At 37.4% G+C, this 144,179-nt stretch overlaps 1 protein-coding gene across 1 annotated transcript; it reads left to right on the forward strand.

Moving 5' to 3' along the window:
* The first annotated feature begins 27,353 nt into the window (after positions 1-27,353).
* LOC146004183 (uncharacterized) lies at positions 27,354-103,755 on the forward strand. Its single transcript, XM_083142851.1, has 5 exons — positions 27,354-27,490; positions 45,721-45,897; positions 67,696-68,208; positions 99,496-100,276; positions 103,684-103,755. The coding sequence occupies exons 2-5, from the start codon at positions 45,767-45,769 to the stop codon at positions 103,753-103,755; spliced, it is 1,497 nt and encodes a 498-aa protein (XP_082998977.1). The 5' UTR covers positions 27,354-27,490; positions 45,721-45,766.
* Positions 103,756-144,179: the final 40,424 nt, after the last annotated feature.

Consider the following 144,179-nt stretch of genomic DNA (forward strand, 5'->3'; position numbering starts at 1 on the left):
CTCAATTGCCAGCCCGTGTGGCTAACGTGTAGGGTCAACGAAGTGTTGACAACAGGGACAATAGGGAAGACTAGTAGCACGGGAGTTATAGTGTTAGTCCCCAAAAAGGCAAATCCAAAGTTCGTCACAGATTTTAGGCCAATTTCAATATTGAGTATTGACATCAAACTTATAAGTAGGTGCATAAATCAGCGTTTAAATAAATATATGGTTAAACTTATTGGCAATTTACAATTCGCTTGTAATACCTCTCAAAGTATACATCACTTGCTGCAAACGATAAGAGACGTAATTATTGCCAAACAAATAAGACTGCATCGGAGGCAATTCTATCCTTAGACTTTCCCCAAGCATATGACAGAGTGAGCCATGAATATCTGTACAAAGTCTTAGAAGTATATGGCTTCGGAGACACTTTTATTAATTGGATCAAAACCTTATATAATCACACGCTGCTAAAACTCAAAATAAATGGTTTCTTGACAACATGTTTTAAAATGCGACGAGGTGTACTACAAGGTAGTCCCTTGAGTAGTACATTGTACGTCCTCACAATAGCCCCTTTCTGTTTAGTATCCAGCATCATTTCCAGGGCATTTCTATGGCTTCCACCACAATACAAGTTGGCAGCTTCATGGATGACGTGACCATTTTTCTCAAGGATGAAAGAGATCTGTACAGTGTCCAAAGCCAAATACACACTTTTGAGCACACATCAGGAGCAAAACTAAACAGTCGAAAGTCATTCCTGATGCCCATTGGCAAGGAAAATCCTTTCACAAACTATACGGAGATCCCTGTAGACAAGAAAATAAAAGTTTTAGGTATAAACTTCTATGCAAATTTCGATGAAACGATCTAAGTAAATAGTAAACTCACGTGCGAGAGAGCAATCTACGTCCTCAGAGCGAACAAGATGCGCTCTCTGAGTTTAAAAGCACGAGTAAGATTTATCAACGTTTTTGCTCTCTCTAAACTTTGGTATGTAGCAAAAATCTTGCCCTTCAAACCACAGCACTTAGCCAAGGTCAACAAAGCTGTTGGTTGCTTTATGTGGCAGGATACAATTTTCCGGGTGGCAATAAATGAGGTCACGTTATCAGAGAAGACAGGTGGGTTGGAACTAGAGTTGACGAGCTGTATCTTTGCGGGTGAACCCTGCCCAAGCACGGCTGCGAGTAGCAAGGGGGAGGAGCTACCGGCTGCGCGTCATGATCCTTGCGTTCTATCCTTGCTGTCGACCACGCAAAGGGCGATTAGGTGGCAACTACATAAATGTATCTCTCTCTCACACTCTGCGCGGAGTAGCCAAGGCACCCGCAAAGATATAGCTCGTCAACTCTAATACACGCAAACGCACAGGCAAGAGCATTGTTTATACAGACTGGCCTTCAAACAGCTTTCTCACTGCACCAGTCAACGACTCAAGCATGTATACAGTCGATAATACGGAACATTCCATTAGAAGCTCCCATTGATATCCAAAGTATCCCAAAAAGGTTTTTGTTTTATAAGGACATTGCTTTACAAGTCTGCTATCAGTTATTACGACATGAGACAATTACACCATCTGTTAAAAAGTTATATAGTGAAATCAATAGTTCGAAGAACATAGTACCACGAATAGTCAGGGATTTCTACACATAATTGCCCACAAATATGGAAAAATGTCTCCGCCAAACACCTTTCAAAAGCTGGCCAATCAATATGGTACAAAGTGGTCCATCGTGTTATAGTGACAAGAGATAGGACATACCAATATGGAATCAGTGACTCTCCTAACTTTATATCCTGCAACATGCCAGACTCTTTATCCCACAGGATAACGAAGTGTCGAAAATCCTCCACGGCATGGAACAAATTGAGAACAATGCTCAGTCGTATATGCCGCACCTCATTAACAAAGTTCACGGATACAGATAGAGTTTTTCCTGATTTTAATTTTTTTCCACCAACAAAACAACGAGCAGTACAATGGTTGATAAGTGAATACTTATTATATATATTTCACAATGACGAGAGCATTGATAAGTGAATACTTATTATATATATTTCACAATGACGAGAATAGTTTCAGAAACGATTCAGTATCTTCTTGCAAGAACAATACGAAAAAATTCTTCTCCAAACAAGGAAGAAATTGTACGCAAATTTCTTAATAGTCATTTATACTTAATTTAGGTCAAACAAAAATGTAAAGGTTTCAACCAGATAGAAATACAAATTATAATAGCAGTAATACACTTATGTAAACAACAATGTAATTCCATAACTTGTATATCAGAATGAGACAATAAAAAAAAATTAAAAAATAAAAAGTGGTTAGCATATCGCGCTACGACGCTAGGGGTTCCGGGTTCGAATCCTGGCCTGTGCATGAATGTTTGAGTGTCCATTCATCAATTTCATCATATCATCCCTCATTCCCATCTTCGCAAATTAGCCAAAAGTGGCTCAAAAGCGAAGTAAAATAAAGCAAATCAAATCAAATCAACCTTCTCCATTGTTAACATGGGCTTCAATGAAGTCCCATGAGAGCTATTTTTCTTCTTTGTGCAGTGCTCAAGATTTGTATGAAATATAGTTTTACATAAATTTATTAAGCATTTACTTAATTTATAAAGAAAATTCACAGCACAATAATTATGCCTTTATTATGAAATAATTTTTATAATGATCATGCATTAATACAAATTGTTGAAACATACGTCATGAAAAAATTAGATGTGGATAAAAATTGTACTTTACAACAGGTTTTATTTACACATTGTATACTTAGGGCATACTGTAGATAGAGCACGTATTATCTGCTAGAACAAAACAGTTCACTGTTCGAGTTGGTGTTTTAAGTCCATTTTATGCACAGTAAGGCTAATCGGGACTGGACCTACAGTTTAAAGTGGGATCCAGCAGTTCACTGTACTGACACAAACACATGTAAACATTTAGAGTTTGTTGTGACGATTATGTGTTCATTACCATGTGCAAGCTATTTTTTTTTCTTCCTCAGGTTCCAAGTTCATTCTGGCTTCTTTGAGATCTAGACTCAGGAGCATTAATGCAAGGCACGGTATGGGATTTGTGCTTGGGAAGTGTACTGTACATAAAACTTCTCAGTTCAAATCCTGTATCAGCCAGCACAAAACATCTTTCGATGAATGTAAAATAGTATGTATATCACTATTATAAACAAGAAGCACTATAATTCCTCTATTGGCAACCCCTCAGCACATTCATGTTTAATTATGTAACACTACTTATTTTTTAACGGTAAAAATTTGTGGTAGCAATTATTGTGAAACAACGTAACTTTCAAAATAGTTAATACACAGGGGCGGCCGCTCATAAAGACGATACGGACGCCGCACTGCCGTGTGTAACCACAAGTGAACAAACATTGCATTAAAATTTATATATTAGCTTTTACATTGTCTGAATTGCAAATATTCCAATACTTATAGATCGTTGGTTAGTCGGTTCTGTATTCATTTTTCCGCGACAATTGCGAACTTTACACGCCACCGTGCGGGGGAATACGGAACTTCAAGAGAAATGTGGCGGGGCGCCGTCCTCCCACTTTACGAGACGTAGAGCATTCTCAGGCACGGCCGCGAGGGGTAAGAGGCGAGGGAACTGGGGGAATAATACGCGCGGGATCTGTGCCTGGGAGGACGGAGGGTTTGTCGTCCGAAACCCAGCCCCTAGGTGAAACTGGCCATCTCTCCGGAGAACGGTAAACAATGAAGAGTTGCCAGAAGCAATGAAGTTAACATAAGAAAGAAAATTAACAACCGTTCAAAAAAAATCATTCTGTATTCCATAATCTTATTCACTTATGACATAAGAGTAGAGCAATAAATAACGCAATTTCCAATGAGGAAAGAAAATATCGGTAACTGAAAATGTATAGACTCTTGCTTGATTATTTGTTATTTACCGTCGCTTTTTGCTACTTTTCGGTAATCACGACGATGAGGATGAGTGATGATATAATGAAATTGATGGAGGGGCATTCACAAAGAACACACATACCCATGCCGGGATTCGAACCCAAGAGAACTGGCTTTGTAATGCGGTATGCTAGCCACGGATGTCGGCTATAGATTCTTGTTACACGCAAAATTATCGTATATATGCGTTGTATTTTTTCTGAGTTTAGTGAAAAGTACATTTGGATTACAATGATGTGGAGTACATCATGCAGATTTAATTACATGTTTTGATTAGCACGTTTGAAAAAATTCCTGATAATGTGACAAAGTTATCCAATTTCTTTTCAAAGCGGATGTTAAATAAATTAGAAACTCGTCATCTAAACTCACCAAAAGCCGCTACAGGAACCTGTGAACTACAAATTTCTTAAAATTTGGGAAAATTGTCTGGCAACCCCGAAGCAATAAAACGACCGGATGGAAAGACGATAGTATTGACACATGTTGTTTCTTCGTTTTCCATGGAAAAGTGAGGCTTTTTCGGTAGTTGTGTGCTGTAGTTGTGCATTTGTCGCGATGAACAGTGTGGAGAAATTGTTGGTGCAAAGTTTTTCTACCAGAAGTGGTGGCATGAAAAAATAAACATAAAAAACCTAGGTCGAATTTGAATCTAGAACAAGTGTCAAAGAAGGGAGGTCGTGAGTTCTCTCGCAAATTTCGCGTTGAAGGACAGAAGGATGAATTTCAGTTACAAGCATGTCTGAAGATTTCTGGTAAGTTTGATGTTTCTACTTTAGAGCTTCTGGTAACGCAGATATCACCTTTCCAGTGAGATATTTATTTTGGTGCCCTATTTCGCATATCAATTAGTAACGTTGGACAGGAAACTTTTTCTGGGTAACTTTTTACTAGAAATTTTCACGATCAAAGCACGTAAATATCAGTCATTGTGCTTATCAGGTTGTGTAAAAATTAATATCCCTTCTGAATTTTCCCCTCTGTGAAACGACTAAATCTGTTAGAATTCTATTTCTTCTTCCATCTTCTTCGCATTACTGTTAAATAGTTATTAATTTATTATAATATGTAAAACATGATATTCGGTAAACACGAACGTATCAATTTCTTATCACGTTGGCTGTTATACGAAATTCACCATTTAAACTCACATTACTAGTAGAGCAAATTTGTGTCGGCCCCCGTGGCGGAGTGGTTAGCACATCGCGCTACGACGGCCTGGGCATGGATGTTTGTGAGTGCCCATTCATCAATTTCATCATATTACTCATCCCCATCTTCGCAAATTTGCCAAAAGTGGCACAAAAGGCGAAGTAAAATTAAGCATATCAACAGAGCAAATTTGTGAGCTATCGCCCCTCCACTTTGGTTCACCACGAGGCGCCACTGTTAATACATGAAAGGAAATTGTATTAGAACATGATTTTTTTAAAATTAATTTGTTGCACCAAAGCATTCTAGTGTAAATAGGTAAAGAGATTAGGGTAACAGTTCGTTATATCAGAGACACATTAAAATCGGATATTTTGTGTTTCGCAAGGTTCGTACTTACCAATTGTGTATTGCGGAACATAGTTCAAGGTGCCATTATGCTTTTTACAAGAAAACAGAAACAATTTTTTACATAGAGAGTAGTTTTTGTTATTCCTTTTTTCTCTTCCGTAACACATAATATGACGGGCAGAGGTTGACTACCGTTGTAGGTGTGCAGTGTTTCCAACCTCCTTCACCGAAAAATACCTACTATCATGTTCGTCACGTGTGAAAATTGTACATTATGCACGGGACGGATAGCCCCACGAACAATTTCCGATAAGGTTAGGTTAGGTTTGGTTAGGTTAGGCAAGCATAGTTAAAAAAAGACGGTTGGAAACACTGACAGGGCGTTACGTCATCAAACGTATGCAGCATCCGGTTCACGTAGCAAAAACAATGGCACTTGTGCGTCGGTGAGATATTTCTCTTGAAAAATACATGATTTCCCTGTCAAATAGATTCCACGATGAAAGAAAATACCTTGACGAACGTTGAAAACCTTAGAGAAACTCTTTTCCGTAAGTAGTTTCTTCTGTAAAAATGAAGAAATGTGTCTCCGATATAACGAACTATTACCGAGGTTAGCAAAGTATGCTATGATGGCAGAAGTTAAGGGTTCAAATCCTTGCCAGGACATGGAGGTTTTTGTGAGTGTCCTTTCGTCAATTTAAACATGTCATTCCTCATCCCCATCTTCATTATTAGCCAAAAGTGGCAGAAGAGCAATGCAATAAATAAATCAATAAATAGGTTTAAAAATATGTGAACAGAGCATTTTTATTTTAAATCTATAATCCTATATGGTTGGTTCTTTCATTATTCTGTGATTTCTAATCCAAATTGATTACAAATGTCAACATTTCTTTTTTGTTATCTACAGGAATGCAAGGTATATTCTGGAGTGTATCAAATTGTGATGTGTGTAACTTCTAAGAATTTCTTGACATTCTCATTGAATGAAATTTCTGTAAATTGGAGGTGTAAGCAAATGTGATGTGAGCATGCGCGCCGACTACGTGGGTGCTCCGGGGCTCGAGCACCCACATAAATAATCTTGTGGGTGCGCCGCACCCACAAGATTTTTAGTTTGATAAAAACAAAATAAAATAAATATTTTTCACTTGCCATTACCAAAAAAATAATAAGCAATTAAAACATTGAGATGGAAGTTAAAATTTCTAACCTCTGAAACATTAATGTTTCAAATGTGTTTGTGCAAAGGCAACCAAGCAACACATTCCCCCCTTCCTTGCCTGTCTCTGGCCAAGTCAAAGGCAGTCCCCACAAAAACAATGGAAGTATATTGTATTGTGAATAGAATCCCGACTTTTCGGCTTGCTTTGATGTTTCCTTACAAGTGACACACTACAGTAGGCCCACTCCATTCGTCAACAATTGTTTTAAAATAACTACTTGCCGATATTGAGCACTAATAAAGAATAAACCGAAACACAAGGAAGCCGATTGTGACCGACTACCTCAATAGTTAATTTTTCTTATTTTGTTTGTTTCAATCAGATAAGAGCGGCGTGGTTTACGATTTCAGTGAAGTTGTTTTCACGTAATCTGGATTGTTATCGTTAAGTTTGTTCTCCGAGAGACAATGGCTTGGAAGGACGCGGGAGCTTAGATTGTACACTGGGAAGTTGTCATTTTCAGAAAAAGGGTTGTTACGGTGTTAATAGTTAGTACAAAGAAGAGGGTCTACTGACCGGATGCGTGGAGCAAAAGCTCTTCGCCGGGCAAAGATTTTCGCAATTTTCAAACGTGGCACGGGACACGTGTGGAAAGCTAAAACACAATATTGAGTATTGCTTCTTTACATACTTTCGAATTCGAACAGTAGTTTTGCTGGTCGCTATGGATAAATTTGTCATACCTTTGTTGTCGTCATCACAGGTGGATATTACTGACACTGAACATAGTGAAAAGCATGTTCAGTCAAAAAAATTTTAACCCGAGAATGTGTCTTCTGCCAGTTCCTGTAGTACATTAGCAACAAGTGTCAAGAAATCGTCAGGCAGGTCATACCATGAAGGATGGAAAAAGACATTTCTTTGGATTTATTACGACAAAGAATTGGACAAAGTGTTCTGTAGTGTGTGTAAAAACGCTTTTGATTCCAGTATAGTGCTTCCGTCAGCAACTGCTTCTTCTGCAGACTGGGATTCGTGTAATGCATTTGTTCGACATGGATTTTCCCAGTGGCAAAAGGCAATTGAACGTTTCAGGGTTCACGAAAAATGTACACTTCATCATTCGTCTGTGACTGCTCTGGCAACTACGAAACAAGGAACCAATGTGTCATCTCTTATCTCAACACATAAATTAAGAGATATGAGAAATGCAGGCAAGGCGATTTTAAAGATAATAACGTCCCTCCAATTTTTAAGTCAGCAAGGAATAGCAATTCGGGGTCACACCGATGAAGCATCAAATATTCATCAGTTGCTGCTGCTTAGAGCAGATGTTCCTGAGTTGAAATCTTGGCTGCAGCGAACTACATATAAGTGGGTTTCTCACGATATATTGAATGAAATTGTCTCTTTATTATCCAGCGATGTACAGCAAAATATTGTGAAATCTATTAAGGCGGCACAATATTTTTTCTCATTGTAGATGAGACTTCCGACATATCAGTGAAGGAACAAATATCCATATGCTTCAGATTTGTCGATGAAAATCTGCAAGTTGAAGAAGTGTTGATGGGCTTCTATGAAGTAGCTTCAACAAGTTCTAGGACATTGTTTGAAGTCGTCCAGGATGTCATAAGACGTTTATCTCTCGACATAAAATACTGTCGTGGTCAATGTTATGATGGCGCGAGTAATGTCAGTGGACATTTAACAGGATTACAAAGTAGGATTACTCAGTTGGAGCCGAGAGCTATATTTGTTCATTGTTCGGCGCATAATTTGAATTTGGTAGTGCAAGATGCGATGCAAGGAATCAGTTATGTGCGAGACTTTCTGGTGATTCTTCGTGAATTAATATCATTTGTAAGACATTCGCCAAAGAGGCTAGCAGTGTTTCAATCGCTATAAGAAGACAACGAAGATGGTGTTGTAAAAAACAATCCCAGACTGACTTTGCGACCATTCTGTCCCACAAGGTGGTGTGTGAGAATAAAATCACTACAATCGTTGGAAAGTAATTATGACGTTCTCTTGAAATTTTTGGAAGATCTGTCAGAAGAAAAAAGTGAAGTCGGTGGGAAGGCCAGTGGATATTTTTCAAACCTACATCAATTCAGATTTCTTATTTCCCTGAAAATGTTAATTTCAGTTTTCGGCAGGATTGAACAACTTCATTCTTCTTTTCAGAAGAAACCATTGTCATACCGAGAAATCAAAACTTTGGTGGAAACTTTGTCTGCAAGTTTAGCTTCACAAAGGGATATATTTTTTGAGTTGTGGAGTGAAACCATGAGGAAAGCGGAGGAATTTAATATTGATGAACCAGTTTTGCCTAGAAGAATGAAGATGCCAAAACGCTACGACGAAGGTAGTGATCTTCATACGTATCAAACGCCGGAGGAAATGTACAGACAAATATTTTTTGAAATAATTGATGTGGCTGTGGATTCGCTAAATCATAAATTTCAAACAAAGGTTTTGGAACTTGAAGCTTTTGCTATCGCTCAAATTGGTGCTGATCGAATTCTGCAGTTCTATGGGACAGACTTTGATAAAGACAAGCTAACATTGCACAGGGACATGTTTCTAGATATGTGCAGAACGAACAATGAAAAAGTGGCCAACTTGTCAGACATTACAAATATTTTAAGTAGAAAAAACAGTGGTCCCATGCGTGAAATGCTCACAGAATTTGTGAAGTGATTTTAACTATACCTGTTACTTCTTGTACCTCTGAGCGGTCATTTTCAGCACTTAGACGATTGAAAACCTTTTTTGCGGTCAACAATGACCCAAAAAAGATTGAATGATTTGGCAATTTTGCATGTTCATAAAGAAATGACTAAAAATATTGATATTACCAAAATTGCAAACAAATTCATAAGTGCAAATGACGTAAGAAGGAATGTGTTTTATATTTAAAGTTAACATGTCATAATAATAATTATTATTATTATTTGGTACATAAAGTTAGTCATTTTGGAGTTTCTGTTCACAACAAAATCCTTGCATACTTCTTTCTGCAATACAATTAAAATTATTTGCATTTATGAAGATTTTTTCATTTTAATTTGTATGAATGTGGTATTTTCTTTTAGTAACGTGTTGATAATATCATTGCCTCTTGCAATCATTGTGCATGTAAGTTATTTAAAGTATACAATACTTGATAATTACAGATCTAATCGCCATTGATATGCACCCACAGAAATATTGGAAAGTCGGCGCCCTTGGATGTGAGTGGTTGTTTTATACATAGATAATACATGAGCAGCTAACAACAGCTATAGCAGCTTGGTGTTACATGCTAAAAACACCAAACCTACTCGCATATGCATCTGATAGCAAAAATAAACATCTGAAAAGGTTAGCCTGGTTAAGTTTGATTTATTTCTGCTCTCAGATGCAGGTGTAAGTAGGTTAGGTACATTAGTTGTTGTCACTAGCTGCTCATAGATAATGCAAATGTATGTTGTTTTTTGCCAGGTGGTGACAGTACTAGTCCATTTTCTTGGCAACAGACAATGAATGACTGTCTGCTGAGAATTCCATACAGTATAACATGGGACATGAAAATCGTCCTTAAAGAAAAAAAAAGTAACATGTAGGCCTATCTTTTATGTTTCCGTAGTATGTGCATTCAGTCAGAAATAAAATTCATATGTACAAATGTTGCATGTAACATGACAATCTTTTATTCATCAATTAGAAGTTGGGCCAAGTTCAAGGCATGAACAATTTTTGAGCACAAAAACATTCAAGAGTGTGTTCTAATAATTATTGATATTTGTAATCCGTGAACTTGAACCTTAATTTTTGCTAGTGATACCAATGGTTGAGATTCTACTTTGCTAGGTTCGATACTCAGTGCAGGTACATAGTGGTCCGATTAGCTGGGAATTTCTATTTACAACTGTTATCAATTGTACTGTACTGTTTTCTTGGAAATCTACTGAAACTGAATGGTTTTCTACCAAACACCTACAGTAGATCTAATGTACAACCAAGAGCAAAAATAATAGTAGGCAAATAGTTCATTGCTCTTTTCATTTTTTCATTCCACAACATATGTTGCTTTAAAGAATGGAATTCTGTTGAAGTGAAGCACATAATGTCCTCCACTTTTTTACAGTTTCATTTAAATTTCACATTGTGTAGAACAGACCAAATGAAAACTGTTATGGACAACTCGCCTACCATTTCTTTAACATATTGGCTGTGAATATAAATTGTCATTCCTCATGATAAACGATTTGTTTTCATATCTGCTTGAAAATCTAAACACAGTAGATGTTTCAAGACACCTGTTGATGTACTGAAAACAGTACAGAAGAGACACTGAAAGTGTAAATCATTTCTTTAGTATTATATTTAATGTGTATGTAGTGTGCTTAGCATAAGATGATGGCTGCAAATACGTATAACATTTCATTCCTCCTTATTAACAAATTTTATTTACATCTGTTTGAAAATGTGAACACATTAGATGTTTCAAACCACCCATTGACCTGCTGAAAACAGTAGACAGAATTTTCAGCAGGGCTATTTGTGCATAAAGTTGAGTAAAGAGCAACAGTTCGTACGATACTCGCAACGTTAACCTTATCTTCAGAGGTTTGAACAGGTTAAGAAAACGTAGACGTTCCTGCTACGAACGCCTACCTTAACATAATGTAATGCGAAACAACTAAAAAATGGGACATTTGTAAAAAGAAGAAAATTGAGTTTACACGAGATAACGTTGGAATATTGAAGTTTATCATCGGGAATTGAAGCAAACTTTATTCAGTGAGTGGATAATTTAATGCATTCTTACTTCCTACATTATAGATAACAATGGCAAAGCATGAAAAATCAGCTGCCTTTACATTTTGCATCATTCAATTGCAACATAACAAAAATAGTATTCCTTAGTTTTGCCGCATATCTTTCAACAGTGACATACAGTAGAAGGTAAACATAGGATCTGTTATTAAATTTAGTTTATTTACACACAATTGCTTTAATTCAACGAGTATTTTCATTTTACACAAATTACTTTATGGTTACACATACATTACGATTTGCGTAAACAAACAACTCTCAGAATCTCGAAGTACGACATGCATAGATAATGTCAAGAAAATAGCACAACAATCGATAAAAATATCGATTCTTTCCATAGATATTGCTTAGTTTCGCCAAGTTTACCACTTTCCTTCTAGCCGTGCGCTGTAGACAATTTAAGATATAGTCGATTCTTAGTAGAAGGTTTTGTGAATCGCACTTTACTACATCTTTTGCTACTAAAAACTACTACATCGTTGTGAACTCGATTTTGTAGTCATTTTCGTGAATCACCCTGTATCTCCATTTACCTGGTAGAGGTTAAATCAACAAATTTTCTTGACAGAAAAGAAAATGAACTAAATGTTTGATAATTACAACGTTGTGTTCTCAGAGACTATTTTACACATGGTTTCGTACAGCAGATTCCAAACACTGATTCACTGAAATTGATACTCCAACTTTGAAGGTCAAGATGGCGGATGGTTGACGGAGTACGTTTCTTCGCTCCTCAATTTTAGCCTGTGTTTTGTAGTGTTTTTTGCATGGAGGTAAGAAAGGGGAGGAGGAAACCCCGCGCGATTTTTCTGAAACCGGGGCACGTGACAGAACCCTAGAAGTCAGACCAAAACATTCGAAGACGCCGTAAGAAAGCATGTAATTTTGTGTACTTTTGAATAAGATTTAGGAAACAACGGTGCCTGCTCAACACACGGCTGAACAAACAGAAGCGACAGGAAACCTTAAGGAATAAAATTCCATAAGCAAATAAAGCTAGTTATAGTTTGTTTTGTAGTATTTAAGTGTAAAGTAAACTTCGAGTTTGCGTTTGTAGTTGGAGCCTACTTTCATACTCCTTCCAGCCGCGTGCGCTTGCAGCAGCCGATGCGATGTTCTTCTGTCTGTTAAGTCTGTCTGAAGTAGAGTGCCACACACGTAAATTTGCCGTTGCGTAGAAACGAATTTTCGTTTCGTCTCCCTCTCTCTTAGCATCATGTGTTCTACCCTGCTCGAAAACCTTCGCTATTGTTGCCATATTGTCATTCCATTCCTGGACACACTCGCGCAAACATCATTGAAAACAATTGAATAGCGCTCCAGCTCGCGGTTCCCACCGTTCGGTAGGGACGCTAATGTGGCAATATAGCACGGCGTAGTGCTTGCTTCTTTTATGCAGTGCATGTTCATTGGCTAGCTAGTAACTAGTGTTGCCAACTGTAATAATGAAGCACTATTTCTGTCACGGAAGGGGAAAAGGCAGGTAAAGTGGCGGTGAGTTTTGTTGGATTGGAAGCACAATATTTTTATTTTATACTAAGTATTTGACCGGTTTGACGTTGTGTGCGTGTATTGCGTGTGTGTATGTAAAAGTGTGTGTTTGCTAATGAACGTTAAATTCCATAATGCCTCCAGTTCTGTCGAAGTTGAAATCAAAAACCTTGCATAGCCAAGCTCGGGAAATTCTAAGCAACGTGCACGAGTTCATGAAGGAGGAAGCCAGTCATGGTGTTAGCATCCCAATAAAGCATTTTGGCAAGAGAGCAGCGAACAGCAGCAACAAATTGTTCATATTTCATAATTTTGGAATTATTCAAAATAAATAAATTATGTGGCTCCAACATCATTTCAACTCTGGCTCCGGCACGTGTTCTTGTAGAAATTGCATAGACGAGGCTGTCATTTTTGCTGCTTAATGCGATACATATTGTTTTCTGTGTTAAAATTGCCATGCTTTGATGGGTGACCAAGTTCATAGCAGGGCCGGCGGAAGGGGAGGGCGTACCGTGCCATCGAAAGAGCGGCAAACTTTGAAGAGAAGAAAAAAATAAGCCTATTGAAAACTGTGATCGAGCGAGATATTCTTTTGCGCTGAATAGTATTGAAATAGCATAAGAAGTATCATTATTTATTTTATATTTTGATGTTTTAGTTAGGAATATATTGATTTTTAATTTTCCGTTGCTGCGTAATGACCGGGGGGGGGGGGTCGAATAGAGCCGCCACCTCCCAGGGAGGCAAAATGACTAGCGCCGGCCCTGGTTCATGACAAAAGAAAAAGCCGCGCAGCTTATCGTCTAGTGGCAGTATATGTACTTGTTATTGTTGTGGAAGCCGGCATCCTTTGTAAATGTACAACAACGCAAACGACTGTCGCCGATCTCAGAGGAAATAATAATACTGCTTGAGGAGGAGTGTTATGGTGCAATTGTAGCGGTTTAACACGTTGGCATGTTATTATCTGCCGTTGCAGTTCCATACCAGTGTATACGGGTTTTGGGAGTGAAAAGTTAGAACGCCACCAGTGCATTAATGCAATGAAAAATAATATATATATATAAATATTTATTTTGTTTGAAATCACTCAAATAAGGAATCGTATGAAGAAGTCTTCTTTGCAGCATTTTTGGTAATTTTATTTATGTGTTAGTTCATATTTTGCGAATTTTTAGTCCATACGTATGTAGCTACATACAAAGCCACTTGTTAGTACATATTAATCCTAGTCCTGGTATAATGCATGACGTTTAAAACTCAACGTTAAATAGACCTGAATTCTCTAATTTTCTTGTTGTACGTAACAGCTGTGCATCGGCGCACTGCAGCGATTTTTCTATCTGCTCCATTAGCAACACTGCTTCTTTAGTTGTTTCGCGCATCGCACGGCAGAATTATCTGCGCTGGACTCTAGACGCGGCCACCTTACTCCGTCAAACTTAAGCTCCGCCCACTGGCTTCAAAACGAAAGCAAGGAGTGATAAGAGTCTGCAGGCACCTGTTTTTTTGTGCCATTTGTGTCTTTCAACGTCATGGAACTGTGAAGTTACACCCTGGCTTGTCATTGTGGGCTAGGGATCCTGTGATCACCAATTGGGTACTTCGTTACAGAAGTTACTTTGTTCCAGCTATTCAAATTGTTCCCGAGCTCTCGGCAGCCATGTCTTGGCGGGCGGTACAACGTGTGACGCTTGCGTAGGTAGGCACTAACTCAAGGAATATAGAGATTAGGTAAAGCCATCCGAAGATTGCCGATCTTGCACGAACGCGTGACGTCACCGGAGAAACAGTGAGCTCGGCTGAAGCAGACGGCCCTAGCATTTATATGGGAGATTCAGAAAGCGAAAGTATATTATTACTTTTAGGAGGGGGGAAATAATAATTGTCATCCTCCAAGATGGTATTGAGGCATCCTTTTAATGATTAGTAACATAATTGAAAACGCGCTACTTTTAAAAGGGGGCAAAGTACATATGAAAAATGTATTTTGAAAATCCATATTCCTGAAACTTTCTGACCGATGCGCTACAAAGAAAGTTGCGTGTTCTCCTTTAGAATTTCGTCATTTTACAAATCGTAATATAATTTTAACAAAAACGTGGCATGCTAAAGAAGAATTAAAGAGTTTTAAAAAATAATTGATTAATAGACTTAATTTATTTTACTTCGCTTATGTGCCACATATGGCTAATCGCAAAGATGAGGATGCGTGATGATATGATGAAATTGAAGAAAGGAAAGTAGACCCATGCCCGGGTGGGTATTCGAACCTGGGGGCACTTGGCATCTTAAAGCGTTGTGCTAACCACTTCGCCACGGAGGTCAGCATTACAAGGAAATAAACAGAAATTGGCATGTATGTTTTAATATGCGAAACGTTGTGATGAAAATTATTAATATATCTGAAATATCGGGAGTTGACCTTGCAGTCTCTAAATGTACTTTTATGGTTACGCAAAACCTTTACTCAAAATTGCCAGTGTAAATTTATAAGCTATTAAAATTTAAAACTTATTCATGTTCGAAAAGAGAAACTGCCAAGTCAAATTAATATTTCGTAGAAATACATATATTTGTCTTTCATGAGGCCAAGAGAGTATTTGGAGGGGACGGTGGCTTGGGAAGGCTATAGCCCCGGATCTCGATCTGCAAAGGGGCTTCCAGTGGGAAAACATTCCTATGAAATAGTAAAGAAGAAGGGGCGAAATGATTTTTTTTAAATGGCTCAAGAATACAAAGATATAAGTGGATATTTGACAAGCTTAGTCTAAAACTAACAACTGAAGTCGTACGTGTGGGGGGGGGGGGTGGCTACGTGAAGTAACACAGTGGAATATGATTCACAATACTAAAATTAAAATAAATATGTGGGAACAATAGAAATCAAAGTATGTTGTAGCTAGTGACAGCGCAATAGTAAAGATGGAGGGGTAAATCATATTTTCCCGGGCCAATCATTTTTATTATTCCGTTACATACGACACAAAAATGCATATTTTGGCTAAAAGAGCATTCATTCATTTATTTTTTGTCGTTTGACTGGGGGCAGATAAGAGAAAGAGAGAGAAATTGTCGAACGAGAATTGGGGGGCGTTCCTGCCACCCCCCCCCCCCGTAGTGTGGTCACTGCCTATGGCTATGCTGGAGAAGAATGCACCAATTAATACGCTATTAAATAAAACAGATACTTTTAAAAATTTTAATCAAATTATTTGTGAACTATGATTTAAATTTAGAGAGATCACATACCTGTTTAATTTAATTTGGATTAGTTAACTTCTGAAGCCTGCTATTTCCGAGCCTTCTTCCGGTGTAACTACACTACCCTTTGAACCGTAGCTGCTGCGTTCAGTTGGCGGAACGAGCAGAATACTAATTAAAACAAATATGTGACAAATATATATAAAAAAAAAACAACGTGTTGAAGCTATTGACGGCGCCAAAGAAAAGACAGAAGAAGAAGAACGTGGAGAGTGCAGTGATATATTAAGGGAAGCAGCAGGCACGTATCCAGGAAATCCTTTCGGGGGGGGAGGCTGAACACCATTTTTTAAAGGGGTATCACAATTGTATGTTTAAGGCCAGTGGTGGCAATTGGGTTCCAAAATGTAGGGGGGGTGGACAAGGAGACAAGCATTAAGAGGCCATAGTGTGATAGTGTGGAGGCAAAAGAATGGGGAGCAACTATCTCCTAAATCGTCGCCACTGTTTAACCTTTTGCCGCCCAAGGCCTTTTTCACATGTAAGCCTCTCTGTCCCGAGCCGATTTTGAGCAAAATGCAGAGTTTCAATTAAATGAGTGTAGATCGGAGGCTAATTGCCCTAGAGATGAGTGATATACCGTTGTACGCGGAATGAACCAGAGATTCAGACTATATGAAATTTTTGCAAATTCGGCGTATATGTGGTGGGGGGGAGGGGGCTAACTCTCAAAATTCCAAAATTTCGGGAAAAAACTTTTGTTCCCCCACCCTCCCCTCAAGCAAAAAGTACATGACAGTGTCGACATGCACATGGACATGATCGCTAACATGTAAGGAACACAAAAATATTTGCATTATTATCATATGACCAATGTAACATGAGTTATACCCCCAAAAGGAATTGTCGGCACGCCACTGATTCAAGCTTCAAAATGCAGCGGTACCTTGAAATGACTTTAGCTCAGAGACTATTTGCCCTGGATATATTAACGATATACCGTTGTACGCAGAATGAATCACAGATTATGAAGATATATAATAATGCACATTCGGCGTATATATGGAGGGGGAAAGATGGGAAATCCCCTCAAAAATACTTTTCTTTAAAAAATGGTGTTTCCCCTCGCCCCCTCCGAAAAAATGTCAAAATGCAAAATTTATGCAAATTTGGCGTATATATGGAGGGGGAAGGGAGAAAACCCCAAAAAATTATTTTAAAAAATTGTCACTTCACCCAAAAAATGTCCTTGCACTTAGGCACAAAACGACACCTACGCACAACATTCACGGACGAAAAGCTAGAACGTAGTGAAAAATAAGCACCAATTCTTGCAGCTGCTTGAAATTCTATTTTTAGACAATGCTGGGTAACCCCTGTTGCCACTTGTGGACACTTGTGCTAAAAAAAACAAAGGTTTCCTTCAGAGCGCTTCGAAATTCCATTCGCACAACGCAGATTCAACAACCAGTATTCCCCCTCCCCCACCCCCTGCTTGCGCCCTCACGGAAAACTTTCATTTTGACATCCGATACTGATAAACAAGCTTCCTTCAAATGCACTTAGCAGGAGGGAGAGAAAAGCATTGCTTTAGAACAACAAAGCCGGTCTTCCTTTGTCGGCAAACATTTGACGTTGAAAAGAGCCGCAAAAGAGAAGTACCTTTTCCCGCCTTTTCCCCTCCATTTTCATGAAGACAAAATAAAATGCAAAAAAACCATTTCTGTTAAATACATGTGTTAGGAACAATATAAAAAAATCGAAATTCTAGCCAAAAATAGAAAAGTTATAACGTAAAAACTACGACCTTGACACAGCGTCTCGATCGAGACGCTTGGGACAGCGAGGGTTACATTTGGGTATCTCGTTTGAGACGCTTGGGCGGCAAAAGGTTAAGGCTGTCATTTTATTAAGAACGTGAAATCGGGACATTTTCTACCACTCAACTCCTCTGTTTCCATGCATTAATATTGTGTGCCGGAACCATCTCAGTATGTATGTTTGTCCATTTCTTCTCATCAGGCATCAAAACATCTATGTACCAGAAGTGTTTTTACGAAGGTGTTACACATGCACGGAATGCACAATCCACTCGACAACGCAAGATTCAAACTGTGTGCAGGGAACTGGAATCAGACAGTTCACGAATATTTCTCTCTCATTCGAGCCTGAACACCACTAATGTGTCTTGTCCTCCCATGTTTGCAGCTCTTATAAAAGCCGAAACCCACCAAATTGTTCATATTCAGGCCTAATCACTCGCAAGTGTCCAAAATTGTCTGTTGAGTGTGTGTCGAACCCAGTAGCCTTAAAAAAAAGTATTTTTTTATGCCATGAAATTCTCGGGCTGCATACACAAAATTTGGTCCTGGCACAACCAAATCATCACTCAAAACTTTGATTTTCAGTTGATCTGTGCAGCTTATTTCTTTTTTAATAAATCGCTCCAATGCCCAGCCCGATACTGCCGAAATATTCACTTTAGAGAGGGAGACCTTCGATCTCTTCGTCTTTCGACCCGAACTATTCATAGCACTACTCACTTTAGCTTTGGGACCGAATTGGAACTAGTGGTAGACTTCGTTACTTTACGGTATTTAGTCCATTTCATTTTCGAATCATTAGATCTTATAAAGCAACCAATGGACACTGACTGATCACTAATCGACTGTATGAATTGTCACAGTTACCTCTGAAGTCTCCACCTATTATGTTGTACAGATCAACCGGGAAATTGAAGCCGCGTATTAATATCCTCATTATATTCTAGAACGTTTCGCACATAAAACGATTCGTAAATATTGCCAGTAGTTCGACTCCTTCTCTTTTTAAAGAACGTTCCCTCTCGGGCTTTCCAGAGATTAAAAAATTACAATGAACCCGAATCGCCCTACCTGCGGCGCTACCTTTGTTGTGCACCTTCCAAATGCTGACAAAACCTTCTACATAGTGTTAAAGTTTGCTACGACAACACCGAAAGCGTAAGAAAAGTTTACGTGCAATATTATCAACAACAGGGTTATAGAACATTCTCCGTCTTGCCTTGGTAAGTATGTCTCTCCTAAAATTATCGTCACATTATTCAAGAAGACAAAAACCTAATTTTATTTAGTGTAAAATGAAAACTTTCCTGGTGGGGGAGTCCACGAGATACGATCCCCACCTTGGATACGCGCTATAAACAATAACAGAGTCCGTAGAACATTCTCCGTCTTGCCTCAATAATTATTTATCTCCTTAAATTATCGTCACATTATCACATTATTGAAGAAGACAAAAACCTAATTTTATCTCGTGTAAACTGAAAAATGTCCTGGGGGAGAGGGCTCGAGACACCTGATGCCCACCTTGGATAAGCACTATTAACAATAACAGGGTTATAGAACATTATCCGTCTTGTCTCGATAATTATTCCTCTCCTTAAATTATCGTCACATTATTCAAGAGGTCAAAAACCTAATTTTATCAGTGTAAACTGAAAAATTTCCTTGGGGAGCGGGTGGGGGGGGGGCTCGAACCACCTGATGCCTACCTTGGATACGCGCTATTAACAATAACAGGCTTATAGAACATTCTCCGTCTTGCCTAGATAATTATCTCTCTCAAATTATCACCATATTATTCAAGAAGCCAAAAACCTAATTTTATCTAGCGTAAACTGAAAATTTTCTGAAGGGGGGCTTGAGCCCCCTGATTCCCACCTTGGATACGAGCTGTTACCAATAACAGGGTTATAGAATATTCTCCGTCTTTCCTCGATAATTATTTCTCTCCTTAAATTAACGTCACATTATTTTATTTGACACCACAAGAAACAAAAAATCTCATTTTATCTAGTATAAACCGAAAACTTTTGGGGGGGGGCTTGAGCCCCTAAGCCCCCCTTGGATACGTGCCTGGGAAGCAGTCACGTTTATTACACCCTTACATTTACATACAATATTATAAAGTTCTGCTTTTAGATCTCGCACATTGCCTTTTTTACAAAAATGGGCAATCTCGCATTTTTTTATATCAATCAAGCTATGATATTTTAGATTTCTTCCGTTAGTTTTCTGATAATAGTTTTCACAGCTTTCCATAGCATTTAGGCATGATTTCAGTTGACAAGAACAAAATAATCTTATTTCAAAACATAGAGCAAAAAGAAATCCAACGCGCTTAAGTTAAAACTCCCTTAGATTGGAAGCCTGGAGAGAACAAAACAGGGGTTCCTTCATAACACGATTTCTTGAAAACCATTTTACACATTTGAATCAACTTTGTGATAAATTGATTAGAAAGGATGAATCTTAACAGTAAAAGTTGTAACTTTTCCCTTGCTACTATATTTTAGTAGATATTCGTTGTCAAATTTCTCAATATTTGCATAAGGAACCAGCCTTTTCCGTGCAGTGTGTTTCGATGATGACGTAATGCATCCACGGACAACTGCGCATACGATCTGCGCCGCCGAACGAGCACCCCCTGGCACTAACTAACCCGGTACGTTGTTATAGATCTTAATGGAAGCGAGTGGTAAATTTACCCTCGTTAGTACCTATTCCCAGGCAAGGGTCACAAACAATATCTGACGCAACGTTTCTGCTGAACAAAGTGTTCTCGGTAATCGAACAAGTCAACAGAAAGGCAACGTCAGGTTCCAGTGAATTGCCGGAATCCGCGGAACGGTCAAAATCGTGAAAAGATTCCGTTCCTGTTTCTTCTTTTCTTAATTACGCTGCAAATAGAATACTTATTGTTACAAGAGATTACTATAATGCAAGGAAAACACTCATTCGTAATTAATACGTACCACAACCTAATAAACCAATCTCATGTTAATTGGCAGTCAACGAGTCACAAAAAGGGGGTTAAATGTGGCATTTACAATATTTACCATTCAATTTTTGACACATTCAAGAAAAGGGGGCAATGTTCCCATTCTTACTCAAAACATGGTATATCCGTTAAGTGTGTGGGATTTAAACCTAACGAGTCAGAAACGATCAATCAAACAAGAAACATTCAATTTTAACGTCCTTCTTTCCTTTTTTTTATTCCAACAATTTTGACTTAACTTGATTTCTCAACAACAACAAAAGAACGTTTTAGATTTATAACTTAACACTTAAACCCTTTTAAAAAAGGAACTGTTTTCTGAAACAAGTGCAACACGTAAGCTCCATTATAAACATGCATACCCGTAAACGTACACATCAACAACAGCACTAAACAGTGCTAATAACAATCTACCGGGTATTCTTTTACAACAGTGAAATTCCTAACAACAACATGTAGATATAAATATATATATATATATATATATATATATATATTCATTCGTGCATGGCTCTTGACGCTACTGTGTAAAGTTATGGGGGAATGTTACTTAAAGAGGGCAAAGAGTGAGATGCGGCATGCGAATAGCGCATTAACGGACGTAATTAAACCAGCGGTTTTCTAGCTTTCGACGATTCTTGTGTAACGATTTCCCAAGTAAAATAAAAAAGGAATCTCCTTTACCACGCAATAGTTTGTTCAATCACAAAGGGGAAAAAGGGCTGTATTTTAAATTATTCCTCTTTCTTGGCATTCGTTATTCTATTGAAGTGGAACGAGAGTGCCTATGCTTCGCACTGGGTGCACTTTAACTTGATTTTATTGGTTCCAATATGTGTGTATAATTATAAGAGTTCACTATTCAATCAAGCACCAAAAACACTTAGTTTGTTGAGTTACGTTCAAAGAACCAAAAAGGGGGGGGGGGAGTGTGTGAGAAAAGCGACTTCGAAAACAGCTTGCATAAATCAAAAATGGGAAAATGTATTGTTCTACAAGCAAGCCGGCAACAGGATCTAAGATGGTAACGTTCACTATACCTTGATTATATTCCTTCAGATGGTCCTTATCAAAATGCACGGACTTTGTCCAGTTTGGATACGTCTAGCTGCAGTCCAATGCCTCCCCACGAGTCTGGTAATCGTGGCTCCTAAGGAAGGTATCCCATCTCTCGATCTCAGTAGGTGCACGAAAGACTTAGCGTTCAAGGCAAGACGACCCTGTGCCGCTGCTAATTGGCTGGTATGTAACTGCTCGAAGTCAGGCAAGGAATATAGAAGTATAGTCAGGAAGCGAACTGCCAACTGCCGTGTTCTCGATCGGGATCGTCGAAGAAAAAAAGGGGGGAGGAGAGAATGTAGTTTTCGATATATACAATAGACGGCGACACAATCCAAACGCCGTAGCGCTGTCGTCTATTGGGTTGGAGAGTTTGTTTACTCTAAATAAACTCTATAATTGTACCAAAAGGTACGTGTAATATTCACTAATAACAGATGGTATATTAGGAATATTACAAACGGGACCCGCAGACTCGAGGTAAGTCAACAACCCTCACCAGTTACCGTCACTTCCTGCGCCTCGCGCTCCTGTGTGGTGACGTTCATCTGAATCCCGTGCCCCTCCAACGTAACGCTACCTCTGTCTCATTTTATTACCAAAATAATAATAATAATATATCTTTATTGAGCCGTCGAGGTTCAACCTATGCTGTTCTCCCACCTAACCCTTGTCAGAATACAGTCTACAGTTATACACTGTATATATATCCAATACGAGAAAAAAAAGAACAAGACAAATAATAATAGTAAATAAGTAAGAAAGATGAAGAAAAACATATGGGCAATTTTAAAACAAATAAGAACTGTAAAGATACAATTAATGAGTATATGTATACACAAAAAACTACATAAAACTAAATACACTCATTAAATACAATATTAAGTATATATACTATATATAGGCGCACACACACATCACACATGTACACGTAAATGCATATTAGGGCCCGTTCCGAAAGTCGCACGAGTTTAACGCCTTAAACGAGTTATGGTAACTTGCTGTCTCATAAGTGCTTTCGTGCGTTTCGTGAGTTTGATTATGCTGTCCCAAAAGCTCATTCCGTGCCTTTCGTGCAAGAACGAGATTCACCAAACGCACTGGCCAGGAGGCTGGTTTGTTCAGTGAGAATCGTCTGCTGCTTCCAGACAACCGCGCGTGCTGATGGATTCAAACTGCACTAGTTCGGAAAATGTATTATAATTTTAACAGAGAGCGATATGAAGCAACATGCACAAGATGAGTAGGCCTTGACTATTCTTAGAATGTGATTAAAATGAGTAACAGTGTCCACAGTAGAGTTCATTTCTGCCATAAGAACCTGTGATATGGACATTCTTCCGCTGGACGCAATGTGGAAACTTTCTCCAAACCAAACGTTGCGCCTCCGCTTTCGCCTAAAGTGTACCATAAGTACAGAGCCTTGAATAACGTAGTGTGGAAAACGGCACGGTTCTGGGCTATCTGGCTGGTTCCACTCGAATATGATACCGCTAGAGGCGCTGGTGTTGGTCTCGGTGCATGGTATTCGTCTGCTTATAATGGAAGTAAATGGAGTTTTCGCTGCAACGTCTGATTCTTTTACATGAAGCATTTCTATGAATGTGATAATTGATGTGATATTTAGTACAGTGGTCGAGAAAATATTAACGAACATTCTATACAGTCGACCACGTCCTGTTATAGTTATACTTTCGTTAATAATACGGGAGAAAAAAATACGCGTGGAATGCTCTTTGTAACTAAATTTTTGTGTATGAATTAGGTTCATGATTATTACCATCATCATTTCTTTTAAAGATATACACCCTGAAGCATTTATATTTTTTATATTTACTGTATCTTTTCTTCCGCTTTAAACTTATCGCGGCAATGATGATAATGATAATTGCAAGGTGGGCAGGCCATGTGGCACGAATGGGAGAGGAAAGAGGAGTTTACAGGATTCTTGTTGGGAAACCTGATGGTAAGAGACCTGTAGGAAGGCCAAGACGAAGATGGAGGGACAACATTGAGATGGACCTAAGGGAAATCGGTAAGGATGGAAAAGAGTATATAGATCTTGCTCAAGATAGGGAAAGATGGAAGGCCTGTGTTGCTGCAGCCATGAACCTTCGGGTTTAAGAAGGCTAGAGAGTTAGTTAGTTAGTTAGATAATTGCATGAAACGACAAGGGGAAACCCACAAAACGTCCTTTATACCATCGACATGAGTGTAAGGAAACTTTCAAACCAATGGGACAAGCGACACGGGATGTTTACACTGATGTGACTAGTGACACAGACACTTCCAGACTGTAAAATAGCATTCATTGCGCATGAGGGTCGAAACAGCAAACGACACGTTCATATGTCGTATTTGCATGGTACTTGTTACTTCGGTCGGAAAGCTCCTTAAAGAAGGTGCTCAGACCGAAGCGACGCGCTACAGGGGGAGTTCCTAACTAAGTGACAAGCGACAGCCTTGAAGCGGCACTTTAGTCTATTTGCAACCGTTTGTTGCTAATTGTGCGAACAACAGATCTAGGCGACACGATAAGCCACACGTGTCGCTTTCTCACTTGTGTGTCGCTCAAACTGGGCCATTTCCTCAATAGCTTGCAACGTGTTGCCGTGGTTTGTTGTTCGCGCAAGCGCGATGCAATGAGTGTCTTGCTTTAGGGATATTGCGCACCAAAGCGGCACGCGACACTTATCGCTTGAGGATTTCACCAACCGAACGCTGGCCTATGCTGCCCGTCATGCCGCTACGATGTGAAATGTTGCTCTTGATTGGCTCGTTTCCAAGCGACATGTGTCGCGTCTCACTTCGGTATGAATTTGCCTTGGACCGAAGGACCCGTGTCGCTTTGGTGTGAAATCCTCGTATCGTTTGTCGCGTGTTGCTTTGGTCTAAAATCTCCTTGAGGAAACTGCGCAGTCAGAGCTTGTATCCCTACGGTTCGAAAGGCTGCATTGATTACCGACTGCTCGCTTTCAAGCGACACTTATGGTTTGTCGCCTCGGCATGAAATATCTCTCAGGAAACTATTTATATTCTAATAACATAGAAAAATAAACTCTAATACATTATCATGATATGAATGCTGTTATTTTAACGAATGTGGTTACAGTGACGTCATTGTCAATAGGGGAAACAGTCGAATCTAATTGAGGAAATATTTCATTAATTAAAGAGTTTCTATTTATTTGTCAAGTGCCGAACAAACTATTTTGGCCAATAGAAAAATTAAAGAAATATGTGATTGTCATGCAGACATTGCGCGATGTTTCGTTTCACAATGTCGAAAACATTGGCAGAATATTTTTAGAATTCTATCTTAGAATATTCATCACATCAATCAACAACTTCTAATATTTTTTACGCTTACCAGCATAGCCGTAGGCAGGAAGATTTTTGGGGGGTTCATTCATAATTGTTCCCATGGGCGTCGCCAGAAATTTGAATAATAGAAATAATATCAATAATTATACAATAATAATTAAAATTTCATAATAATGAAACATTTTTTAATAATAATAATTATTATTATTATTAATAATAATATTATATCCTTGAGAATGCTTACTCAATCATCCACCAGATGAGTGAATATCCAGCACAAGTTTTTTTGTTGTTGTTTTTTCTTCTTCTTTACGTTTCATGCCTTATGTTGAGCAAAATCTTGCCGTGCAGGTACGGAGATATTTAAGACCCTTGTAACTATCAACTGAAAAAAGGCAACACTGTAGTGTAGGATATTTTCGGTAGGGCCGGGTTTGCTGCCACGCGCGTGGCAGCAGCAAGAATAAGCGTCAAATTTGATCCTGTCACGTAATTCGTCTGCTAACCAATGACAGAGGATGTTACAAATCTTAAGAACAGATAAAGACGAGTGACCGAAGTGTCACAAATTGACGACACAAACCTGCGCCCAAAATGAGTTTCAGTTAACACGTGTAACAACAATGCCTGTACCAATATTTTTGTTTTATTTTCCAAATATCTGGCGTACCTTTCCACCTTCAACGGAAATACCACATTTCCATCAATTCAACATCCAAAGGCGCGTAAAAACACATCAAGTAAACAGAACTTGCAAGGTAGACTAGCCTTGAAAATAGACATTTACACTATAAAAATGGGCTTTCGGCTAGAAATACCATGAAACAGTGTTGCACCGTGTAACCAATTAGACGCGCCAGTGCAGAGAGAGTCAAAAAGTGCAGCGAAATAGACGGAGCTATTAAAGCCTATGTTTTACTACAAACTAATAAAAAAGTCAAACAGGCAAGAATCCGCAACGTACTCGTATAAGTGTTCAACTTTGCAAAGATCAAATACTTAATTCCAATTACAACATACCATTTATATACTTCTACTTGGCGAGTTGTGAATATCAGAGATGGTCATTTTCGTTCAACCTCCCTCACCCTCACATGCCCTCACGACTTCTCATTCACACTTATGGTTTGACTTCGCCTTCACCCTCAGATGCCCTCACGACTCGTCATTCACCTTAATGGATTGACTTCGCCGTCACCCTAACGACTCGCGTTTCGCCTTCACCCTCACACATCCTCACGACTTGTCTCTCGCCCTCACCCTCACGACTCGCGTTTCGTCCTCACCCTCACGACGACTCGCCTTTTGCCTTCACTCTCACGACTCGACTTCGACCTCACCCTCACTTGCCCTCACCCTCTCGACTCGCCTTTTGCCCTCATCCTCATGGATCGACTTTGTCCTCACCCTCACAAGTCTTCGGAGGGTGAGGTCTGCTCTCATGAGAGTCGTCCTCCGGAGGGTGACCACTAGGGGTGTGCGGGATCCCGGAAAGTTGGGACCGGGATCGGGAAAATAATTTCACATTCCAATCCCGACTTCGAGAAATGATTTCCCGACTTTTCGAGATCCCGATCAGTCGAGAAATACCGAATGGTCATTTTAAAAAGTCGTTAATTTTCGACGGTTTCTACTTTGTAAGTGTCTGGAACTTATTGTAAATTATTAGTTTTTATTCCAGAAATTTAAAAACAATCACGTAAGGTGAAAATGACGGGTTGGATCGGGAAAAAAATTTCCCGTCCCGATCCCGACTTTACGGGATTCCGAATGGACATTTTAAAAAGTCGTTAATTCTCCACGATTTTTGCATTGTAAATGTCTGGAACTTATCTGAAATTGTTAGTTTTGTACCAGAAATGCAAATACAATAATTTAAAGTGAAAATGACGTGTAGAATTTGAGATTTCCAGCTTCGGGAAAAGTTCCCTACTTTGTCGCTGTTCATGACGTTTGTTATCAATAGTTCGACCTGGCCATACTGTGTGTTTACAACTTGGATAACGATGCAGGTAACTGGCTATGCTAGCTATGCTAAGTAACTCAAGAAGAATATATATTTTCTTACAGAACAGGAGCCCTAAGTGAGAAATGCACAGTGCCAACTTGAAGTATGAATTGAGTACTATTAACGCTAGAAAGGTATGGTTCTCTGCATGTACGTTAAAGGTAGGGACACGTCAGATTGACGTGTAGGCTAGAATGAAGGACAAATCATGACATTGTAATGCCCATTTGTTGTTATATTCTTTTTAGGGTACATTTTATTTGTTCATTGGTATATTGAAGAATAATCTCAAGAATTTCGTCACAAAAAAGCAGTTCAAAACATGCCAGAGAAGAGGTGGCTTGACGGGAGTTGTTTGCTGCAGTGGGTTCTGGCCTTATATGAATAACATTTTTGGCTGGTGTCTTTTCCTTGTTGTGTTGGCATTTCGTATCCCAAACAAACCCATCCTTGCAATTCATCGTTTCTCCTTGCACTTTTATAACAGTTCCTATAGTTTTTTCCTCACCACTTTTTGGTACGCTTGGCTTTATTCTTTTTACTTTCGTTTGAAAGAGTATCATTTTTCTTTCTCCGAGGCCGCTCTGGTGTAGTAGAAATTTCAATTTCTTGTACTTTTTCTACTTCCAAAGAATCTAAGTCTGTACTAATCTGATATTCCCCGGACAGATTTCTTCATTTTTACAGAAGAAACTACTTATGGTAATAAGTTCCTGTAGCATTGTCGGTAACATTATCGTATGAGGGAAACTGATTCCTTCAAATTTACAGGAGAAAGTACATACGGAAATCATTTTCTTTAGCCTTGTGGAAGTTCCTGAATGTAGATTTGATCCATTTTAATGTGAATGTGTGTTGTTTTCTGCGAAAATCTCTGTCCGACACGCTGTTTCTGCTCCCGCCATTTGCTTTCTGCATGAGAGTGCAATGTTCCGTGTGTCAAGATGATGCAACCCCCTAGCCAGTGTTTCAGCCTCGCTGTGTTTTCACTACAACCATGTGTCGAGTATTTTTAAATTTTTTTGGAACGCGTTTACAATACCGGACTCTCCAATTGCTATGAAATTTTGCCTACTCACTAATTGAGACCTCCTTATCACGAATCTGCATGTAATAATTGGCGGTCAAGTATAAAAATCGATAAAAAACGAAATAAACTATGTTTTCTTAACGTAACCCTACCATAAGAACAGCAGCTCCACGGAACAAGCCATTTTCCCCGAATGGGTGTCACTTATCGCACAACACTGTAGCAACATTGTGTTCTGACGTCACAGGAGAGAGCTGTTTCATGTTAGGCAATACAAGGTAATGCGTCTCTTAGCGAAAATATTAATTTTTCTTTGTATTTATGCTAATGGAACCTAACCTAACAGGCCTAACCTAACCACGTAGGCATTCCTCGTCTGACGTCAATATTCAAGGTTGCAAGATTGTTGTGCGTAAAGGAAGAGCATTAACAAATTGCGAAAGAAAGATGGTTCCGACCCGAATGGGTGTCACTTATCGCACGACACTGTAGCAACTTTGTGTTCTGACGTCACAGGAGAGAGCTGTTTCATGTTAGGCAATACAAGGTAATGCGTCTCTTAGCGAAAATATGAATTTTTCTTTGTATTTGTGCTAATGGAAACTAACCTAACCACGTAGGCATTCCTCGTCTGACGTCAATATTCAAGGTTGCAAGATTGTTGTGTGTAAAGGAAGAGCATTAACGAATTGCGAAAGAAAGATGGTTCCGAATTGCTGTGTATGGACAATGAACGTGGTAAATCGCAAGGTTATTTTACAAGTTCTACACGTAAATGCGACGTATTAGCATAATTTCAAATCTGGGCACGAAAGTAGATATTTTCCGGTGAACAAGGTTGCAACACTGCATAAATCGACAAAACATTCTCAGAACCCCCCTAAACCAGTACGCTATCATGGCCATAATGTGTTACATATTCGAAACAACAAGTAACAGTAAGTACTCGTAAATAGAAGAAATAGAAATTATGTTAGTTAGAAATGCATTATTTCACCTTAAGAAATGTTCCGCATTCGAAAATAACACGTTAGCAATGTAAAGAAGTCAGAAATATATGATTCGTAGGCGTTTCCCTCATAGGATAATAGTACCGCATTGCCTAACATCTGGAAGGTGTTTTGTGTGATGTAGGAATGTTTCATAACGGAAATTCAACCATTGACGCATAGCCCCACGAACCATTTCCAGTAAGGTTAGGTTAGGTAGAGTCACATATAGGTTACACTAGTTAAAAATTGGTTTCGAAAAAAATATGCGTAGCCCCTCACACCATTCTCGCATAGACCCATGAACCAGACACATAGCCCCACAAACCATTTGCGGTAACGTACTTTTTTTAAAAAAAATTGCAATTACTTTGATAAAAAACATGAATACACTTTAAAGAATGTTCCGTGAAGCAGATAGGTAAGTACAAATGTCAAAAATTGACAAAACGAAGAAGTTATAGGTGTCCGGGGAATATCAGATTGCCACCTTGGTACTAGTTTACTATCCTTTGGACACATTTATTTATTTTTACAGAAGAAACTACTTACAGTAATAAGTTCCTGTAGCATTGTCGAACATCGGGAAGGTGTTTTGTGTAATGTGGGAATGTTTCATAGCTGAAATTCATGTTGTTCATTGAAAATTAATTCTCCGACAGAGATAGCGTTTGGCGCGTACATCTTCCTACACCATCACCTTCGTACACTGTCGTGATTGTGTTTTGTTGGTATGCAGTGTTTCGAACTGTCTGCGTTTGCAATGAGAGTTAGAACGGTGAAACGGGAGTTAGGAGATTTCAAGAATCAGCCAGATTGGGTACGTTCATAGGACAAACTAAGCTTTCTGTGGAGAAAATCATATACTTTTGTAATATGTGCCTGTTATTATGAGGATCTAGAAGTTGGAAATAATTGCGAACCATTGACGCTAGCCCCACGAACCATTGGCACGTGGATAGGTTAGTTCAGTTAGGTTGAGATCGATAGTTAAAATTTGGTGTCATGTTAGTATCACGATCTAGAAATTGCAAATAATTGTGAACCATTGGCGCTAACCCCACGAACCATTGGTGTGTGGATAGGATAGTTCAGTTAGGTTGAGATCGATAGTTAAAATTTGGTGTCGTGTTAGTATCACGATCTAGAAATTGGAAATAATTGCGAACCATTGGTGCTAGCCCCACGAACCATTGGCGCGTGGATAAGTTACTTCAGTTAGGTTGAGATAGATAGTTAAAATTTGGTGTCGGGCATTTCTTGGGTTCCGAAGGTTGAAACACTGCATAACAATTGAAAACCGAGAAAAGACAAGGCCGACGCGTCATTATTTACGAAGGTGTCCGCGCCATATTGTGTGTGAGGCAAGCGGAAAGGCTAGGAGAAAGAAGTACTCGTAATGTGAAAAACTGCTCTTATTTTGATCAAAAATACATCAATACACCTTCAGGAATGTTCCGCGAAGCACATACGTAAGTACGAATGTCAAAAATTGACGAAACGAAAAAAATAGGGGTGTCTGAAGGATAGTAAATTTTTACCATTATCATAGAATTTTGGAAATCATTGTCACACGAAATTTGAACCTTCCTTAAAGTAATGAGCACTGTTTGGACTCGAAAAAGAGTTATTTATGACTTTATTTTAATGCTAAGGGAACCAAACCTAACCTGCTTAACCTAACCACAAAAACATATATTGAACAAAACCTTAAGTAATCGCTAAAACTCCACAGTATGTATTAACAGAGGTACATCAAAATCGATCCATGTAAAAATTGCATTCGTAGCATGATGAAAACGCAATAAAACAAAAGGAACTTGGGCCAAAACACCCATCAACGGTAGCGATACGTCAGACTTGCGTGTATGAAAAAAGCCGTGGAGCGATTTTACAATACCGGACCCTTCTCCAATTTCGTTCATATTTTGCATACTCACTAATTTAGGGCTCCTAATTACGAATCTGTTTGAAGTTAAAATTTGGCACTTACGCCCCTTTGCAAAAAAAGGGGGGTCCTTGATTGCAGCCGGCAATGCACGATCGCTCATTATTTATCGGAAGTTTTTGCATTTTGAATACTTTAAGAACAAAATATAGGGTGTATATTCTAAATTTTAACTATGTTTGCCTAATGTTACCGTGAATGGTTTGTGGGGCTATGTGGGAGTGGTTTTTGTTGTGGGGCACCGTTGAAAAATGTCAGTTTTGAGAAATTTAAGAACAAAATATATATTCTAAATTTTAACTATGTTTGCCTAACCTAACCTTACCGTGAATGGTTTGTGGGGCTATGCAGGAATGGTTTTTGTTGTGGTGCACCATTAAAAAATGTCATTTTCGTAGCACTTGAGCGACAAATTTTAACTACAGAATCGTCATTAAGTGTCCTGAATTATTGACTATGCGAAATATGAACGAATACCCCAATATTATTAATATGTACCCAGCTGAAAGTGACTAAGACATAGCTTTTTTCAAAGCAAAACTTTTAAAATGAATTCATTTCCTACCTTCAAAGATGCCATCTTCCTCCCACCAACATCTCAACAGATTACTGAACAACTGAACACTCCCTACAGTGTTGCCAAACTAACCTGTAATTAAATTAGTCCACATACTTTTCTCCTTCTGAGTTGTCACTCTCACTTCCGCCATTTTCCTCGGGCTGTTCACAGTTTTTCAGGGGGTTATATAACATTCCGGCAAGTCTGAAAAAGTCAACTATACGGTCCAAACCTAATTGACTGCACCTCTTCAGAAACATGTATTTGGCCAAGTATCCTGAGAAGAAAACTTTCTTCGTGCCATAAGAATTTAAATTAATTTTTGCATGCCTCCAGGTCGATTCTATAGTATTAATGTGAGCCCCAGTCTCCACATCCACGAAGCTCACACTGTGGTTTACCTTGAGATGTTCAAAACCTTTGTCATTCAGGTTATCATATGCCTTCCAATAGTCTGATATTGTTATACCCGGTAGAATCCACTCCATAATTATATTCACTAAGGTGTCAGCATCCCTCCTCTTGACTGGTACTAGAAAGCACCATCCACTTCCTCTCTCAATTCTGCCGAAAACCCACTGCCCTTAACACCCCGATGGTACTTTCTATGGCCAAATGTTGACTCGTCAATTTCTACCACTTTGCCGACACCTCCAATTTTCTCACGATTTTCGTAGAATGCGTGCTCTACAACCTCCCGACAAAATGAAGACCAGTCAACAGCTGTTTTAGATGAAATTTCAGCCTGATCACAAATAACTTTTAATGTGCAATTGGACGTCCACAGTTAGACAAAAAATGCATAATTGTAACAATGATAATTTTGATTTACAGAAGAATGTTTCCTTTCTAATTGATATGGAGTAATTGCACCACCTTGACTTTTTCTTCTTTAACACAACCTTCCCTTTACACTTCCATGAATACTTATCTATTGACACATCGTCCTTGTTCAAATTTAATGTGTGCCCACGTGGACACATATAATTCCCTTCTTTAGGCAGAACTCCAAAATCCATTAGTTTCTTAATGAGTCCATGCCCTTCTTCCTCCACACTCAACTTATACAACTGTATTACATTAACAATTCTCTCTTCTGCCATTGTTCCACCCTGAATGCAATCCTACTAACAATGCAACAATGTGGCAATGCTGTAGACAACGTAATGAATGTCGAACCTCACTTGTTCATATGAGCAAGTATGGTTTCCAATCGTTGTTGATGTTTCGAAAAACATCGTGGTAAATCACAATGTCATTTTACAACTTCTGCACGTGAATTTACAATTTCTACATGTGACAACCAAATCTTAACTGCAAATACATCATCAGGACTCCATAATTAGTGAGTATTAGAGTTACTAACGAAATTATGCCTTTTTTTCGTATTGTAAAATCACAACCTTCTACATGTTATTTTTGAAAGTTCCACACGAGACTGCCAAATTTTAACTTCAGATTTGTGATTAGGAGCCCTAAATTAGTGAGTATGTTAAATATGAATGAAATTGGAGAAGGGTCCATTATTGTCAAATCATACCAAAGCCGTTAAGGGTAGGGACACGTCAAACTGGCATATAAGCTCTAGAAAAAAAAATATCCACATACAACACAGGAACGCAGAGTCCACCTGCACTCGATACCGGTCAGTCTGCAACTGACAGGAGAAAGCAATGCTGTCATGGGGCGTGCCTGGAAGGGAGAAGAGAGGGAGGGGATCCTACCATCATCTACTTCCACGTAAAATTTACGTACGCTACTTCCACATAAAATTTACGTACGCTACTTCCATGTAAAATTTATGTACGCTACCTTTCTAGGGTTAGCGAACATATTTTTGTGTCTGAACAGTAAAACACCAGGGTCTCTAATGCAGCATTTTAATATGAGATCTGGATTGTCATAAATACTTATGTTTGAAAACCAATTTATTAAATACGGTGCAAATAACTCATAATATTGTGCTATCCATTTCACCCCAACCAGGCAGGCTTTTAGAATTAGAAGAATTTAAGTTTCTTCTTACAAACTGACCAAGACAAAGAATTTCCAACAAACGTGGACTGAAATTCAAATGTTCATTCTAAAAAGTCTCAATTGTATTCCGACTGTCATGCAATATCAATAATCGCAAAAGAGGTTTGCGACAGATGTTGATGAAATTGACAAACAAACAAATGCTACATAATGTGCTCCCCTCCTCATTTGGAACATGCAGACTTGAACAATTTATTCGGAAATTATGCCTTGGCATGTAGCAAAACTTTTAATCAAGTTCACCACATAATATGGGAACAAAATAATATTAAGGGTAAAACATATAATTTCATTGTCTGTGTATGCACTAATTGACTTTTTTTTTGTCAGACAACACACCGAAGACTTTAGTTTATTTTTAATTTCTTATGTCCACTGTATCCGAACCACTACAAGTCTCCACCAGGTATCGATTCCGGTGTGACATCCTTTCCTGTCATATATGTATGATGTATGATTGATATGTGCCATTGCATTTCTGTGTTTACGCCAGTCACAGTAGGTGCAATGACCAATTGATGTTTTTTGTTTGGCTGTCTAGGTTGTTCACCCCCCCCCCCCTCTCCTTGGTCCCCTACGTTGCATTGTTTTCGGATGCTGCATATTCTCACTTCTTCCCTGGATAAGCTGTAAGCCATTTCCCAACATTGAATATCATCAATTACGTTCATTCTTTCCTACACTCTCCCACAGCATCAAAATCCTGTCATCTTCTGCAGGATCCATTCTAAAATGGCAAACAATACAGCTTGCGGGTGGTTAAAAAGATCAGGGATATAAAATTTATAGGTTGCACTGGGTGGATACGATCAGGTCCAAAAGTAAAACTTGTTTTCGCTAGGCCTGGAGCCAAACTGACAAGTGATGAGTGAGTGGGGTGTGTTAATAACAGGGTTGGCATTTTTCCTGTTTCATTGGGTTTTTTCAAGTTATGTTTATATATATATAAATTAAAAATGAAATTCAATTTTCCCCGACAGTAATATATTGGAACATTCAATTTGTATTGTTTTAGTTCACTGAATCAAAAACTATTTAATATATTCTGTTAACATAGTTAAAAATTGACAATCAAGGTCTTGCACCTTGAAATGATTAAACTGAAAGCATACATATCCCGTTCCGCAACAGACCATTGAGGGCCCAGGCCTACATACCGACTGCTGGCTGCACTCCCACCTGATCCCACTCTTAGAGAGTGACGTGTGGTCAGCACGATGGACCCCCAGTCATCGTTGTAGGATTTCATAACCAGGTTATGCTACTCATTCATAGTTCCCCAATTTAATCATGATGGTGAAATCTCAGGAGAAAAGCTGTTACATTTCCCCAAGGAGACTGAAACCTGCACACGTCCCATAGCCAGAGCCCAAAGCATGACCTCACAGCCACAGTGCTATGTTCTGAAAAAATTGACCAAATGTTTGATTCTACTCTTGCTGGATGGCATAATAGTTAATATATCTATGATCAGTTCCCAGGGTTGCACATTGCAATACTATGCTAATACTTGATAACTTTGGTGGTTTAGTAATTCTCCATGCTGCAATGCCAGGGGCCCCAGGTTCGAATCCTGGTTTTGATGTGGATGTTTGTGTTTGTCCCAATGATAATACAGAGAGCTGGCCCCTGTGGCAGAGTGGTTGGCAGATCACGCTAAGACAGCAGGGGTCCCAGGTTTGAATCCTGTCCTATGCATGGATGTTTTTAAGTGTTCATTCATCAATTTCATCAAATCATCACTCATCCCCATCTTCACAAATTGGCCAAAAGTGACACAAGAAACGAAGTAAAGTAAAGCAAATCAATCAATCGATAATATAGAGATAATTCATGTGTGTGAAAATTGAGAAAATAGAGAGAAGGGGGATACTACTGCTTAGGGGTATTACTTTTAATACAAATGTAAAAAAAAAAGTAGACAGGCTGGCTGACGGTCATGCAGACGACCCGGGTTCGAATCTTGGGGTGGGTGATCTAAGGTCAAACTTTTTCCAGTCTTGCCCTGCACAAAGCAGCTCTGGAACTCACCCAGCCTTAAATCAATGGGTCCTGGGGGTAAAGGTAGCCGGAGTTTGGTTTTGATCACATCACCTTTAAAATCGCCAAGATCAAAAATATGTGGTCCTACCCCCATATCCCCTGAATGTGCCTTCATGGTGCGGTGCTATATGCACGGGGAACTATACTTTTACCTAGTATACAACATACAGTAGCTGCACATACACTTTTAAATCTGCTTCAATACAGTTTGTTCACAGTTGTGTTTTCCCATTATTTTTGTGGATGTTTCAAGTTTATATATCTCCTCCATGTATTAACTATGCCAAAATGGTAAGGCTGACATATTTTATTGTCTTGACTGATTTCATCAAAATGGAATACCATTTCCATCCTCCAAAATATCTGGTTGCTATGAAACTAACAGTTCCCATGGACAAAACATTAGTGCCCCCATTTGGATCCCAACATACATATGCACTATATTGTTAAATAAATTTTTTGTCAAGCAGCTTAAAAAATGGTGACAAATTTTTCTTAAATACAATATGACACCAATCTTTTAAGTTATCTTGTAACTCTAAAAATTGCAACTCAAAAGCTTGACATTTATGGCAAAATGTATGTTTGCGATTTTAGCACCACTCTTCTCCTAATCTATGAAATATAATTTTAAAAGCTTTACTGCAAATTTGTGGACCGACGAATTATCTACAATGATTGAGTTTAGTTCCTTATACTCCAAAAATGCATTGTAGACAGTTTTGGGGAAAAAGACAGCATGGTATAGAGCGTGCATGCAACATGAGGAAAATCATTTTTTCATTCACCATCTTTTAACACATTGTTCAATTTCACTCACATGTAATACCATTGCATTGTGTCAAGTTTTCTAGCTGCAGAAACATGTTATCATGTTTGACTTTCTTTGCCCATCCACCCCACCCATGCTCCTCCTAAATCGTGCATTATATTTTGATAATTTTATTGTGAATTTACAGTGCAAGTAATGTCACAATGCTCCTGAAAGTTTTATGCACTAAGTTCGGAATTGTAGTCTCTAAAAAGGTTTGAAAATGTCAAAAATTGTCATAATATGAAAGTGTTCGTATTTTTTTGAGTACCTACCCCACACCCCCTATTTTTAAGAAAGGAATAATTTATGGTAGATTATGAGAGTGCTTGACTTCTTGGGCATGGAGCTCCTAACCGCAAATAACATTTATCCTACATGGGCAAGCAACCCATTACGTTCAATCAATGCACTGAACTGGAGGGAGGGAGGAGTCTCAGTGCAAGGCATTGGAAAGAAAACTGAACATTTGTACACATACTAAATTTTGAGAAATGAAATGACTTATTTGGAAAGTGTTTGGTTTAATTATATCACAGTTAACATTATTCTACTTTCACAACATTTAATGAAGTGTACTCAATTCTCCTTTGTAATCTATTATACATGAAAAAATGTATTGTAAAAGTTGATCATCACAGGTAAACTTATGTGGCTTGCCCACATATGGAAGTGACTGATATCTAAAGTGCTACCACATTTCAAAATTATAAATAACTCAATATGCTGACAAAGGCAGAATAGTCTGGGGAGTATTTTTGTGTGTATATATACTGTCCTGTTCTTGTGCCTTGTTACATTTGTACTTGGTACATAGTCTAAAGAAGACCTTGCTAGAAGGTTGAAACGTTACGTTTAGTTTATGTTTTATAATAAAATAAATTTCTGCCTTGGTCAGCATATTGATTTATCCATATCATGGAAACAAGGCTTAATGGTGTTACAAAATTATAAGATTTGTTCAATCAATGTTTTTATCTAAATATTTCAGACCCTTTTGATTTTTGTTTATTGGATTTATGTTTGTATTTGTGTTAAAAGTCTATTTCTAGCATGATTTGAAAAAAAATATCCTGAAAAAAAAACACTATGACTTGTATCACATTTGAGTATTATAAGCTTCATTTTCTGGGCCATCACACGGGCCAACCCTGGTTAATAACACATTGCCCTTTGATAAATCAGAGCATGCAGGCAGAGGGATGCATGAATATAGATTGATGACATAAATAGTACTAACCTCCCATGGGTTAATAGGTTCATTAAATCATGTTGTTCAATTATTTTGAATGCCTATAATTGATTTTCCTGTGTGATGTTATTCATGATTCCACATGCTTGCTACTATCCATTCTTTAAGGGTATAAGTTCATTCATGGGCAACCTTGAATAGGTGTACAATCAGAAATAAGAACATTTTACAGTCACGTCTGTAATCCATGGGGAAAGATTGATCGGACTTTGGACTAACCCTGAGGTTTTGCTGCCATTTTCATGAAGCTGGGCTTATTTTTACATTTGAGTTGGTGTAATACAATCCAAGGAGAGAAGGCTTACTCAATTATTTTCATTTTAATCAGATACATGTTTTTATTAAACCTCTTCAGAACTGCTGTGACCACTGGTGGCATTTAACACATCATTTCTCGTACGATTAACATGCTACTTTTCTTGAACAAAAATGTTTGAGTTCTTTTCATTTCAAATTTAATTGTTTGTTCATTACATGTATGAAAGTGTGACATATTTGATTTTGTTTCCAATTTGTGGGGTTGAAATTTCTTCAAGAATATGCTTTATATTTGTTATTGGTTGTGACGATTTCCTTGCATTATAAAAAGCATTATTTATTTTCAATAAAATAATGTCGTAAGAACTCATCACAATTTGGGTCTCTCTTCACCTGGAAGTTGTTATACATAATTTCCTCGTAAGCTAATAGATGTCTCTGCCTACAAGTAGCCTTGCTTCTAATTGTGGGAAGAGTTGATTCACAGTGTTATGTTTGAATACCTGCTCAACAGACATTGGGTAGGAACTACAATCGCGTTATTGACTCGCACCATGCATTGCCAGTGTAAACGCCGATACAATACAAACTTGATTCACACACATATATTCTCTTGATTTTCTACTGGGACTTCAAGGGATGGCTGAGAATTGGTGCCCGCTACTAACTACATTGTGTGCTTGATGTAAGAGAATTCGGGTGAGAAATTCGCAGATGCCTTTTTTTGATATTGTCATGTTAGATTGGAGATCTGATGCAACATTCGATTTCGCCCAAATAATAAGAAGAGGGACCAGATTGCTTGTGATACTTATCCAAAGACCAGGACATTTATTTTACATGTAGAAGGACCATGACATGTAATTATGTCTACTTCAGAAATCTACCTTCCGTATCTTGTCAATGAGGACTGGACGAAAGGACCTTGTTACCAAACTTCAAGAGTGTGCATTATTGCAAGCAACAAGTGATTTTGAGTGTGTCCAATATGTCGAGGTTTCATGATAACATCATGTGCCCGTGATAGGAAGTGAAAAGCTCAGGGTGGGCCCGGCCCAGTTTTCCCCATGAAGTTTTTTTTCCAGAGAAACCCACCTCAAAAAACCCCACTCAAAATGTGTATTTTTTTTCAGAAAATAATGTAAGTTATTGCTTTAAATAATTGTGAGGTTCTAGAATTGTCAACAGTTTGAGAAAACTTGTCAAATAAAGGCTTAGCCAAGCTTATAATACTCAAAACAATTAATGTGGTACAAGTCACAGTGGTTTCTTTTTTTTTTTTCAGAATATTTTTCTCAAATCATGCTAGAAATAGACTTTTAACACAAATAATACAAACATACGAGGGTGTACCCAAAAGAAACCGGAATAACGCTGCGCTGAGCGGAGCTTCCATAGTACGAATTTTTCCCGCCAGGCAAGTGTCGAACAACTCGTTGTGAGTTCATTGCACCCAGTGGCTTCGCCGGGGAAGGTTGTCTCTGCTCACGGTGATTTTTTTCGTAAAAGCAGTTTCGCTCGCACCTCATTTTTTGTGATGGTCGATGTAAGAGAACAGCGTGCAGCTGTGTAATTTTGTTTTCTGCTCGGGAAAAATGCCACAGAAACGGTTGTGATGTTGAACACAGCTTACAAGGACAGCGCTATGGGTAAAACTCAAGTGTACGAGTGGTTTCTTCGCTTCAAGAAAGGGGACATGTCAATTGATGACAAACCCTGTTCTGGACGTCCATCAACTTCCAGAACGGATGAAAATGTCGATAAAATTTGTTAACATGTGCTCGAATACCGACGACGGACCATTGAAGAGCTGGGGAAGTTATCTGGACTACCTTGGAGCTTGGTTCAGCGAATTTTAACGGAAGATTTTGGAATGAGAAGGGTCACTGCGAAATTTGTGCCTCGGAATCAGAGTGACCAGCAAAAAGAGTGTAGAGTTGAAACATGTCGTGCTTTGAAAGAAGAGCTCAGAGTGCAAGTTTTTGGCAAAAAACACCATGACTCTCTTGCCCCATGCCCCTTACTCACCTGACCTTGCTCCGTGTGACTTTTTTTGTTTCCCCAAATGAAGAGGGACATGAAGGGACAGCAATTTGATGACGTAGAAGAGGTGAAGAAAAAAAAAGGAAGGAGCTGTCAGCCATCACAACAGATGAGTTTAAAAAATGTTCCCAAGAATGGAATCACAGATTGGACAAATGTATTAAGTGTCATGGAGAGTACTTTGAAGGTGATAAGGTTGTTTTGTAAAAAAAAATACATGGCTTTTAATAAAAAAATCCGGTTTCTTTTGGGTACACCCTCGTATATCCAAGAAACAAAAATCAAAAGGGTCTGAAATATTAGGTAAAACATTGAACAAACAAAGCTTATAATTTTGAAATGTGGTAGCACTTTAGATATCATTCACTTCCGTATTTGGGCAAGCCACATAGTTTCACCTGTGACAATCAATTTTTACAAAATTTAGTATAGTGCAAATGTTCTGTTTTCTTTCCAAAGCCTTGCACTGACAAAGTGACCCCTCCCTCCCTCCAGTTCAGTGCATTGATTGAATGTAATGGGTTTCTGCCCAGTTAGGGTAAATGTTATTTGTGCTTAGGAGCTCTATACCCAAGAAGTTGAGCACTCTCATACTCTACCACAATTTGATTTTTTTTTCTTAAAAATAGGGTGTGTGGGGTTCTCAAGTAAATACAATGCATACATATACTTTCATATTTTGGCATTTTCAAACCTTTTTATAGACTGCAATTTCCAGCTTTGTGCATAAGACTTTCAGGAGCATTGTGACATTACCTGCAATGCTAATTCACAATAAAATTATCGAAACATAATGCACGATTTAGGATGAGCATGGGTGGGGTTGAAGGGCAAAGAAAAACAAGTCATCTATTTAGTGACCATGATAACATATTTCTGCTGCTAGAAACTTGATAGACTGCAAAAGTATTACATGTGAGTGAAAGTAAGGGATGTGTTTCAAGATGGTGAATGAAAAACTGATTTTTTTCATGTTGCACACACACTCTTTTTCCCAGAAACTGTCTACAATACATTTTCGGAGTATAAGGAACTAAACTATCAGTCATTGTAGATAATTGATTGGTCCGCAATTTTGCAGTAAAACTTTTAAAATTATATTTAATAGTTCAGGAGAGGAGTGGTGCTAAACTCGCTAACATGCATTTTGCCATAAATGTAAAGCTTTTGAGTTGCAATTTTTATAGTTGCAAGATAACTTAAAAGATTGGTGTCATATTGTATTTAAGAAAAATTTGTCACCATGTTTATAGATGGTGCACAACAGACTGATTTAACGTGCCTTTCGAGAGTTTTAAGTTATGCCAATATTTGAGATTAGATTTTCATAGATTAAGAAACCCAAGTCTCATCTATGTTAGGACATTACTTGAGCTTGAAGTTTTTAATAAAAACTGTGTAATATAGGAGGGGGGGTAGGAAGGGTGGTGGAATGTCACCAATTTTGAGACCAGGGTATCTGTAGCAAACTTAGTTTTTAAACTGAAATTCATGTCACAAATAGATACACCCAGGAAATGATTTTATTTTGCATTTGCATTTGTTGAAAGCATTTCAAGATGGTGGATGAAAAATTGAGTTTTCATATTCTGAGGTAGCTCCAAATTGTGATGCCACTTTCAAATATCTGTGTAAAGTACATTTCTGGACATTATGAAAAGAGACATAAATATTTTAGGTCATATGTAGGTTAGGATCTAAATTGGGAGTCACTAATGTTTTTTCCATGGGAACTGTTAGTTTCGTAGCAACCAGATATTTTGGAGAATGGATATGGTATTCCATTTGGATGAAATCAGCCAAGACAATAAAATATGTCAGCCTTAAAAATGTGGCATGGTTAATACATGGAGGAAATATTTTAACTTGAAACATCCACAAAAATTATGGGAAAACAGCTATGAACAGAATGTATTGAAGCATATTTAAAAGAGTGTGTGCAGCTACTTTATGTTGTATAGAAGGTAAAGTTCCCCATGCACATAGCATTGTGCCATGAAGGCTTGAGGGGATATGGGGGTAGGGCCCGACATATTCTTGATCTCTGCCACTTTGGAGGTGGTAATCACAACCAACCTCCAGTGGCCTGTACCCCCACAACCCATTGATTTGAGGATGGGTCAGTTCCAGAGGTGCTTAGGCAGGGACAAAAACTGGAAAAATTCCTACCTTAGATCACCCACCCCAAGATTCAAACCTGGGTCTTCTGCATGGCAGTTAGACAGCCTGTCTACTTTTTTTTTTACATTTTTAGTAAAAATGATACCCCTAAGCAGTAGTATTCCCCGTTTTCTCTCTATTTTCTCTGTATTCTCATTGGGACAAACACAAACATCCATGTCCAAACCAGGATTCGAACCTGGGACCCCTGGCATTGCAGTGTGCTATGCTAACCACTCTGCCATGGAGGTTGACTAAACCACCAAAGCTATAAAGTATTGGTATAGTATTGCAATGCACAAGCCTGGGAACTGATCATAGATATATTAACTGTTATACCATCCAGCAAGAGTAGAATCAAACTGTTGGTCAAATTTTTTAGAATATAGTATTTTAGATAACTTAATCATCTTTGGCTGTGCAGTCATGATTTTGGGCTCCAGCTATGGGACGTGTGTAGGTTTGAGTCTCCTTGGGGAAATGTAATTTTTCTCCTGAGATTTCAGCCTGTGTATGAACACTCACAGTCATGATTAAATTGGGGGAGCTATGAATGAGTAGCATACCCCGATCATGAAAACCTTCAACGATGACTGGGGGTTTTAATTGTTCTAACCACACGTCACCCCAGATCTCCCACCTCAGAATCAGGTGGGAGTGCAGTTGGTAGGTAGGCCTGGCCCTCAATGGTCTATTATGTATGGCATGCGTTATGTATGTTTTTAGTTTAATAATCATTTCAAGGTGTGAGACCTTGATTGTCAATTCTTAACTATGTTAACAGAAAATTTTAAAGTTTTTGATTCAGTGAACTAAAACAATACAAATTGAATGTTCCAATATATTACTATCAAAGAGAAATGTATTTCATTTTTAAAATATATATATTTATAAACATAACCTGAAAGAAAAACAATAAAACCCAGTTTTGCCCAGGTTTTATCTGGTTTTATGTGAAAAAGAAAAAAAAAACAGCTGGGTTGGGCAAAATGTCAACCATGGAAAAGGGTTAATCACACCTAAAGTGTGAAATATTGGAATATTAATGTGCATTAGTAAGTAATTGTTTCCTTGGTGCACTGAATGTGCGCAAGTGTCAACACTTCTTTGAATGCTGATAATAAACATTTATTTATTGCGTGGGTTGCAATTTTGCATGGATCATCTCAGTTCACACATTGTATGTTGTGTATGCTTATGGATGTGATCTGTTGAAGAATTTTCCCCATGTACTATATTTTTGCTTACTTCGTTGCAGTTTCCGCAAGTGACAAATTCAACGACTGTGTTCAATATTGGGACAAAAGGGTGATCCCTCGTAAGTATGGTTCATACTTCTCCATTGTGCCTTCTTTAAAATTAAAATAATTTCTAAATAGAGAAGCTGAGTTTTTGCATAACCAAATGCAATTCACATAGCAACAAGAGTCCTAGCGTATGTTGTAAAATATGTTGTTGGAAAGAATATTGATATAAACAAGGAGGCATTCGCAAATGTATAATTTCACATATATTTTTTTTGAGATAGTTGTGGATTGTTATCTGTTAAAATATTTCTACATTCCATTATATTCCAAAATTAATATATTAATACCTCAACCATAATCTTGTTGTCTACTACCAGTATAGAATGTGCAAATATACTAAGTCATAGTGTAAGAATATACCAGCATTTAATATTAAGAGATAGTAGATAATCGGGTAGTATTTACCTTGGTGTTTAATCTGAGAGATGTATGTGCTCCCTCGATTGCAGAATTTCTGAATTGGTTGAATGTTACAAAAGAGAATTTACTACTTCACCTTTCAAGTGCTTTATGTTTTGGTGCATTTTTGTAAGTACCATTTAGGGACCCTTGATAAAGCTAGAAGTGGCTCGTTGACTGCAGGCCGGATGCTTGTAAAGTTTAGTACTTTGTACACATTAGGTTGTGGCATTTAACATGCCCATATTTGATGCTCCACAATTGTTCCAACCCACCTAATACTTTACATGGTTAAAAAATTGAAAGATGAACTTTTCAATTGCATGGAATTTTTTTTTTTAATGTGTGAAATGAGAATTATTTGACATGGAGAAATAAGATGAGTTTTATTTTGAATGAAATGTTTATTGGATTAAGAGGAAGTATGATGTCGAGATTGTATCTTGATACAGGCAGAGTTAGATGAAGTAAAAAGAGAATTTTCTTATGAAATTATGTTTTGCATGCCCTTGAGATCCCCACTTTAAGCCAAAATGATCATTAAAATTTTAGAATGTAGTATCACTATGTTCCTACACTTGTAATTTATCATAAGAAAACAATACATTTATCAGGAGGAAAAAGGAGTGTTGGCAGCTAACTGTTCCTAAGTAGCCTACTGTAGTTAATTTCTTGAATTTGTGTACGGTACCACAAATATTCATTCTGTGCAAAACAATTGCGTTTTAGGGGATTTAAGAAAAAATCAAAAAAGGTATGAGAAAATCAAAATTTCATGGAGAAAATGTGTTTTTAAAATTCGACCATCTCTATTTGACACTTATTTAGTGCACCATGAGGAGAATTTTTTTTCAAACAAGACTAAGTTGCTTCTCATATCCTATCATGCATTTTTAGTACATATTATTGCATAATTCACACACACACATACATGCATTGCCACGTGCCACCACCCTCATAACTCCAATATTTGGAGCCACGAGTTAGGCAACACTGCTTCTTCTTCTGGATAGTCAGTTGCGACCATTAGTTCTCACCCAGAGATGAGAGAATTGACACCAAATTGTACACGTCACTCTAAATAAAATTCAATGATGTTCAAATTAAAATGTCCAAAACTTTAATACTGATTCATGCATGTTGCATACTTATTCATTCAAATAAAAATAATATTGTGTTGGGTCCTGTTCTCACATAGGCAGTGATAAGTAAATTATCTCACAACAGAATGCCTTTACCGATGACAGGAAGAACTCAACTGCAAGGTATAGCTACACATTGTTATTTTAGTACAATGGTGCAAATTTGCATTCACCCAAGGTCCAAATCCTTTGAGGAAAGAGTAAATATATATTTTTTTTTTTTAAATTTATTTCTTCATTGCTTGTTCATAGAACACAGACTTGGAAACCTGGGTGTTAAAGGTCAAACCTTCTGATTAACTGAAATGAGACAAATAAGGAAGTATTGTATAAATAATTGTTAAGTACACTTTTATTTTATGCAGTTATTTCTTTGTTCTTGACAGGTATTTGTATACATTGAAGATATAACTGTAAATTGTCAGAACGAAAATGGATGATTACCAGAAACTTACAGATGAAGAAATATTGAAAACATTTGAAAGTTTGAAAAAGGAGCTAATTGCAGAGCTTTCTAAATTGCCTGAATCAATTCGAAATGAAGCTGTTCATTTGAATATAAGGTGAGTTGCATGAATGCTAAATGTATTTTAAATTTCACAAGCAATTTATGTTATATACATCTTTGATCTCTTCCACATCTATATGTTATTCCACGTCTTGATTTGCCTTCTGATCATTGTAATTAGATGTTTGATGAATAGTATTCTGAGCAAATTTAGCCAGGTTGTCACTGTAGGGTAAATATTATTAACGATTATTTTGTATGTGAATATAGTGTTTATGTGAATGTTATATGGATGTCCACTTTTAGTGCTGCTAGAATCTAAAACAGATCTGGTGAGCAAGATGATTGAGTAAATCATCTAAACGCACAGCCATGAAAATAGGTGACTGGACAGAATTGAGCTGTTGCCACCTGTTGGAAATGCAAAGCGAGAGCAGCACATTACTCACTGGTTGCCATGCACTGTGTGGCTTCCACGGGACTCTTATGGCCTAGTTTGAGCATCAGACCGACTTCTCTCTGGGGCATACAGTTGTCATCCCTGACCTTTCAAGCAAATACTGTCAGTTTGTATCACATGGATTACAAAGGCCAACTCTACAATGAGACCTTTCATTCTCTAAACCCTCCGAACACATAGGGTTTTGCTCCTTCGTGGCAACAGGTCAAACTTCTGCAATCCACCTAATTTCATGGCCATGCGATTAAGTGCCTTTCAGAGTCATGTTCCATTTGGGGTAAAAAATATATGAATTTCAGGCATGTTCATTTTATACCCATGTCCAAAAGTTAAGCACAATTAAAATATTAGAAAACAGATCATTACCAAAAGGTGCACGCTTGGAAATCTCCTGGCTGCAACGGCTTGAACCTTCTGATAACTGAAGTGGCATTACTGTAAAATTGAAACAAAAGAGCTCTGATGTACATCAAAGTACAAGGCATAAATCATGGCAACTATTTTTTCTCGCAAGAATGCAGGACCAACACAATAATTCCAATAGAAGAGGACACTGTATGGACATTGTAGGTCATGTGTACCAGAGGTTGTCAGGGAAGTGCCATATAAAATTAGTAAAAATTGTGTTTTACTCGCAAGGCTACACAGGCAGTACAAAAACAAAAGACATGTACACAAATTGCCCTATGAATCCTCAAACTTTTTAAACTAGTTCCCCAGAGTGTTCACAACATGCTGCCAATGATGTGAGAGGCATCAAATACCAATACCATTCTCGTGTGAGTCAGGACATCTTATGTTTCATAGTGATGACAATGTCATTTTGAGTCCAAAACCGTCTCCTGCGCAGGTGTTCCTTTACTTTAGGTATGAGGTCAAAGTCATATTGGGATGGCAGTGCGATAATTATACTTCACACTGCCATCTAGCTGGCCCCCGTGCCAGAGTGGTTATCACATCGTGCTGCGATGCCAGGGGTCTCGGGTTCAAACCCCAGCTTGGGCCTGGATGTTTGTGAGTGTCCATCAATTTCATCAGGTCGTCACTCATCCCCATCTTCGCAAATTAGCCAAAAGTGACACAAAAAGTGAAGTAAAATGAAGCAAATGAACCAATCACACTGCCATCTAAAGACAAAATGTTCTACTACTTGTGACTCACTCTTCGGAATGCAAGATCTTACTTGTAATGTACTATAGTTACTTTTGTTTTTGTACTGCAATGTAGCCTTGTATCTAATACACACATGTAGAACAATACTTTTTTATGAATTTTTTTTGGCACTTTCTTACCAACCCCTGGCAGTTATGACCTGCATTGTCCATACAGTGTCCTCTTCTATTTGTGTATTTCAAATTTTTGTGCTGGTCCTGTATTCTTGCCAGAAAATGTTGCTATTACTTATTACTATGCATAAGCCACGGTGATCTAGTTGGTAGGGCGTGAGACCCGAGTTAGATTCCTGGGGTGTGTGATCTAAGGTCAGAATTTTTCAGGCCTTGACCCTGCATAAAATTGGCTCTGGGCCTCCCCCAGCCTTAAATCAATGGGTAACTGGGGAAAAGATAGCCAGAGCATGGTGCTAATCACATCACCTCCAAAATGGCCAAGATTGAGAATGTGTGGAGCCCTACGTCCTCATCCACTAGATGTGCCTTCATGGCATGGTGCTGTGTACACAGGGAGCTTTACTTTTACCTTTGCCATGACTTATAACCAAACCCTCATGCAAAAAACATTAAGTTAAGAACTATATGCCAAAGACACATTAAAGAAATAAATATAGTCAGCGTGAGGGTTCCATAACAACAGGTCAGTTAATAAGGAGTGTAGTAACCCTAATGGGACCACACATGCTTTGCAGCAATGTTGCATGCTCTCTACAAGGTGGCTCAAGAGTATTGCAGGCAGCTGGCCCCATTCCTCACAAAGACCTGTATGGAGGTGTGGAAGTTCCCTTGGTGGCATCTGATGGGCTGCAACTTGTTTCTCTAATGCATACCATGTATGCAAAATAGGATTCATATCTGTTGACCTTGGTAGCCTGTCAAGAAAATCATCCACCAGGTTGGCTCAGTGCAGACATGCATTACCGTTCATGAATGTGAAGTCTGGACTGACTGCAACTCTGACTAGTCTCATATTAGTAGAGGAAATATACGGATTCACCCGGAAATAATTACAACAGAAATGTTTTTTGTGCCAGATTGTGCAGAATGGTATAGTGAATAATATATTATAAATCTGTCAACCAAATGTTTGGGGAAAATTTGCCATCTTGGAAAAAGGCGACAAAAATTCAAATTAAAAATTAAAAAAGAAATTAATATCTTGAAAATGGTGCATTGTACACAAAAAGTGAAGATACCCAAAATGAAAGAACAGAAAATTTGCTAAATTATGTTTTTTGTTTGATAGAGCTACCATAAATCTTAATTGAATTACAAAGATTCAAATATTTTCTTTAATTTTTTCAATTAGTGAAAATGTTGCTTTATGCCACAAAGAACAGCAAATATGTAAGAAACTATGTAATTTATTCCTAATGTCATTGAACCAAATTCATAGCTTATGATTTCCTCTAGAGATTTGTTTTTGTTTCATGCCTTTAGAGTCAGGGGTTGAGGAGATATGGAGTTTTATGCAGAGTCATTTGTTTTCCTAATTTTACGTGTTCCATTTCATATGATATTGGTTGATTGATTGATTCATTTGCTTTATTTTATTTCTTTATTTTATTTCGCTTTTTTTCTGCCACTTTTGGCTAATTTGCGAAAATGGAAATAAGTGATGATGATATGATGAAATTGATAAATGGACACTCACAAACATACATGCCCAGGCCGGAATTCAAATCAGGGACCCCTGGCGTCATAGCGCGATTATGATATTGGTGAGAACAACATACATTGTTTTCTGCAGTGTTTCGTCCACGTGGCGTTTGTTACTTACATGTTGCTTTTGTTGTTTAAAAATGTATGCACACAGTAGCGGCGATTAGGTGTCTTAACTGAGCAGTGGGTTGGTGGGGGGGGGAGGCAAGGATAGCTTACTGTCTACTGGTTGTAATTAGAAAGAATCTTATTGAAAATGGAATTCGGGCAGATGATTTTGGGTCGAATCCACTGATAGATAATGCTTAGAATTAAGAGACCATAGTGCGGGGACATGAAGTGTGTGTAGGGGGAGGGTGGAACTGCTTCCCATGCCCCCCATCCCTAATCGTCACCACTGTCAATACATTCAACTAATATGATACGGTAAAATATGGTTCTAAACCGGTTACTTTGCCTTGGAGTCCATTGTAGAATTTTTCTCAGATACCTGGTGCTAACATGTTAAATTTATCATTTCCTCTACATACAGACGTGCACTTGTAGCACAGGTGTTGCCCCTGATGCAGCAAAAGGAGAACATACAAGTAAGTGATTGAAGATGGAAACCCCACTTCCCAATATGCTCGGCTTTAATGGAATCCCGAAGAATATCGAGCATCGTAATGTAGTGAAGGCACAGATCTTCGTTATTCTGTCACTTTTGGCTAATTGCAAAGATGAGGACTGATGATAATATGGTGATATGGATGAAGGGACAATATGGATGACACATGAGCCTCACAGAGGATTATACTGACTGTGAGTCCAGATGCCAGAACCTCGCTAGTCTTCGAAATGCAGTTCAAGGTGTACTGCTTGGAAGTGTGCCGCTTTTCCAGTGGTCATAGGTTACCATAGTTTTAACAGCATTACCTCCGTAAATGATCTCCAGGATTTGTAGTAGACCTGAATCTTCCATTAGATAAACAACACATCTAAGGAAACTCATCTTGATATGAAGACCACCCAGCCTTAGTATGAGCTAATTCAGAGGACTATTTGAGTTCTTATTGGCTACGATACAGAGTACTTTCAGAAATATTGGTTGATCAAATGTGATGATGTTTGTGTGATTTACCTCTTTGATTGCCCACAAATACAGTGCAATGTGGATTGAATGCATGTCTGGAAGTAAGGAAATCGCTGGTTTCCCTGGATGATTTACATTTTTCGTTTATTTGCTGCAGGACCTACTACAGACGGACTTACGTTGTGCCATCCATGCGTGTTGGTGATTATCCATTCATCCAACCTTCTGCTAATCACGATGATAATTGATTGATTGAGTTGGTGTTGTAAGTCCACTTTATCCACAGTAAGGCTAGTGGGATCTAAACAACTGTGCAATGTGCCTCCACCATGTAAGGAACCTGGAACCCTTTGCGCCAATCGCGAAGATAAGGATGGATGAATGGACAATCGCAAACATACGAGGTGTGGCTAGAAAAAAACCGGACTGTTGTTACAAAATCTTTTATCGGTTATATTGTACAATACGAAGATTATTCCCTTCAAAGTACTCCCCATAACTATCGATACACCGCTCCATAAGAATCTTCCATTTATGGAAGCAGTGCTGGAAATCATTTTCTGAAACCATGTTCATGACCTCATCGCTTTTGTTTCCACACATTCTATGGTCGTAAATCTGGTTCCTTTCAGTGCTGATTTGACCTTTAGGAATAAAAAAAAAGTCTCATGGAGTGATATCCGGTGAATAGGGTAGCTGTTGTAACACTGGAATCCCATGCTTGGCTGAAAAATCCTTGACTGACAATGCCGTGTTGCAGGAGCATTGTGCTGATGAAGAAGACATGACTTGCTTTTTCACAAATCAGGTCGTCGTCTTCTTACTCGCTCACGAAGGGTCGTCAGCACCGTAATGTAATAATGTTGGATGTTTTGCAATAGCTCAATTACTCAAGCAACGATCTTTTCGAATCAATTCACCAACATTTGCAATGTTTGATTCCGTTTTTGACATGCAAGACCGTCCAGGACGCGAGTCATCCGCGATCACTTCTCATCCCTCTTTAAACCTTTGAAACCACTCAAACACTTGCGTGCATGATAAACACTCATCTCCGTATACTTCCTTGAACAAACCATAAGTTTCTGTGGCGGATTTTCCGAATTTCATAAGAAACTTCAAATTGATATGCTGTTCCACTTTCACACTTAACATTTTTCCGATGGAGCATAGATGTACAGTTCACTTCATCCACAAGCTACAGCGGAACTGAGTGCCGCACACCCTGGAAAAAGCAAAGTGAATTGCAAATGAACATATTTCTGAGATACGTTCAATAATCATTAGCCTCTTCAATGAAACACTGCAGAAAACAATGTATGTTGTTCTCACCAATATCATAATCGTGCTATGATGCCAGGGGTCGCTGAAATCATCAGCGAAAATATGCATTTCAATCCCCCCTCTCCCTCGAACAACATGTTAGCCCACACCAGTATGCAACCACAGCAAACAAAAGATCGGTTTTCAGGTCACTCCAGCCATGATTAGCATGGCCCGAGAGATTAAAGAATTCAAATTTGATATGACAAAGTTCACCGGATACAGAAGAGGGCAAGGTAGGGGTCGAGGACATCAACCGAAGGTCTTCCGGCATTCTATGGGAGGCCACTTCAGTGTGTTGCATAACTCACCAATGTGCACATCTAAGTGGGACCTTTTGACGTGTTTGTGTGTCAAGCCTTGTGCACCCATAGTTTTTTAGATCAGTGTTTTAACTTGGTGGGAATATGGCAGTTTTATGTGTGTAGGGTCAGATGGCCAAGTGTTCCTTTTTATTATTTTTTACCAAGTCATACCAAAATTCCTAAGTCCTTGTCATATCTGATGCTGCTAAGGTGTAGTCACACTGGCCTAATATGGTAACTTGATGAAGGGATCAGTAGAATCCTGGAACGTTGTTTTCATTAAAATCAATACTCACTATCATAAGTACCTTTAAGTATATATATTTTATTGTATACTAACTTATACAACGTGAGTAAGTCGCACGAGCACTAAATATAAATATGAACAGCAACCAACCTGGGATTGTACTGGCTGCCATATTTTCTCCAAGCCATAGTTCGTAGGAAATTAATTTACGAACTGAATCTTGACTCATCTGTGAAGAGCATAGCCCCCCATTCATGCAGGGTTCAATTTTCATGATATGTAAATAGTGCCCATATATACCCTGCAAGGAGTGCGACACACACTACAGACCAGCCTCTGGTACAAAATTTGTGATGAAACCATAACTTGCTTGGAAGACAATTGCCATACATGCTTCTTCTTCTGTTGTTGTACAGTTAAGAACAGGTAAGGGAGTGTATTACATGGTTACAAACATATGGGGTTAGTTTGGATGAGGACTATAAATAATCACTACTGTGATATCATCTACTTCACATTTACTCTTGTATGTCCCTTTTTTGTTGCCTCTGGGGGTGTAAGGGGCGACCTTCTTCTAAGGTGCCCAAAAGTCAACCTCACTTCCACATAGTATACGCTGGACTGCATTTTGCAGACTAACGAGGCTCTTGTTAAATACGTGTCAGTAAATTGAAGTACAATTAAATTAAGACTGATTCCTAGTACAGGGTGAAGGTAATATTAGTTGCATGTATGCATTTAGTGTACATATTTTCAACAAATTCTTGTGCTTATTTAATAGAAGGAACGCACACACCAGTCTTTCTCTTGTTAAGCAAATAACGAATGTGGTGTTTGCGTCACTTCAGAAAATATTTGTTACTTAACATTCTGTTTGACGAAGAGAACTAATTAGTGTCCTGGTGTCTTGCCAATGCCCTCTGTGGTCATTCTCATTAAAATTACGCATGTTTCTTGGTCCTATGCATCCTATTTGTTTGCCATCGCATTAGATAAATAAGGAAGAGTACGGAGATCACCTAAATTAATGTAATTCAATATATTTACAAGTAACCGTTTTTTTGTTTGAAAGTCGACTTTGCGCTTACCCGCACGTCGACATCCTTTTCGTGACTTGAATTTATTTTTGATTTCATTGTCCTTTAAGGAAGTCCAATAATTTGTGATTGTCCAGTTAGGTTTATGAGCGCTATAACATCTTATGCCCAATAACATGCTTCCTTTCCAAATTCCCGGATGTGCAACCTAGCTGGATGCCACAGGGTGACACAGTAAAAGCTGCAACATATTGTGAGACCTTGAATAAACTGCATCGTGCAATCTAAAACAAAAGGCATGCCATGCTCAATAAAGGGATCGTATTGCTTCATGACAATGCCTGTCCACACCCGGTGCATTGAACCCAAGATCACATCGTGTCATTTGGTTGGGAACAAATTGATCATCATCCCTATGGCCCTGACCTAGCACCCAGTGACTATCACTTGTTCCTGCACTTAAAGAAGCACCCTGCCGGTCAGTGCTTTAACGCAGATAAAGACGTGAAAACAGCCGTGCAGCAGTGGTTATCACATCAGGTGGCCGATTTCTATGAAGATGGCATTCAGAAGCTGCTCGTATGATATGATAAGTGCCTTAATGTAGGTGGCAATTATTTTGAAAGGTAGATGTAGGCCCAGGCTTTCATGTAAAAATAAAATTATTACAACATGTGTCCTTGGGTTTGTGTAATATCAAAATGGAACTTACTTTAAGAATATGCCTCGTAGTTCCAATATTTAAATGTGTTACAAATTGCATTGCATGTGTGGTATATGGCCAAGGAATCATACATGAACATAGCTTGAGTATAACTTGTGTGCATGAATTGCAAATTTCTTTTACTATGTCTGTTATGTTGCTTTGCAGATATTCATCTGAAAATATTAATACTGAACAAATGTACATAAATGGAAACTTGGAAAATAAAAATAGTAATAAAAATTTCAATATTTTCCATTTTTTTCAGCAAAAAGCCTTTGTATACATGTGTGTGTTTGTGTGCATCCTGAATGATGACATGCTTATGACTTGTACAAAACAATAATTTTTCTTGGAATTCATTATTCTATGTTGGCTCTTAATTTCATACTACCTAACCTGTTTTTTTATGATAACACACTTGACTACGTGCATTCGTGTATGCCACATGTTAGGAATGCCAATTTATTAATGCCACCTCTATTTGGTGCAAGGTGCATAAATCTTAATGTTAAACCTCAGCTAGAATATCTTCAGGGTATAGTTCTTTGTAGACAGTGAAACCAGACAGGATGCCTTCCAATGGAGACAGTTAAACGAATATATTATTTAAACAAAGGATACATGGAAACAGAATATTTACATGATAAGCTACGTTCTTCTATAATTCTTGTTTACAGTCAATTTTCATCTCAATATGCTCTTTATTATTTCTTTTCTTGATGTGTATATTCTTCTATCTGGACTTCTTTCTTAATATATGTTCTGGATCCAGACTTCCTTCTTAATGGAGGATCTGGATCTGGACTTCCTTCTTAATGGAGGAACTGGATCTGGACTTCCTTCTCGATGCAGGGTTTAGAACTGGACTTCCTTCGTGGGCTTCCTTCTGGATTTCCTTCTATATCCGCTTTTCTTTGATTTAGGAATACCTTTTTCCAGTTTTTTTCCTTTAAACTTTGGTAATTATACTACAGGGTGGCTACTCACCGGGAATTTCTTGAATTCCAGGAATTCTGCGTGAATTATTGGCTCTGGGAATTATGTGTGGATTCTGTTTGAATTTTTCTCCGTAGACGTGAAAAATTGCAACCTTTATTAATCCAAATCCTATTGAATTTATACATGTTGATAAATGCCCTGACGCGAGATTTTCACAGTTGAGTTATTTTTATCGAGGAAGGAAAATAATGTTGTGGAAAAATAAAACACAATTCGCTCGATCTGTTTACTTTCAGGGTGGCGACAGACCTGGAAAACCTGGAAATCTTGTTGCTAAATTTCGGCTTCAACTTTTAGGCCCCTTTTATGCACAACACAACCACGGCGCCAGAAATCAGTGATGGCAGGAGAGAGAGAGATTTCCAGAGAGGCAGAAAAATGTGTTAAGCCTCTAAATATTACATGGAAAATTCATTGAATTATCATTTTTTCGTGTTCGTATGGGAGTAGTAAGGGGACAGAACTGTCAACAGGTGGAGGGGGTGGGAGCGGGTGTCGCTGTCCGATAGTTGCCGGATGTCGTGGTAAGGCATCTTGTTGGACAAACTGAAGGAACGTGGAAACAAATAGGCTCCATTGATACATACGATTTTTGTCGAATATCGCCACCCAACAAAGTATCTCACTATAACATGTGACAGAAATTGCATGCCACTCTTATGGAATTGATTTTTGTTGGATGTCTTCTGATTGCAACATCCAACAAAAATCGCATGCACAAACAAGAGTTTTAGACTGCAAATATGCTGCTGGAATTTTATTACTCTTCTGGCTCACTTCACCTTATTTAATGTAGAAGTGGTTATGAAGGTTTTCTTTCATCATCCTGACATACTACTGGTTTCACACAAGTTAACATAAGTTTACAATGACATTGCACTATTCTTAGATATCAAGAAGAATCCAACAAAATGGGATATATATTGAATACTATCACGAAAAAGTGAAACATAAATTTGCATTGGTGAATGTTATAAAAGTTTGGCAAGTGCATGCTCCCAATCTCAAATTTACTGCAACACTAGTACATATTGCAATGAAATTAACGCCACTCTCTGTCCTGTCTGTTTAAACTCGTGAGAAATGGTCATTAATATCTCACTCAGTTAAGTTAATGTCCAGTATTATGAAATAAAATACTAATAATAAATACGTAAATATTTTAATATATTTACTCGAATCATTCAATCATAAAAGCAAATCACTTTCTTCAAGAATTGACTTTTCTCTGCCAGCCCTGCTAAATTTTCACTTTCCATCTACTGATTTATATGAGGGGTGCCCAGAAAGTAATTTCCAATTAGTACGGACCTTGATTTTTCGCAAACGTGAAAACCGTGAAAAATGTTAATTGCTGCAAAGTTGTGTTTATGAATGTGCAGTGATGTCTGGACACAATTTTCGCCTGTTCGAAATATCGAAATAATACGAATTTGGCATAAAATTGCAAATTGTTGGCGTTTTTTGCGATTTTTTTTAAAAAAATGTCCTAAAAACAATGAAAAATTCCGTGAAATCCAACGTTCTTGTCTCTTCTAGGCTTATAGAAACAAAATGTGCCATATTTGTGTACATGGAACGTGCAAGTTTTCCAACATTTTATTCAAGAGTAAACTATCTTGCTTGTTATATACATGGAATAATTCCGACAACCACATTAAATCATGTATTTCCCACGATTTTTTCAACTTCTATCAAAACAATTTGCATCACAGAACAAAGTGGCAGGGTTCTAACGGGAGATCGAGTGCGTATCTACCATCACATGGGAGCTGCGTCTTCAGTATTTTTCATGCGAGATGTGTTTTGAGTTACCAAACTAAGTGCGCACCATCTGCATTTATCGAGCGAGAAATAATGGAACTCAGTCATTTGGGTGTCTGACTACCATGTGAGAGACCTGGGGTCGATCGCCTGTGGGGGAGAACCAGGATCTTTTCCACCAGTTCAAACTGCTCCGGCGCTCACCCCATGTCGTATGAAGCGGATACCTGGAGGAAACTTTGGGGGGTAAAGGTAGCCAGGAGGTTGGTGCTGATCACATCACCCCCACCTTTGGCCGTGATCAAGAAAGTGTCGGGCCCTAACTCCATACCCCCTAGATCCCTTCATGGCTTGGTGCTAAGCATAGGGGAGCACTTTACTTTTACTTCCTCAAGAATATGATCTAACATATCAAACTGTCACGAAACGTAGACCATGTGACTTACAATTTAAAATAATAGTTTAAAAGCACAATGGCAGTATTAAGTTTGGTATATTTGGCAGAAAAATGTTCTAAAACAAAAACGCGAAACGTATTAACAAGTAAAAAAAAAGAGATAATGCCAAATTTTGGTGCAATAATATATCGGTATCTGTCACGTGAGATTGATTGATTTAAAAATTTTGGATGCATCAACACTTATGGTCATTATGCACCCTTCAGTATACGATGGTCCCGGAACCCAATTAATGTCTCCGTAATCAGAGGCGAGGGCCACCTGCACCAATCACGTCATGAGAGCATCCAAACAATCCTCTCAACACCAAAATTACAGCAACTTCAAATTTATGTTTCAGATAGCTCCCACGAGTCCTACCTAGTAACGCCGGCAGCGCTGATTTGTTGTATACTGTGGAGAACAACTGACCTCGAAAGGGATTCCTTTTATGTGAACAATATAAGTTTACTTAATAAGATCAATATTCAAATAAGAATATGCCTGTCAGCCACCATATAATTCAGTCTTGGATATCAAATTCAGAGCTAATACAAATGTATGTGATGCAGTTTACATGTTTTATCCAGTCTACTTCCATACTGTTCAAACCTGTCTAACGGAATACCAAATTTTGTAGTAACCCAACAACCTGATCTTTCCCTAGCTGATTGCCAAACCAATAACCAGCATGAAATAATATGAGTTACGTTGGCAAGACACACAAAGTTCTTCCCTCTGAAAGAAAACACACAATATTAAGATATGTCAACATGCAATTATCACATACCGATTTTGTAAGCATATATAGAATGAAATAGGAGTTTCGAAATACTTAAACATTTATTCATATGAGAAATTACACCTCTCCCTGATCATTAACAGGAGCTGTTTATATTTTCACTTGCACTCAGCTCGTAACTGAATTTAGTACGAACAGCTGAATTAGAATTAAATATCTTCACCGTGCGTCTGATTTGGCAACATCGCCTCATTCAAGGTTATAATTCGTCAAGTTCAAATAATTAACCCAGATAATTTTACACAGACAATTTCAAGCAATTGCACATTTCTTACTAACCGTGCAAATTTCACTAATTCGTCTTTCTGCCGACTACATACCTGCATTACGACATGTGACCTTGAAATATTCAGACGCAATAAAATACCTTTTGTCTCTGATTACTACCCAGATTTAAAATTATAAGGACAAACACTTATTCAAGGTTCTCTGGATGTATTGTATCAGATCATGTTCAAATTATTAGAGAAAACTCCATTTTACATGTAACGGCATCGCCCGCCATTAGCTGTCAACCACGAGATACGGAACGCTAAATTTTCGATTTATTTTCCACACTAGATACACACGCTAGCATGCTTTATTCGAAACGTACTTTAGATAGATCTACCTTTGAAGTATATAAATATGAGCTCATGAAAAGTGATTAAACTGCTGCAGCTTACCTCCTGAAACGGTGGGTCACGTGATCCTTTTCACACCCTACCTTTGTAATGGAACTGCCTAATCGCATCACCTTACTTCCATTCATTGCTCGATCCAACGGCCGATCTCCTGTTGTACAAAGTGCAGTACATTCCTTCACTGTCGAACACTTATCTTCCGTAAGTTAAACAATGAGGATTCCTTCCCACATGGTTCCGTTATTTTTCTCCTCCTTCACCTCTACACCGGCTTCCTCCTTTTTTTTCTCCCTCGTGTCTTTTATTTCTCCTTTTTACATCACGTTTTCCGCGTGACACCAGAAGTTCTACTGAACATAATATTAAGTACAAATATTCATATATGTATGTATTAATTATCTGAATGTCATAAAGACTTAATTGATTATAGTTATTTTATTCAAGCACAATAATGGAGAATACTACGCTGTAAATTTTATAAGTTTTCGCCATCACTGCAAATTGTCCTTGCGTGCAGCCGCCGTCACAACAAAATGTCCTTGTGCATAGCGAAAGCAAACTGTTTTTGGCGGTAAATTTTATGACAATGAGATCTACAACAACAAGAGATTAAAACTTGTTACAAAGGTACTTGCAATACCATGACTTTGAATTTAACTTCGTAATGTACCGGTTTACGGACGTAAGTAAAATATTTAAATGTTCTCAGCATTCATTACATTCTTATAATATCATGATACCATATGACAATAACCGTCATATTTGGCGCCCAACAAGGGGCTCGACCCCTTTCAACAAGTTTACATCATCAAATATATATATTTTACCTTTACACCAGATAACCTAACCATTCGTCAGGACATATACACCTAAAACATACACTTGCATGATTACATTCATAAAATCTTGATATAAATACAATATGTACAATACAATTGTTCCTTACCGGAAGGAAGAATGTAACCCTTCTTTGCCATTTATGCCCAAAATTTTAAGATCAGGAAATCCCTTGCAAACCCAAGAAATAAAATTTCAGGCCCACACCTCCTGTGCTGGTGCGCCGCAGAACTGCACCTACTAGGTTCTTTCCCCGCCGCAGGTACAAATTTCACTTCACCCACAGGAGAATGTTCCAAACCTCAGTCCTCACTTCCCCCAACCTCATCTTGATTACCCTTAATGGCAACACCTTGTGTGATGCTATCTCAAGCAATGACGTAAAAATTTATTTTTACCCCAAGTAAATGTTCAGATTATTCTCCAAAATTTTGCGGGTTTGGTCTACCAAATTGTCAGGAAAATGTTATTGCACAAATCCAATTCTTTATTCGGACTAAATTCAGCAAACTTAACTGAATCCGTGCAGGAAGAATTCACTACAGAACAGAAGTTACATCAAACTTAAAATGACGTCGATCTATTAGGACACGATGAGTATTTATTGCCACCAAAAATATAACCATGATTTTTCGTTATTCACACAGGAATCTAACCCAGACATTTATCATGAGTAAGCCCAAAGGTAAGTTTTTGTAGGACTTATGATATCATTATGCAAGATTTTAGATGAAGTATGTTCGTACCTCTTGAATATTTGCTATAATGGTTATTTCTTACTATAACCCTGGAATTCTATTGAGAAACTCATATTAATATAGAAGCTCCAAGACGGACTAGTGTCAGGATCAAACCATTACTATGTGGCAAACGTCCTCTCGACACTACCGTTCTCACATAACCTACGTGTGGAGACATCCTTAGAAGGAAGAACAAATTCGACCTCTAGTGTCCATGATATTCCCCTCGGTTTCCATAGAACGCCACAAATCGCGATTCTTTTCAAGAGAAATTCGTACAATTTTTTGGAATTGACAGATCTTACACCTTCAGCAACAGTACATAAGAGAAACTGTCTACTTATGAAAATGAGATTAACCTGTGGCTTATATGAAAGTTAGTCATTTACCCATTAATGATAGCGAAGTTAAATTAAAATTCATCGTTTGCTTCTACCTATTTATCTCCTGCACTCATATGCCCTTGACATATCTAATCCTGAACTACACTTTAGACACATGACCCAAACTGAACTGACGTTTCAAAAGTAAATTAACGTTCGAATGATAATTACCCTCAAAATTATTTTAAACACCCGAGAATACATAAGTTATAATAATTGTCCATTTAAATTACATTACCTATAATATTTACATTTATACAAAGCGAAGTTGCTAAAACTGATTAAAGAGTGACGATTGCTTTGATGACCTCACTAGGCTTCATCTTTGAGCAATCATACTCTCCCTATCGCATCTCATGAGATTTTCTTCTGACATGAGTACGATGCCAAACCAGTCGTACTCTGTACAAAAGAGACCATGCCCAAAGAAAACAAATACTAGAAGTTTTCCCCCAAATTTTTGTTCTGATATGTTTCCGAGGACACCTCTTTGTTTTTCTTTTCTTAATATGGCTAGGATGTAAGGGCACTCTCCCTCCCGCAACTGTTCGACTGACTCCAGAAGTTTTCTTGACCTGAGTTTCCCCTGGTGATTTCATTTTAACTCTGATGCGCCTCTTGGACCTGACTGAATAACCAGTTCCTAATTTCATCGAAAAAACGACAAATATCATACTGGCCTTTCTTTTGCCCATGGTGACATGCCTTGGACCACACCAACTGCAACTTCTGAGTTCGACTACATAATTCCCCACAACAGTCTGCGGTGAATAACCAGATATTGGTTTGACTACATTGAGTACCGAATGATCTTGATCTAAGGACATTTCAGGTAAATAATTACCAGTTTCAGACAATACAGAGTTATTCTGAGCAGTTTTTGTATCAGTGGGTGTGTGACGAAGATTCAACTTGCTTACTGAACACCCTGTATCACTTTGCACCGTGCGAACAAGCTTACCCCACGAAGACGAACCCAGAGAACAACATTCTTCGGAACAAATACCTGATGAAGAAACTTGCAAGTTTGGTTTTGGGATAGAAGTAACCTCCCTGTGGAAGTTGACAGAGAAAGGCTCATCCCTGTTACCTGACGCCCCAAGAGAACCCTCCTTGCCTACAATATGTTTTCCATCATTTCCCTCGTAATGTTTTCGTTCTAACGCTACGTTCTGGTTAAGTTCGCTGGTACACTGTGCACCCCTTTCTGACCCGGAAGTCCGAGTGCCAGTGCAGTAGTCATATTCGACCGAACGTGAAATACACAAGCAATCTGTAACCGCAGGAGAAGTAACAGCATCATTCGAATGTTCACAAGTTTCATGAACACCCTGTACTTCCGAATCCAACCTACGTGCCCTGCTCATACATTCGACCCTATACTGAGAAACTGACAGAGTGAGATCTTGAAGACCCTCACTCGTCTTAACAATGTCTTTCTGCAAGTCCAGAATACATTTGTTGGTGTCATTTATATTAGATTGTAGTCCATCCACCAAACTGCTTGCATGAGCTGTAAGTTCTGACTTCAACGAATCAGCGTTTTCCCTGTTTCTCTCATCACACTGCTTGATGAAAGCAAACAAGGATTCAATTGTAACAGGCTCTTGTTCTGTTCCCATTTTTTTTTTTGTTCAAACTTATTATTCAAATTTATTGTTCAGATTTAATTGTTCCCAACCGCGACCACTAAACCATTGAGTCTACATGATCTTTTTGTCAAATTTATTTGTTCAAACTTATTGTTCAAACTTATTTGTTCCCACAGCAACAACTAAACCCCTGAGTCTCGGTAATCTTTTACGATGGTCCCGGAACCCAATTAATGTCTCCGTAATCAGAGGCGAGGGCCACCTGCACCAATCACGTCATGAGAGCATCCAAACAATCCTCTCAACACCAAAATTACAGCAACTTCAAATTTATGTTTCAGATAGCTCCCACGAGTCCTACCTAGTAACGCCGGCAGCGCTGATTTGTTGTATACTGTGGAGAACAACTGACCTCGAAAGGGATTCCTTTTATGTGAACAATATAAGTTTACTTAATAAGATCAATATTCAAATAAGAATATGCCTGTCAGCCACCATATAATTCAGTCTTGGATATCAAATTCAGAGCTAATACAAATGTATGTGATGCAGTTTACATGTTTTATCCAGTCTACTTCCATACTGTTCAAACCTGTCTAACGGAATACCAAATTTTGTAGTAACCCAACAACCTGATCTTTCCCTAGCTGATTGCCAAACCAATAACCAGCATGAAATAATATGAGTTACGTTGGCAAGACACACAAAGTTCTTCCCTCTGAAAGAAAACACACAATATTAAGATATGTCAACATGCAATTATCACATACCGATTTTGTAAGCATATATAGAATGAAATAGGAGTTTCGAAATACTTAAACATTTATTCATATGAGAAATTACACCTCTCCCTGATCATTAACAGGAGCTGTTTATATTTTCACTTGCACTCAGCTCGTAACTGAATTTAGTACGAACAGCTGAATTAGAATTAAATATCTTCACCGTGCGTCTGATTTGGCAACATCGCCTCATTCAAGGTTATAATTCGTCAAGTTCAAATAATTAACCCAGATAATTTTACACAGACAATTTCAAGCAATTGCACATTTCTTACTAACCGTGCAAATTTCACTAATTCGTCTTTCTGCCGACTACATACCTGCATTACGACATGTGACCTTGAAATATTCAGACGCAATAAAATACCTTTTGTCTCTGATTACTACCCAGATTTAAAATTATAAGGACAAACACTTATTCAAGGTTCTCTGGATGTATTGTATCAGATCATGTTCAAATTATTAGAGAAAACTCCATTTTACATGTAACGGCATCGCCCGCCATTAGCTGTCAACCACGAGATACGGAACGCTAAATTTTCGATTTATTTTCCACACTAGATACACACGCTAGCATGCTTTATTCGAAACGTACTTTAGATAGATCTACCTTTGAAGTGTATAAATATGAGCTCATGAAAAGTGATTAAACTGCTGCAGCTTACCTCCTGAAACGGTGGGTCACGTGATCCTTTTCACACCCTACCTTTGTAATGGAACTGCCTAATCGCATCACCTTACTTCCATTCATTGCTCGATCCAACGGCCGATCTCCTGTTGTACAAAGTGCAGTACATTCCTTCACTGTCGAACACTTATCTTCCGTAAGTTAAACAATGAGGATTCCTTCCCACATGGTTCCGTTATTTTTCTCCTCCTTCACCTCTACACCGGCTTCCTCCTTTTTTTTCTCCCTCGTGTCTTTTATTTCTCCTTTTTACATCACGTTTTCCACGTGACACCAGAAGTTCTACTGAACATAATATTAAGTACAAATATTCATATATGTATGTATTAATTATCTGAATGTCATAAAGACTTAATTGATTATAGTTATTTTATTCAAGCACAATAATGGAGAATACTACGCTGTAAATTTTATAAGTTTTCGCCATCACTGCAAATTGTCCTTGCGTGCAGCCGCCGTCACAACAAAATGTCCTTGTGCATAGCGAAAGCAAACTGTTTTTGGCGGTAAATTTTATGACAATGAGATCTACAACAACAAGAGATTAAAACTTGTTACAAAGGTACTTGCAATACCATGACTTTGAATTTAACTTCGTAATGTACCGGTTTACGGACGTAAGTAAAATATTTAAATGTTCTCAGCATTCATTACATTCTTATAATATCATGATACCATATGACAATAACCGTCATAAGTATATACAGGGAAATATTCCATTATCTAAAACCCTTACATTAAAATTATAAAGGCGGTATTGAAAATAACTTTCAAGATATCAAACTCTCACGAAGAGGTGTAGGCCATGTGACATACAATTTGAAACAGTAGTTTAAAAACACCATGAAGGTATAATTTCATGTATTTGCCAGAAAATGCACTAAAATAAAAATGTGAATTTTGGGAAAAATAACGCCGAATAGTAAAAAATATGAAATACACCAATTTGGAAAAAGAATAATAAATCAAGGTCACTACCGATTAGGCATAAATAAAACAAGAATATCAGTAGTAATTTATTGCATTAGTAACAGTGAGTCCTAACCTAATTTTCGGCATAATCACCACCGTTGTTCTGTCATTTGTCGTAACATGGCACTAAATTTTGTCTGCCCATGGCATATGTGTCTGACAGCAAAGACTAGAACTATCTCTACCGCAGTGTAGCTGTCAAATCCTTGTCCTGCCAGAAACCTCTTCAGTTGAGGGAGACTGTATGAGAGCTGCAATCTTTAACCTAGAACTGTCCTAAAATGGCTGCATTGCGACTGTACCAGATTACAGCTACATGCCACTTCTTCTTGCACGCATGTGTGTGTCACTCTCCGGCCACTAGTGCTGTGTACAGGCACCATTGGAGCTTTTTTTAGTACGCCCCTCGTATATGAACTTTCAGAAGCTGTTATTAACAGAGTGTTCCTGTTTTAATGTTTCGTTAGCTAAATCAGGTACTTATACAATGCAATTCTATAAATTCCATGTATTAAATTTCTAATACCTACATACCTTTTTCGTCAGCAATATTGGTATAACTGCATGTTGTCAGTTTCACAGTACTTGTTTGTACTGCACTGAAGCAGAAATCCCATTGATAATGTAAGGAAATATGACACTTTATTTTGTACAATTCAATTGTTTCACTTATATGCAAGAGTTAAGTTGTTTGCTTCACAGAGATGAGAGAAGTAGCTTTATGCATAAAAAAATGAGTCCGCACTCATTGTTCTTGGCAAGCAGAGGGTTCCAAGCCTAAGTGGAAATATCAACATTGTCCTGGAAAAAGTCAGGGAATTTCATTTCTGCTTGTTTGTAGCCACCCTGACTTTGTTACTGGCCTTTGTAGAGCAATCTGAGGGATGGAAGATTATTGCAAGATAAGATTTCTCGAAGATGATTAGGTAGATTTGAGTTTGAAATTTTTACACAATTAACAATTTTTTGCAGGTTAGAATATATACCATAATATTTGTGTGACTTGTAGATGTATTTCAAGTCTGAGTATGTGAATGTAAATTAAGGACCTCAAATTAAATGTTTTAAATAATACTGTTTAATTAAATTAGAATTTGTGGATACATTGCAATCACACAGACACTTCATATTGTTACTATATTTGGGTGTGCATATCAGTGGCGCAACCACAGTGGGTCAGGGGCATTGCCCCCCCCCCCCAACCTTGAATGGAAATCAGTTCTAAGGAGGGCAAGGGGGCAAACATTGATGGCCAAAAGGCACCTGCAGATGGCACAGAGAGGCAATTGTACTCCTCGATTTCAAATTTTATGCAAATAAAAATACATTTCATAAAATTTTCTCACTCGCAATACCTTCTTTTCTTAGTCTCATCAAATTCAGAGCCATAGCTAGGGAGCGGCGGGAGTCGACCCTGGCCGCCCAACAAGTTAAATGATAAAAGTTGTAAAAGAGAGAATATCATGGCACCTCGTGAAATTATTTGCACCCTATTAAATCAATATTGTTTTCAATTTGCAAAAAAATGGATTAAAAATTTCCTTGTTCGCTTCACTCGCAATATGATTGTTTTCTGTAATGCATTGTAAATTACCAGAGAGAGAAATTAGACATGCATGAGGAAAAGGAGCATGCACATTTGAGAGACAATTTATATAATTTTTGCTGTTGGTTTGTTAATGAGGTGGATGAATTGATTATGTAATGAATATAAGTAATAGACATATGCTGTATATATATATATATATATATATATTAAAGAAACTTTGAATGCGTACACAATTTAGTGTTGGCATGTATTTTCTTATTCTACATCACTCCATTTTGAATATGTGTAAAACATATGTTGTACATGAAAGTTATACATGTTATATGTACGAAAAGAATAATATTTGGAATGCATTTATCATGCATGTTCTGCCATTCAAATATACAGTTTGTGTACTTGTTTTCCATTATTAATGAATGTGAAATTGAATGTTTTTTTTTAATGTTTAAAATCGTTTGTTGCAACACAAATGCTTTTAACACAGACTTCTACCTCCTTTTTGTGTAATTTACGAGGATGATAACATCTTTGACACTACCACCACTACTACTACTACTACTACTACTAATAATAATAATAATAATTGTCATAATAATGTCATTATTATTATTTGTACGTTTGTCCTGGTACTTGTCCCCCTCCAGGTAAAAATTTCTGGCTGCCCCTCTGGTGCATGTGTGTGGGTGTTGAGAGGCAGTAATATGCAAGGTTGAAATAGAGAAAACATCTCATTGTGGCCTTGATTTTTTTGAAAATTTGCCTTGTAAACCGGAAATTGTACTTGAATTTTATCATGGTCCTAGAGTAGCCACCCTGTACTAATCTCCTCCCTTATGGCTGTGATTGGAATGTGCCAACACTATACCGCATTTGTTAGAACCTGTCCCATTTCCCGCTCTAGCGAACGCTCGACAGTTTCGGTGCCAATGAGAAACGAGGAAAAAATCGTCTGCTGGGCAGCGAGGAGCGAATGGAAGCCAGAAGAGAGGCGCTTACGTAGACGCTGTTGCGACATTGCGTATTTTAATTGGCTGCCAGGCTTTGACTTTCCCCAGCACGGAGAAAAGCCAGCTATCAGCAAGCGCGGGAACCGAGACAGGTTGTAACAAACGCAGTATAAATATGTGCAACAATGTGTATACTTGATGCCAAACGACTGACATGTGCATCCAAGTAGGTGCCACGGCTGAAACGCGAAACCAAAAGTGCTGTGGGGCATCGACTGGAACTCGCCACCACTGGTGTAAACAAAATTTCCACTATGTGGATGGTAAGTCAATCAGACAGATTCAAGATATGTACAAAGACACAAATTTGTATCAGCGCTTTGACTTTTTTAGTTTTCTGATTAAGTTACATATGATCACTGATTTGATTTATCGAATATATACATTAATTTATTCCATTTATATTTATTCTTTATGTTCTTATAGTAGATTCTATTGTTTTTCATCTTTCCAATTTGCTTTGTTCTTATTTATATAGTTATTCACGTATATTGTGTTAATTTTTAATTTTGCACACCTGGTTCTGCCATCTATTCCACTTTGGCAAACTATTTACATTATTTGGTCCTATTGGGTACGTAACAACTTTCATTACAACCTCTTCTCAGAAATTTTGAGAAAAAATTTGTTGTATTTGTTTTATTGATATAATCACTCTTTTGACTGTTTATCTTCTCTTGTCTGATGATTTCAGTGAAAATATATCATCTGGAAGCACAACATTGGAGTGTGAAAGAGAAGCCAATTTTAGCACATGTATTAAAGATAGCAAATCTCTACCAGTATTCCCATATTCCAGTGCTCACTTCAAATCAGAAGATACAAGCTGTGAGAAAACTTTGGTGCTTGAACATGCCATACATGAAGTTGATGACATTTGTGAGAATGATTTGGATAATTTTGGTCCTGTGATATCACCAGATGCAAAACCTGATTCAATGAGAAATATAAATATGCCAGAGCAGTCAGTTGTCTCCAAATCAGAAGTCAAGGAAGAGGAAAATCCATTCAATTGGGAAGAAAATAAATTTAATGTAGGAGAAGAAAGCAAAATTTCATTTGTGAAAAGAGAATATGTGAAGATGGAGGAAGATGTGAAATATAATGATGAAGAAATCACAACTATTAAAACAGTAGAAAGAAACATAATAAATCTGACAGATGTGGATTTGAACTACCCAGTAAAGGATGAAGATACTAATTCCAGGTATTCGAAAATATCTACATTATAATTTTCTTTACTACTGTCAATAAGATTTTTCCAATGTTAGTAAAAGAGCATGTTGCAAAATTCTTTCACAGATTTAAGTCAAAATGGCACATAAAATGTAGAAGAGAGCAACTTGTGGTTGTTTTAATGGAAATTGGTAACTGCAATTTTGTACTATCTCAACATGGACTCTTTTGGTTGCCCACGAGGTATCTAGTTGACATTGAATTTCTCTTAATTGTTTTTCGTGGCCTGTCTTATGCTTATGTAGTAGTTGTGGTGTGTTTGTGTTTATATTGTGTTATAGTTGTGATGTGTTTGTGTGTGTCTTGTATAGTAGTTGTGCTGTCTAAAGTGTTTGTGTTCGTCTTGTATAGTAGTTCCTCCATTCATATTGGGGGTTAGGCGTAGAGCTGACAACTCTGCACTGAAAAAACTATGTCAAGAATCAGCAATATAAGGCCATGGATGTTCCCAAGGTAAAATATTCCGGAGGTAAAATAGTCCCCCGTTCGGATCTCCGGGTGGGGACTACTTTGGGAGGTCCCTGGACTAAGGGTAAGATCTACGTTAGGAATAAGGATATTAAATTAGGCACCTGGAATGTTCTGAGCCTTTACCGGCCTGGGGCATTTCAGTGTACAGTTAATGAGATAGTTAGGTATAAATTAGATGTAGTAGCTGTCCAGGAAGTTAGGTGGCCAGGAGAAGGGAATTGTAAAAAGAGACCTATAGGAAGGCCAAGACGAAGATGGAGGGACAACGTTGAGATGGACCTAAGAGAAATTGGTAGGGATGGAAAAGAGTATATAGATCTTGCTCAAGATAGGGAAAGATGGAAGGCCTGTGTTGCTGCAGCCATGAACCTTCGGGTTTAAGAAGGCTAGGGAGTTAGTTAGTTAGTTAGTTAGTCTTATGCTTCACTTCAGTTCTTCACTGTTAGACTACTGTCACCCTGGGATGCCACAGCTGGTCTGGTGACATTTCGCCTTACATCTGTTGGGTCTGCCAATGGGATGTCATGAAAGAGTGCACAGACTAAAATTTACAGCTTATTGCAAAGTATGCTTGAATGCAGTGGCACAACCACAGTGGAGTCAGGAGGGCATTGCATGTTTAATCTTAGGTGGAAATAAATTACAAGAAAACAGGTAAGGGGGGAGGCAAACATTCAAGTAAGAAGTAGGACTAACAATATCTAAGACTAGCCTGACAATATACGATATCAGGGTTGCTATGCGACTGGAAAACCGGGAAAAGTCAGGGAATTTGGTTAGTCAGGGAAAAGTGAGGAAATAGTCAGGGAATTTTGCATATTTTCTGGAATTTATGCCCATTTTTAGTGATTCCAGTCCCCCCAAAAGATTCAGTTCAGAAACTTGTTCCTCTCGTCATTATGACTTCTAGTCTGTTACCTACAAAATTATGGTTCCTTTGCATTTCGATTCTATATTTATTCACTCTCGGATCTAGGTTTTTGGATCCGTTCATTTTGCGACTCGTTCTTGTGAACCTGTTCAAGACTGGAATTTGGAGAGGCGTGAGATTTTTCCTTAGAGAACAAGCTACTCAAGATGAAACCTACGTACCAGTCATCCTCAGAATTTCCTGTGGAAAAAATGTTGCTTAAGCTTTGTGTGTGGTGAGGAAATTTCCTTTCTTCAAGAACACACCCGTTCGGAACCTGTTCTCCTTTGATACGTGAAGCGGAGCAGGTTGGTGTTCGGACAGTTCATTGTTTTTGGATCTGCAATAAAGCTTGAAGAGCAGAATTTCACGTAACTGGCTGTGGTTGACATCACACTGGATGGGTGTGAACGCCGAGTAAATACAAAGACACTGACTACTTCCTTCCCCCCGTGAACCCGTTCTGTGAATTTGATTCCTTCGTTTGTGACCCATTCTAAAGCAACCTGACCAACTAGTTCATTAGCTCGTCGTAGTTTTTACATTGCAGGGATGTGTTGCATCCGAGAAATTAGTGATTTTATGCAGTATCAGTGACGTCATTATTCGAATATGCACATGTTTTGTGCATGTAGAACGAATTTATTTTTTAAAAACTGGTGCGAAATAGAGGAATTAAATGTAGACTCGTTGTTAGGTTAGGAATGTTGATTTGATGCCGATAGTAATTTTACGTATTTTTCACGTGTAGAATGAAATTATGCTGAAAAGTGGTGAAAATGGGCCCAAGTTCCTTTTGTTTTATTACGATTTCATCATGCTACAAATGCAACATTTACATGGTTCGATTTCGATTTATGTCTTAACACATACTGCAGAGTTTAGCGATTACTTAAGATTTTGTCAATATATGCTTTTGTGGTTAGATTAGGAAGGTGAGGTTTGGTTGTCTTAGAATTAAAATAAATACCCTGAATGCACTCTACTAAGGTTCCGATTTATTTCTACATTCATTCCCACTAGTTTACGATACTTACTGTCGCTTGTCAACCGGAGAATAATAACTTTTTTGAATCCAAATAGTGCTAATTATTTTAAGGAAGGTTCAAATTTCGTGTCACAATGGTTGTCAAAATTCTATGATAATTAGTCTTCCTGCTAGGAAAATTTGAAAAAAAAAATCATAAAACATTCGGAATTATTACCTTTTAATAGACAGATTTCGATGTTTTCCGTAATATAAAATTGGTTCCAGCATGTGGAAAACTCAAATAATGAAGATATTTGATTCCAAAATATGGCCCGCATATATATTTTTTTTAGGTGTATGGTTGGTCACCGACCCCATTCACGTTCTGAATTTCCGAAATATGTACTATTTTCAATAAATTAAACTTATTGCATATTTTCTAAAGCTGCATGACCTAATTTTCTGTTGTTTCTCATTTGTATTGATATTTGGATTGATTTATTGTTTTAAGTCCACTTTATGCACAGTAAGGCTAATCGGGACTGGACCTATAGTTTAAAGTGGGATCCAAACCACTATGTGCCTCCACCAGGAATCGAACCCGGGACCCCTTGGTTACAAGGCGACGACGCTATCACTGCGCCATCAGGGAGGCCTTGTATTGATATAATAGAGGTTGTATACAGGTTACATTGTAAAGCTTTGATATATGCCACATTTTTTTTTATTAATTTTTTTTACACCGCCTTAATTGTAATGACTTGGTGAAAATGGGGAAGTACGGTAGTTATTTATTTTTTCATTGAATAGCATTATATTAATCACTTGGTAAATTTTCAGCTAATAACTGTGTATATTCATGATAATTAATGTGCCTGCATATTTAATTGAAAAATATGAGGTTCAAAGGCAAAAATCATGATGACAAACATGTCTGGAAAAATTTCATTTCTGGTCTGAAAAACCTGGAAAAGTCAGGGAATTCCATAATAAAAAAATCGTAGCTACCCTGGATATTCAAGATGAAAATAATGTTAGGGAAAACTGATGCCAAATATTGACTGTCGTCTTCAAATCATATGACTGTCTCATTTCATAGGACTATGTGCTTCATGAATTGCACCAGTCATTGAACGAAGACCAACTCTTACAGGAACAAGCTTTGAATTCTATGTACGCATTTTATCTTTCTCTTCATCATTTTTAATTACATATGTTATCTACTATTTCATAATCTACAATTTCTATGAGGGGCATACTATAATGATTTACACTTTATTTTTTTTCAGGTCCCATGGTCCACCATTGGAGAAGTGAGGACTGGCATATGAAGCTACGAGTCTAGTCTACCAATTGCAGGCAGCAGTGCCCAAAAAGGATTCCCGGTGTTCACACAGCAGCACGTTCTGTACATCATTGTCAGTGGACTATTGGACAACATGGAAAGCGACTATAATGGTCAGCTTTGAACAAGTTGGTTTCTATGGACAGAGGGTGTGACCACAGCAGAGATTTACAGATGATCGGTAGCAGTGTGTGGTGAACATGCACCTTCACGGAAAACCGTTTACACTTGGGTGGATGGTTGGAAAACAGGATGCACATCAACAGAAAAAGGGACAAGGGTCTCTGCTCACATTCACATGCTGCTGCCACTGCACCAATGTCAGGGAAACCCATCTGGTGCACACTTTCCCCATATTAAGGTGATCGTGCACGATTCGCTGCAGGGTGTTTCTGGACAGGCCATGGACACCTCCATTTCACAAAATGTGATGCACCTGTTCTCAAGAATGACTTACTCAACCTGTGTAATGTTTGTTGGTGTTGTCACAGTCACTTTCCTTCCAGAACTTGTCCCTTTTTCTGTTTACGGGCATCCTGTTTTCCAGCCTTCCACCCACATGTTCACCACACACTGCCACAAATCGTCTGTAAATCTCTGCTGTGGTCACACCCTCTCTCCATAGAAACCAACTTGTCCAACGCTGGCCATTATAGTCACTTTCCATGTTGTCCAATAGTCCGCTGACAATGATGTACGGAGTGTGCTGCTGTGTGAACACCAGGAATCCTTTTTGGACACTGCTGCCTGCAATCGGTAGACTAGACTCATAGCTTCATATGCCAGTCCTCACTTCTCAAGTGGTGAACCATGGGACCTGAAAAAAATAAAGTGTAAATCATTATAGTACGCCCCTCGTACATGTGTTGTTGAAAAGCCACTGACGCTTTTGGGTTGTAATGGCGTAATTTACTTTCAATGGAATCGTTGCAACAATGTTTGGTTGATTTGGGCTTGATGCAGGCATAGGTTGTATTATGGGTGGGATGAGGAGGATGAATTGAGGCGTTGGCCTCAATCTGTAATTTTTGTCCTTTCCAGAGGCGTCCCTGAAGGCCTATCCAACTTCACTCTCATCCCTGACACACCAGTGTGTGTGCCTTCTGTCTTCTCCACACAATTGACAAACCTAACAACACTGGGAGACCCATTGTGTCCAACTACATTTCCCCCACTGAACTAATATCTGCCTTCGTAGACTCCCACCTCTCTAATCTCTTCTCCAAGCCATGGCCTTCTTTTCTCCATGAAACCAACCACTACCTTGACATCATCTATAACCTACCACCCAATACAATCCTTACCACCATTGACATAACTCTCTCTCTACACAAACATTCCCCATGCCCATGCTCTCCATTCCACTGAATCATTTCTTAACAGCTGAAACAAACCACACAGTACCAGCACCCACTTCCTGATTCAACTAGCCAACCTTGTACTCGCCTGCAACAGCTTCCACTTTAGATACCAGCAGTACCTGTAAATACATTGCACAGCCATGGGCTCCAAATGCCCCCTCCTGTTCCAACTTCTTCATGGGCAGGTTGGAACATGAGTTCCTAGACTCCCAATCAAAGAGGCTACTTCTCTGGCTAAGGTTCATTGATGACATCCTTCTCCTCTGGACACATGGCGAACCCTCTCGCAACCTTCCTAAATCAACTCAACAACTTGACCACCCTCAGATTCACCTGATTCCACTCCATAGATGACCTTCCTATTGGTGAGCCCAACTTAAGAGTTCAGTATGGGGCTTATGGTGACAGTGTTGCCACATGGTGCACAGTAGAAGAAAACTCCAGCATGCATAGAGCGTCTGCTGCAGTTCACGCCGCAACAAAAGTTAGTGGTGGTCAACGGGTACTGTTCAATGGGGCTTTTCACTGCCAAACTTTTCCGCTAGAAGCACCACCCCTGTTGTGTCTCTAAATAATTTCGTTCGTCATTTGGTTGCCCTAAGCTTTACATTGGAATGCGATAGGATGGCTATTAAAACGTTATTTTCAACAAAGGTAAGAATTTCTAATGTAAATCGATAACAAAAATGCATTTAGCAAACCTTTAAGATTATGTAGCAAGTCATAAGTTTCCAAAAATTACATTCTCCTGAACCTAAGAGTTAATATATTAAAGCGCAATGGCAGGGTAACTCAGACGGGCTAAATATAGTATGATATGAACAAAGAGCACTAAAGTTGATGTAATTTTGGTCGTCCCTAGCTGCCATGGGTCTATAATAAAAATAATAATTTTTACACAACGCTTTTATGTTTCCTCTTGTTGCGACTTGTGAGTATGTGCAATTCAACGGCGGGAGTAGGAATCTGAGAAACTCCCCAAATTAGAAAGAGAAAATTTATTATGTGGAAAAGTGCATAATATTTATTATTATACACCATGCCCTATCCAATAACTTAATAATAACATATGTTTTCTTTGTATTAAGCAGACATTTTCCCCTCGTATTTTTGTCCTTTTTTGTTTTGCGGTACAACAATTTTAAAATTGAAGCATTCCACCGAATAACGCTGTATGACACACATCAGTGACTGCGAGAACAACGGATAAAACCCATTGTATGTTACTGGACGACAGTAGAAAAAACATAAAACCTTATGCAAACAGAGTATCAATCTTTGAGCAACATCCGACCTTATGGCTGGCCAGTTTGTAGCCTGTAGCCTCAGGACTGCAGCATGATTTCACTAGTAACTCAGCACATTTCCAAAAGTGCCATACAGCGTTATTCGGTTTGCTGTTTCAATTATAATTCCTGTAAATAAGAAAGCTTTAAACGTTGCAAGATATGAAACAGAATATAACACATTTTTTGTAATAACTACACTTCTCGATAAATGTGTATGTATAAAATAGAGAATCATATTTACTAGCCATGAGGAAAAGTATGGTATCACGTAAAAAGATGAGTAAGGTATTAATAACAACTATATTAAAAAAAAAAGTACAGTCGCGTGGAATTATTATGTATTACGAGGGTCACTATTTATATTTTGAGCCTAACAATGAACAAACAAAAATTTGGCATTGAAAACTGCTTTATTGTCTTTCGAAGTATTCTCCTTTATGGTCAATACACTTTTGCATTCGTTCGAACCATTTGTCAAAGCAGTTTTTCCAATCTTCTTGAGACACCTCCATAATATGGTTTTTGAACGCATCAACGGCGTCTTCCGCCGACGAAAATCATTGTCCATGCAATTTATTCTTGACATTTGGGAACAAGAAGAAGTCATTGGGTGCCAAATCAGGACTGTATGGCGGATGACCCATCAATTCAATTTTTTGACTGTTCATAAAGTCGGTTGTTAGATGAGATGTGTGACAGCTGGCATTGTCTTGATGAAGAATGATCTGAGGGCGTTTGTTTGTTTTCCGTATTTGACCGAAGACCTCTGGCAAACAAATTGTTGTGTACCATTCAGAGTTGATCGTTCTACGTTCCTCTAAAGGCACAGTTGCCACATGACCAGTTTTCCCGAAAAAACAGGCGACCATTTGTTTCGATGTGCTTTGAGCGTGAACAACTTTTGTTGGATTGGGTTCATCTTGAAACACGCATACAGTCAACTGCTGTTTATGTTCCGGCTCATATGCATATATCCATGATTCGTCACCTGTTACAATCTTATATAAGTCTTTTGAAGCACCACGATTGTATTTATTGAGCATTTGTTTGCACCAATTGACGCGAGCGTCTTTTTGAGTTTTTGTCAAATTGTGTGGGATCCAACGAGAACATACCTTTCTCACAGCTAAATGATCATGTAATATTTTATATATGCTGGTGGAACTAATGCCTATGGTTGCCTCAATCTCACAGTACGTCACATAACGATCTTGCAGTATTAGGTTTTGAACAGCATCAATGTTTTCTTGAACAACAACTGATTTTGGAGGACCTTCGCGAATTTCATCGGTGAGCGAATGGCGGCCACGATTAAATTCATTACACCAGCATTTCACAGTGGCAAAGGATGGGACTTCATCGCCAAATGTGGAAGTAAGTTGATCGATGCACTCTTGTCTTGATAATCCACGTTGAAAATCGTAAAAAACCATCGCACGAAAATGTTCACGAGTTAATTCAATTTTATTGTTGTCGAGCAATCTCCAAGGCAACATAAACAACACAAATGAAGCTATTGACAAAACATTTGAAGTACGTTATGTTTAATAATGCCAGACGATTCCGTGCAAACGTCAAATCGCGCCTAAATTCAATCAGTGTTGCCAAGGCTCAAAATATAAATAGTGACCCTCATATTCTTTTACCTGATTCACAAGAATAAAGCACTTAAATTGTGAAAATTCATAGTGGTTCGGATCTCACATAAAACCATAGGTCCAGTACCAATTAACATATCTTTGCATAAAAGAGGATTAAAACTCAATTAATCAATTACTAGAGGCGTGAAATAGATGAAGGAAGCTCTGTTGTATTTTGTGTGAACAATGATTACAGAAATAAAGAGACAGACATTGGAAATATTCAATCTAAAATGCTCTCGCTTTGTGTCCATCAGTTAACGTTATTGCCTTGCAAGCAACAAGTCCCAGATTAAATTTACTTAAGTATCTCATAAATCTATTCCCTATTTATGCATTTGCGTCAAACTGTACTATCTGGAAAAGAACTGCTCTATCATTTTATGTTCTTTTAATATAATGCTATCAATTCTTTTTATAATAGTCATCCTTTGGGAAGAGCAAGTGAACTGGGGGTCTTCCTGCTAGATCAGCCAATGTATACAATATGCCTGTTTTCGAAGAATTGCCCAAAATTTAGAAAGCGTGCACACAAATAATAAGCCACTTGACCCGACCCCAAGATGAAAGCCTATTCACTAACTTTTGCCTGGCCATTCCCCACCCCTTCCCTCTTCCCAACACGTGCTTGCAGTAAGTGGCAACAGGCAGAAGGCTGTTATTTTTAACTCCCCAAATTGTGGTTAACACAAGAAAGAAAAGCACCTTTTTTTTGAATGGTCTGAATTGTAAAAAAAGGTATAGACCATCAAATCCTTACATTTCCTCTGCTTTTTGCATATTTATTATTTTCTCTTCGAATGTTAATGACTTTTGTTTCTGACAGAAACACACTTGTTTTGGGGGTGGGGATCTCAAAAGTAAAAGCCCATAACAGCCCATACTGAACTCTTAACTTGGGCTCCTCTTTAGATGTGTTTGTCGACATCATGGGTAATCACCTAGAAACCTGCATACGGATCAAACCTACCAACCACCTCCAATATCTCCACTACTCCATCTCTCACCCCTTCCTCTCCAAAAGAAAAAGCCATCCCATTCTCGCTAGTCCTCAGAGGCCAAGGCCTCAATTCATCCCCCTCATCTTGATAAAACCTCATCTATTTCTTCTGTAAAAATGTGACTAGGCAGCAAAATATCTACTTCTGATTTCTGTTTTTGGTAAGTGTTTACTATCTCCTAATACATATATTTGACATGGTGACCACACTCCACCCCATATCTAACTGGTTGGATGATCTCCCACCATGGGTGAGTGAGTGAGTTGGATCAGGTGGGAGTGAGGCCAGTAGAAACGTACATACAGAATGTCCCAAAATAGTGTTTACACTCTTTGAAATATAATAATGGGAACACTAATAACACCAAGTATGAACTTTTTTGCTAGTCACATATCTTAAAGTTACAGATTTTCATTTGCAGCAGTAAGTTGTCTGCAATGCTGTAGAACAGATCAACAAAGAGCAAATATGGTTTCTGCAGGAAGGGAAGCACAGGAAGAGTCAATTTTATGTTTCATGTCATCCAATGACCATGGCTTTGTGGGGTACACATTATTATTCAGTTTCCCAGAGGTAGAAATCTAACAGTGTTAAATTGGGAAATCTGTGTTGTAGATACTTCTTACATTGCTCAAAAGAAAATTTGTTCTCCTATGCCACTTCGGGTATAGAAATACCTACTGCCTGGTGGGCTGTGATGGAACTAATATCAACAGAATACCTACACATGTTCACACACACGCCAGTGGTATGGGGGCATTTTGAAAAGTTTTGCCTCCTACGCAATAACATCAATAATATGCAAGCTACTTACCTGAACTATATGTCTTCTTAAAGTTTGGAATGTCCTCTACAAGGATGTCACTACTTTTCTACGTAGTCACCATCATTGTCCACACACAAATGCGAACATTGGACAAGTTGTTGCATCCTGTCGGCGAAGAAATCAGGTATCTTCTCCCGGCAACAGCGATGCACAGCTGCATGCACCTCGGCATCACAGGTGTAACAGTGTCCATCAAGTGCTCTTTCAGCCTCGGAAAAAGGAAAAAGTCACAAGGTGTGAGATCTGGGCTGTATGGCTGGTGGGGTAAAATCTCATGGAATTTGAGATTCTGCAATGCATCCTGTGTTTGGAGTGTGTGTGGGTGTGCATTGTCATATTGAGGAATTGCATCCTTGCGAGGCATAACTTGTAGTAATCGTGCACGGAGTTTTTCCAAAGTCTTCACATACCAATCGCAGTTTACAGTGGTTCCATGCTCCAAAAAGTCTTTGTGGACTATGCCTTCAATTGGTGAGTGGGTTCGTCCACCAAAGTTTTGCAGGGGAAGCACGAAAACTTTTGACAAATATTTATTTTCTCCTGAAATTTATACTTACTATTAAAAAAAAATATATCAATATCTTGATCTTCAGAAGAAACTATGCATGATTTACTTAGTAACAAGATGTTATTTTGTACGACCCTGACAAAATCTGAACATATAAGTAGAGGACAGTTCTGGCAACAGTACATTACTCACAGTCAGAATGGTTGCTAGAATCCTGTGCATGCCTTCAAAAGGAAGTGCTGCTTTCAAAGAAAAATATTGATGATGAAAACATTTTTGATTGTTTACCTACACTGAGCATGGTGGTAGAAGGAACAGGACTACAATGAAGTGGAGCACTTCACACAACTTCATCCTCTTCGAAAAGTACTTTCCACAACTCACACTGCACAACTGAATGAGAGATTCATTCAATGTTTTCCAAAGCAGAAGACGAGAAGCTTACTGATCTTTCCTCAGACAACATAGTGAAGTATATGTTTGTTTCTATCTGCGACAATGTCTTAATTTTGGATCCATCCATAATGAATAAGTATCCAGAGTTAAACAATAATAAGGCCTTACACATTATGCTTCCTTCTGCGACTTCATATCTTCGTGAAACTGGACTTTCGACCATGACGGTGATCAAGTCCAAATAAAAATCAAGAGTAAATATCCAGACTGAGATGATCCTTGTCATTTCCAAATACACCGTGTCCCAAAAGTCCGGTAACACTTTTATGAATTCATTATACAAAAACTACAAGTGATATAGCTTTCGTGTATATGTCATATGAAAGAGTATCTCAAATTGTTTTTTTAATGTACGAGTTCACAATGCCTCGATATGGGAACCATGTGTAATACAACATATGTCTACACGGTAATAAAATTCTTGCCATACTCTTTGGAGCATATCTCTGGCAAGAATTTGATTACCGTGTAGACATATGTTGTATTACACATGGTTCCCATATCGAGACATTGTGAACTCATACATTAAAAAAAACATTTGAGATACTCTTTCATATGACATATACACGAAAGCTATATCACTTGTAGTTTTTGTATAATGAATTAATAAAAGTGTTACCGGACTTTTGGGACACGGTGTATATACCCAGATTAGTTATAATGTGTGCCACCAAGCAAGCTCATACAACTCACTGACTCAGTTAAACATTGCCTGATAACCTGGTTTTCTTACTCTGTATTTATCTCTCAGCTTATGAACATTAAAGAAAATTGCATCATCTGTAGTTATCATTATGTTTTCATTACTTGTATGCGTACGCATACATTAACACATGAACAGATTTTGTGTTGTTTTTTTTATGGTCACATATGATGCATTTATCTATTATTGCTGATGGTAGGTGCATGGTGAATGCAGATTTTGCCATCTGAGGGGAACTGCGACAGCAAAAACTTTGAAAACCCCTGGTGAATATTAAAATGAATGTTCGGAATTATCTAATATTCTCTGAGGCATATATCGTTATTCAATATTCTTCACAGTACTTCATATTATAACTCTGTAGGAAAGTAGCATATGCTGGTTTTAACGAATGGGTAAACTACTACAAATTTTCACCTGCACAGGTAAATATAATATGGAGGTATGTGCTATGAAATAAAACACCATATTTTTTTTTATTTACTTATTCCGATCCTCTTCTACCGATTGGTGTCGAGGTTTTACAGAGAGCTCGCCATCTGTCACGATCTTCTGTCAACTTCCTTCCTTCACTCCACGAGATGTTCCTCCTGCTCAGGATATCCTTCATTCCCTCATTCCATGTCCTACGTGGTCTTCCTTTCGGTCTCTCTGCATCCAGTCCTCCCATTCTTTCTTCCCATACCTGTTTAGGTATTCGATGTTCAGACATTCTGCTGAGGTGTCCAAATCATCTGAGTTGTGCTTGTTCAACATCCTGATATATTGATTGTTTGATTTCTGATTTTGTCCCTTCTGGTCTTTCCCACTGTTGTCCTCAAATATTTCATTTCTACTGTTTATATGTTTTGTTTTCGTTTTTCATTAATTATCCAGGATTCACTTCCATATATATGAATGTTGGTACATAAGTTGATTTTTACACAAAATTTTTGTTTTTTGGCTTATTTCCTTTTTTCCTAAAAATCCTTTGTTTATGGCATAATATAATCTGTTTGTATTCTTTATTCGAGTGTTTAATTCTTCATCTATTTTTCCATTACTATTGATTGTAACCCCTAGATACTTAAAACTTTGTACTTGTTTTAGCTCTGAATCTTCAAGTCTTATTATGCAGGGTTTTTCTATTCTCCCTATCCTTAACACAGTTGTTTTATCTTTGTTTATTTTCATATATTTCTTTGATATATTACCATTTATTATTTCTAAGTTTCTTTGTAGGTTTGCTTGTGAATTTGCAAACAATACAATATCATCTGCATATAAAAGTTCAGATACCGTTACAGTTTTCAGTTTCCAATTTCCTACTTTGAATTTTCTCATCTTTGGTTTTATTTCTTTCAGAACATCATCCATCAGAATGATAAACAAGTATGGAGATAAAATATCACCTTGTCTTACTCCTGTTGTTGTTATGAATTCCTCTGATCTGTTATTGCCATTATTGCCAGTTCTGACATAGCATCTATTTGTTTTGTAGAAACTTTGTATTGCTTCTACTAATTTCTTGTTTACATTGTTTTTCTTTAGGGTTTTCCATAGCTCTTGCCATGGCACCCTATTGGAAGCCTTTTCCAAGTCTATAAAGCATAGGTATAATTCCATATTGTATTCTATAACTTTCTCTATTATTTGTCTTATTGTAAATATGTGATCTTCGACACTCCTACCTGGTCTGAATCCACTTTGTGACTCCTCTAATTTATCCTCTATTTCTTGTCTTAGTCTAGTTTCCAAAATTCTTGAATAGACTTTGCCAGGCACACTGAGTAGTGAAATACCTCTGTGATTTCCGCATTCACTATTATCTCCTTTCTTATATATTGGTATTAGTATTGATATTTCCCAATCCTTCACTATCTTCTTTTCCATCCATGCCACATTTATTATTCTGAGCAACAGATCTTCTCCTTCCTTTCCCTTATACTTGATCATTTCTGGTGCAATGCCATCATGACCAGCTGCCTTTCCTAGTTTCATTCTACTATTAGCTTTCTTTAACTCTTCCTGTGTAATCACTTCTTGTTCTACATCTAGGACATCTGGTTCTTCAGGCCTTTTCTCCTCCTCCTCTTCATTTGGTACATTTCTTCTTTCATTTTCACTTAATAATTTTTGGAAGTAGTTTTTCCATCTTTTCATTATTTCTTCAGAATTTGTTAATATTTTCTTATTTTCATCATATATAAATTTTAAAGGGCAATCTTTTTGTTTCCTCATATTCTTCAAAATTTGTAAAAAAGTTTTTGATTTTTTTTTTTCGATTTTGCTCCATATTTCTTCCAAATTGCTCCCACATTTCTTTCTTTGCCTCTTGAACCACTTTCTTCACTTTATCTCTCTGCTTTCTATATTCTTCAAATGCCTCCAGACACTGACAGGTATTTCTTCTATTTTTCTTTCTTTTCTTTTACCTCTGCTTCTATTTCTGGATTCCACCAATTTGTTATCTTCTTGTTGCTTCCTACTCTAGATGTTCCACACACTTGTTCAGCTGCAGATATTATTGCCCCTTTCCATTTACTCCAGGGTTTTTCTAAGTCCTCTTTTCTTTCTTCTACTTGCTCATTCGCTAGTTCTTCTTTCACTTTCTTTCTAAATTCTTGTTGAACATTTTTCTCTTTCAACTTGTATACCTTTATCTTCTCTCTTATGTTGTAATTTATCGTTTTCTTCCTTTTATTCATCCTTGATGTCTTGCTTTTAACCCCTATGGTCATATCTAATATGAGAAGTATATGATCAGTGTTTACTTCTGGCCCTCTTTTAACTCTTGCATCTCTTATGAACTTTTTTATCTCTCTCTGCACAATGATGTAATCTATTATAGATTTTTCATTTCTACTTGGTTCTTCTCTAGTGTATTTGTGTATGTCTTTATGTATATACATAGTGTTGGTGATAATCAGAGTTCCAATAGTCTCTCTCCATTGTTATTTATCACTTCTTCTCAATACTTTCCTGTTACTTTTCCCCATCGATCAGTTTCATTTTCCACTCTGGCATTCATATCTCCTAGGATAATAACTTCATTATCTATGTTTTCAATAGTTCTTTGAAGTATTTCGTAAAACTGATCTTTGTTGTTTGAAGTTTCATTCTCGTTAGGGACATATACAATCACTAGAGTTAATTCTTTCTGCACTTATATATCTACTGTCATTGTTCTCTCATTTATAAATTTCCATCCCTTGATATTTTCCTTTCTATCTTTATGTATCATACATGCCACTCCTGATCTTGCTCTTTCTTGTTTTGGTATTCCACTGTAGAATAGAAGAAAGTTTTCATCAAGTTTTTCATTTACATTACCTTTCTTCTTTGTTTCTGTAACTGCATGGTATTTCACTTTTGTTTCCTTTATCTCTCTTACTAATTCACATTCTTTCCCATTTAGACCCATTACATGCCATGTTCTAACATTCACTGAGCCATATCTCCACCAATTCGTTGTCATCGTGATCTGTCCGGCTTGCTCTCTTGTTCTTTTAATCATGTAGGTTCAAATGTGCAGGGGATTGGCCTACATCATTTTAGCCCAGTGGAGGGGCTGCCTCCTTTCTGCCTCTGGGCTTGCAGTGAGCATAGCTTAGCTGTTCTGCTCTATGTTTTATGGGTAGAGTTAATGCCTCTCACTCCAACCCTCAACCTGGGGGACCAGGATTTTCTTTCGGGCTTTACTCCCTTAGCCTTTGAAGTTCCCCTTCTCCACAAGGCAGTGGTTTCCCTCTTCTCCCAAGAGGGTGGGTTGCCTCTTCTGCCATCTCTGCCATTCCGAAGGTCTCCTTCTCCACCACAGATGTCGTTGAGGTCTTCACCGTAACCCTGGCAAGGGGCCCTTACAAGGTGCTACCATCCGGAGCCAGATGGACCAAGGTTTTTTATAGAGGTATTACTCCTCTAGGTTCCTCCGCCTCCTCAGCCATTGAGATGACTATCCATCTTCTTCCGTCTTTGGAGCCGTTGACCGTTAAGTTTCTTCTTAGTCTGGCTCTTTACCCACTAGCCTGCCCAGCATGGGAGACCCTGCCAGTAGCTATGCTACCGCCGGTATAGCCTAGGGGATCATCAGAGCCCGCATGCCCCACCACCAACTGCAAGGTCCTGCAACCACTAGGTGGGGACCATAAATTTAAGTGTTAAATTTCATGAAACTTGTAGCAGACTGATTAAATTTTAAATCCCCCCAGGTAATGATTGGGCCTCTTCCATGGGTCAGTGGTAGCGACGTCACCTAGTAATCAAGGTGTCCCAGGTTCGAAACCCGGTAGAGGCACATAGTGGTTCGGATCCCACTTTAAACTGTAGGTCTAGTTCCGATTAGTCTTTCTGTGCATAAAGCGGACTTAAAACAAGAATCCCAGGCAATGACACCCACCATTCAGATTTTAATGAAACTTGGTGTATTCAATAGTACTACCAAGGTATGAACCCATGAACAATTTTTCATCTGTAGCCCTCATAATTCCTGAGAAACAGGGGGCTAAAGTTCCTAATCTTGCATGGATCAGTCAATGCTGAGGCCATGGTGGGAGCCTGCAGTGCTTAACAGAAATAGTTGTATCTCGAAGTCAAATTGGCATACCACTCTGAAACTTTTTTCTAAATTTCATAAATATATGTATATTCCATTTAAAAAGAGTTGTCACAAAGATTTCTCAACTGACAATCGAGAAAAATCTATTGTATTATTTATAATGTTGTTTTTTTGTATGTCAACATCTCAGATTACTAAATTTGCATCATCATTATAAGGCAAGGCAGTTATCATGCCATTTTTTTTCAAATTGAAGTTAAGGTAAAGTATATTCTGCAAGGCTATGAAATAAAATTAGTGGAATTTGCTCTGCTTATTTATCAATATTCTTTGAAACGAGGTTTATGCACATGCATATGGTCATTCTGTGCCAAATCATCACCAAAAAGAAAAAAGACAACTTTTCAACCTGACCATTTCAGATTTTCATGAAATTTGGTAGGATGGTAGAAGACATTAAGTAACTTTTGTAGAAGAAACTAAATGAATATAACATCTTATGAGAATAACTGTGAATTGAAAGTCTTAATTATTCTTGAACCAAATAATAATATTTTATGTATTGTAAGGTTGATTGATTTGCTTTATTTTACTTCACCTTTTATGCCAAATGATGAAGGAGACAGCAAACACTTACCACACGAAAATAAATAGTTTGATATTTTGCGGGGTTACCGCATTTTCAGTTGAGAAGAAAGAGGCGCACAGATTCACATCATGTATATATATGCATATATATGTTCATCAGGCTCCGACCACTAGTGCCATGTATGGATGCCATGTGAATTCACTTTCTGGATCTCCCTCACATGGAAACTTTCAGAACTTCTTACCAATAGTGTGTTTCTGTTTTAATATCAGATTAGCTAAATCAGGTGCAGGTACAATGTAGTCGATTCCTCGTACACAAACTTAATTTTTTATATCGTTTTTGCCAGCAATAATGGTAACTATGTGTTCTCACTTTCACAATACTTGTATATACTGTGCATGTTTGTATGGAAGGAGAAGTCCCACTGATAATGTTAGGAAATAGGATACTTTGTTTTGTACAATTCCATTGTTTACTTTCATAATAAATAGTCCCGAGAAGCATGTTTATGTGTTTTTAGCACCCAGCAGAATTATATGTGTTGCCAGTTGAGCATCGAACAAGCTGCAAATTCACCTTGCCAAAATCTCACTCATGTGTTTAGCTTGTTTACTCGTCATCGAAAACAGAAGTCATAATAATAATCTTTATTTGTTCGTTGATCCCTTTTTCCATGGGTATGGATATCATCAGATACATGTAAATATAGATAAGATATAGTATAAGAGATATTACAGTATAAAAACATCAAAGATGTTTACATAACTCACATATGTGATACACAAATTTACATAAATTGAACGTTTACAATATTAAAATAATGATAAACAGCTATGCCCATAATAAAAATATATAGTGTATGCATGATGTTTTCTTAAGTTGGATACATTATTCCTTAAATTTATGTGATAGTATTTATAAACACTAAGCTCTATGAGATTAATAGATTTTTTTTAATACATAATTGACAGTTGTGCCCAATCTATTTTACAATTTATTTATGTCATACAATGCTCTTTCTGCAAGATATTGCTTGATTAACTGCATTTTTTTTTCTTAAAAGGAGTGATATTTTTTAGCCAGGAAGGAAGGAAGTTGTAAAATTTTACACCTGCAGAATGTGGTGTAAAACTCTGTCAGAGTTAGTCTGTTTGTCTGGACATTAAAGTTTTTTCTTTGTCTTGTGTTATGTCCATGGATGTGTTGACTTCTAACTTGTATCTCATCATTTAGTATGAAAATAATAGATTTATAAACATACAGTGAATATAAAGTCAAAATTTGTTTTCACAAAAGGCAATTCTACATGTGGATCTGGATGGTATTTTGCATATAAGTCTAACAGGCCTTTTCTGTAGTGTAAATACTCTTTTTGTATGTACGTGAGCTGCTCCTCCCCAAGCTGTAATGCAGTACTCTAAGTGAGGATAGATACGACCATTGCTCGATAAATTTTCTTCAAAGCTAGGCGCCAGCTCTGAAAATCAGGTGCCAGGAAACCACCTACTAGCAATTGTGCATACTATAGTATGTTTCAAAAGTCGCGCAATCCAAACTTTGAAAATGTATATCACGAAAATCGTAAGAGATATTTACACCAGGTTTTCTGCACTAAACTAATCCTGTTGGCTATCACTGGGTTCATAAATTTATATTAGCATTTATCTAAATAAAAGCAATTACATTATTTTAAAAAACATTGTTCATTTGCTGAAAACATCTGAGAACTGATTTCCAACAATAAATACCAACTCTTAAAAACAATTTGTGGGATCATTTGTTGGTGTTTGACTGGTTGTAAAACAGTTCCTTTGGGAGGTACAGCAGAAGCAGAGCATTTTTATTGGAAAACCTCTTGCACATGAGTGTAAGAATTAGTAGTAAAATACTTTTCAGCAATGCACATGCACTGGTCCAGTGAATACGCCATTCTGAATCAATTAAAAAAACAGGCATGGTAGCGGCGAAAGTGAGTGAAGAGAATTGAATGTAACCAGGGGCAGCCTAGGATTCTCTCAGGAGTCCAATTTTGGCACAACATCTTGATTTACGATTTTTCACGTAAATGTATAACCAATACTTAGACACATGTTGCATGCGACTGTTGGCAATATTTCGACCTGCTAGTGTTGCCATATACAGAGATATGTCCCAAAAATGGCACTTTTCACTCAATCCATAAAATCGCCAGTCAAAAATTCATCAAATGTTGCGCATGAGTCGCAAATGACAGACTGACATGGTATCAGTCATCAAATGTCTAATTATAATCCTTCGATAATTTCTTACATATTTTTCTTACTCAGAAGTGCATTTCTGGAAAAAACTTAATGATGCTTTCCGTGTTATTAATTTATATAATTTTCTGTACTGAGTGAACTGATAATTTTAAGCATTGAAAAATATCTCAGTGGATGAGGCTTTATAATGCAGAAAACCCGGTGTAAATATCTCTTACGGTTTTCATGATATATATTTCCAAAGTTTGGCTGTGTAACTTTTGAAACACTTTGTATAAGATGCTGAGCATCTCGGTATTCAAGACATTGCTAAATTATTTGATAAAGCAGGAAATGTGGTGTTGGGGGACAAAGGGCAAGAAATTGTTACAGATTCTGGAATGTTCACATTGTTGATAAAAAAAAATCATTTGCAAACTTGCGCTGTACTCATAGAGAATCATCAAAATTTCTTACAGCAAAAGATCACAGTCGCCAGGCTGAAATTTTTAGTCGCCATGGCGACCTGGCGACTGGGATTTTTCGAGCCCTGGATAAGACCATAATATGGATTCATGATGATATCCTTGAAAGAATTTTCAACAGGTATAGGTTTTTGGTGAGTTTATCAGAGATATAGTCAGTATGACATGCCCAATTTAGTTTATCATCGATGATCAATCCTAGAAATATTACCTGGTTAACATACTCTATTTCATTTTCATCTAAGTAGACCGTCAAGTTATCTATCAAAGTTCTTCTTGTTGCCAGGGTTAAAAATCATGAAATTTGTTTTTTGATGGTTCACATTTAGGCTATTAGCGTTTAAGTACTGGGTTATTTGATTAATCGAGATGCAAGTTTGGATTTCTAATTTGTAATGATATAGTGGGGTCAAGTTGTGATTGCACGCGATATTTATCTGGAAGCGGCTGCGCGGCAATCGCAACTTCAAGATAAGGTTGAATACCCACACTATATATCACAAATTACAATTTTGTGTCGCCCTTCTCGCACGACAATGCAGGAGTCAACAGGCAAAAATCTATGAGAAGCGCGAGACAAAGCCCTGTAAGAAATATACACACAATATATATATATAAATGTACGTATAAAGTCAAAGGGTCCAGCAATGAATAACACACTGTGCCTTCTCCATTGCGTTTGTTTGTCCTCATAAATTACTATATTATTCGCCCTTATCATTATTATTATATATGTCTAAGATTATCCAATAGTGCTTTTGATTTCAACTTATAGTTACCACGTAACGCATATTTCATATATATATATTGACTTACACACTATAGATTCCAGGTAAGGTAAAGTTGCAATTTACGATTATCAATTATCAACAACGAAATGCATTACTCAAATATCATATATTTCATAAACAACAAACAACTCGTAAAAGAGCCCAATATTAACAGGGTCGGTATAAGTCAAATTGCAAATTCACAAGAGACGTGTGTCCACGTCAAAAATTCCCAACACGTCCTGCGTGTATAAATTTTATTTACATCAGTTAAGCAAGCACCATTAACAATATGTAACAAGTACGCGTACGTGTCTTTAACTCGATCCAATCAAACAATAAACATTAGACAATTAACAATACACCCCACCTATCTTCTACATGTGTTTAATACACAGCAAGTCTTCATTTATATCATCACGCTGTTTTACTTTACAATAGCCGTTTTTCCCATTGAATTAATATTATCCCAATTCTCCCGACTTTTAATGCTACCGTCAAAATTGGAAAGGTGTGAATGGAACAAAGGTCCCGAGTTAATTAATGGAGGGGGGGAGGTTCGTAGATTTTTTCCTTTTTGTAAGCAAGAACTTTAACCCAAAGCCTTTTTGACCATCAGACCAAAACGTCAAACGAGAGTCGAAGAATTACGTTGCAAGATCGACGAAATGCAATAAATACGTTCGTCCACTCAAAAAGGAGTACACTTGTTAAGAGATCACTCACGTACACAATAAATCTTTAGCGACGGAATAGAATTTTGAACCAAAAATCAAGTAAGAGTTAAGCAATTCTGTTCTCACTAATTTGGTGAATAGTTATCTTTCGTTACTTCACTTAGTACATTCACTGCACCCAAAAAGGTGACACACAACAAGGGAAAAGGGGAACAAGAGTACAAAAAAAGGGGTTTTTGTACGGCACCTTATGCGTAATAAAAAGGGGCGATGTGGAACGTTGGCACGATGTTATTAAGTCCCTATAGCACAGCAGAGAGTATTATGTACCTAAACCAACAGTGTTCAGCCTCAATAGCCATGTAATGCCGCACTCCGATTATTGTCCTTATTCTCTTAGAAGTGGCCCATTTCACAAGTGGTAAGCAAGGTAGGCTTCCGTCCGCTAAGGCAGCACGCTAGGTACGTCTCCCGCCGGCTAGGTCGAGCCAAAGGGTTGTTGCCATTCCGTTCCAGTCGATACAAGCGTCTCTGAAGCACTGCCGATGTTTTACCCAGCCCGCTTGTACCGAGTCTGCCGCGAGAGGCAGCACCGGTCTCTGAGCTATCGAGTACAATGGCCTCTGATGGCCGAAAATTGAACTATAGAATTTACGTGAAATTTTCAGTTTATGTAACGTTTATAATATGTGGATATAAAAAACGTTACAAATTGTTCTTTTGTTTTTGCCCTACATATTATGTTATTGTCATCTGCATAGGTGATAGTTTGAGTCATGTTGTTCTTCGATATGTCATTGATGTAAAGGATGAATAATAGTGGACCAAGTATAGATCCTTGAGGGACACCTATCTTTGACGATTTAAAACTAAAGTAAAAGGTTTGATAGATGTATTATTTATGTGCTCAATTTGAGTGGATTGTATTCGTTCAGAAAGAAATGACTTAGTTAGGTTAAATATGCCACCTCGAATGCCTAGACTATGCAGTTTATGCGTAAGTGTGTTGTGGTTGAGAGAGTCAAATGGTTTAGACAGATCTAGAAAAACCGTGCTGGAATTTCATTGTCCTCCAAGGCTTCAGTAATTATTTTTATAACTTGTACAGTTGCTGAATTTGTTGATTTGTCTTTGAAAAACATGATGATATTGATTTTTAATACTAAATTTAGAGCAAAAATCATGAATTTTATTGCAGATTATTTTTTTCTAGTACTTTCGAGAATGGTGATGTAATGCTATTGGTCTGTAATTTAAGGGGTCTGTTCTAGGCTTTTTTTTTTTTGTATATTGGTTTTATGACACACTTTTTTAAAATGTTTGGAATATATGCCATTCCTTTTTGATGAATTTATAGCAAATTGCAGAGGCAGAAGTAGAGAGTGTGTACACTCTTTTATTAGTTGGTCAGACCAACAATCGATGTCACATGATTTCTTGTTATTTAGGGAATTTATAGTTTTTCTAGGTCGATAATACTTATTTCATCTAGAATGATAGAGTTTTGAATGCTATTTGTGTATCGGCCCAAATTTTTAGCTTATTCCGTTTGCAATCTAGTGTTTGGGTTATCATTCAGAAGAGTGTTATTGAATATTGTTGCTACAGTTTGTGGGTCTTTTACATCAGTACCATTTATAGCTAGTGAGATACTTTCTTTAGCTTTTTTGTTATCTTTCCCTCTTCGCTTGTTCAGTATATCCCATATGATTTTAGACTTATTGCTATTACTTTTCATTTCTTGTGATAAATGGTGAGCTTTCTCAGATTTCATTAATTAGCACATCACACTATGATGCTAGGGGCCCCGGATTCGAATCCCAGCCTGGGCGTGGATGTTTGTGGGTGTCCAATCATCATGTCATCACTCATCTCCATCCTCACAAATTAACCAAAAGTGGCACAAAAAGTGAAGTAAAATAAAGCAAATAAAAAATGTAAATATATATTATTTTTTCTTACTTTTATACATCTCATTATAAATTTTCTCTTTGGTAGCTATGAATTTGTTGTGGATGCTTTTCAGTTATTTTTTTCTGCACGATTTTGTTTGTAACCCAAGTTTTGCTTTTTATATATATACTTACTTACTCCTTGGTGTTACAGCCCTTGCAGGGCCTTGGCCTCCTTCACGACGAGCCTCCAGTCGTCTCGATCCATCACCTTCCTCCTCCATCTCCGGACTCCCAGTCTTCTCATGTCTCCCTCTACATCATCGAGCCATCTTTTTCTTCTTCTTCCACCTGGTCCTCCTGTTAACACCTTCTTTGGCACTCTACCATCTTCCATTCACTATACATGTCCCAGCCATCTAATTCATCCACACTTGATCTCTGTTACAATATCTGAATTATTATATAGTTCTTGTATTTCCACATTTGTTCTCATCCTCCAAAACTCCTCCTCTCTCACCAGTCCAAAAATTCTTCTCAAAATCTTCCGCTCCCATCTTCTTAGTAACTCTTCGTCCTTTTCCACTAACGTCCAAGTTTCTGACCCATATGTCACTACTGGGCGTACAATTGTTTTGTGTATATTAATCTTGTTTTTTCTGCTTATGTCTTTGGAGGAGAAGACTTTCTTGAGTCCCAGTGAACATCTATTGCTTGCAACTATTCTTGCCTTAATTTCCTCAGATACATTGTTTGTTTTGTTTATTATCGATCCTAGGTACTTAAAGTTATCACATTTTTCAAATTCTTTGTCTCCTACCTTTTTCGTTCTTTCATTAGCTGTGGACTCTTTTCTTGATGCAAGCATGTATTTAGTCTTTTGTACATTGATTTGTAATCCTATATTCTCTGCATTCTCTTCTAGTTTTTTGAATTCGTTGTTTAGTTCTGTTTTGTTTCGTGATATAAGATCAATATCATCTGCATAAGCTAGGCACTGACTCATCCTTTTAAAGATTGTACCTCCTGGATTTATACTTAAATGTCTAATTGCCTTTTGCAATGCTATATTGAATTACAGGGTTGACATGACATCTCCTTGTCTTACTCCTCTCTCTATTTGGAATTCTCTTGAGAGTTCTCCTTCAATCTTTACTTTACTTGATGTATTGCTTAATGTCATTCCTGTTAATTTAACTAATTTCATTAGTATTTTCATTTCTTTCATGATTTTTAGGAGTCTGCTTCTTTTGACGCTGTCATATGCCTGTCTGAAGTCTATGAAAAGATGATGCAGGTCTATATTGTATTCATAGCATTTTTCCATTATCATTCTAATTGAATAAATTTGATCTGTAGTTGACCTATTTCTCCTAAAACCACATTGATATTCTCCAATCATCTTTTCAGCTAGTGGTGTGAGTCTCCTGACTAGTATCTTAGCAAATGCTTTATATGCCATATTGAGGAGTGTGATACCTCTGAAATTTTCACATACTGTTTTGTCTTTACTTTTATGTATTGGACATATAATTCCTCTTCCCCATTGTTGTGGCAATCTTTCTTCTTCCCATATTTGTTTGTATAGTTCTTCTCTAATTTATCCAGTATAATGTTCCCTTCTACCTTCAATAATTCTGCATTTATATTATCGTCACCTGGGGCTTTATTGTTTGCTAGTTCTCTGATTACTTCTTTAACCTCTTGCCTTGAAGGGGGCTTAATCAAATCTTTATTCGTCTCTTCCATTTCCATGTCATATTCATCTTCCTCTTCCATCCTCAAGGTTCTTTTTTCCACTCTTATCTCCTATATCCTCATTCTCCTTCTCTTGTTCATTCTTATCTGCATTTAAAAGTTCACTAAAATACTCCTGCCCATCTGTTCAAAATACCTTCCTTATCTCCTATCAGATTGCCCTCCTTGTCTTTGCAAAATGCAACTCTAGGTTGAAATCCTTTCTTCTCTTCTTTCAGTTTCAAGAAGTAGTCTCTCTTTTCCTTAACTTTCCATGTCATTTCTATCTCTACTAATTTTTGCCTCTCGTACTCTCTTTTCTTTCTTCTGCACAATTTATTGGCCATTCTTCTCTTCTCTTTGAACACTTCTCTATTTCCTTTTGTATTTCTGATTATAGTCTTTAACCTTGCGTCATTTCTTTCTTTTATAGCTTTATCGCATTCCTCATCCCACCATTCGTTTCTTCTTGTTGGTTTCTTCTTACCCAGTACCTTTTCTGCAGCTTGTTGAATGCTGTCTCTTATTGCTTTCCATTTTCCCTCTATATCAGAATCTTGCCATTCTTCTTCCTTCTCTTCCAATCTCTTCTTTAATGTCTCTTTATATCTTACACTGTATCTTTTATCTTTTATTACCTTCGTTGTATCATATTTTTCTTGTTTCTTTCCTTTACTATTTCTATAACAGGCAATTATATGTCTATATTTGATTCTGACTAGAAAGTGGTCAGATCCACAATCTGCCCCTCTGCAGCTACAGATATCTGTTATATCTGATGAGTGTCTGTCATCTATTATCACATGATCTATCTGGTTTTTTGTCTCCCCATCTGGTGAAATATAGGTTTCCTTCTTTATGTTTTTTCTTTGTAGCTGAGTACTTTTAACCACCATTCTTTTACTTACGGCAAAGTCTATTATACATAGTCCATTATCGTTACTTTCACTATGTAAACTTTCTTTGTCAATTGTTTTTCTAAAAATGTCTTCTTTTCCTATTTTGGCATTTACATCTCCAATTATTAATTTTACATCATGCTGTGGTGCTGTATCGTATACGTACTCCAATTTATCATAAAACTCATCTTTGGTCTCATCATCAGTCTCTTCAGTTGGTGCATAGACACAGATTGCTGTGATGTTAAACAGTCTCCCTTTGACCCTCATGGTGCATATTCTCTCATGTATTGGTGTGAAGTCTATTATAGCATTCTTCGTTTTCTTATCTACGATAAACCCTGTTCCATATTTCTTTCCATTTCCACCACTGTTGAACACTATGTGGTTTTCTGACTTGAAAATGGACTGTCCTTTCCACCTTGTCTCTTGCACTGCCATTATATTGATCCCATATTTCTCAGCAATTTCTTTAACTACTCTCAGTGTTCCTGGTTTCTTTAACGTGCATACATTCCATGTTGCGATACTAATTGTCCTTTCTTTATTGACCGTTCTCATATTCCTGGTCTGTCCTGGTCGTCTTCTTATAAATCCATCCTTCCGAGGCTCGTCTATTGGCTTCTCAACGGATTGTTCTTTTACAAGGTAAGGGTGTCGGCCTTACACTCAACCCCCAACCTGAAGGGCCAGGTAATTTGTTTTCACGGTTTTCTTTCCCTAGCCTTTGTAGATCCCTCTACTAACTACAAGGCAGTAGTCCTGGTTTTGGTCTACCCTGGGTATTGTAATTGCCCAGTACCCACTATATCTAGTGAGCTTTCCTCTATCCGCCACCTGAGGAGGTGCCCGGTAGGAGACCAGGAACTCTGCCGGGATATATATATATATATGTTTTTAATGGGACATACAATATTTAGGTAGTATATGAGTGTATTTATAAGATTTTCCCAAATTTTTTCTGTAGCGTCTGATTGGTACACCTCTGTCCAATCTTCTTTTTTTACAACATAAGATAGATACTTGATATTTTCTTCATTCATATTTCTACATTCTATTGCTTATATTTTTGTTATATTATGGTTTATGTGCAACTTTACTTACATGAGTTGTGCTGTGTGGTCTGATATTAAGTTGTGAATCACCTCTGTTTTTATCACGTCAAAAGGAAAGTTGATGCCAATATGATCTATAAGAGTTTCAATAGTGAGTGGTATCTTGGTGGTTTTTTTTTTACAATTTGATTAAGACCATGAAATTTAAGAAGATCTATATGCTCTTTACTTTTTGTATCCTTCTGAAGGAGATCAATATTTATGTCACCTAGAATGATGATTGCAATTTGGCAATATTAGCCTTTGTAATACAACATCTAATTTTGAGAGAAAATCATTGATATTACAACTTGGGGATCTATATAAGGTTATTATTGTGTAAATGTGATTATTTATGTTGATTTCAATTCCTGCTGCTTCGAATACCATTTCAATGCATAATGGTTCAAGCCACTTCATCTGTTTAGTTCTTGAAAGGCTCGCTTTTGTATATATGGCAATGCCTCTACTTTTATGTTCCACCCTGGTAAATTTTGACACCAAGCTATATCCCTCTAGGGTATAAAATTGAGATTCACCATATTCAGTTAATGTCAGTATGTCAGGTTGAATTTCGTGTAAACATAATTGTATGAGATCTACTTTGTTGGTGGCAGATTGTACATTATTGGGCATAATTGTCAGAAAAGTTATTAGTCATTTGATTTTGCATATTTTTATGTCTGTGGTTGGAGCCTGAATGTGTTTTCTTAAAATTTGTTTCCTTAGTTTCCAGTGTGATAGGTGCAGAGGTTTGAGAAATTTTGCTGTATATGTTCGAATTTGTTTTGACTATCTACATTATTTGCAATTTTGAATTTGGGTGTTTTAGTACTGTGTATAGATGATGAGTAAGTGTTCGATGTGGATTTGATTTTTACATTTTTCATGGCTTAGATTTATGCCGATCATTGCTGTAGTATCACTGACCTTGGTAATTTTATCAGAAGTATTTACCATAAACAACCCCCACTGAATATACTCGGAAATCGTGCATATCGTGTAGACGATCACTGCTTGTATACCCCTTTCCCATTTTTACTCATTTTTTTTATCAGCTTCATTATATTCCCCTGACATTCCTCTCTCGCCCTTATCATTTGATCCGATAGGATGTAGGTCAGATTTCCAAGTAAGTGCAATGAGTTCACAGCATTTATCATTTTTCTGGTTTACAGTTTCTATTATTCTATCACTTAAGTATTCCTTACCCTTTTTGCTAAGATGAAGTCTATATCTGGTATACGAGGGGTGATAGAAAAGTTCTCGGCCTACCCATGAAGGGTTGCCAGGAGCAGAAAAGGTCTCTCCCTACCCATGAAGGGTTGCCAGGAGCTCAATCGTTCATGGCTATTTTTCAACATAGTCCCCTTTCAGCGCCACACACTTTTGCCACCGGTGCTGCAGGCCCATGATACCTTCCTTGTAAAACGTTTCATCCTGCACTGCAAAAAAGTCCTTCGCCGCAGCCATGACATCATCGTCTGATGGAAAATGGATTCCACCGAGGTGTTGCTTGAGTTTAGGGAACATATTAAAGTCTGAGGAAGCCAAGTCTGGCGAATAGGGAGGGTGTGGAAGCAGTTTCGAAGCCGGAGGACTCGATGGCAGACATTGGAATGGTGGACGTGTGCACGGGTGCATTGTCTTGGTGGAAACGGACGCACTTCTTCAACATTTCACGACGTTTCACCTTGATGGCTTCCCTCAAACGCTTCAGTTGAGCAGCATAATACACACCGTTCACCGTTTCACCTTTTTTTAGATACTCAGCCAGGATGACACCCCTCGCATCCCAAAAAACAGAGACCTTGCCAGCTGATTTCACTGACTTGAACTTTGGGGGGGGAGGGGTGTTTCCACTGTTTAGATTGGACTCTGGCTGAAAGTGGTGGACCCATGCTTTGTCCATGGTTACAAAATGTTGGAGAAATGTCTCAGGATCAGCCTAAAAGAGGGTCAAGTTTGCTGCAGACAAGAGGTGTCTCTGACGTTTGTTCTCAGCGCTCAACATTTTCGGGACCCATCGATATGACACCTTGTGCATGTCCAGCACAACTGTTAGTATGTGTCCAACGCGTTCCTGGGACATCCCCACTTTCTCTGCGATGTAACATTCTGACACTCACCGGTCTGCCATAACAAGATCCTGTATTGCTGTGATGTTTTCTTCAGTACAGGCCGTTGCCGGCCTTCCACTGCGAGGTGCATCTTGGACAGAGGTGCTCCCCCTCTTGAATTCCGCCACCCAATTTTTCACAGTAGAATACGATGGGGCATCCTCCCCCAATGTTTCCATCATGTCCTTGTGGATGTCCTGTCCACTCATGCCTTTTTTCATGTGGTATTGGATAACCGCACGAATGCTCACTTTATCCATTTTTTAGTTTTTCACTTCAAACATCAAAATCTGAAAAACACAAAAAGATAGTACTATGAAAGTTGGTATGGGGCTTTGCAAAGGCATATATTATGATTAGCTAAAGTAACATTCATCTACGATAAATGCATCATGGGTAGGCCAGTGATTATTATAATTACCTGATCATTATGTCCTAATATCGTACACTCTTTTTCAACACTTTCTAGTACATTTTCTGATGTATCACCTGGTTTCACAGTGCCACAAACTGCTATGTTCATCTTTTTTGACAAAATTGGAGGTAGTCCGCGACATTAACTGTCACCATATATGTGAATTTTTGGTGACTATATCTCATTTTCCCTTTTTGGCTTGTTTTGTGGTATGCTTATCTTTTTAGTGCTGCTTTCCCTGAGGCTACGACTATGTTTTTTGGTATAATTAATGTTCTTCTCATCGGATTTGATACTTGTAGCTTGAGTGACATTACTCATGTATTCTTGCTTTCGACACTACACATAATGTTGTGTGGACTAAGATTTATATTGGTCTTGAGTACCTTTGTTGCTTGTATATCATCTTCTGCTATCACGGGGTTGTAGTGTATAGCAAAGGAATTCTGGTGAGTTACTGTCGGGTTGGGTGTGAAGCTTTCCTTTATGGAAGCTATTTGTGATAAACCTCTTTGTGGACGTGAACTACATTTTGTGCCATATCTTGTAATTTCACTCCATGTCCCTTTGTAGTTATTCCTGTAGCTCGTATAAATATTCTGATTTTCTTTGGGTGACATTGTTTGTAAATCAGCTTTCAAGAGTTCAATGATTATATTTTTTGAATCAAGTTCAGTCTTAATTTTTTGCAGTTGTGCTTTTAGCTGGTTGCAATTTCTGCAGTCCCTCATGATTTTTTTTTCCAACTTTGTTCACAAAAAATGTAATTTTACAAAATACAGAAGACACTATTTGTTACTGTCTATGCTATTTGCTATTTGGCGATTCAAGAGTTCAGTACACTACCTGACAACAGTGTCACACTATTAAGATTCAAGAGGTGAAAGTACTGTTCGGTAAGAGGTGATGCACTGTTTCTCCTTTGTAAATGTGCATTTTTTTGCTTTGAAGAAGAGCATGTCAATTTTAAAATTCCTCTGTAAAATACTAATAATTTTGGCAGAGTAACACTACTAGTTCTTTCACTTAGCCTTCACGTTGCACTCACTTTTACATTATAATGTTCCCGTAGTGTGTATCCGGTCTAAAAAACGTAAGAAAATCGGAGAACTTTTTTAATGATCCACTACCTTCTTCTTCTGTCTGCTGTTGGCCCACTTATACACTTGTATATAAGATACAAGCATTGATGCATCGAAAATTGAGTTTACAGTTATGGTTCATGGCAGAGGGTTCCAATAACAGAAACTTAGAAATCTCAAAGTGTCAGTTGAAATATTAATATTATAACGATAACAAGAAAGACGAACAATAAATAAATAAAAAAAATAGGAAATTGCAATTTTTTCATTAATGGCACTTATTAAAAATAACAATTCATTGTAATCTCAATTAGACGTATCTTTTAAGAATCAAATATTTTATGGGCATTCCATTCTCGTCGGTGAGACACGCGGACTACATTTTTGATGTTAAACTAACTAGTCTTCTGATAGTTAAACAACATTTTTCTTACAGTTTCTCTTCTATGAAATATGAAACTTGTACTGTTGATTAAACAAAACTACCCTTAAAATACTTTCCCAGATTTGTTGCTACAAGTGAACAATTTATTGTCACAGGTGGGAAAGATGAAACACTGCCTCTTCACTTATTAAGAAATTATTTTAATTTCTCTGAATTGTCAAATTATGAAAAATAAAGTATCTGAGACAGAGACAATATAAATGGCCTTTGATTATTGTAGTGGAGTTGAGAAGAAACATAACAATAAAGGAGAATTGTATTGTTTTTTGTGTCACAGGTGGGATACAGAACAAAACAGTAGTAAATTGAAAAGTTTAAATGGTCTATTTGTACGGAAAATAACTTCTACCTTTTAACTTAATTATGGATAATACTTGAATTTTTACGAAATGAGAATTTTAGATTATTCACTCACAAGATAGCATAAAGTTAGAACATTGCATTTAAATACTGAGGTTCAGGGTCTCTTTGACATGCAATGTCCCTTTATTTTAAACTCCCTGTATATGAAAAATCCCAGTAAAATTTCCTCCCTATGTTGTGAATTATAATAATTTCTCAGTTTGAATATAAATGATAGAAAAGTCAGAGAATGACCCAGAGTATATGCAGCTGCTGTAGAATGGTACAGTAAAGAGAAAATTGCCATGGAGTAGCAATACATAGAAAGAACATGTTGCTGTGGTTGTAGGTGGTTTCTTATGCCAGTAGGTAGATACTGTTACACATGTTTGTGCAAGCATAAATTTAAGAGAGTAGCCTATGTTAGATGATAATTTCTTGTAATTCAACATATTGAAACTTTTTGTTTCAGGAACATAGAAGGAAATTTAATATTACCTTCTTTCATCAGAAATTGTGGGAAGCCATCAGGAATCATGTGTGCTGATGAAATTGTTGGTGGATGTACTAAATATCATCACACCATTGAAACCATGTCAATATGTTGTAATATAAAATCATGCAATAAATCAGTTGCTTTAATTAAACGTAAGAACAGGAATATCCTCAATCGAAAAGAAAATATTAATATGAAATCTGAAATCAAGGATAGAATTTATCCTTTCAATTGTACTCATTGTGGAATATCATTTACAGAGAAAGTAAATTTAATGTACCATATGAAAACACACAATGAATTTATTTTGTTGAAAAGAAACCAATGCAAGAAAACAGTTATGCAAAACATAAAATTAAAAAAAATAAGCCACAAAGGAATTCGCCCATATGAATGCCCCCAGTGCAAAAAGATATTTACTCAGAGTCGAAGCTTGAAAGTCCATTTGAGAATTCACGAAGGAATTCGCCCATATGAATGCCCTCAGTGCAAAAAGAGATTTACTGCAAGTGGAAACTTGAAAGCCCATTTGAGAATTCACGAAGGAATTCGTCCACATGAATGCCCTCAATGCAAGAAGAGATTTATTAATAGTGTCAACTTGAAAACCCATTTGAGAGTTCACGAAGGAATTCGCCCATATGAATGCCCTCAGTGCAAAAAGAGATTTTCTCAAAGTGGAAGCTTGAAAGTCCATTTGAGAATTCATGAAGGAATTAGCCCATATGAATGCCCTCAGTGCAAAAAGAGATTTACTGTAAGTGGAAACTTGAAAGTCCATTTGAGAATTCACGAAGGAATTCGCCCATATGAATGCCCTCAGTGCAAAAAGAGATTTACTCTAAGTGGAAACTTGAAAGCCCATTTGAGAATTCACGAAGGAATTCGTCCACATGAATGCCCTCAATGCAAGAAGAGATTTATTAATAGTGTCAACTTGAAAACCCATTTGAGAATTCACGAAGGAATTCGCCCATATGAATGCCCTCAGTGCAAAAAGAGATTTTCTCAAAGTGGAAACTTGAAAGTCCATTTGAGAATTCACGAAAGAATTCGCCCATATGAATGCCCTCAATGCAAAAAGAGATTTAATGAAACTGAAAAGTTAAAAGTCCATTTGAAAACTCACTAGCGAATTCGTCCATAATGCCCATAGTACCAAAAGAAAACCGTGCTTTAAGTGCTAAGTTTTGAATTAATTTGATAATTCACAAAAGAATTGGTGAAACAAATTCCCTACAACACAAAAACGTATCTTTAAAAATGCAATCTGGAAAATTGATTTGATGGAATTTTTCCTTATGCAAGCAGTCATAATACATTTACGAGTGTTTGCTGATAGCTTCTAGCTCTATCTAGAAGAAATGAGATTTGGTGAATGATGTTGATGTTTTTATTTAACATGTTCTTTGTGAAGTCTATCACACTTGTTTGACTTATGTCGGAACTTTAGAAAACCTTCTAAAAAGATATATGGTTGTTACTGAAAACTTGCATTTACAACCTGTATGACCTCAACAGTTGTGACAAAACAACTCCTCTTCAGGTGTTTTTTGAGATTTGGGTAGATATAGTCTTATGAAGGGGCTAAGCATATGGAATATAGCAGATGATTCAGAACTTTTGAATGAACCCAGGAGAGCCAAATTGTGCATTATGACAGTGGCTCTGTGTGCTGATGTGATGACCTGGAAGAAGATGACCACTGATGTGCTGTAGACTATAAGTTTAAGTCTACATGCATTGTCTATGTGTAATCTACTAGAATATTACATTAGCTTATAGTAGTTTACCTAGTCTAATGTAGAGAATAGATTTAATGTAAACAACACAGAAGAATGAAATTCCTTGTGCTGTAGAAATTAGAAAGTATTTTTCCCCCTTCAAACAAGTCTATTATCTGTGCATGTAACCAACTTATAACCATCTAATGTAAACAAACTTGTCGAATTTTCAGTAACGATAGAAAAAAGGAATACCGGGAAAAACTAATGACAAGTCAGGTAAACACTGATATTACTTTTACAGTGACAAAAGGAAGGAAAGAAAGGCTAAAAAAATTGATTTTTTCACCATGTTACTACATAGAAAAATGCATTTGTCTTTAACCCTTAGACGACCAAGCATGTTTTCCTGGAAAACCCCTGAACGACCAGGCGTTTTCAGCGAGAATTTTAAATTTGCGCATGCTTTTATATAAAATTTTATATCTCTGGAACTAAGAGCGCTGGAGTTACAAAGTATACCTCTTTTTGTTCAGTACAGATGTGGCTATAAGTCTATGACATAAAAATAAAATTTTCCGTTATCGGGTAGAAGAGGCAGAAGAAAATATTTTTTTTACGAAAATTTAAAATCTGCTGGTCCCCACGCTGGGAAGCTGGGACATAAAAAACAAATTTTCCGTTATCAGGTAGAAAAAGAAAAATGACAACTTTTTTTTTTACGAAATTTGAAAATCAGCGGCCCCCCACGTGATGACGCCACGATGTAAATGTGCAAAATTATTATTTTAGTGCGTTCGTTCCCTTGGTAAAAGTGCCATTACAAATCCCAGAACTGAGAAAATAACGATAATAAAATGAAAAGAGAAATGGAACAAGATTTCCGAAGTTCTGCCCCCCCAAATATAACCCAAATGAAATTAAACCTTACTGGTTGTTTATCACATACCTCAAGACTCGTGCAGAACAAAAAACAATGTATATCCGAACAAAAACAAGAGTCACAATATGTCCCAAATGTCAGATACTACATGCAAAAGCATCTTGTCACCTATAGGTGACAGGCTGTCGTTTAAGGGTTAATGCAGATCTTTCTAAGCTTGGGTGAAATGATGGAGCTAGAAGTAAGAAAAAAGTTTGTCAATTTTACGGACATCACATTTTCTTTTTCTTTTAAGTGTGTCTCAAGTATATTTTGCAGTTCAGAAAATAGTGAATTGGTTGATTTGTGACTTATCAACATGATAAAGTTGTTGTCACTGTGTTGTGAGGGTAAAGTGTCGGCAATCTTGCTCTTGATAGCACTACAAATTAAGTGAGTGAGTTCATTTACCAGGTGAATCACAATCTTTTATCTATAAAATTATTAATACTGTATTTGGATGATTACTATGTGCAATAAAATTGTATTTGAACCTAAATAATATTTTTTTGTTGTTGGGAATCCTTGACCCTAGAATATTGATATATGTAATTATTTTTGTATGCACGATTGTCACATTGTCAGTTCACGTCTGCTCTATCTCCTTCTAGGATAAGTTTAGGTTGTGCTACTGCAGAGTACAGGTACATATACTTATGTAGTTTTACCCCAACTGGCATAGATCTTTTTATTTAAGTCATTGGCCTTTTTTAACGTTTAGTACTTATAGAAAATTTTCTCTTCAGTAACACTATTTATTACATTTATAACAACATAATTATTGTTACAAATGTTGCAAGCTGCTCTCAGAAGGGAACCAAAAGAAATATTTTTCACAATGTTAAGTTATTTTTTTTGTGTTTAGATACTTATTTCTAGTTTATGCTAGATCATTTGTATATGCTTTGGAAGGTAGAATTGTATGAAATGATTATTTGTGTCAAATTTGTTTTCTGACCAGTGTAATACAGTTTTCAAATGCTCTGCGTGTGTGTGCATAGACACACACATTACATGTAATACATACATTACCAGATTTCTTGATTTCAACTCAGATTTTGGTAACATTACTGAAGAGAGTTTCTAAAAATTGGATTTCTTTTTCTGATAAAAAGCCTGCTTTGGTGGGAAAAAATGGAAATTTTTGCCATTTGCACCTCATCTATTTTTCTAGCAGTTTCAGTTGTGTGGCTAACTAATTTTACAGCATGTAACGGCCAAGAACCTACAAATTTGTTTTGTCCTAGAGATGTGTGTGTATCTAGACCTACCCAATGGCATAGTGTCTTTTAATCTATCTAGCTATCTGCAGTGTTTGATCCCCGGTGCAGATGCAGTGGTTCAATCTATCCGCAGTGTTTGATTCCTGGTGCAGATATAGTGGTTCAGACTCCATTTCAAATTTGTTTGTCCAGTCTTGATTAGGTTATCTCAGCATAAAGTGAGCTCTAAACAAACTTTTCTAATAAAAATCCAGATTTTTGAAGGAGGATAGATCTCCTTTTTTGCCATTTGTAGGTAATCTATTTCTGTCGCTGCCTGTCTCAGTATTACCAGTGTGCAACAGAATCTGTTGTTAGCACTGAGTGACAATTCCACATAGGTAAAGCAGCGACAGCAAAAAATCAGGAAAAGCCAGGTGAGTACAGTATCTCAGTGGTAGAGCAATGGCATAGTATGCCGAAGACTCGGGTTGGAGTCCTGGTTGAGCCTATGTTTTTCGCTGAAAATTCTGCGTATGTAGATACATTTAAGCAGCATACAGAATTATGAAAATGACAGAGAAAAACCAACCCTGGAAAAAAGTCAACCTTTTTTTGTAAATGCTGCTTGTATTAATTATGTGTCAAAAGTTGTATTCTAAATTTAGAAAGGAGTGTCACTTTACAGTAGAGACAAATGAAAGCTGTGGAACAAGAAAATTCCTTCAAGCTGATGTATTTTCATTGATTGCAAGCAGTTTGGAGAAAAGGCTGAAAAAAGCCCATCAAAAAGTGTTTTTCCTTAAAAAGGCAATTTTTTTCTGATAACTTTGCAATCTAGTTCTGAATATTTACTGATTTTGGCAAGTTGTTGGGAAGTATTTCAGAATACTGAAATAAGAATAAGTAAAAATGACTAATTAGCACAGTTAGAATTTCACCAAAGTATTAATTTACTGGAGAAATGATATGATAAGTAGCTTATGCAAGCATGCACACTTCCCAGTGGGCAGGCATTTCTTTCTTTCAAGTTGTCTTGCATAGATTCCTGCTGGATTTTCATGTGAAGCTTGAGAGTTTTTTATGCTTGGGACTAGATAGCATATGAATAGCATTGAGGGACATTTTAATGTTAAATAGTCCTCAACTGAATAATGAAAGCATTTAGGGGCATGAAGCCCCTTTTCACTTTACAGCATGTGACATAGTAGCAGCAGCAATCCACATCAAAGATGACAGTAAACAAATTGCTGCTCACAGAGAAATACATATTGAAGCATAAGGACATGCAGTACTTAGACATACACTATGTAACATTCTTATCCGTACACACTGATTTTCAAAGAAAATGCTTTAATATCTGACAGGAAATACACTTTTTTGAAATTGTTTATTTACAATTCAATAACTAATATCATTAGGAACATAAAATCTTACCCAAATTCTGTATAACCAATGACAATAATAAATTAAATGAAACTGAAAGAGAAACATGCCATTTTTTTGTACAACTTTTCTATTCCTACACTTAATAATATAAAAGAAAAAAGTATATTCCAAGCAAATTGACTGACAGTTCTAATACTTTGATGCATATCCTTTGGCTTTAATTACTGCTTGGCACCTGTTCTTCATAGAATTAACCAGTTTCCGACATGTTTCAGAGCTTATTTTATTCCACTCGGCTTGCACAACAGTTTTCAACTCTTGTTTGGACTTGACAGCTGCTTTATGGACTCGCCTCTTCAAAATTGCCCATAAATGCTCAATGGGATTTAAGTCTGGACTTTGAGCTTGTGTTTGTAGTAGTTTGGGCACATTCCATATTAGCCAATTCATGTTAACTCGTGCCTTATGCTTACTGTCATTGTCTTGTTGGAATCTGTAGACAAGCGGCATGTCCATTTTTTGGACACTGCTTTACATTGTTCTTCAATATGTCCAAATAGACATATGCATACATGATACCATCAATAAACTGGATGGTACCAACACCTTTGAACGACATTCAGCCCCAAATCATTAATGACCCACCACCATGTTTAACTGTTGGAACTGTGTTAATGTGATCATTGTCTTTATTTGATTTTCTCCAGACCCTATTTATCCCATCTGACACATATATATTAATCTTGGACTCGTGTGGATGTGCTCTTTCGCAAATGAAAGTCTATTCCTGCGATTCATCTTATTTACATACGCCCTCTTTCGTGGTATTCTGCCATGATACAAGGGTCACTATTTATATTTTGAGCCTTGGCAACACTGATTGAAGTTATGCGCGATTTGACGTTTGCACGGAATCGTCTGGCATTATTGACCATAACATACTTCAAAAGTTTTGTCAATACCTTCATTTGTTTCGTTTATGTTGCCTTGGAGATTGCTCGACAACAATAAAATGGAATTAACTCGTGAACATTTTCGTTCGATGACTTTTTTGATTTTCGACGTGGATTATCAAGACAAGAGTGCATCGATCAACTTACTTCCACATTTAGCGATGAAGCCCCATCCTTTGCCACTGTGAAACACTGGTATAACGAATTTAATCGTGGCCGCCATTCGCTCACCGACGAGATTCGCGAAGGTCCTCCAAAATCAGTTGTTGTTCAAGAAAACATTGATGCTGTGCAAAACCTAATACTGCAAGATCGTCATGTGACATTCTGTGAGATTGAGGCAACCATAGGCATTAGTTCCACCAGCATATATAAAATATTACATGATCATTTAGCTGTGAGAAAGGTATGTTCTCGTTGGATCCCATACAATTTGACAAAAACTCAAAAAGACGCTCGCGTCAATTGGTGCAAACAAATGCTCAATAAATACAACCGTGGTGCTTCAAAAGACGTATATAAGATTGTAACAGGTGACGAATCATGGATATATGCATATGAGCCGGAACATAAACAGAAGTCGACTGTATGGGTGTTTCAAGATAAACACAATCCAACAAAAGTTGTTCGCGCTCGAAGGACATCGAAACAAATGGTCACCTGTTTTTTCGGGAAAACTGGTCATGAGGCAACTGTGCCTTTAGAGAAACGTAGAACGGTCAACTCTGAATGGTACACAACAATTTGTTTTCCAGAGGTCTTCGGTCAAATACGGAAAACAAACAAACGCCGTCAGATCATTCTTCATCAAGACAATGCCAGCTGTCACACATCTCGTCTAACAACCGACTTTATGAACAGTCAAAAAATTGAATTGATGGGTCATCCGCCATACAGTCCTGATTTGGCACCCAATGACTTCTTCTTGTTCCCAAATGTCAAGAATAAATTGCTTGGACAACGATTTTCGTCGGCGGAAGATGCCGTTGATGCATTCAAAAACCATATTATGGAGGTGTCTCAAGAAGATTGGAAAATTTGCTTTGACAAATGGTTCGAACGAATGCAAAAGTGTATTGACCATAAAGGAGTATACTTAGAAAAACAATAAAGCAGTTTTCAATGCCAATTCCTGTTTTTCATTGTTAGGCCCAAAATATAAATAGTGACCCTCGTATCCATGTTTCCACAAGGCACGTCGGACAGTTTGATCGGACATCATCTTGCCAGCAACATTTTCCACTAACGGTCGTAACTGAGGAACACTTAGTTGGGGGTTTTCTCGCACTCTTTTTAGAATAAAGCGTTCATCATGTTTATTCAACTGTCTCTGTTTTGGTTTTCTCGACACATTCTGTGTTGACCTTCCTCTCTAAATTTGTTTACTATGTATTGAACTGTGGAGTGTGATTTATTGACTGTTTGTCCAGTTTTTCTTAACAAATAACCTCTAAGAGCCAAATTTATAATAACGCCCTTCAGATCAGAACTAAGTTCCTTCACCTTGCCCATTTCGAACACGCTGATAGATAGATGATAGGCCTACAACAATACCAGCATTCTGCTTGATGGGGAGCGTGCCTGCATGTTCAAACTTGTTACGAAATTGCAAACTGCACAAAATCGCCCGAATAGCGAGAAAGATTGAAACTCTTGCCTGTACGAATAACAATGTTACATGAAACAGCGTGTTTTTTCTCTTTTTCACACAAATTATATGCTCTGTTTATGCACTTTGAACATACATTTTTATTGACATTTGTTGGTGAAACCTTCGTTAACATTAATTTCCAGGTACATATGAAAATTATTATATTTACTAGTAGATATGACATTTTTTCCTCTGAAATTCTATGTGTACGAATAACAATGTTACATACTGTATATGAGTTACTACATTTTTCACAAACTTCCACTATTCCCAATGAGTTCACAAGTGGATGGTGGAAGAATACGAAATTAATAGAACCTCTACAAGCAAGTTTCGTGGAAAAAATAAATTCGCTTACATCTAAGTATTATAAAACATGTATTTTATTCCCCTAACATAAACACAAAGTAAGTAATCAACCAAGCCAATGAAGAATGTATTAATCAAATCATGTTAAAAATTCATGTGTACCATGATTAAATTTTAATTAAATAATCAGAACTTGGACCTAGATATTTACTGTCCGAGCTACTTCTGGCTGACTGAGCAACTACGCAGGGAATATTTTCTGTTTGTAAAATTTTGTTCATATTATTGTACACATGTGTTTTTAAAGTGATACATGTCTTGAAACATTAATAAAATGTTTTACCAATTGCTTTTTGCATATTTGTTTACAAAACAATGTTTCCTTCCACACCCCTATATGCTGTTAGAAGGTTAGACAAGTTATGTTTATTGCTCTTTGGATTATGATGCTGTGGTGTCTGGTCAAAACATAACTCAAAATTTGCAGTTTTCATAAAATACTATCTAACATTCTAACCGAACTAGACAACCATTCTACTGACTTATATTTTTACCAAGTTTCTAGAATCCACGTCCTCCTCTGCGACCGTGAGGTCTAAGGTGCTCTGCTCTTGACTCTGACTGTGGGACGTCATGGGTTCAAGTTCACCTGGGTTCTCAATCTGTGTATTGGACTGTATTGGGGAGCTACAAGTGAGTTGCATAACCCGGTCATGGATATCTCCTATAACGGCTGAGGGTTTGACGTGCTGACCCCATGTCACCCCATTACTGGTTGAATATCTCCACACCTCTAGCTAGGATTGTGGGAGGGAAACTGGCAGTCGGGAGATATGTCAAGGCCATTCGAGGGTTGTTAAGCCATGGGTTATTATTTATTCTAGAATCCATGCTATTCGGTTTGAACATAGCAAATGTACACAATAAAAATAATTCACTTTTTTAGATTTAGCAAGTTAGACCAGAAGCTAGAATTAGGTTCATACATATTTGCAGTGTTACTCTTTTTACATCTTGAGTAGGTTAGGATTGTTTTGTTTGGTATTGTTAGCATCCCCACACATCTTTCTATCTATTGTTGGGCATGTATGGTTTATTTTCTTCCAAAACATGAAGTGCATATTACTTACGACAAACTTCACACTTACATTATTCTCATATCTTTTTTTAATATGAGAAGGAAACTAGTATTGATTTCATCAAATATTGGAAATATAGAATTATTAATTATGCACACAAGACAGGTTCAATCTTTTGTGGTGAAAGGGATAAACATGTTTGTAATTAAGCACTAATTTATTGACATAACAAGTTTTAATTTAACATTTGTTTTAAAAATGAACTCCAGCATCTTGTATTAATACTAAAAAATAACATTTTAGGCAAGACACGTTTTTCAAATCATTGGCCTTGCTTTCATAGAGGCTAAGTTGCAATTCAGTTTAGCTATTAAATTTTTATGTGTAATTCTAATCTTTATCTGAAAAACATAAAACTTTTACAGTACATGTTCTAGTTGGAAATTCTTCAAAAACAAGCACAAATTGTTGCTGTCACTGTTTCAGCTTTTAAACCTGACAAGCTTTTTTCATGCTGAATGAGGGCATTTGCCTGGAGACAGCTTAGTGAAATTAAAGGCTGAAATATTGCCAACAAAATAAGAGCTTTTGCTTGTTTTCATAATAATTCCCACAAAAAAGGGCATAACAATAATCTCAAAGAGAGGAAAAAAAACTAGAAAGCAATGTTTGATCAAGTTCTATACATCGGTGTTGCTATTTTTTTAGGATAGATCAAATTAATTTCAAAGGCCACTCCCTTCATTAATAAATGTTATGGGATCCAAGACTGAGATGGTAGCATGGCACTTCTTTGTTTAGTCCTGGTTGGCATACTACCCAGGCATCTTGTACTGGACACTGTAACCTTTGTTAATGAAGGTAGTCGTTCCTTGAAATCAATTGGATCCATCCAAAGCCAGCAACGCAGATATACGAAACTGACTCACACAGCCATAGATAGAAAATAATAGTCTCTTTACATAATACTCATCTGATTTGTTTGAATCAATTATCTTTGTATGTGTAATACACATGTAGTAGCTTTTTTGAATGCTTGAAATCAATACAGTTTCTGGTTGAAGAATGCACATACAACCAATTTGAAAAAAATCCTCTCAATTTGAGCTGAGGTTGCTGTAATCTTCACAAGTTTGAACACAAAAGAGGCCAAGTTATTGTGGTGTATCTTTGCCATGTTCCAAAATACAATTGATCTTCTCAAACAAAGTTTGGAATATACTCCCTTCTTTTGTCAAAATTCATGGAGTCCATTGATGCCTTCAGTATCAAGGCTTTCCAGCAAAAATATCTGAACTCTTTGCAAGATTTCATATGGTAAGCTCTTTGTCTCATCGGCATATAGAGGATGAAGGCAGTATGCTGCTAGTGAATAAATTGTGAGTGCCATGTCCTTCCTGTACTCCAGTCTGTCTTCACAGTGAAGATAATTTTGTGCTACCGGGAGTGTACACCACAAATGTGCTGAATCTTCAATGGATGAATCTGTTCTCTGTGAAATATTTTTTAGTTTGCAAATGGGATCCAAAAGTATAATATTGTCTCTAACTTCCTCAATAAAATCACCAACAACCAGTTGCTTTGCTTCTGCCTTGACCCTTTTGCATCTTTTATCGTTCACAATTAACACCTTCATAAAATGGATGTTATTCACCAAACATACATAGAAGAAGGAGTCCCAATACGAACACCATCTTGTGTCACATGGAACCTTGATTCTACATCCCCCTTTCTGTACCAGAGCATATTCCAGATCAGGCTGCTTGAACTCTTTTAGTATCAGCTGGACCCTTTTGGTTATGCTCTCACCTATGATATCCTTGGTTAATAAATTTCCTGTGTAGCTATTGCAATTACTGTGCCAAATAGGAACTATTCTTCCGATCTTAGGCATAGCTGAAGCCTTGTCCGAGACAACAGCATAAGCTGTTGTATTATACAAAACTTTTGCTTCTGCTATGGACTGTGTGACAATTTTGGCTAGCTAGTCTTCTGTTTCTGCTTCTTCTGTAAGATTCCAGGCATTGAGGAATGACTGACACACCCTTTAGAATTTTGCAACATTATCATTATTATTTCTCCATCCATCTATAAGTAGAACAGATTCTTCATCCACTAGAGTTTTGCTCATGTTAACACATTTTTCATTTTCCTTATCAAGCAAAGTTGTTGACAAAGCTTTCCATTTAGGTAGATGTGATATATTTCCAAGCCGTAAAACTTTTACCATGTCCCTAAAATGGTCCGAATCTGTAGTGCTAGATGGTACATTACATACGAAAAATGCAGCTACCTTTGAGTGTATTTTCTGTATTTCGTCACTGTTGACTTTTTCTATATACCTGTGTAGAGAATCCTGATTTCTTCTTCATTGTGGTGTTCATGTAGGAATATATTTTTCACTTACAGGAGTGAAGGAACTTTTCGACGGTTTGGTAAAATACATCAAAGTACCCATTTGAAGCATCAGAATAAGGCTGAAGAGATGACACATCTGCAGTTGCTTCATTTTGTTCTCCAATCCTGCCTGTATTATCATCCTAGGAAAGATAATTGAAATATTACAGATATATTCCAGAAAAGATCAATTAATAAAAGTTTGATATTATTTTTGGGTTTAGATTTAGATTTATTTCATCCATGAATCACATTTGCATTTTCATGCTGTGATATTGGACATTTCAGTCAAACATTACAATATACTAATACAATGAAATTTAATAATATAATATGCAATGAAATAATAGCCTATTACAGGTTTATGCTTGAAGGTGTGTACTCATATTAGTTATAATATGCATCGGCAAAGGGGGGCTGGACATTTCAATCTACTTTTTTTTTCAATTTATGGCAATTTATAAACAAAGCACTTCATTTCACTTCATTTTGCATCATTATTTAAAAATGGTTTTGAGATATCGAATTTGGTATGAAACTTTCAGAATTTTCAACACTGAAACTATACTAATTTGTAACTTTCACCTTTACATGCATTATCAGAAGATCTGGGGGAAAACCAGGGCGCATTCAGGGGTTGAATTCCTTGTCAGTCTGCAATGCAAGGTCTAAAGGACAGAAATAGACTGACTTTGGTCAACGACCTGCTGGGAAGCAGACACCTGTCATAGGGAGGAAAGTTCATATTTATTATTAAACTATTTCAAGTGTTGTTGTGTTAGTGCAAATTTGTGTGTCTGATTTCTGCTCGTTTTTTACAAGTTATTGATAGTGCACGTTACACCATGGTGTAACGTGTAGCAGTGTCCACGTTACAAATTTGTATAGTATAAACTTAATATTTTTCTTTGTTTGGTACTTATAATTTTTGGTGTGTTAATGGTTAATTGCCAAGAAATGGGGAACACACCTCGTATATAAACTATACATCCTGATGTTAAATATAAGTTCAAAGAGTTTGTTTCTTTCTGCCAGCAAGCTGAGCTGGAATTTCTTTATCGGTGACAACAATGCGAGGAAGCAATCACTATTGTGTAGAAGCCAGGCAGACTCAACTTTATGTAAACGTTGAAACCGGGGAAAAGAAGAAAGATTAGGCTGTCTTTCCCACGCTATATCTGTCGTGTCCCTTGGAGTACAATAATTTAACTAATATCATATTAATCCCTGATTCTTTTACTGCAAGACGGTGTAATCAGAATTTAGTTACGATAAGGTAAAATAAAGTTATGCCCGCGCAAGACAAAACCTGTATTTTAAAAAAAAAATTATTGCTTAACATTTTAACGTTGTAAATTTTCTTTCTTTTCTTTGTTGTCTTTTCGCGTGGCCGTTGCAGGGAGAGAGGGGAGTTGGAAGAAGCCATACTCCCTAGTCAAATTAAATGCTGAGTGTAACAATTAAAACTATATTGCATATTTAATATTCACAAAAGGGTAAAAATAATAATTTCTGTATGTAGATAATTATGTTCCTCTTTGATATTTTATTAATATGTATTTTATCGGAATGTAAAATTGAGGTTAAGATAAAAGTTGGTAAATCCTTCACGGCACCGAGAAATCCTATATAAGCAACAAAGCTCGGTGGCCTGTGGCTTTTTGTATTCGAACTCCAGATAAATACGGAACTCGTATTACTGTCTTTTCTTTTCACACCCGTATTTCTGCGCTTACTTCCACGTCGCTACTAGGATTTAGATTATTCTGGATTACCTTGGGACAATTAGTTAGCTCTTCTGGTCAGAAGGTTTATGTTCTCTCAGTTCTATGCTCCTGGTCAGGAGATATAATTGAGAGGATTGTGATTGTCTTAGGACATACCGGAATTCGGGATCGGTCAATAGACTGTTAGTAGTCAACGTTTGTGTCCCTGGTCAGGGAACACCTTTTCTTGTTCTGTGGCCACGGATTAATTTTCAGTTCTCTGGTCAGAGGCTGAAAAGAGAAAAGGAAGTTGGATACTTAACTGAATATCGGCAGAACCTAGAGGGAAGAAGGATTGTTGATTGCTTATAGAATCTTGGTCAAGATCTATAAGTATATTGAGAACCTTTGACCTAGAATTACGAGGGACCTTACATCGAGGATTGAAGCAGCCGGAATAACCCGAACCTTGAGCCGAGGAGACTCAAGCCCCGAAGAGATACTGAGCGTGAAGCCGAGGCTCAATAGACTCATCGAACCAAGTACGATCCAGGGCGGACCGTAACAATGGACAAGCGTAAAAAAATCAAGTTACCTTTGTTAAAAGAAATCTATGTCTTCAGAGACAGCTGTTGCAGAATCTGTAGTTTGTTCCAGAAAGCGGGCATTTGAAGATGGACAGGAGGTGACTCAGGTGATTGGTGATTATGAAAAGCTTCCCAAACTTGATCCCATTTCTCAAGGAAAGTCAATGGACGTTAGCTGTGCAAAAAAAGACATTGGCAATTATGTACACTTAAGTTCTGATCAAGTTTTGTCTGACACTGAAAGATAAGAACTATTAACATCACCATGGAAACCCGGTCCAGGTTACGATTTTAAGCAAGACAGCGAAGCAGGGAAAACACCTTTTCTACATAAGTTGTTAAAAGAATTTCCTTGGCTGTCATATTCAAAAAAACTGCAAGGAGGGCTTTGCAAGCATTGTGTATTATTCTGACCCTCTACAAGAAGAGGAGTTCAAGGTCAATTTATAGTTACACCATTCAAAAGGGCACCGGACTGTGATAAAGACACACTTTTTTGGTACCATCCTCCATTTTGAGACATTTTATGGTGTATCTTTCATTAAAATACATTAAAACTTATATCGTTTTGAAGCTTATAAATTAGGCTATAACTTTTATTTGAAACAATTTCTTGTCATTTAATTTGTTCAAAAGTTACAAGGCCAAAAATTTAAAAAGTACTAGAAAAAAATCACTATTTCAAGATTATTTTTCAAATTACAGCAAAGCCACTGACATTATCGAAAAATTAAACAGAATAATACAAATTTACAAATCAAAAACTTTAGAAAATACTAGAAAAAAAAATACTTTTTCAAGATTAATTTTCAAATTATGGGAAAACCACTGACCTTATCGAAAAATTAAACAGAATATTTTTTCTAGACTATCTAATTAGGATTAAGATGAAAAAAGATTACCTGCCTATGATGATTGGTTACGGAGATTTAGGTGAATAACGGAGAGTCTGCAAAATTGTTTGAGGGGGAGGGGCAGGGATGGAAGCATTACTAAAGTGTAAATCACTAACCCTGAGACTTTCTGTAAACAAACCTCCTCACCGATTTGATGTATCACTCCGTCTCAGGTGATTCATGTCTGCCGACTACCGCAATCGTCTGCTGTTACACTCATAGTTCGCCGCACCTATTCATTTTATATAAGAACCAAAATGGATGTCTAACAGAAATGTTGTTGAATTAAAAAATTTCAAATGTCCCATGTGTATATTTACTAACAAAAACATAGTATGCTAAATTTTCCTTTGTTATCAGTGACAAAGCAAAGGCAATCGTAAGCATATTTAAACTATACTTTATTTTAGCATTTCACTCACACCAAAACATTTCTCAATATTGTTGATGTGCAGAGTATTGTATTCTGGTGGCAGAACGAAAAGATCACCACGTTTTCAATCAGACTCAAATCAAAGGCAAGCCGAGAAAACTTAAACATTGATTCTTCCTCTTCACTTTACATTTCATAAGTCACAACAATACCCAAACTGTTGAGACAGGGGGAAAATATGTATTTTTAATTCAATGGAAGGGGTTCACTTACTGCCAAATCTTCGTCACAGCTGTCTTCGTATTCAATTTCTCTGTTGCTGACTTGGATAACAAATCTTTCAAAATTCAAGTTCTCAGTTAAATTGTCCACATCCCACAGTTTTCTCTCTTCTTTTTCAATAACATGTCGAACTGCATCTGCCCAGTTGATAGCTGAAAATTGAGCAATGCCACTATCAGTCAGTCTCTTCAATTCTTCAAGCTTGAATGTTTTGTTGTTCCTGGCAATGTACCCTTTGACTTGAGCCCATATCAGTTCAATGGGATTGAGGTTACAGTGGTAAGGAGGCAAGCACAACACAGTGTGCCCCATTCTCCTTGCCATTTCGTCTATCACGTAACTATCGTAGCTTGGCTTCAAGTAGGAAACTTGATCCAAAAGTTCCAACTTTAATGAATCAGCTGAAACTATGACACCTTTGCCACGTAGCCATTCTAAAATATCACCTTTCCTCCAAGCAGTGGTCGGTAATTTTTCACATTTCACACTATGATAGGGAGCATTGTCAAGCACAATAACACTGTCCGCATTAAGTTTACTAAGGCCAGATGAAAACCAATCTTTAAAAACATCACCGTTCATGTCTCCATGGTAATTGTCAGTCATCTTGGACACAAAAAAAGTTCCGCACCTTCAACAAAGCCATTTTCACTTCCAATGTGAGTGATAATGAGTCTTTTGCCTTTTCCTGATGGTTGTTTAAGTCAAATTGATAGTCCTTCGAGGAAAGCTTGCTTCTTCTATCATGCCACACCTTGCTTACAGTGTGCCCTGCATTCACCCACGTTTCATCCAAGTACTCCCTCTGTCCCATAATTATAGTCCGGTATGCCAAAATGGTGACTTTTTTTTATGTTCTTTTGGATACTTGATTGGCAAATTTGTACTGATCCTTGAGTAATAACGTTGTATGACTCATTCCCGTGTTTAATTTTCTTCTTCTGTATACACCAATGTCACAGTTTGCCTATCGGACAAATATTATGGGACAACAAACAAAAGTGTACTGGACAATAATTATGGGACAGAGAGAGTAATAGATTTTCTTACCTTGGTTTCGTAGTTCCCAAATGGATTGGAGGTATCTTCGCCACCAAACAACAATGTCATCCCTATCAATGAGTGCTGCTTGTCGGTTTCTCTTTCCACAAACAAACAAGCAAAAAAACATCCAGCAAGAGGCAGTTTAACGTAGACACACTGAAACTTGAAACATCATCATCATTATTAACTTCAGTTAATACCTTTTTCAAAGTAGGCAGTTCTTGGTTTAAAAAGAAAGAATGCACTTTGCACCTTAATGCACTTATTTCAAAATTGTCATACTTATTAATACAATGGCGCAGTGGTAGCATCGCCGCCTTGTAATCAAGGGGTCCCGGGTTCGATACCCGGTGGAGGCACAAGTGGTTCGGATCCCACTTTAAACTGTAGGTCCAATCCCGATTAGCCTTACTGTGCATAAAGTGGACTTAAAACACCAATTCAACAATTCAACGAGACACAACTTTCCTGGTCATTTTTCTCTCTTTCATGACCCTTAAAACTGCAGACACTGACACACCACTGCACTGGGATACCAACTTAACCACTTCTTTTACTGGTTTTTCAGGATACCACTGACAGTGCATCCCTTCACCAAATTCATTTTATTATTAGTCATCCTCATTGTTGGGATTATCCAAAGGTGGTAGAGAGGCAACACAAAATACCAAAAATACAAATACAGTGGAACCCAAATTTTATTCATATATTCTACATTTTCCTGCACTATACATCCATTCTCCTTGGTTCCAATCATGGGCGTCGCCAGAAATTTTTGCAGGGGGGGAGGGGCAAATGATAAAAGGTTAATAGTAGAAAAATAAAAAGTATTATTACCACAGTTATAAAGGTCATTATACAATAATAAATATTATAAACTAACAAAAATAAATTTTATTCAAAATAATAATAATTCTTTATCTTCTTATTATTATACAGTATAAATGGGGAGACTTGATCCACCAAACAAGTGAATACCAGTACAACTATTTTCCATTATTTCATTTGCATTTTATGCAGTTAATATCTGAAATGCCTTTTTAATATTAACTTTTGCACGTCATGTTCAAGAAAAGGCTTTAAATGTAAGGGGGATTTTTTTTCATAAAGTTTGGATGAAATGGTAGAATAGAACCTTGTTTCTGTATTTTTCACTCAATGTTTTTGATCCAATGCATTTTTACTTTGATTATTCTGTTCGAATACTAACTAAATAAACTTTATTTCTGTTCTTAACAATAAGAGTAACAAACTTTCGGCTTTCTTATATCTTTAAATGAACGATGTCAATTTCCAGGGGGGTCCACCGAGCTGTTCGACCCCATCTCCTGCTGCCCATGGTTCCAATGGAGACAATTATTAGAAAGTTTTACCAGATTTTACATTTTTTCCACATCTTAGGTGTTTTCACCTCGGTCCCCTGTAAAACATAAAACTGAGGCTTCTCTGTAAACCTATTTTCACTTTCGGGTGATATAAATGCTGGACTGATTATGAAAAAGATCTACATCTTGATTGCCATAACCATTTCTGTTGTTGTAATTGCTCTGATGGTTTCCCAACAACCAAATCTGCTTGAAGGTATATAAAGTCATAGCTAATTAGTAATAAAAATGTCATTGTGTGTGTACCTGTAGCAAATGGAGGCTTGGCAAATGCTCTCTCTCCCAATATTTTATAATTTGTGATGTAAATTAATGCATTTGTGCATTATGCTATACAATGAAGACCCTCAAGAGGTCTCACATCATATTATTCTACGAGGCTGGGGCATATGTAATGGCAACTGCTTTTTAGTGCGAGAATGCATGAACATCCAAAATATACAAATGGAAGGGGCTGTGTATTGTCATGTAGAATGCATGGACAATGCATATCATGTGTCAGGTGTAGGGGAATGGAGCAAGCAAAACATCCTTAAACACAGTATTGTGTCACATGTGTTTAGAGTTGCAAAAAAGCCAGCTTTTTGAATGGCCGGTTTTTTTCCGATAAAAAGTCGGCTTTTTTGAAGAAAAAAAATGGATTTTTTTTGGCTCTTTACCAATTGCAGCTAACCCATTTCACTTGCATTGTTAGTTAAGAGTTTAGAGGTTCCTAATGTCATATTTAGCAATTAGCTAAATAATTGTACATGGTGTAGCAACGAGAAGACACATATTTTGCCATTTCTTCTACAGGATGTCCAGAAAGTGAAGCAACCGAGACTTTGAACTTGCATAACTTTTGTTCAAATAATTATAATTATCAATGAATCTTCAACTGGGTATTAACTCTGTCTATGTGGATATTTTTCAAACATTAAACTATAAAATTGTGCTGTTCATGAACAGTTACTAGGGTGCAAAAAAGTTTATGTACAAAGGTGAAACGAACATGGATAAAATACAGCTATGGAGTTGCTTGCAAATAGTTTTCAATTTAAATCGATGGTCTGTCTCTGTGGGTATATACCGAATTGATAAAAGAACAATAAATTTTTACATGTTACAGAAAATTTATGTGGTTAATTATGGCAGTACAATTATGAGTCCGTACTCAGTGGAACAGCATGTGCTTATCGTTTGCATATACTGGAAAACTGCATCCATAAAGGCATGTTTATTACACGGTTTGGGGTCTGGAAAGTGCCTACAAAGTCTTCAAATCAATATTTGGTGAAGAAACTGGAAACAACATGAGAGGCTTTTAGACAAATATCACATGCAGGCTGCGTAAGATTCAATTACTACATGCTAATGCCAGAACAACGGAGGCAATCAGTAGAAAGATACGTAATTCTAAAGAGAGCATAATAAAAACAGCAAAAAGATTTAATGTTAATCCAAAAACCATTATTAAATGGAGGAAAAGAGAAGCTACACAAGATCTTCCAATGTGGCCGAAAAGGATCAAATCTGCAGCTCTTGCAAATCTTGGTATCCTGTTTCTGTAATGGCTTTGATCTCAGGATTAATATGGGTTTTGGATTCCTTAAATATCCTAAAATCACGATGCTTTCCATTTGAAAATGCTGTGCATATTATACGCTTCGTTTTCTTATCTACAATAACTTGGGTCTTTAAGGTTTGTCTTTTCTTCTATTTATCAATATAATCACTAATACCTGCCTTTAACTCATTAATACTATTAAAATCATTAATAAATATATAATTATATTTCATGGTTCTAAAAAACCTTTCTATCGCAATATTGTCAATGCTTCTACCAGTACCATTCATAGAGATTTTAATATTATTATCTGCTAAGATTTGTAAGCCTTGAACTTGCTCAAGATCAACAATATTTCGTTTAACCCCTTTACTGCGGCAGCCTTGAAGAGAAGTTCGACAAAAAAAAAGACGCCACCGCAAAAAATTCATCATAAATAATAACTATATTTAGACTGTCCCCAAAATGAAGTTAATCAAAACAATCTGTATATAGACTCTGCCACAATTTACCATTATATATTAATTTTTGGATTCATAAATTATTTTTATATTTTTAAAATGCACATATTTTTAATTTGTACTTTTAATTACGTTTCATAAGATAAAATGTGTAATAGTTTTTTTCTGTTTATCAAAATTTTTGTTTATTTCTTCAGTAACAAACAAAATACACGTAATTATAAAATTAATATTAGTGAAATTTTATATATTTTGATTACAATATACAGCATGTTTCAAAAATAATATACGTATTTTGCATGCATATATTTATTAAACTTTAAGACATACAAAGATGAAACTTGACACACATACTTACGAACCTCTCAAGTTCAGATTACAGATGTTCAATATGTCCTCCAGCAGTGACACGAACAATGTCACATCGATACTCAAATTCCTCCCATACTCGGGCAAGCATGTCCTTCGTCACTGATGTTACGGCAGTACGGATCCGGTTCTTCAACTCTTCCAGGTTCTGTGGGAGTGGTGGTACATAAACATTGTCTTGAATGAAACCCCACAGGAAGAAGTCACAGGGTGTCAAATCCGGTGACCGTGGAGCCCAGCTGATACATGCTAAGTCGCCAGCTCCTTGACGACCAATCCAATGGTTCGGTAGAGTTTCATTCAGATAATCACGCACTTGGCGACTCCAGTGAGGGGGTGCCACATCTTGTTGAAAAATGAAGTTGTCTTCATGCAGCCTCGGAAACAACCAGTTTTGTAACATAGAGAGTTACTGCTGACCGTTAACCGTGTTTTCATCAAAGAAGAATGGGCCGTAAACAGATGATCGGGATATCGCGCAAAACACATTCACTTTGGGCAAATCTCGTACATGTTCAATGAATGCATGTGGGTTCTGTAGGCCCCAAATTCAAACATTATGTTTGTTTACCTGACCACTGACATGAAACGCAGCTTCATCACTAAACACGATGCGTTGTTCGAAAGTGTTGTCATTGTCATTAGCATCAAGAATCTCGTTACAAAATGCCACACATTTGTGTTTGTCATCAGGACGCAGAGCTTGAAACAGCTGTACCTTGTACGGCTTCATAACCAGCCGACGTCTCGAAACATGCCAAATTGTTGTTGTAGGAAGTTGTAACTCCCGACTGGCACGACGAGTTGATTTTGAAGGGTTACGTTGGAAAGCAGTTTGAATTCGTGCAACATTTTCTTCAGGAACACCAGGGCGGCCAGGACTCTTTCCTTTACATACACATCCTGTATCTACAAACTGTCGATACCATCTGCGAATGTTCCACCCATTCGGAGGATCAATTTGGTACCTCAACCTGAAACGTCTTTGCACTGTAATCACGGAATTGAACTTCGCAAACTCGAGAACACAAAATGATTTCTGCTGCGGAGTATCCATTTCAAACAACTGACGGTTACCAAGCAAAACAGAACACAACTGACATCTAGTGGCTATTATATAAACTAGACTATGTATTCGTTTCTCTAATAGCCGAGCCGGGGCGTAGCGATCGATAGTTTGGACAAAATAATACTTTGTAATACGTATATTCTTTTTGAAACATGCTGTATAATGCCACAAAAACTTACGTTGATATAGAGTCAGTATATATCTAACTTACAATAAAAAAACTAACAATTGCAATTGTGATCTTCATTCAATATATAATGTCACTTTCATTAGTCCTTTTTTTCTCAGGCTCATATTTACTTTGGTAAGTTCTCCACTGTATGATACTCTTTAAAATATGGTATGATGCACAATGGCAACTCGCATACGTCACAGCAATAGATACTTCTTCTAACTTTGTTTTGTAGTGTGCTATACATGCATCTTCTTTGAAGTTTCTTCTTGGGACCAGGTGCATCACCTGTAAGAATTTCAACTGGGAAATGTCTTCCTGTAAGCCTTGTGGGACATGTTCGTAAGTTGAGGGTACCTGTTCGTTTTCTAATCCTGTACACATCTTTTCCATAAGCACTGAGGAGCTGCTCAATGAGATCCATTTTGAAATCAAGAAATTTCTTTCCACCTCCATTGCGCCTGTAAATGATGTGGCTGTTGAGAAGAGTTATCTCAAGCAATCTGAAAAATATCTTCTTGTAGTATTTCTTAACTCCTTTTCTTGTAGGCGAGGAAGCAGATGTAATTTGGTCCATTAGATCTATTCGCCCCATGTGACACCTTTTATACTGTACACATACTGTGGGTTTGCTAATGGGTTTTCCTGCAACCTGGACTTCTTCCTTCGTGTCATCATAAATTGTGCTCAGCATATGTATATATTTCTTGTCTCTCCACTTCATGTGCATGAGCTTACTCTTGAACCTAACAATAGTTTCGCCTTTTTTCAACACTTTGTCATTTACTTCCTTGCAAAGGTTCTTCCTCATGAAATGCACTGTTCCTATGGCATCTGTTTAGTTAGTGACAAGAATCTCATAAAACACAGAAATTGTCTATTCCAAGAGTGTATCCTTTATTCAATAAGACTCAAAACTATCTTCATTGGCTTGGTGAATCCTTTGGTAATTTCTTCAGATATTCCTGGAATATTACAGGGATAAGTCGTTTTTTTTTACCCGTGTAAACTAGAAGATTCCAAACATAGCCAGTTTCTGCTTCTGCTAATATGTAACATTCAATGCCAAACCTGGTTCTCTTGAGAGGGATGTATCTTTTCCACTTGAGTCTTCCTTTCCACAAGAGCAATGATTCATCAACACTTATATTTTTGGCTGGAATGTAATGGGATTTGAACTTTCCCAGAAGAAAGTCTAGCACATCTCGAAATTTTATAGTTGGCACATCTTGTTCTACTTTATCAGACAAGTGCCCCTACTAATGCACTTTGAGAAGAAAGGAGTGGATATCAGAGGATTGGTAGAGTGGTAAGATTCGATTGTCGGCTTTCTGACAATCCCTTGCAGAATAATGAGAGCTAGGAAGACGTACATCTCACCAACACTTGTGTCTTTCCATATAAGGTCTCTGCTTTTCCGTCTCATTTTACCTGATCTTCTTTTGTCATCTACTTTACTACCATATTTATTTGATTTGCTCACAATATATTCCATCAGCACTTTATCAAGAAAAGACTGAAATATATCCAATGGACTTTGTGGATTCGAAAGCACCAACTTCACATCACTGTCACCTGTGAATGGGAAAGTGTCTCTTCTTATCATTGAAGATTCAGTCCATGTATCAGATGCAGTTTCATCTCCCAACTCACTGCCGCTAGTTTCACCAGCTTCTTCTTCAATTCCTGTCATATCGTTTTGAGCATCTTCATCACTTGAAACAATATCTTCACTGCAAGTACCTTCACTTTCAACATCAGAAACTTTCATCCAGAAAATCATCATCTAAGTCATGCTCCAGTAGATGCTGAATATCAGTACGTCTGAGGTTTCTCCCCACCATTGCGAAAATTCTTTGTGCAATACAGAAAATAAAAATGTACCATTGCACAACCCATACCACTAGCTAACGAAACTTCCACTTGAGAAGCAGCTCTCGAACTAAAAGAAAAGCCACCGAACACAAAGCAGTATACGATAATCAATAGAGTCCATATAGAAACAATGGCAAAATGCAGGAAAACACACAATACAAAGTGTTTTTTTTTTGTACCAACAATGCATATAATATGGACTGTTTGCTTGCAAACTGCTTGCACAGACCTGTAAAAGCATTAAAAAGAGGTGCCTATATATATATGACTTGTCGCAATACAACAGTCGTTAATTTTCAAACACCATCTATATATAGCCGCGCCGCAAAATAGTCCCATTTTCCGAGAGTCTATATATAGTTCCGCCGCGGTTTAGGGGTTAAAGAATATAAAACCAAGCGATGGATCCTTTTGAAACAATATACACTCATCTTTTGTGAGATTAGTGCCAGTTACGCAAACAATTGCTCTTTTTGCATTTGTTACCAGCATATATGCACCACTTAAAACATCAAGATTTTTCTATCAAAACTTTTCATTCTTAATCCATAAAATAAATGCAATGTACTACTATCCATAATAACAAGCGATAAAATAAGCACAGGTTACCAGCCAGACACCAGAATCTATAGTAAAACTTGCAGAGCTTGCTTTTTCTGAAATCTCTCGAAATAAACCAATACAAAAAGCTATATCTGAAAATGCAGAAAATTACTCAAAAATCACCGAACTTGCTGTAGGCAGCAACCCAGCAATACAAAAGTTTTTAACAATCTTGACCATGCAAAACTTTTTACATTTATGAGCAATTCTCCAGAGTCTTAGCGAATTTAATGAATCTTCTTGGCGAGATGGCGAAGCTTTATGATATATATCGAAAACAGGATAATGATCAGAAGAAAGAAACATGGAAGAATCTATGAAACAATGTCACATTTTAAGGAATTAACATATGAAATATACTCATCATACTTCAAAATTGGCATCGTCTAAATGCTCCTTATTTTGTATATACACATAAATCACATTTTTCCTAGTTCTTTTTGAAGTATGATGAGTATATTAGAGAGATAATTGATATCTTGTCACACTAAAGCACGTCAAAAAAAAACATTCATAGATAGTGATGTTGGTGATGGCGTAGTAGATGTTTTATTCTCTGTTTCAATGAAAGAGTGGAGAACTAGGATACTTCTACTGTCTTCTTGAAACATCAAAGCAAACAAGAGCATTTCATGGCATAGGATCTTAAAATATACAATATTTGATGTAATTATAACTTCTATCACATAACTTTTACTAGGAATATCAAACATTATGTCAAGCAGAGAAGATTCAAGTATTGCACGCAAACCTCTAGCACCAGTCTTTCTAGATAAAGTTATGGGCGATGACCTTTTTGACTGCGGGAGGTCACTAAAGAGAGGGATGTCCGCAAACACCAAAGAAAGTGGAGGGAATACCAACAGGTGCATCGTTGGCTTTCGGGACCTCATTGGGGTTATTTCTACATGAGACCGCATCTGTACGAACAAAGCCTGGTAGACTTCGAAGAGAACTAAACAGATGCAGCGAACTCCTATGGGGATAATTTCACGATACGCTTGATTTGCAAGATACTTGACTGCGAGTCTTATCTGCATACAGATCTTTGTGTCATGCACTTGCTGTTCCAGGAAACTTGAGTACAGGTTCATTTAACAAATCCACAACTATTTTTCATTCTTTTTTCAAAACCAAAGGTAAGTTGGAGAAGGTAAACGAAACTTTGAATTGGAAAAAGACAATTGGTTTTGGCCGCACCTCTAGCAACTCAAAAACAATGGTATCGGCTAGTAAAGGTGCAAAAATATCAACCGATACTTACAGATATCAATACCCCTGGTATCGGCTGACACTGATACATCGGTATCAGCTCAGCCCTAATTACCGTACTTACATAACTCATACATTTTTAGGTTACTTGTTTAACTTGCATAATTCCAATATCTGCAGATTGCTGAAGAAAATGGAGCCACTGCTGGCTAGAAAGATTCCCATTCAAAAAGATCACACTCACACTTGAGAAACTATTAAAGATATCAATTATCAATTATGTAAACACAAAGTATGCACTTGATAATTTTATATGAAACGTATAAAATGGATTGTGTGTAGGTAGTGGCGTTTATTGTGCTGCTACTTTTTTTATCTGTTTATCATCAAAAAGCTAGTTAATTATGCATTCACTTTATATAACTCACTAATCATGTGATGCAACAAAAAGTCTCTATGTCAATAAAAACTTGTGCATGTCTGCAAAATAGTTTATAAATTAATAATAATTGCTATAGTGTTTTTGGATAAAATTGTATTATCAGAAAATTGGCCACGGTGGCTCAGTCGGTAACACATCTGACTACCATGCTAAAGGTCCCGGGTTCGATCCCCGGCTGGTTCAAATCTGAGAACTTTTCTAACGTTGGAAGCTGCCCCGGTGCCCACCCAGCGTCAAATAACATGGGTACCTGGGGGAAACCCTGGGGGGTAAAGGCGGTCAGGGGCGTGATGCTGATCACATCACTCCCACTCATGACCGGATCAAGAAAGTGTGGGGCGTTACCCCCACACCCCCTATACGCCTTCATGGCATGGTGGTAAGCACAAGGGAGCACTTTACCTTTTTTTTTTACTTTTATCAGAAAATTGGAATTAAAAGTGGATAAATCACAAATAGCTTTATTGCAGAGTATTATTCCATATCTTGGGAATATTGCACCATCTACAGTATCAAAATTTATCCCAAATCACTCGATTGCTCATTTGCCTCAGCATGGGAGTAAGATAAAAAAAATACACTTGTGAATCTTGCAGAGAGGTTTTTAGAGCATTTATGACTAAAAAGTTGATAGTAAAGCATAAAACACAAGTTTTCTTCAAGTTAAAGGGTGGATCAGGTAAGATAAGTATATGTCACCAAGTATCCGTGATGGCAGCATTTTATGGGTTTAATGTTTTAGTAATAGATTGTGATCCTCAGGTGCACCTATCTTACTCATGTAACGCCGTTCCTCGATGTCCCTAAAAATGGAAGCATGGAACGAAGAGACTAATACGCGCAGAGGTATATTTTGCGTGGACAATATAAAATCGAGGAACCACAATTACAATTTTTACTTGTTACGGGGTTCGCCGAAATGTATACGGAATAATTCCCACAATAACAACAGTTTGAAAAATACGTGACGTATAACCGCACCCTTCTTTACCCTTCCAAAATTCGGTAAGTTATACAACAAACCTTTATATCAGTTCCGTCGCCAATCATGACTCTCACCAATGAAAAAGTATCACATTCAACTATACACGTTTATTTAACAATTTAGTAATAGCAACATTCATTCAATATTTCACTCTAATTTTAATAAGCTTTCACAATAAAATTCCAGTTTAAGTTCGAAACAGACAATTCTCATTTCTTTGGCATTCTTTTAGACAGAATAAATTATCATCAAAAACAACAATTCAATTAAAAATACGCCTTTTTTACCTACGGCAATATTGCAGATAACATTTACTTCATTTTAAAAGTTTTTAGCATTTCAACGTTCAACACGAGTTTTTACTAATTTATAAAATACGTAAAATTGTAACTATTAAAAATTTAAATTTCTGCCTGTTTTTTAAGAGAATTAGATGCTCATGAAATTCTAGATACGCTGCTAGTTATTATTCGTCTCGTTTTTGTTGTCGCAAGTAAAGGACTTTCATTACAATGTCTTGAGGTTGAATGATTATTCACAGAATTGCAATATTAAGTCAAACTTGTATCGGTTGTACTTTGGCTTACTGTTGTGACGCCGTTCTACACTATTACTTAGTACACGCACAAGTACATGTCTATTTCTCACTCATGATATTTGTTTTATATACATGATGCATTCAAAATCCCCATCTGTTATCACGTCTTTTTAGTAATGCAAAAATCACTTCCGCAAATCATCGATATATTAAAATTCACAATTTTTAACAGCGATAAATGGGCACGACTCTCAAAAGAATCCGCGTGAATAGTAAAGTATGTGGCATTCAGAAAAAATCCCCTTTTTGCAGTAAATAGGCAAGTACGAATTTGAGTTTTGTTACATAAGTTCAATTCACTATAAACACACGCATTCTTACATACCTTCGAAAGTTCTAGTTGCAAATTAGCCAAACTGTTCGTAATATCCAAGTCGTCAAATTGATGCGGTCAAATTTATGCCTTTGTGGTTACGTAATAGATTCGCCGTTACTTCCTGGTTGACACGTGCTCGTGAGGAAAAAACTACAGCAAGTGTATCTGATCTGATCTAGTAGTTTTCAAGGTTCAATGCCAAGGTTCAATCTCCAGTTCATACTGACCTCAAATACTTCTCACTTAATTATTTCGAAATTAATACTGGTCATGCAAATATATATATATATATATAAATGGTACCACGAAATTAAAAAAACAACTGGGCGTGACGATTACCACAAAATGTCTATCGCAAGATTTTTTATATAAAATGAAAGTTGGTTCTCAAAAAATAGGTCCAATGCACAATTCCTTACTAATGTTTTCTTGACGTGACTCGTTGTTGCAAGAAACAAACTAAGTTCAAAATAGCAACACGTAACTTTTGAAATGCATGCCAAAAAGTTCACAAAGTCACACTTACGATTATAAGGTTGCACAGGATTCAATATATAAAGACTTGCCCCAGTTGAGAATAAAATACAAATACGACGTTGAACCTTGAGTGGAATGTGACGAACTGTTGTTTGCAATCTTCCGTTGCTAGCGAAGAAAAAAGGAAAAGGTGAAAAGTGACTGGGGAGACATCTATCGATATAAATTGTAATGAGGCAAATAACCTCAAGGGGATTTTTATGGATGCGAAATTTCCTGGGTGGGAAATTTTCACTTAACCCTTTAAGTACCACACTTTTTCTTTTGATTTTATTGACTGAAATTCTGATTGGATATGATAAGGGGGTTGTTTTAAAGTGATCCACGCAGCAATAAAAAATTTGCCTGTTACCAGTTTCATATAAATAACTGTCCTAAAAATAGGACGCTGGTACAAAAAGGTATCATACTCAACATATGCACCTTTCTGACAGAACCTAAGATGATAAAAGAAGTTTCATAGCTTGGTTAAAAGTTGTATTACTACTTCTCTGTTTATTGATTATTACATTTGACACACACAATACCAGTGGCGATGCTACATAAAGGGCAACTAGGGCACTGCCCCACAACAATTTTAACATAAAAAGTTCATCTGAAGAGACGATCGGTATATACGCGTAAATATTTTTTTTGTTTTTTTCCCTCAACCCCTACGTTGCTGCAACCAGACTTACAGGGCATGCACCCTGTGCGAGGTTAATATATTTCTCCGTCCTGTTGGAGAGAGTCCAATTTCGGCTCTGCCCTGGAGACGTGACGTCACTGACTGATCCAAACATTTACAGCATAGGCAAGGGACGGTCCCCTCACAATGGAAAAGCGCAAAATTCGTAGCCGTCTCTGGGCAGTAAACGAGGTGCCCTGCCCATTCATGTTTGCCTCGTTCAGTGTTTCCAACGCTTGGTAGGCAGTTCATTCGTTCTTCCAGCCTGCAGCAATAAGATAGAAAAAAAATCCCTCGAATGCTTTTCTTCGCGCTTGTTCCGGCGACCTGAAAAGTTGACAACACTTTTTATTGCACAAACTAGTCCCTCGTATTTTCAAAAAGATCCTCCTTTCCTCTTTTCTTCCCATTGTAATACGGATTTGGATTTGAGTTAGTGTGTGAGTTTGCGTTGCGTTCCGTCTGTGCGTATTGGTCGCTAATGAAATAATTAGTTTTTCGCGATTTTATAGTTACTGTACGTGTTTATTTATTTGTGTAATTGTGTCTGTGTTCCAGCAACTTGACATGCAGAATATCTTCGTAAGTATAAAGGAACTTTTTGGGGGTGCATGGCCAATGTAAAGTGTTGTAACTGAACTTAACGCTGCATCATCTTCCTACTTAGTCATTGATATTAGTGGATACTTGGTGAATATGACATTGAATCATGTAGAAACTTTAATATCTATGCCTTTCAATTCATTGACAATGGAAGAGAAACTGCAGTGTAACATTTTTCTAATCATTCCAGTATCTACCCAAAGTTTAGTTACTGCAAGCGTATAGGGTTCCGACGTCAGTATTCGAGGTTTTTTTTATTCATGTAATTTGTTCCATATGTTGCTGATTTTTCGTATTCCTACGTAGTGAGCATTTAATGCTCTTTGGAGAGATATCTTGATCAGAATGTTAATTTTATTCCAAATTGTTCGAACAATTTACTTACTCCATATCAAGGAACTCCCCTCAAAAACCTTAAAGAGGAATATAGAGGTAAACTGCCCCCCCCCCTCGCCACCCAAAAGAAAAATGTGCCCTGCCCGACTGAAAAGGCACGCGCCGCCCCTGCACAATACACATACATTTTCAAATAATAAGAAAAGGAAACAATACATATATGGAACTCTGGTTGCTTATTGTGTGTGGTAAAGTGTGAACAATCTTTGCACAACGTTACCTGACATTTCTCACAAAATGTTAAGGGTTTAGATTTGCAGTTCAGTCCTTGGCACCTTCTTTGTTTATCTCTTCGCACAATATAATGTCCAATGCCATCATACCTCACATCTTGAAATGTGGATTGTGATGATGTTTTCGTGGGTTTTCCAAATGCAGATGGACGTCCTTGTCCTGCATTCAAATATGCCACTGCAATTGATCTTCTGTATTCCAGCAAGTAAATTCCTGATTGTGATACCTTTCTGTACACAATCCACGGATTTACAACTGCCATGTCAAGCATTCTTGTAAACAGACACCAATACCATTTTTTACCTCGAACAGAAGCATTGTATTTGCTTACGAGTCAGTCGTGGTGGTCAACGCCACCTATGTATTTATTATATGTGTTTACAATATGTGGCTGAAGGATGGAAATTTTCGCTCTAGCTGTTCTGCTCCATCGTGATGTTTGACACAATGGCTCAATAGTATCAAAGTTGGTACCGATAGCAACACATTTATTATCGTTCCACTTGACAAATATTATCTCTCCTTCCACATCAAAATAGTAGTTAAATGTTCCCCTTGCATCTTTACTCAATTCTTTTGAATCCTTCAAGGATTCTGTCTCAAACTCTTAATTTTGAGATATTTATTTCTTGGCATGGCCTTTCTCACAATATCTACACATAAATCATCATCTTCACTCCAAAAGTGCTTCTCACTGGGCACCTTGTGATAGCCTGATAGTAAAGGAATCCCTAAGAATCGCTTTAACTCATCAACTGATAGAGAAAACTTCAATTCTTTTTTTTTATTTTTGTTGCATACTTCACAGACTGTGTAGTAATTAAATTCAAAACATCGCAATCGAAAAACATTTCAAAAACTTGAAGCGGAGATTTGCCTGCCAATGTAGTTTCCATATCGGCTGCCTGTGATTCTGCACAAAGACCTTCAACTTGCAATTTGGTGTACACTGGGTCACATTTCCTCCAATTTACAGCACATGTTGATAGCTACCTCTTCTTCACTCCCCCTCGTAACTTTCTACTTTTGCTGCAACCAGGGATTTCTTCAGGTTCTTCCACATTCAAAGATGAAGACTCCGTGTTTTCTTCATGTGGTACAATTTGCAAAAGTAACTCACCAGGAACATCTGCAACCTCCACATCATTTACTTGATCATCTTCAAAAATATCTTCATCGCTGATGATGTCATTATTGGGAGGCAGAATCACCACACTCAGTTCTGCAGAGTTGTCAGCTATGGCTGGATCAAGGAGAATATCCTTTATTTCACTTGCTATAAGCCCCTTCCTAAACATGTCGACAAAGGTAAGATGATGGATAAGGAACATTGCAACAAGCAAGCTGTTACCTCCTGACACGCAAAAATCACAATGGCTTTGCATACGTAGCTACTCGTTTGTCTTCTGTTGCAACGTTGATACCTCTAAGTTCCAGCGTCCTACAAATAGGACAGCAAACTTCATTACCATTCCACAAAGACAAAAACCTCGTGGGTTTGAGAAATTATTCATATAAATCGTATGGAGACCCTTTCAAAGTTATATATAGCATTTTTACACGCCCACTGCATATTGTTTGCAAACTAGATGAATGAAACTGATAGCATGACATAGTACTAAATATTGCTTTAATTAACTGTACTTTTACTTATGTTGTTCTCAACCCAAATTGTTATCTTTATTTATGAACATAGTTATTAATATGCTTTATTGAATAATAAAACAATTGCTTGTTCATAAACTTAGTTTTACATTTAATAAAAATTAAGAAATCAACTGTCCTATTTATAGGACGCTGGTACATAATGGGTTAATGTAATGGGATGACGTAAAGCGGGACTTACAAATGACAGATTCACGTCATCACCGTTACACTCATTAGGTTTCAGTGTAGGAGTGGATTATGTGAACTGTTTTTATTTCCAAATTCGAAGCATGATGACCAGGTTGATTCTGTCACTCAATTCTTAAATTGGATACGCAGCATAGGAAGTGAAAGCTCAATCTACTATAAGATTGGAAAAAATTAAGTATAAATTATATCTTCTATAATACTATGTATCACTTCATTCAAGCAGTAGTGCATGTAACATATTTAGGTATAAAAATCACTCGAGGCTGCTGCATTCCACACCAGTAACGCTGGGGTTTTATATGTATGTTCTCTTAAAATAAACTCGGAAAGCTCAGCAGATTTTCCACATGTTGTTTTAAATATAACATAAACCTCTGTTTCAGATTTTAACTCTCCTTTCCATATGTAATAAGACTTTCCATTTTCTATTACGTTTGCACAAGCTGCTAATTTGTTTTCCATTACCCTGTTGATGAGAAATTCCGCATCTTGCAGTAATGAAGTAGTGGTATAAACAATGCATGATTCATTTTTAGTCATGTTATTATATCTCGAAAAATAAAACTAATCATTATTAAAAACCTAAAAAACGCAAGTTGCTAATTATAAAATAATTGGCAATCAGTCTAAATATGTGCGAAAATTGAGTAAGGAGCTGCTTTCCACAATTTTTGAAATATAAAGTTCAATGATTTTTGCCGGGTAGGTATATTGCAAGCCACTACTAAAGTGGTAAATTGGCGACCACTTCCAGCACTCGCTGTGATGTCACCATGCTTCTCATACAAGAAGGTATGTCCGTAGCAAATTTCATTACATTATGAAAAATAGTTTGATTTTAATAAGCAAAAATCAGTGGGCGAGAGCGAGCGAAACATGGAGATGATTGTTCACTAAGTCTTTCCCTTCAAAATCCATATTTGAGAGCCCACTACCACGGACAAATTAAAGTTGTGTAAACTACTGGTTTTTGAGCATATACTGCTCTTTTTGCCCATGCAAACTATTAGACACTCAAGCAAATAGCCCATTGTTGCAGCACTATTTTACACCTTAGTAACTTTTCCCTACACTGAACATTCATGAACAGCACGATTTTATACTTTAATATTTAACAAAATATTTGCATGGACAAAATTAATGCCCAATGTAAGATTTATGTCTATCACTTTTTGTACAAAAGTTACATCCAGTCAAAATCTTGGCTGCGTGACTTTTTGGGTACCTAGCTACTAATTGTTTTTGCCATACGTGAGTTTTATGTATGTGTCTACCCAATGGCATAGTGGTAACGCTGTTATCTTGTAATGGATGAGTACCAGGTTTGATCCTCAGTGGAGACATATTGCATAAAGATTTGGATTCAATTTTAAAACTGTAGGCCCAATCCTGTTTAGACTATCTGAGCATAAAATAAACTTAAAATAAATTTTCACTTTCGCAAACTTGTGCCATTAATATCACAAAAAATAAGCAAATGTTAATATTAAACTATTATATGTTTCCAGACAATTTAGAACATTACCATTCATAGTATGTATGCAGAAATGTGTATACAGTCCCCATTTTATACTTAAGATTTAGATCCCAAAGTAACTCACAATTCAGAGTACTGTTGGAAAATTGCCAGACATATACCTATAAAAGAATAAACCTTCCTGAGTGCATAAAATAATGATGCCACCTTGTATTCAAGGATTTCCAACTTCAATCCGCAATGGATGCACAGTGGTTCAGGTCCCATTTTAAGCTGTATGTCCAATCCCAATTAGCATATCTGAGCATAAAGTGGACTAAAATAAAATTTTACTGAGAGAAAGCCAGATCTTTTTTTTTTTTTTTTTTTTTTTTTTGCCATTTCTGCTCAATATATTTCAATCTCTGCCTCATTTTCAGGCCACCATGCACTAGGATAGTGTTTCTTTCTTCTTCTTTTTGCTTCATGTGCATGTTCTCATGTCAAATTAAAACAATGAAAATTTTATCATACTATTAGATTCTATTTACAAAATATGTACAAAAGCACTCTAGTTGTGCGAGCGTATACATACTACGTAGATATATTTAATAAGCCTACTGAAATACAGTGGCGGTCCCTCCATGGAACAGAGGAAACAGGCTGTTCCCTCCTACTTATCACCCATTGAAGCTATTTTAATTATCTATATTAACATAATAAGAACACTTCTTTCTCCCGAAATCAACATGCCGAAGAAAAATTTCACCGTGACTGGACGTTTGTTTACTTCACGTACCCTCGTCGTTCCACCCTCTAGTGCCTGAGATCGAGTATTACTGACCAAGCGTGAAGGTAAACAATCCTCATGGTCCCACTTCCCACCTCGGAAGCTGAACTCTATAGCTGTTCCCTATGAGAGACAGCGAATTCGTTTTTCTTCGAGTTTTTGCTATGTGCTAAAGTTTAATTGCATCATAGTGATAGTTTTCAGTGTAGTAAGTCTATAGTTTCCTAATCTCATTGCAAAATTGCGTCTGACATTCATAACGAACTGGAAAAATCTTCTACAGTTAATCATCTGCTAAATGCCTTGGCTAAATGATGAGAAATAGCTTCCGAGGGAACAGCTCGCATCCACCTGTTCCAACAGCCCCAAGACCAGGTGTATGGAGAGGCAAGACAGAAAGCGAATGTTGCGAGCGTAGGGTTGAGAATATTGTATGATCGACAGGCTGAAGACGAAAGCTTTTAGTTCATTGAACTTTACAGATAATACAGCAAACCAAGACCTACCCTAACCGAATTAAAAACAAAAATGAAATCGTACACAAGGCATTTTATAAAAAGTTACTACAACTCTGTAAAATGATTAACTGGATACTCTTCCAGTGGCAAATTATTGTTGTCCTTGTTTGTTCCCGAGAAGGGAGTTTGGAACAGTTCGGGTTTTGTCACAATTTCTACAAATCTAGCAGACGTCATGAAAAAACTCGGCCATCTGAATGCCATTATTGCATTGAGGACGTTTGAATTACAAGAATGCTCAACTCTACAAAAAATTCAACTTAATCTACAAATAGAGAGATGAAACAGGTTTCGACAAAACATTTTTTCTCTCTGATCACTCATAAATTGCTTTTATTATTATTTTCTTTGTTGCTCTTCAACAACTTTGTTTTTAATTTTATTTTTACATTATAGTATCATATTTGCTTTAACATTGTTACTGTCCAAATTTTAACGTGCTTCATGTATGTTACTTCTGACAATTTGTAACATCTATCGTATGTTTATTTGGTCAGGAAGGGTGCCAACAGGGGAAATTGTGGTGCAGGTTGCGCTACCAAGATTTGGGGGGGGGGTCCCTTCAAATAATATAAAATTCAACATTTATATCTTTTTCCAAAATATATGTAAAAATTTTACACCTTAAACGCACCATATTTAATCCATTAGATGAAGAAAAGAAAGTGTTTAAGGGTATTATTGAAGGGGGGGAGAAATATCCAACTCTTACATATTAGGCCTTAATTGACACGGGGGTTCTGGGGGGATTGTGAATTAAACTTTGGGGGAACAGTATCCAACTCTAGGACTTAGATTATTGCGGGTATTTTAGTTAGAGGGGGATTGAGTCTTAAATTGAGCAATTATACAATTATTGTGTATTACTATTGTCTCAAGATAGACTATTGCGGAAATTCTGGTGTGGAGACTGAGAATTAATTTTTTGGAGGAGGATTTTTGAGATTTTGGAGACTGCATTTAGCGATATGATATCCCCACGTTTTCGACCCCGAACGTGACAAAGGGGAAGCTGGAAACGACTAAATATCTCGGGATCTTAAGAAAGTATTGACATCCCATTAAGTTAATATTCTTGAAAGCCTGCAAAGGAATGGATTTAAAGATTTTCTTGCTCTCTTCGATCGCAATGAAATGTTACAGGATGCGTGTTTGGCACTTGAATGAGGTGAATGTGAAGTCTATATACTATAGCTGCATTACAAGACAAGATATATTCTCGATTATGATGAACGATTTTAGGGGTGGTCTTGAGTGATGGGCACCCTTGTTTAGGAAGGAAGGGCAGATCAAGTATAGTGTTCAGTAAAGCTAAGAAAGAAGTTACTTTCAGTAGACACGTTGTCGTAATTAAATACGTTGTGGGGATTACGATATGGTTTAAGGGCACAAATTATATTATTTGGAGGGGATGCGCCATTGGCCTTGGGGGGGGTGCACCCCTGTATTTAGTTAATTTCAATAAGGGTTGAATCCTACTTGGTCTACTGTATTATGTTACGACTGGTATGGGAGGGGAGGTGGCAAGTGCAGGTCACCTGTTCCCCTGTCTGATTTAGCACCACATGCCAATGCTGAAATATGAAGTTAACACTTCGGGAAAAAGAATCCATTCAAAAAAGCAGTTATTTTTGCAACTACTGCTTGTATCTAGTTATGAATTCCATGTCAAAAGTTGAATTTTCAATTCAGACATGTCTTTTGCAGTAGAGATATAATTGATAGATGTGAAAAAAGAAAAATTCAGCCAAGTAATGAATTTTCATTGATTTGAACTACTTTGAGGGGAAAAAAAACAACAGAAAAAACAGGTTGTTTTTTTCGACCACTTCCAACTCTACATGTGTTTACAAGTCTGAAAGCATACATTAGCATTTCATTACAAGAACGGTAGGACACTATTCCCAACAGTTTCCACCAGCTCCCTGTTGAATTTTCTGGCATTTATCTCCAAATGAAAGGCTATTTTCACACACTACCATTTGGTTGACTCAACAAAGAGTTACCACTGCCCTCTGTTACGACTGCTATTTAGTGATGTGTCCAAATACTATGAGTGGCATGTTCTCCAGGACATGTGATCATATTGCAGAACCACTGTTAACTTTGAGTAAAAATGTAGTTGCCATGCACAGGCAGAGATTCAAACCTGGGACCCCTGGCATCATAGCATGGTATACTAACCACTCTACCATAGAGGCCAGCACCAACCAGAAAGAGGTGGTATCCAAATGGGTAAAATGTACAAATAAATCTCCTGAAATATTAATGCTTGTAGTAACCGTAAGTTAGTTTAACCCATTAACATCCTAGTTTTTCTCGGATTTTTTTGTTAGAAAAGTTTGCATTTGGTCACCTGAGCATGAATATTATTGTAAGAGAATGAAAAATGTCATAGTTTGTTCATAAAAGCATTTTATTGGCTGATCCCCATTTTACATAACGTGTAAATTAGTAACATATTTCAATTTCCATTTACACAACTAATTCCCAATCTTGTCTTACATTTAACACAAATGAATACATAGATATATAACATAGATGTTTAACAATGTACAGTGGTAGTTAGTAAAAGGAGCATGGGGGGCAGTTGCCGCAACACTTTTTGTCACTTTTGCCCCTGCACTATGCTAAACATTATTTATCAAGGGAAAGTAAGTAAACTGTCATTTCCCCCCTCCCCCCCTTTTTGGAACCAAATTGTCGCCACTGACAATGATATACAACACAGATATATTATTATGAACACACAGTAATATTTTTGTATCCACAGACGTGTTTATTTGTTCCACACATTAAACAGTCAACACACTAAGTTTTCGACTGAAATATTTATTTGTGGCACACTTTGAAACAACCGACTTGAAAACCAACATTGCATTTCTTGCACTCTTTGCAAACATTTTTCTTGGAACCTCCATATTTTATTTTCCTCTTTCCATATTTCCTCTTCAGTCCTTTGTATGAAGTGTCCCAATAGATCTTTTCAAATATTCTGCAGAACACATTTTGCTTCTTTAGGATAAGATGGTTTTCCTGGGATTTTGTTGTCAGTTAAAGAGGTCGGCTGATGATACGCTCGAGCAATCATCTGATGGGAGGTGAGAACGCTCGAGCAATCATCCGATGGAAGGTGAGAAGTGGCATTTAGCCTTGAACTAATAAATACAGCACATGTCTATTGACCACATCTACGTGAATTGCATTTAGCATGAAAGGAGAATACCACTTTTCCCCTCAAACTTTTGTGCGATATTTCTGAATAGACCATTCAAGCATTTCGACTCTGCCTATACGACGCACGCTTTTAGAAGCGATATCGGGCGGTGCCACGCAGAGGGTGTGCGTGGCGATCAGCCAATGGCATGAGTGCAACGTTGTACAGTTAGGAGACTGCGGCGCGGAAGTTAAAAGCCGTATTCTGTATTTTTGTTGAACACAAGAAGTTTTCATAAAACTCGCCACTTTAAGGTTCATCATAAGATGGGGAAATACATTTTGAACCTGACGGTCCAAGTCCCATGAATTTCCGTCGCCTACAGCCGGAGTTATTGTTCCTTGAAGAAACAAGGGAAACATTACCTTTCATTTCCTTTCGCCTGTTTTCTTCGTTGCCACAGTATTGACGCAGCTGAGTTGTTGTTGTGTAGGGAAAACTGTGGGTGTTAAATTCGCCTCGATATAAACAATGACCCTTCATTGTTCTGGGCGTTCTCGAACATTGAAAGTCTGGGTCAGTTTGAGTTCAGCGTTTTCGTAGCAAGGCAGGTGTAAAATTATTCCCTTATCGTTCACTCGTGCGCCAAGAAGAACAGTTTGTGAAAAGATTAAATACAGCCCTTTCGTGCAATAGTGTGTGTTCCGTGTGTTCTTTTTATTTTAAATAATGTCACTCTCAAAATCTAGCACCAGTAGTACAGGCACCAAGGGTGCAAAATCTAATCATTAACCTCCAGGAGAGTGACTCGGGAATGAGTGAAATGAGTGACACGGAGACCGAGGAAGACGACGAGAGCGGTGATTAATAAATAAATACCTTCAAGCTTCTTTCAGGTATGGGTTTCTCGTATATGCTACAGTGATATGATATTATAATCCTGTGGAGAAATATTCACTATATTATTTCACTGTACTCATATATACTGTGCATGCATGATCAAAATAATGGACACATCGCGAATTTTCTGTCCTTCCCTTGCGCTAACAGTTAGTTTGGCAACAGCGCAGTAGCACTGGCTGGGTATTGGCCGAACTCATGTTCCTTCTAAAAGCGTGCGCCATATATATGCTAGTTACATTTACAAATTGCTTTTGGTTGGGGAATGGCCACATATTTCTTTTCTGGCTTTGACCATTTTTTCACTTGCGGAAATGAATGCAGTGTCTGATGAATTGACATCACTTTCACTATGTTGTTGCCTTTCCATGTGATAGCGAGGAACTCATTGCTAATGTCAAAAATAAAACCAAATGTACCACGAGGTTTTTCTTCATAGTTTTGTCGGTTTTTTACTGGCAAGTTACTCATTCGATTGATGCGAACAGTTGCTGTAGCACAAATTCCCCATTTGTTTCAGTTGAAATAAAGTTCAAGTCTTCTGGTGGAATTTCCACAATATCTAATGTACCACTATGTTCTTCATCTGAATCTATGTTCTTCAGCTGAATCTCTGCCACTAACACCAAGGTCGGGATATTCCAAAAGATCTAAAGCTTGATTCAAGATCAGACACATATGTCGACTCATTGTTGCGTCTAACACGACTCAGCCGAGAAACACCAATGTTGCATTTGTTGACTTATAGTGTGATTCCTCTCTCTGGAGCAAGGGAATGAAAACAAGTCTGTGCAAATCGTGACACAAGAGAGCTTCACCAATGGACATGTGAGAGGGAATGGGATTGCATGAAGGGGAGGAAAGTGACTGAAGTTACCAGTCTTCACAGTGTGTACTGCTTTGTTCTGCCCACTAGGTCCCCCCTCCTCTTCTCAGCCTTGCTCCAGATATATCCAGGACAGAGTACAGCTGATTTTATGAAAGAGTCCATTATGCTTACTGTGAGGAGGAATGTTCATGTTGCTAGGTAGTTTTTTCTTGATTGAAATAAAATACCAAACTCTTATTGTTACATAGAAGGGAAATTTACGTCCACAGAAAAGTTATTAATTTCACACGGAAATGCCCATGATTACCAATTGGGGATCATGAAAAATTATGCTCTAGCACATATACATGAAGATCTTGATCAAGGTGATATATAGAAAGAATAAACATCATATGTTAAAAAAATTAAACTCAAAAACTTTATACAACTACATTTAAAAATTATTTTTAAAATGAGAATAATTGACTGATGAAAATATTGCATTTTTGAACATAACTGTATCTATAAATATATTTAAAACTTCTGGGTCAATGGTTTTTTTGTTTGTCATGCAAGAAAAACCATCAATTATGTCCATGTGTGCAGAAGATAAAAATTGTCAATACATTATTCTCAGTGAACAAAATACAATTGATCCACAAATGAGGATCATGGGCGTTAATGGGTTAACCTTTAGTATGCTGCGTGGTTCTGACGAAAGTAAGCCCAGTGTCGCAGAGGCTTTTTAGCGCAAAATTTAAATTTGTATACTTAATGGAGAAAAATCATAATAACTCTGGCACTATGGACCAATCTACTTCAAATAACTTTTGTTTTGCAGCTAGAACATCGGCGCATGCAACCATGTAATATTTGGAAGCCCCAACCATGGGGGAGGGGTTACTGGCGGGGGTCGCATCCCCCAAATGTCAATGAAAAAAACATAAAAGTGTGGAGTTTGCCCCCTCTTCTCCAGCTATTTTTGAAAGAAAACCCAAACTTTTGCCTTTTTTTCAACGAATGGACCTTTCGCAACAGAATGAAACTTGTTTCATGTTTGTGGGTGCAATACAATTTGAATAATGAGCCAAAATGTAAATCTCTGGGTTTCTTTTACAAAAAGTAGCCAATTTGCATATTACTCATAAAATTGTTATCACTCGGACACTATGGGACCAATCTATTTCGGATAACTTTTGTTTTGCAGCTAGAACATCAGCGCATGCAACCGTGTAAAATTTGGAAGCCCCAACTACAGGGGGGGGGTTACAGGAGGGGCCGAATCCCCGAAATGTCAATGAGGTGACAGAAATTTGACCCCACCCCCTTCCCATCCCCACCCACTTTAGCAGGACCTCCTGTTGCAAGCAAGCTCGAAAAATTCAATAACAATGACGACCATGTGCCTTATCTCTCGTGCGTCACAGCATCGAAGCTTGAACGAAAACAGCGTCATAAATATCAAGCAATTTTTGCTTCTCTGTCAACTCAGGACTCGAACACGTGACATGGGCATGTTGGAAGGGGGAAGTTTGGAAAACACGACTGCAAAATATGTTCTGGAAAGGACTGTCAGTGTTCCCACCTCAATATACAAATATATGTGTGGCAAACCCTCTATAATTGTATCTAAAGCTGCATGGTGCATATCTGCACTAAATTATGACAAGGCACTTCCTTTTTTTGTCCCATATCTGGGACAAATTTCAACTAAAGGTTAAAGAAGGTATACATACAATGCTAGTTATGTTAATGATTGGAATGGCTTATAGTGCATTAATGTTTCTAGGATAAACACAAGAGGAGGAAAGCAAATCCATTTTATATTAATAATGCTAACTTGTTAAAGTTGCTCAAGATTACTTCCTTGATTTGATTTGATTTAGTTTATTTTACTTCGTTTTTTGTGCCACTTTTGGCTAATTTGCGAAGATGGGAATGAATGATGACATGATGAAAGGACATTCACAAACACCCATGCCAGGATTCCAATACAAGACCCCCAGCATCATAGTGCGATGTCCTAACCACTCCGCCACAGGGTCCGGCAAAGATTACTTCTTATTTAACTACAAAGCCATAAGAAGAAACATAAACATCATGTTTTTACATACAACATATATTATGATTCTTGCGTTATCATAGGAATTATTATATGAGGTGGGAAAATTAGGATATTGAAGACAAGAATGACTGGCTTATCTCTGGCCCATTGACAGTTTTTTTCCAGAACACAACAATGTACAGGACATGATTACAGTAGTTCTCAACTAGTAGCATGAGTGCAGCTTCAACTTATATGTCGGTAAACTAGGCGCGGCTCATGCATTACTTTCCCGGGGGTTCACCGAAGTCATATGACACATATTCAGTTTCCGCAAAAAAACTTTCTTCGCGAAACAAAGGGATGGGGGGGGGGGTTGAAAGACTGGTACATATTTTTTTCATAGAATGAGGTTTTATAGTAGAGGTGTGCGAATAAATTTAGGACTAAAACTAAGTACAATATATTGTGCCTCTATGAAAGAAATTTCGGGTCTCATTAGAAAATCATGGATGTCCTCAGGATTTGTTCCAGGGATGGGAAGCAAGATCATTTTTTTTCCAGGGGGGAGAAACGAGGCACATTTTTCCCTGTAATAGTGTTGTTCTGTCAAAAAACACTCCTTCGGTCCCTGCAACGCCTTTATAATACTTATCATAAATTACTGTGACTGAAATGAAATTATATGTGTGTAATAAATAGTTTTAGGTTGACATTAATTTTCCAGGCGGGTGTGGCTCCTTTTCCCCTTCGGACGTCCATGCCTGCAATTATAAAATGACTAAACACAATGGTCCTACAATTATTAAAGGGAAATGGCAATCAATGGCATGTGCGTACTAGAAACCTGAGACCCTTTGATTGAAATGATACAGCTTTTCTTTCTATCTTCAAATTTGGTGTTGGTCGACCAGCACAAGCTTTATCTCTAATTTTCTTTCAACAGACGAGAAAATTTATTTCCGTTAATTGTATGCATTTTAGCGGTCATTTCTTACATGCGCAGACGGCAACACCTACACTGCATCAAATGACGTAACATAGTCCATCCTTTGGAGCATCAATACTTTGCAACAACTATGAAAGCACTTCGAAAACTTACAAACTTGAAACATTGACCCCAACATGGTTTGTCAAGTCTTCCTTTCTTGTCTAAGATCGCGGCATTCTTTTACTTTCACATATCAGAAGTGTTTCCATCTTTAAGGAAAAAGTCTGAATGCATGCTCGAATTATTTTAGTAATGTATTTCTTTTACTTTAATTGATCGCCTCTATTTCCAGCTTTCAATCATTTCTACTCATCCTTCTCTGCCCAATTTTGCATTTATGCCAAGAAGTTCGGCACAAAAATTATTCAACAGAGAAGATTGTATATGTAACGAATGCGCTTCAAACTTGAACCTCACAAGGCAACACTGGAAGTAAGGAACCAGCTGGGCCTCACTAGCAGTGTGCATTGAGGAAGGTGCCTTCTGGCTTCTGCTGCGGCTTCTGAGAGAGCACGAACTGCGCATGACCATTGGTTGGAGATCGAGGTTTCTCAGTATCATCTGCCATGTATTTTGCCTATATAGCTGCCCCGAGCTTCTGCCTGCCGCCCGAACCTTTACTATGGCAGGAGCTCTCCTGTGGGGGTTCAGCTGAGGGTCTGCATGACGGCGGTCTACTCGCGGTTTCTCTTTCTCAGCAAAAGAATTTGCCATGGTACGGACACAAATATATGACTTCTTGTGTAGAAATATTAGCAAAAAATTGTCAAAAGGTAAAGACATTGTTTATTGTCCATTCTCGATGTAAATGACATATATTACTGGGGGTTCACTGATCCTGTGCGCTATAGGGCCAATTGCGCCTGCGGTAAACAACATTTTTTGCACTGAAAATGAATTACCTTTATCATTCCAGACTTTGAAGTGGAATTTCATTTTCAAGGGAAGTCACTACACACCTGAGAATTCAATGTGTTGGATGATAAAAAAGAGCAATGGAAGTAATATGATTGAACGAGTGACTGGTAATCAGACAACTAAACAGTAATGGTTTGCTTCAAGCTCCAATCTCATGCAAGTTATGCATTGAAATAGTTACAAATGAATTTTCATTATAGAACTAATAAAGACAAACATATATGATCCTGTCATTTTTCACTTAGAAGTTTCAGCTAGTAATACGAGGAGTGTTCAATAAATATTTCCCCTGACCCACTTACATGGCTGGGGTACATGCAAGTTCTTACACTTTTTTAATCCTTCTCTACATAGTTGCTATCGAGTCACACACTTCTCCCAATGTTGTATGCCACAGTGCAGACCCTTCTTATAGAACTAAGCAAATTAGGATTCAAACCAGGACATCACCAAATTAATCAGTGACATCATCTGGGAAGTCTCTGCCTTCCAAAAATAACTTCATAAAGGTAAATAAATGGAAGTCAGATTGTGCAAGGTCAGGAGAATAAGGAGGGTGGAGTAGAATTTCATAGATGGTGAGTGTCCTTACCTTTGGGCGACATTTACTTTGTAGACAGGAGCATTGTCTTGCTAGAGATGGACATCTTTGGAAAGCATACTGTTTATTTCTTTTTTGATATTGTTCCATAATTTCAGCTGCAATGAGGTATAATAGGTCCAGGTTACTGTGATCCCTTGTGGTAGGAAATCTGTCAATATCATTCTCTTCTGGTTCCAAAACACTGTGAGCATCACCCTGCCAGCAGAGTGTATATGGCAACCTTCCGTGAGTGAAGCCTCAACTTTGTTGGTGCTGTCTCCATCAATGGCTACTGCAGACCTCATTTTATAGCAAGAATGTGCTTCTTGAATTATTGTGGGTCACTTAACAAAAAAATGTTATTTCACTAAACAATTTACAGTAGAGCAGAAATTCTAAATCTAGTGCACTAGATTTGGATGCGATGAAACCAAACAAAAATACACATGTTAGAATCTTACTTTTTTTATTGTTTCCCAAAATATTCTAAAATCTGTTTCTGGGAGTCTGGACACACCCACTTCATATACAGAACATTCCCTGACATTTGCTATGAGACTCGGCGGCATGCTGCCCTGCATCAGCACTTGTCTCTCCTGGTGAACGGGTCAGCGACAGTCGCTAGAGTCTGTTATTAAAATTACAGTTTTCATA

Source organism: Lepisma saccharinum, chromosome 21 (genome assembly GCF_977018435.1).
Source record: "Lepisma saccharinum chromosome 21, izLepSacc3.1, whole genome shotgun sequence".
In the NCBI taxonomy this organism is placed as follows: domain Eukaryota; kingdom Metazoa; phylum Arthropoda; class Insecta; order Zygentoma; family Lepismatidae; genus Lepisma; species Lepisma saccharinum.

Coding starts and splice junctions, on each gene's coding strand:
- LOC146004183 (XM_083142851.1), top strand. CDS start 45,767: ATGGATGATTACCAGAAACTTACAGATGAAGAAATATTGAAAACATTT. Junction 45,898..67,695: donor GCTGTTCATTTGAATATAAG/GTGAGTTGCATG, acceptor TGATGATTTCAG/TGAAAATATATCATCTGGAA. Junction 68,209..99,495: donor GATGAAGATACTAATTCCAG/GTATTCGAAAAT, acceptor TTTTTGTTTCAG/GAACATAGAAGGAAATTTAA.